Source organism: Furipterus horrens, unplaced genomic scaffold (assembly GCF_987537825.1).
Source record: "Furipterus horrens unplaced genomic scaffold, mFurHor1.1.pri manual_scaffold_2, whole genome shotgun sequence".
Taxonomy (NCBI): domain Eukaryota; kingdom Metazoa; phylum Chordata; class Mammalia; order Chiroptera; family Furipteridae; genus Furipterus; species Furipterus horrens.
Window position 1 is genome coordinate 154,181,638 of NW_028327172.1, and position 144,179 is coordinate 154,325,816.

Genomic DNA, 144,179 nt, shown 5'->3' on the forward strand with positions numbered 1-144,179 from the left:
AAAGTTGTAGATAATGTTCCAAACCATCATCAAAAAATGCAGGGCAAACTTTTATGTATATAAACTGTACATAAAAATAAGGCACTATACATTTTGGGGAGACATTAAGGTAGAAAGGTGAATTTGCACAGATTCCATGCCAGGAAGTGCACATTTTATGTTCATTTTAGCACCGGAAGCAGCACTCAGAACAAGTAAGACCTAATGCTGAAGAAGACATTTCTGAACATGGTGAGTATACATATTGGTGGCAGAGCTAATTCCACAGAAGCAACTCCATCTACCTTTTAATATTATTTTGACTCCCCCCCAAAATTTTAAAAGTGAATGAATACGTATCGCTTTGTTAAATACATATTTGATTTATATGGTGTTTATATAAATATATATATTTTAGAATCCACAAACTATCAAAATAACACTTTATAAAGAGAACTGCTTTAAAAAAAAAAGGCAACGCTTAGCTGGAACAGGAGGGCAGTGCCGCGGCGGCTGCTGAGCGACGGCCGCTGCAGTGCGCCGGCGGGATTTTATTAACATCACCTGCTGAATCACGGCAAGAGAGTTCCCGGAGAGTTCTCTTAAACATTTACAAAATACACAACTCCAGGACAAGCAGTAGAACTAATAACTTCAGGTTTTGAAAACTCTGATTAAAAAATATTTTTAAAAATACCAGTCCCAAAAATATGCATTTTCCTGGTCCAATGGTAGTGAAAGTGAGAAAGAGGTTCCACCAGCATCTCTCCGCTCAGAACAGACCTTTTGCTTTCTTCAGGTTCACCTGCTTCCAGGAGGGCAGTGCACTGTATTCCTCTCTTGTCATGTCTAGTGCAAACTGGAAGAAACGAGAGAAATGCCCAGCAGCTGAGTAAGAGGACTCTCATACCAGCCCAGAGTGTGGCTTAATTGCTACACCACCTGAAGAAACCCTTACCTCGAAGTCTTCATCAGTGAGATAAATCTCAAGCTTTAGAGGGTCAACTCCCTCGGGCAGTGGCCTGGCTAGGAGATCGGCCAGTGGGTAAATGGTTTTACAGAGCTTGGCTAACACGTCTTCCACAAGAGTGATCTGATTTGAAACTTCTGTATCCTAGAGAAGAAGAGGGGGCAGAGAGAGCTGTATGCCACTCCTGAACATGCTCTGTCATGTGCCTGCAAATACACAACCCTGTCCAATCTGCGTCCCAGTCTGGGGGCCCTCCTGCAGGGAGAAACAGGGCTCTAAAGTGGAAAGGAATTGCTCAAAGCCTCCCCCAGGTCTCCCCACGATGTTAGCTACCCTCTTGCCCAGCCCAAAGTGTTTAACAAATGCTATCTCAAGGCTGCCTCAGAAGAAAAGATTAGGGACTATCGTATGAGGAATTATGACATAAGATTATTAAATTTGAAGTCTAAACACCAGAAGCATCCAAATAACGATGTTTGTTTAACAATATTTAAAAATAATTAATCTTAGAAGAAATCACACTCTGCCTCCACTAGCCCCGTTCCTTAATCCAAAATAAAAATAAAAAAGGTAAGAAAATGTATATAGAATACACCGAGGTTGAATCAAAAATTTTTTAAAAAAATCACTGTGTACATTTGATTTGAACAGGTTATTCAGGTAAATTGTCTTCTTCTGTTAAGACTGGCTGCCTTCCTAGTGGGTGGCTTGGTGGGAGCGGGGAATGAATGTCAATAGCCAATAGTGCAGCAATATCCAGTATGGACTGCAGTCCAGAGGTGGGTTTCAGAGCTAGCCTGAGCGTGAGACCCGGGGCAAGCTGCCTCATGTTTGTGTGGCTCAGCTGCTTCACCCATAAAATGGGGATAATAATACAATGATTCTTAATGGACTGTTGTGAAAATTAATGGGGAAATCAATGTAAAGTGCTTGGAGCAGTGCCTGGCATAGAGTGAATGTTCAGTATTATTACAACTTGCCGACCTGGGAAGACAACTAACCGCTCACTCACCAAAAGCCTGTGGGTTTGCATGAGAGGATGTTGCCCAGCCCATTGCCAGCCCCAGTGATTGAGAGTAAATTCAAAAGAATGGCCATAATTTACGGCCTTGAACGTAGACTGCAGCGACAGGGCTCTCATTCCCTGGAGCTTTGAGGTTCCGTGGGTCACATATTTATGGTGAACAGAGCCCTCTCACTGACTGCTGGACAGCGGGCTGCCTGAGCGCTCCTGGTGCAGGTGAAGTTCACGCGGCCACAGAGAGCGCAGGGCTGATGGGTACGCTCACACTAGGAAACAGGCTCCCTCCGCTGTTTAGCGGCAGTGAACTTTTCTTCTTTAAACTTATTTGAACCTCATGTAAAATGCACTCACGCCATCTCCACCCCTCCCTGAAAAGCAGCTTTCCTACTCAGTAAGAAAACAAAACCAAGCAGACCTATAGACCCACCAAGCCAAAAACTTGGAAGTGCTGCTCCTAGCAATGTTAAAAATTCATAAATTAAGAAATTCTATATGGAAGCAGCAGGCTTCCTTTTGTTGGAAATGATAACGTTCTGGTTCATAATATTTTTTGGCAACAGTGACTTTGATAAATGGCTCATGTGGTAATACCAGGTAGTCTCACAAAAGAATATTAATGAGTTAGTGAGCAGTTCCTTATCGGGAGGGACTCATAATCCATTCATTCACTTAGCTATCTGCACAGGTTAATTCATCAGGGAGTTATCTGTGTCTCCTTTGACACAGGCGAATGTCTGAGACATGAGGATTTTGTTGTGCCTCGTATGGACCTTGAGAGTGAAGAGGCAGCAGCTTTTATTTACGGATATTTTCAAAGTAATTAAATTTACCTTTGTGTTTCAGTTTTTTGACCTGAGTACTCTGTGTAGAAAATTACCAAAATGCTTCAATTGATTTCTCCTTAGACTTTTCCTCTTCCTAAGCTAATTCTACATAGACTTGTTAACATGCTGTAAACGAAAGGGCATGTTCTCACTTTGAAAATGCAATTGGATGCTTTTCCCAAGGTCAAGTCCACCTACAATCCAGGAGGCGGGGAGCCACCTTCACAGGGAAGGGGAGTGCTCACCATTTCTGTGATCTCAGCGATGTCCTCTCTGTGCTCCCAACTGGGAAACATATTAGTGAACGTCAGGGGCTCCAGACCTGCGTGGATCAGGTAAGATTTGGGTGGTGGCTTCTTGATATTCTTTCCTGTGGTTAACACAGAATGCAGGTGTCAGTAGACCCAGAGGGGGCCTTTCTCTGACTTCCCTTGAAACATTTTCTTCTCTGTTTGGATCTCTTGACTTCATGCTTACAATGGAAGTTATGAGTAGTTCATAACAACACATGGATGATGTTTCTATAATGCTCATTTTATGCATATGACTTTGCATAAAACTGCATGCAATCCACCTGACTCTTTACTTTCTGAACACAATAAAATGTGTCTGGGGTCTCGGATGGGAGGAAGCCTCTCTTGGTGGGTGGAGCACGTTTTTCCTTCTGTACTCACCTGTAGAAATTCTCCTAATGCAGCGTTAAGTTCAAGGAGAACTAAACAGCCAATGCAGCATTTTATAAGCCACTTTAGCTTAAAAATTTGGTGGGAAGTTTAGTAATAAGTTATTACTAAAGAGATTTTCAAGAACAGAATCCATTGTACACTTAGTGACACTAAGCTAATTAATAAAACCTTTAAAATTCAGATAAGAAGTGAATTATTGGCATCTTCAGTTTATACAGAATTCCACAAATTTTAGGCGGGCAGTATTGTAAAAAAACATGAGTTGACTATAGGTTTTTCTTTTTTGATATCACTCTAAAAGTAGTAACAAGGTTGCCATTGGTTTTCCTGCCTGTGCGGGAGCCTTCTACCCCACCAACAGTGTGAGGCTGCATGTTTCCTGTGTGTGCACAGTGTGAGGCTGCATATAAGGCTGCGTGTGGCCAGTGTGAGGCTGTGTGTGGCCAGTGTGAGGCTGTGTGTGGCCAGTGTGAGGCTGCGTGTGCACAGTGTGAGGCTGCGTGTGAGGCTGCACGTGGCCAGTGTGAGGCTGCGTGTGCACAGCGTGAGGCTGCGTGTGAGGCTGCATGTGGCCAGTGTGAGGCTGCGTGTGGCCAGTGTGAGACTGCATGTGCACAGTGTGAGGCTGCGTGTGGCCAGTGTGAGGCTGCATGTGGCCAGTGTGAGGCTGCGTGTGCACAGTGCAAGGCTGCGTGTGGCCAGTGCGAGGCTGCGTGTGGCCAGTGTGAGGCTGCGAGTGCACAGTGCGAGGCTGCGTGTGGCCAGTGTGAGGCTGCGTGTGCACAGTGTGAGGCTACGTGTGAGGCTGCATGTGGCCAGTGTGAGGCTGTGTGTGGCCAGTGTGAGGCTGCGTGTGGCCAGTGTGAGGCTGCGTGTGTACAGTGTGAGGCTGCGTGTGGCCAGTGTGAGGCTGCGTGTGCACAGTGCAAGGCTGCGTGTGGCCAGTGTGAGGCTGCGTGTGGCCAGTGTGAGGCAGCGTGTGGCCAGTGCGAGGCTGCGTGTGGCCAGTGTGAGGCTGCGTGTGCACAGTGTGAGGCTGCGTGTGAGGCTCCGTGTGGCCAGTGTGAGGCTGCGTGTGCACAGTGCGAGGCTGCGTGTGGCCAGTGTGAGGCTGCGTGTGCACAGTGTGAGGCTGCGTGTGGCCAGTGCGAGGCTGCGTGTGGCCAGTGTGAGGCTGCGTGTGCACAGTGCGAGGCTGCGTGTGGCCAGTATGAGGCTGCGTGTGCACAGTGCGAGGCTGCGTGTGGCCAGTGTAAGGCTGCGTGTGCACAGTGTGAGGCTGCGTGTGGCCAGTGCGAGGCTGCGTGTGGCCAGTGTGAGGCTGCGTGTGCACAGTGTGAGGCTGCGTGTGCACAGTGTGAGGCTGCGTGCGGCCAGTGTGCGGTGGAGGCCAGCGTGCCCCATGGCATGGTTAATTCTGAGTGCAGACGGGTTTTATCCAGTCCAGGGCATTCCACAGTAGGTGACCCTCAACAACACGGGTGCTTAGGGGCACCAACACCCCATGCAGTCAGAAATCCACATATAACTTTTGACTCCCCCCAAAACTTAGTCATCCCTTGGTATCCATCAGGTATTGGTTCTAGCACACACACCCCCAACCCTCCAGATACCAACATCCGTGGATGCCCAAGTCCGCTATATAGAATGGTGTAGAATAATGCATACAGTTGGCCCTCCACATCCACAGGCTTCCATTTGCAGATTGAAAATACTTGTTGATCTGCAGTTGGCTGAATCCCTGGATATGAAATCCGTGGATGTGGATGGCCGACTGTATATTTATTGAAAAAAATCTGTATAACTGGACTCATGCAGCTCAAACCTTGTTGTTCAAGGGTCAGCTGTACAGCCTTTAACTTCCAGGGTAACAAGTTAAATAATTTTATTGTATAAAAAAGAAAAATGAAATCTCATTCATGCTGGCAGCTGAGAATACACTAATCTAAACATTAATAAGCCTCAAAAGTTAAAGGGAAAAAACATCTCGTCACTGCCCGCCAGGCTGCATCAAGGCTGGCTGGCACACGCAGAAGGGAGGCCTGGCTGGGGCTCTGACCAAGTCTGCAGAGAGCCAGCTGGCACTAGCTTCTGAAGGGATGCTGGTCATTGCTTTACCTGGGGGTCGGGGCTTTCCCGTCCCCCCAGCCCGCTTCCTGCAGACGTCTTACCCCGGCAGTACTGCAGCACGGTCTCCATGGCACTCTTTCGGTCGGAGGCCCAGCGAATGCGGGCGGAACCGGTGATCTTGTTCTCGATAGGCCACCAGCCTTGCCAGAGGTACACCTCATGGTGATTGTCAACGAGGAAGAGTGCTGTGAGGGTGAGGACAGACCAGACCGTCAGAAGCCTCTTCACGGATACCTCCCATCATGCTTCCCCAAATCTAACAGATGCTTTCCCTCCTGGCTGCCTTTGTCAGGGGCAGAACCCCCTTGGCAGTTAAATTCAGGGGCAAAGGAAGGGTTCTTCAAACATTAAATCAGGAAAGACATCTAGGAAGAAAGAGGTGGCGTCAGTGATGTGGGTCCCTTTCCTGCCCTCTCCTCGTCTCTCCTCTGGTTCCCTCTCCTGTGGTCCCTCCTCAACTGCAGGGATCTGCAGGTGCTGCTGGGGTGGGGGGTGGGGTGATGCATATGCCACTCAAGGGGTGATGGTACCACTTATCTCTAAAGAATATATGAAGAACTGTGGAGTCCTTGAAGCTTGCCCTACACTTCTCTGAGCTTCAAGCCCCTGTATGACTGCTTCGTCAGTGACGGAGAGTTCATGGTTCTTGTAGAGAGGAATGGGCTCTAAAAATCATGTCCCTCACCTTTTTTCTTCATCAAACCATCAGCCTACTCTTACTCCACGTGGTAAAGGGGCTCTCTCTTCAGCTCAGCTTGCCCTTAGTCCTAGCATACAGTTCAGCATTCTGTAAAAAACATACACTTGAAATGCCAACTGGAGGTTAGTAACCCATCCTGAGCCACAGGATGAAGAGGGTGGGTAGCAGCCTCCCTTTTTAACACGTTAAGTGCCATGTCAGTCACCAGTGACTGACACTATACTTTCCATAAAGGAAGACAAAACAGGCTGGTGCTTAACATGTTAAGATATGTGCTAATATATGTCACAGTATCATCTGTATTCCCCGTTAAGTTTTTAAGGTGGTGACCTGGGTTGCCAGTGGCAGGTGAGGTTCCTGACTGTGGCTCCAGACTCTTGTTATGGGAGATGGGTGGCCGATCTTAGGCTGGACTGCAGGGAGGGTGGAAGGGTCTATATATATATCCCAGTCTCCAGGGACTATGATTGTCCCAACTAGAACTAGGGCACAGAGGGTCTGTCTTGAGGTGGTAGTTGAGTGGAAACAGACCCAACCCTGGGATTAGAAGACATGGGTGAGGCCGCGGCTCAGCTGTGCAGCCTTGGTACAGTGGATACTGTTCGTTGCCTAACTCAGCAGATAGTCCTAACATCCTGTGCCTTGGCCACTTGCTGTCCCAGGCTCCCTTGCAGCTGGGGTGGCCATGTGACAGAGCTCTGGCCAAAGGGATACAGGGTGAAGTCTTCTGGGGGCTTCAGGGAAAGCTTTTGCTTTATCTGATTAAAGGGAGAGGCATGGCCATTGCTGCTCTTTTCCCTTCCTTCTTCTGCCCTAAATGAAAACAGGATGGCTGGACCAGGACAGACAGCTGTGGACCACAGAGCAAGAAGCCTGAGGAAAGGCTGGGACAGCAACAGGCACACCAGGCCCGACACTGCGGTGCTCAGCTTATTCCTAACAGATGCATTTGGGCGACTTAAGTAACTGAGCCTCAGTTTCTTATAAGTGTGGTTGATAACCACTTTTGTTTTGGGGTAGGTGTGAAGATTAAACAAGATAATATGAAAAAATGTTCTGGCAGTGTACTTGACAAGTAAAAACTGCCTAATAAATGCAAAAGGGAAATAAATAAAAAGGCTTTTGGGGACGTATATCTTCTGCTGCTCAGCACGACCACTGTCCTCTGGGGGCCGTACCTGGCTGTGGAGCGCTATACAGATCTTCTTGCAGGAAGGGCATGGAATTGACCACAGAGGGGTCCCGGGCAGGATACATGAATTCCGTGGCTGAGAAATCCCCAGAGGAACTGCTGAGGATGAACAGGCGGGGTGTGAAGTTAAAATTTCCAGGATCTTGGAAAGAAAAGAGAACAAAGCTCAAGACAAAATATGCACCAAACTAAATTTCAGAGGGATTGGGGAATTCATGCAAAACAAGAAACAATCAAAGAATTAGTATAAAAATAGCATTTATCTGAACTTGGAGGCAGGAAAGTCCTTTCTAATCATAACTGCAAAAGACATAATCAAAGGAGAAGAGATCTATGCATTGACAACGTAAAAATAAAAATTACATTGCCAAAAAAGAAAACCACACAAAAAACAAAAAAACCCAAACCAACAAAGAAAATGAAAAGGCAAGTGAAGACATGGGAGCTAAGGAAACTTGCTAATACCCCTAGTATATCAAGGAATATAGTGGAAAGATAAATATATCAATAAAAAGTGTGCAAAAAAGCACAAATAAAACATTAATCAAAGCAGAAACACAAACACCTATGAAAATTAATGTAGAAAGCGTTTAACGGTACTACTAATTTTAAGACATTGATTGGAAACAGTGCTTGGGTAGCATTTTTGCCCAGCAATGGCGGCTAAGGTGGAAAAGGTGATGTACCAAGCCTGTGGCTGTGCTGGGAAATGCACACTTTTGTAAACTGCTGGCGAGGATGAGCCTTGGTGCCAAGGCTCTGTTGACACACTTGGTGATCTGGGTATGAACTATAAGACTTCTATTAGTGGAACACAGCAGTTCCATATCTAGGAATTTACCTTAACTAGAAACGGATGTGGATCATTATTTTAAAAATTATTCACAGCTGAATCATTATGCAATAGGAAAAAATGGAAACAATTCATGTCTCCAACTATAAGATCCATGTTAAGTAGAAAATGTCATATATTATAGAATATTCATGGAATACCCTAAGGCAGCCATTAAAGTCTAAATATTAACAACTTGGGAAGTTATCCATAATAAATTAAAAGAAAAAAACCAGGTTACAAAACAATATGTATAATGCTATCCAAATTTCATCTTAAAAATATATATTTTATTTAAAAAAAAATATAACACAGAAAAATTTTAATTCTGGTTATCTTTGAGAGATGTGATTATATGTGACTTATTTTCTTTTTCACTTCTCTGTATTTTTAAACATTCTCCATCATTAACATTCATTATGTGAAAGAACTACATAAAGTTTATAAAAATGCAGAGGTAGTATAATAGAGGGGCTATGTGTACATTCCATGGTTGTCCGACCTTGGGAAAGTCAATGAACTTCTCTGTGCTTCCGTGTCCTCATCAGTAGCAGTGGTAGTTTGTTTGGATTGTCAGAATTAAATGCGTTAATGTCTATCAGGTGCTTAGACAGTGCCTGAATCATCCCAACTGCTTAATAATTGTTAGCTTTTCTTCTTATGTTAATCTGCATTTAAGTTGACCTTTATACAGTTTGTATGTTGTACATTTAAATACAAACTGCTATACTCTCTCAGTGAAACTCCACTCCTTGCCTGCACCCATGAAGCTGGCCACACTGAAAGCATCTTGTCCCACAGGTCCACACTGTGCCACTGCTCATCTGGTTTCCTGGAATCTTTGTCCCTTCCTCCCTTCTCTCAAGTCATACCTACCCTCCAGCTCCATGTAAACTGCTCCATGTAAATGCAGTCTCTGTGGAGCTGGTCGGATTTTTCCTCATGGAAGTAATTTTTTTTTCTTTTTAACTCTCAGCCTCCTTCACCTGTACCTCTTTCATGACATAAAATTTTTATTTAGCATTATAATTAGTCGTACATATTACTTAACCTTACTGAGTTGTAGGCCCAACGAGAACCTGGCCTAGGTTTAGTTCATTGTGTGCTGTACATAGTAGGTGCTCAATAAGTATGCGTTGACTAAATGAGAGACCAGAGGTTAGGAAGGTGGCCTTACCTTGGAGCATGCAGTCATAGGCTTTCCTGTCCCTCCTTCCTAAGGCATCCCAGAATCCCAGGGGCTCAGAGCCTTCGTCGCACTCATGTATGGTCACTTTGCTGCTGCTATGCAGTCCTGCTTCCAGGGGGCACCTGCATGGACAGCAGTTATTTCCATTAGGCTTTGGAAGTGCTGACAGCACACAATTACAGTATTCAAGACTGAACCTACGGGTGAGTTCACCATCTCTCTTCTACTTTCTAACTAAAACAATTCTTGCCAATGAATAACAACATGCTCTGGGGTGTAGGGGTTGGCTTTGCCCTTAGAGAACAACAGACAACTACTATGTAACGAACATGATATACCTTTTTACACATAATGTACACATTTACTATTCCTGGTCCTCTCCTGCTGGAACATAAGGAACATGGGGACAGAGACTTGGGTTTGCCCTAGTTCCTAAATCTATGCTTGGCACCAAGTAGGTGCTCAAGAATTTCTGCTGAATGAATAAATGAGTCCTTTGTTGTTTTGCTTTTCTCTCAGGGGACCAAGTAAAAAAGTTAGTGGGCCACGAATGTCTTTGGATGCGTCAGGGAATGTCATTTATCCTCCCTCCCCACTCCCTGGCCCTCAGTTTGCCCTTGGAGATGAAAGATCTTGCTTCACAGCTATCTCTGTGTTGAAAGGTCACTTGCCTTCCTTCTCCTCTCTGCTCTGTGTGGTGGCTGGTTTTAGAGCAGTCATGGGCCTACAGTGCACTGTCTTGATGCCCAGAGAATGGATTTTACCAAATTGTATGTTAGTGGTGCATTATGGCCCTGGGAAACCCCCATATTTTTACTGCGCAGATATTACTGAGGTCCTCCCAGTTCTCATGAGGAAAGGCTGCACACCTGCTGACTGACCAGGGCGCTGGGATTTCTCTGGCTGCAGGCAGTGCTCCCGTGGCAGGGGCTGCAGCCCGACTCTACAGACAGGTGACCGGCTGGCACAACCCACTCCCCAGGGCCTCACCTTATGCTACAGTACAATGTGTGTTCTCTGTGTGCATGGTCAGTGTTAGTACCTGCCTGGGACAGGCACAAAACCCTATACCTGCTGGACTGTGTCTGAGAACGGCCCCAGAGACCCATTATCTCAATGTCAGGTGGCTGCCTTCAAGAACGCAAAAATACAGTCCCTGTCTAAATAGGGGACATCTTATATTATACCCAAGTTTTCATTAGCTAAATGCTTCTAATCATTCAACTGTTCTTCCAAAATTAAAACTCTGAACTTCTAAAAGATTTGAAATTTGCTGTTTAAGTAGCAAATGACATAAAGCTCATAAATGAACAGCTGAGTCCCACCTATGAAGAAATTAAAGTACTTGTGGGGGTCCTTTCCCTCATCCTTCCCTCTGCCTTTTAGGAAGCAAGTAAGTCCTCAAAAAGTAGGAGAGGCCCTCAGGCCAGAGTTTTGGCTGAGGTGCGTCAGATCTACTTGGCATGTCAGAGGCCCTGACACTGGTCACAAGCAGCCTTGGGGAACTCATTGTAAGCACACTGGGACGTGCACGAGGACTCCTGGGTACCCTCTGGCCTTAGCCTGCACACCCAACAGGCAGCCCTTCCAGAAGAAGCCTTAACACCCCAACACTCACTGTTCTTTGATTTTATTTGCTGCAGTCCTCCCAACCTCCTTCGTGTGGGCTTGGGCTTTGCATCCATGCCACAGGTAAATGAGGGCTTTGTTTACGTTGAGGACAACCATGGACGTCCTGGACCTCAAGCTACTGCAGTGGCAGGCCACTTCCAGCAAATTTCCTTCCACAGGCACTTCTCCTCGCACACAGTACAGCCTCCACTCGCCTGCAGGGGGCACCAGCGGCATAGGGTTAGGAGTTGCACCACACTGGGATACCAGCCCCGGGGATCCCCACTCTGCAGTCAGCAGTGAACACCCTTCCACACACTGAGGGGAAGGTGGAGACGGAGGCGCTGCGGCCGACTCACTGCCCACCCAGAACAATCCTTTTGGAGTTAGGAGCAGGGTGCCCAGTTCACAATGCAAAGAAATTCTTTTTACAAAATTTATAAATGCCAAGGTAAGCTATAGAACAGGCATATTTTAAAGACTTCTAATGCTAAGGTTTTTAAAATTTTATTTTGGGTGCTGACCAATAAAAATCTCATAATTTATAATAGATGATCCACTGGGTTGTTTTTTTTCCCCTCCGCAAAAGAGACAGAGTCGCTGTGGGGATTCCATTGAAGGTGAAGTAATCTTCCAGCCTCCAGCATGCAACGTTGGATCCCAGGTCCACTCCACAGGAGGTGGGAGGATTAGGAGATCCCCAAAAAGCTGCTTTATGAGCCAGACATTAGGAGGCTTTCAGTGGTAAAGCCACAGCTCTACGAAGAGAGACTCACTTTAAACCTCCATTCTTATAAAAACACCTTCCAGGAGAGGAACAAAAATCTAACCCCACCAGTGAAAGTGACTCACTTTGCACATTTTCTTCCTCCTCTTCCCGTCTTCCAGAGTGCACCACCATCCCCCCCTGGAAACACTGCAGGAAACAGGGGGGCTCCTTTCCCTGGAGCACCTGGACCTTCCAATGCAAACACATTAACATAAGTGACCTGCACTGGTTTTCCAAAGGCATACAAACTACACGCCCTGTTGCAGAAAATCTGAAAACATGTCAAGAAAGACAAGCAAAAGCCAATGACAATACCATTTAAAGATAAATGCTATTAAAATTCTAGCATAAAGCTTTCCTTTCAAAGTATTTTTTAGGAATATATTTTTTCCCAAACAAAAATAGGATTGTTGTTTTGTGTTGCTTTCTACCCTGATTTTTTTCACTTGAACCTTGTTCTCAAACATATTTTTAAAACGTGGATTTTGATATTTAAATGGTATTGCATGGTATACGTGTAACTTGATTGATTTAAACACATTTTTAACAGAGTACACCTCCGAGCAATGAGAATGACGAATCAGGGACTTAGTAATTCTGGGAGAAGGAACAGTCTCTTTTGTAACCTTTCCAAGAGTCTCATCACAGAGCCTGACCCCCAGCCCCAGCTGGCCCTCCCTGCCGATGGACTCTTCTGTCAGGTGTCAGCTGCGCCACCATAAGTCAGGGGTGAGTCAATGCATTCTCACTTTGGCTAGACATTGTCCCTTAAACAGGAAATTGCTTATTGAGGCTGCAAGTCGGGGCACACTGACGGTAGGAAGCATTTTTCACCGTGAGTTAATTCATCAATCTCAGGGCCCATTTTGCATAACTAAGTGCCTTTTTGCAGCAGTGTTTTATATGCTGAGAGTGATTTCCCATCTGTTGTAGTGACAAAAAACGAAATGCTTCAACCAGAGAGATTAAGACTCAAAATTCTAAAGATGATTTTGAGGGCGTTCATTCATGGCACGCACACACACACACACACACAAGCAAGAAGGCATTGAAATGACTCATTATTAGGAACAGATAAAAATGCTGTGGTCTCTAACAACTATTGATAGGTACAGTCCATAGTAGAGGAGGGACCTGAAAGGCTGTTGAGTGTTGGTCTGTTTCTGGAGAAAATTTCACTGCTCTCTCCCCTCCTGCTGTTGTTAACTATTCATCCAAGATAGTAAAAATATCGGCATGTGGTGTGGTGTTTCACAAAACCCCAGAGTCAGCTCTTTATGACTGGTACTGAAGGATGGAGTCTGAGGCATAACCTGAACACTAAGAAGAATGTTAAGAAAACCTTGGTTTTGGGTACTAGTATGCACCCATCATTATGCTGGCTCTGGGGCTGTAATGGTGATGAAGACCAGAACAGATATGGTCTCTCTCATGTTTGTGGGGGCAGACAGATAATAAATAAGCAAACAAAATGACTATGAAGTTTTAGTTTTACATAGTGCTGAGTACTATGAAAAAGATAATGCATTGGAACATAAGCCTAAATCATATGGGGTAAGTTACACACAGATCCAGGGAAGTATTTCAGGCAACGGGAACAGTGCAAAGGCCCTAGGTGGGCAGAAGAGGTGTGTTTGAGGAACAGCAAGAAGCCTGGAGCAGCTGGGGCCTGTGCAAGAACAGGGAAGGCTGGAGAGATGTGCGGGGCAACCGTGAGGTGCGGATGGACCATGGGGAGGCTGCTGAGACTGTATGCTAAGTGTGGTGACAGCAAGGGGGTGACTTGATCTGGCCTGTTCTGGAAAAAAATCACTTGGGGACTACACTGAGGAACGCAGATGTTGGAAATGCTAATTTTTAAACCAATCTCTGATATTTCCTTAGGGTATATTTGTGTAAGTGGAATAAGTGATCAAAGCTCATGAGCATTTTAAGGTTCTTGAGCCAAAACCGTTTTTCAGGGTAGCCGATTCAAGTTACGCTTCCAATGGCAGCACACAAGGGTCCTCACCCCACTGAGCCCCTGCCAGCCCGGGATCCAGTCTTCACACAAATCCCTACCAAATTTAAAGTGGAAAAGAGCATCTCTTTGTTTATTTGCAATTGCTTGATGATTAGTTCAGTGGAAACCTTTAACAAACACTCATGGGCCCTCTGTTCTTGTTTTGTGGATTTGCTCTTTGCAGATACAACATTTTGTTGAAGATCGTGTTCCAGCAGGTGGGCCCTCCCAGCCCAGGGGTGTAGGGGTGGGGAGGAGGGAGGAAGAAAAGTGAGGCGCAACCTGAAGTCTGGAGAAGCGGGACCAGGACTGAAAGTGTGTTGAATGACTTGTCTTTGTTCATTAGAATCAGGTCTTTGGGGACCAGGCGACACACTAGGGCTCCCGGGAAGGACACCTCTCTCATTTCTGGTGCAGCACTCTGCAGGACATACCTGGGCACCCCTCTCCTCGTCCAACTCCACTGTCATCAGAGCGGACGTGCCCTTCTCGCTCACGGTCGACTGCCGGCCTTGCCAGAAGAAGTAGACGCACTTCTCTTTGCCGGCCGCCCTCACGGTGTGCTCGCCCTTCTGCCGGCTCCCCACTGCAAACACACACAACAGCGAGGGCATGTGAATGAGTGGCGGGTAAGACAAAGGAAGAAAGTTCACAGCTCTCACCTCAGGCTCTCTGAGGACAAACAGGAAAGAAAAAGCTTGGGGGCCACAGGCCTGGGGAGAAATCCTTCATCACTGGAGGGAAAGTAAATCATACTGCAGGACAAGAGAAAAACCACCTTTTTCCAGCGAACTGATCCTGAAACTCCAAGCCAGAGAGAAGCGATGTGAAGGGGGCCCTTTGGATACCCTGAGACAACACCTGTCATCCTAGAGGGAGATGGCAGACACTCCAAGTGTAACTGAGAAAGCAGTGACTGCCAGAGCCTGCCCCCAGCTCCCAAAGGCGCAAACACGGTTTCCATATTATACCACTCTGGCAAAGATTAGCTGGTGGAGAAAAGATACTGAAAACAACAGCTGGGCCAGCTTTAAGCACAAAGGGAAAAATTTAGTCTGTTAAAACTATTCTCATAAAAAAAAATTTAAGAAAAGAAAAGGAACTATGAAGTCTCAAAGTTCTGTCAGAAATGGATGAGATGAATTCCTGACGTAGCACTTTCATAAAATAATCTGGGATTTAAATAATATCTGTCACCAGGGCTGTACTCAGGATTAAGGGCTGGTTGTTCTTACTGTCTGGCACTTCACAGACATTCGAGACGTATGAGCAGCCCACAGAAGGCCAATCTCACTGAAGAGCAGTCTCAGAAAGTTAGTCGGCCAAGCGGTCGATTTAGACAGTATTTCAGATCTCACAATCATTACCTTTAGGAATAGATCTCTCTCCAAACACCCCTTGTTCATTTGTTCAGCAAATATTTATTGAGCACCCACTATGTGCCAGGGGATTCTTTAGGACACTGGGGCTACATGGATGAGTAGGACGGACAATGTCCCTGCTTTCATTCTAATAAACAAATAGATGAGCGAGGTACCTTGAGACAGTGGTAGCGATAAGGAAAACAGGCAGGGGTGGGGGTGCTCGTGGGGCCTGGGGAAGGAGGGCCTTTCTGAACAGGTGGCTGAGTGGAGGCCTGAGGAAGGTCAGGAGATCAAGCTCTGAACTCACATGCCCAGTGGCCTAGTAAGTGGGGGTCAACAACTGGAGGATGCAGGTGGTTTCAACATGCACCACGCACCTCAAAAATTAATGATAATAACTGCACTCTCTGTTCTATAAGTACTTTGATTTTTCTCAGCTCCAATATCATGTACCAAATCACAGCTGTCTGGAAGTTTGAAGGTAAGAAGAAAGCTTATTTAAGTTCTCAAGAGGTCAGAAGCCATATTTACTTGTTTTTTGGCCCATTAGCAAAGGACTCTGTAACAGTTTTCATACATGATTATAATTCTTAAAGTATTTCATTAAGCACAGCCTTTAGTGCCACCTACTGCACACCTGAACTGATCAAATCAGTGTATATTTTACGTGGGCAAGGTGAAATAACAATCACCAATGAAGAGATTATAAATATCCACAATTAATTCGGAAGCCAGTCAATTGAAATTTATGTTGATTTAGATAGAAACAAAGGTTTGCTTTTGATTAGCAATCTTCAGTGGAGTGAAATTTAGTTGTATTAACTAGATTATTGGGAAAAGATACATTTAAAATAGATCATAGCAGTTGGCACCTATCTTGGGATCTGTCAGCACTTAAGTACATTGTATAAATAAATAGTCATGCTTAATAACCACTGTTTTACATCCTAACATTCCAAAATGGACTTGAGTGTATATACCTAAAACAGAATTGTATTTCTTTAAAAATATTTTGTAAAACAGACTTTTCACTAATCTTTTTGCAATTTTCTTCATCATACACAAATGTAATCCCATATACAACTTAATTTTTAACTCATTTTTTAATTTTTAATTTTAGCAAAATAAAGATTGAGCTTTTATTAGTAAGAACTTCTGGACTATAATTATATAGCCTGATCAAACGCCAAATTTAAAGTGTTGATGCAGTTGTGTTCACGAGTAATAGAAAACCGAAGTATGAGGAACTGCTCATGGTCAAGTGGTCTGACGCAGAACCCCATTTACCGACTGCCTGCTGAGAGGAACTTGACTTTTATCATGCTCCAGAGTGGTCTGACCCAGCATCACTAGGTACCTCAAGCAGCTTGCTTCCTGACCTTCGGGGGCACAAGCCATGCCCCGCAGCCCCTGAGGTGGTCACTAGGGCAGGACACCGACCCACCGAGGCTTCTAGTCTCCTTCTTGTGGAGCCCAAGGGGCTAGCCTGGCTCTGTACCTATGCAGGGTGGCTGGTGTGAACCACAAAGATAATAGTCCCGCCTCTATAGCTTCTGCTTTCTGCTGAGCCTGTCCCAGCATATCCTGAGCTCTGAGTTCAGTCCTGTTTGCAGGTGCAGGCCTTGTTGGGTATGAGTGATGAGGGGCTAGACTGGCAGTCACCCGGGGCCGGTGCTTCCATGAGGACCACACACGTGACGGCAAATGCCATTGGTCTATGCCTTCTGCTCCCAGAGGGCGGTCTGGGGTCTGCATACTCCTTACTATGACTTAATTCTCTGAAGCTGGACTTCTTCAAAGTTATAAGTTTGCTTATAAAGATACTGCTGGATCTGGTTGTGAGATGAACACATAGTCTACTGGGGAGAAATACAGAAAGTATTTGCCTGGCTTAAATCATTATTTCTTGGAGGTCTCAAAGTAAATAGTCTATTCATTCTGCTAATTCATTCAAATTTCATTTTATTCCTTTATTCACTTGCTATTCCTTCTTTTTTTATAACCGACAGCTAAGGAAAGAAAATGACTCAATTTCACACTGTGAAGGCCCCTTGGTTTCCTTTTATAAAACATGCGGTTCCCCGTGTATTTTAAGAACAAGAACTATGTATATCTTCAAAGGTTGTTCCTTAAAGTTCCCTGTTTCACAGCCCCAAAGGTTAGTGGTAGTTTTTCCCCACTAAATTCCCTGTTCTTGTTTTTGTGGCCAACCAGCAGCACAGATTATTACTTCAGCTTGCCAACTCTGCATCACATCAAGGAACTTAAACCTGCAACAGTGAATCATGGGTGCTGCTATTGTTTTGTGTGAATCCATCTTCAAGTTAAATGTAGTAATTATGCTGTCACTCCTGAGATGCACCTACCACAGGAACACGTGCAAGGCACGTGCTAAACATTATAATACTAGACTATGGTATTCTGTGGGCTGCGTGGTGTTCTAATCTCTGTTTTCCAGGTGCGACAATCGAGACCCAGAGAGGTTGAGCAACTTTACTCAACTCACTGAGCTGGTACAGACGGCCTGAGAGAAGACGCAGACCTAGGCCGCATGGCTCCAGGGCCCGTGAACTTCCCTCTAAGTGACAGGGCCTCCTTACGAAAGGGAAAATGGTTTCAGTGTCCAGCTCTGCTCTCTCCTAGCTGTGTGATTTCAGGGGAGATATTTAATCTTGGTGTCCTTTCCTTATCTGATCAGGGAGCGTAAGGACAGAATACATCCCATGAGTTCTCTGGGAAGACGCTCAGCCACAGGCTGAGGGAATGCTCCCAGTCTGTACCTTGTGGATGGGGGGGCCCTCAGGCCTGCGTCCGGTTTTGGGCACAACCCCACACTGCCCTCCTGCCCTGCTTTCCCGCTGCGGCAGATGCCATTGCGGGGGATCAAGCCATCCTTTGTCAGCACGAAGGAGGTGCCTCTCTGTCTGTGCTTCATTGTTTACACCATATGCTTCTTGAAGGCAGGGTCTGAAATATTTCCTTGTTTCCTATAAAAAGTCTCTAACACACAGTAAATGCTGTCCAGTTGATTAAAGGATTTATTTGTGATAAATTAGGTTCTAAGTCTGCAGGTGTTTGATCAGCCAACCACCTGAAGGGCAAGGGGACTGTAAGGAGGTGAATGGACTCTTTTGGAGATGAATCTTGAAATCACAGCCTTGTGATGTAAACTCTCCACTAAATGGGTAGGGATGATGGACACTGGGCGTAACATGGATAATGGCTATTTTTTGGCAAGGAAAAGGGATTCTTTTTCCAAAGTTTGCTCTATGTCCTTGCTTTTTGTCTCTGGTACAAAGCACACAGCTGAGTGTTTTGCTAGAAGGAGTATTTCTTGGATGGGAGCATTAAGAGTTTGACTCTACCAGATTTACAAAGCACTGCTGGGTTCTCAGCCTCAGGGAATAGCTTCTTTCATTTTTAATACATTTTTTCTGTGAGTATTTGCAATAATGTTACTACATCATTTGGTTTTAGTTCTAAATCATCCAGATATGCTTTACTTAAAGACTTTAATTTAAACAGCATCCAGCCATATGGCAAGTATCATCTGGAGGCACACTGTCACTTTCCTAGAAGGAAGGAAGGAGGGTCCTGAAAAAATCTTAAAATGCAAGTTTAATCTCTATAAGGACACATCCCAGGCGTTAGCAATACTGAGTTGCTAGGAGTTCATCTATAGATTTACTAAGTGGTTCTCAAAGCAAATGAGCATGCTGGCGCAACGGCACCCACGCAGCCAGGCTGAGGCAGGGCGCACAGGGAGTCCTGCTCCAGCAGCCCTGCAGTTCCAGCCTCGGTGCTGGGGCCGGGCCTGGCTCAGTGTGAAGAAAATGTGAGTCACTAACCTGCGGTGCTCACCATGTACTTCCACTTGACCACATAGGTGTCCCCCTCGTGGAACTGCCCGATGCTCTGTTTGGGGAGTCTGCTATAGTCGAATTCAAGGATATGCCAGACATCCACAGAGACACTGGCAATCTCAAACTGCCTCCGGTCGTCCCCTTCCACCAGGCCGTAGCCACGGCCCACGTTCATCCCGTCCAGCACAGTGCCCGCTGTCGCCTGGGGCACCGGCACCATCCGGGTCACATCGTACGGCTTGACTTCGGCTCTAAGATCTTCCTACAAGGAAACATAAAAACATCTGTTTAGTTCCCTGTTTTTCCAGCTGTTTCTTCCTACACTCAATCCTGTTTCACTGTGAATGGGGCAGCATATGAGTACAGCTTTCCCACTCAGTCTGAGGGCGTTGAATGCACTTAGGGAAAGGCTGATTTATGGGAAAGACTTGGGAGGACTGAGGATCCACCCCAACATAGTGAACGGGACGCCCATAAACCCAAAGGTGCAAACAGGACTATTTTCACTCTTAGGGTTGGAACATAACTGGAAACTTGTTTGCTGTTCTACTAGTAAACCCTGGGAAGGCTTTTAGCTTTCAGGCATCTTTTGTGGGGACCCAAACTGAGTCCTAAGGTTTGAGGCCTGGCTACTCGGAATACCTTCTGCTGGGCAAGTTCATTGGAGTTCTTCTCGTTAGGTCTCTTCAGTTCTGTCCAATCGAGAAATTTCTCTTTGAACAAAATAGTCTCATTATGTTCTGTAAGTCTCCCAAATATCGCCCAGTCAGGCCGCCCCTGTCCTTTCCTGCACGTGGGTGGGTGGGGGTGTAGACAGGAAAATAAGATTAAGACATGATAAAATAAAGGAAAAGAACAGAAAATAAACACATGTGGCTACTGAAAACAACAATAACAACTCAAAATACATATGTAGTTTATAGAATAAATGATTTATTCTTATTTTACCAAATAAGTAACATTTTATTATTTCAGTCTGAAGCCTGGAAAAGTTTTGTGTCCATGAAACTGATGAGTTGGAATGCAACGTGAACCATGTCAGGACTGACTTCTCTTGTATTCCAGCAAATTCTTGCATCTGGGATAGCCTGGGGGTGGCACACTAGACTTGGGGTGGGGGAGGCAGGAGTCACATACATATTTCCCTTGCCTCCTTCAGGCACCTCTGTGCTCTCCAAGTTTCTGTCAAGTTGAACAGATGGGAGTTCACCCTGAACTCTGTTATTTTAAGTCATGTTAAAACAAAACTCTCCAGTCTACTCTCCTCTGTCACTAACTGAATGCACTTTCATGTATCATGACGTGAATGTCTGCATGTTAATCTCTAGGCCACTTGACACCAGCCATGGGCAGGGAGAGCACCAGGACTCAGGAAGGAAGTGACACAGCCCAACCTGGAGGTCTGGTCCTGCCTCAGGACCTCCGAATGTGAACTGTGCTTGAAACAAAAGGTGACTTAGAGAAAGGTACAGGCGTATCTCAGAGATGCTGTGGGCTGGGTTCCAGACAACCACAGTAGCGTGAGTATCACAATAAAGCAAATCTACTCTTTTTGTTGGTGGAGGGTCCTGCCTTCAATGGGTAGAAAACTCAACATCTGTGAAGCACAGTGAAACGAGGTATGCCTGTACAGCTGAGAAAATACATGGCATAGAGGGCCCAGCCCTGAGAAGGTGCAGGTATTTCTCATCCTTCCAAATCAACCTTTGTTGTGAATCGTGACAGGGATGCAAATACCCTCTCAGATGATGGGCAGTGCTCACTGGTCGCTGCTGTGGTTCCTGCCGCCTTACCACCTGTTTGGTTCTAAAATATAATTCCTGACATAATAGCGAATGCATGTCACAGAGGCTGCCCATCTCAAAGGAGACTGAGACAGGGTACAAATATGGCTGCCTGGTACTCCCGGGGGACTTAACAATTATCAGCACCTGTGGAAAATGCAGGGCTCCTTTGAAAGGCTGTAGTCTTCACCAGAAATGTCTGAATGACTGTCTTTTATATACATTTGACTCTGCAGACTTACTAAGATGCCTGTAGGAAATGCCCTTGGTTTCAGCTTTAGACACATACCTTTAAGCTGTGAGGTTGCAAGAAAACAAGAGGAAGCCGGCCGCAGTGTGAGGGTGGGAGCGGGAGTGGGGCCGTGTGCCGTCCCCATCCGGCCCTGCACGGTCGAGCTGGCCTAAGTCATGACCTCTCAGTGGTCTCAGCCTCCTTGTTTCTTCAGAAGCTCTGGATGCTTAATCTTGGCTGCCCCTTAAAACTTCTGGGGAGCTTTTAAGATATACGGGCACAGAGGTTCCACCTCACATGAACTGAAAACACTTCTCTGGCACTGGGCCTGGCACATGCATTTTTTAAAACTTCTCAGCTGATTCTGATCTGGGAGATACTGAAAACATCTACTTCCAGATCTGTGATTATGTCATTGCTAAGTAGAAATTGTCCCTCATGTGGACTTTAGCTTTAGAATTATATTTTTTGTTTATTATAAGTAAAATATTTTTTTTTAGCCTTAGCTTGCATCTGTAAAATGCTAGTTATTACAGTACTAATTTTAGGTTAAACGTGCACTTGTTTAAAAAGGATTTGAAAACTTTTCACTCATATGGACAAAATTTTTAATTGTTTCTACTTAATAATAATAAAATCAGTAATTTGATTTTAAAATAGGAATCCAGGTAGGAAAGTTGAAATGTGTATACTAGTTCAATGAAAACCATTAAAAAGCAGTTTTGTGTGATACCTAAAATTTTATGCTGTCTGGTGGCACACCTATTTCTAACCTATTATGTGGCACACATAATTTAAAAACATTTCTTTTATTCTGGTTGTTAAGAAAAAGAACAATCCCTTTGCATAAGAATTATTTTTCTTATGATTGCATTTTTTAGAGTTTGTGCTTATCCTTATGATTTGCCAAAATTACTTTAAAAAGTCTAATACACCATAGAAAATAGAAAAATTACAATCATTATTTTAATGCTAAATTTCTCCCCCTCCTTCTAAGAAAAGGCATAAACATCACCTACTGCCAAATAAATGATAAACCCGGGAATTCAAAGACTTTTCCTGGGAAAGTGTGAAATTAGAAGGAAACACATTGCTTTTGCATCTTCATAGCAATGGCTGAATTCCAGACCCTGGGAATTTTTCAGATAAACATGAAATTTTTTAAAACAATTGCTGTTCACCTGTCATAATAGTACCTGGAATGCTGCAGGTAAAAATAATTAATTCACCTCAAGAAATGAAGTATAACAAGGATCTTCCAGAAGACAACATCTATTTTTCTGTACTAGTTAGGTACAAGCTAAAGAAATGTTTTTTTTTTTTTGTGAATATTCATGGTACTGCATTGCACTCCTTTATGAAAACAAAACCTATGAAGAGTGACAGCAGACAGCGGGCTAAGAACTGAGGCCCCTGAGGGATCTGCTCGCTCTACAATGCCATCCGAGGTCACAGGAGTACCTGGGAATAAGCGGGTTGCATTCTCCAGGATCCAGTGGGTTAATGTCACAGTTCTCATAGTCAAAGGTTCCATTCCATAAGTGCTTTGCCAGCTGAAATGCTACTTTCCGTTGTGCCAATGTAACTTCTTTGCCATGCCACACGTAAACTTCACTACCAAAATCAAACACCAGTACCTGGGAGAGTGGCACAGAAGAATTCATTAACTTCATGGACAAGCTCCAGTTGAATCAGGGTCCCTACTGGCAGTGGGTCAAATGGGTGATGATACAAACCCAGATGGAGCAATCAATACAGACAAAAGAGATAACAAGATCGGACCAGCTGGCACTGTTTAGCCGGCTTCTATCCCATGGGTAGGATTCTGTCTTTTTGTCCTAAGTGCCCACGTTAATGATCCCTCCTCTAAACACTCAACCACCTAAAAGTTCTGATTCATCAAAGAGTTAAGGATGTCTTCCTCTTATCCTTCCATATTCTTCCCTCCCACCCTCCCTCCCTTCTTCTCTCCTTCCCTTCTTTCCTCCCTGCACTCATTCACTCATTCATTTGCTTAGCATATGCAGGCCACTTCATGCATGCTAGGCACAGAGGACCCAACCCAATGATGTCATCTCTCCTCTATACAATTCTCAGGCCCTCAAGGGTAGAGATCATACAATACTTATATTTACAATAGGACTTACTGTTTGATGAATGAATGAATGTATACTTGAGTGTGGTGTTACCTCTTATTTCTATGCTGCTGGTTTGCCCTACCCTTTTTTCCTAGAATAATTTCTCCCTTCATTTCCAGGAATCCAAATTCTACTTGATTTTAAACTAGGCTCAATTTCACTTTCTCTTTAAAATTATTTGTGATTATTTTATTTTTCTGTGACTTTAAAAAAAATTTAAACACCCATACATATTACACTCAATCTACCTTCAGATTTCATTCCTTATAATACTCTTCTATTCATGAGATTTTGTGACTTTCACCTTTTTTCTCAACACTTAAAATACTTCATGGTTCTAGAAATGTATGTATTTAATAAATATTTAGTGGTGAGAGAGAAAAAAAGGCATATAAAATAAATTTTATATATATGCATCTATTATTCCTGAAACTTACAGACTGAAGAATATTTTATTTAATATTTATATACAAATTAAAAGAGAGGGCTAACACATACATTTTACCTAAAATAGAAAAGCCTTCAATGATTTATTGGACCTCCTCTGAACAATATTCTAAATTCTGTATTAGTACTTAAGATGGCAGTGATGGTTTGAAATCACAAATAAATATCCTTTCAAAAGATGCCCTGGTCTATGATGGCGCTGACTAGCGTGTATGGGGCACTTATTATCTGTTTCACTGGGCAGCCTGTGCAGAGGGCTTTGCCCACTCACTGTACCTCTTTTGACTGCAGAAGGGAGCACTTTGGTATTTTTCCCCAGAAGTCGTCATCAGGAACAAGCTTGTCATCCATTAGACGGTAAGTGCAATTTGTTTCTATTATGGCTGTTTCATACAGTTCATCCTCTTTTGGGTCTCCAGCAGCTGTGGGAAATGAACAGTAAGAGGGTATTACATTAGATGCTAAAATGGGGTTGGCTGAGAAGAATGAACCAGGGGAGAGGAAAGGATAGTGAGCCTTGTCATTATCTGAAATACAGTGAACTCTTACATTGGTAACTGGTTTGGCCACCCAGAAGCTTCCAGAAATCTTTGGCTGCATGTGTGTGTGTATTAATTCCTTCTTCGATAGTTTGGATATAAGTAGCTCTACAACCAAGTTCCCTCTTTGTCTGAATTAGAGTTGCAAGTTCTGAGGCCTGAAAAAATGAGAGGGACACAATTACCTGGGTAGACAAGCCTGTGGCCAGCTGGAGTGGCCCACGCTGAAGTCCAAGAACAGAAAGGATGTGTGTCTGAAAGGGAGAACTATGGCCATGGGAGCCTGAGACACTGGTGGTTGGGTATTTTCAACAAAGTCAAGAAAGTGCAATTTAACAACCAGGGGTATCAATTCTTTAGAGCTACAGTTTTCAATCTTCAAATTCAACAAATCATGGAAATATTAAAAAAACTACCCATTCTCTGGGCTTTTCCCCCATGAGATCCTGTTTCAAAGTCTGTGGCAGAATTTCATAGGTACCTGGGATAAGCAACTCTGAAGTGACATGCTGGTTCTTTTCTTACACAAGAGTGAGAATAAACCCAGGACTTAAAACCTGGAGGGATAGGTCATAATCCCTTTAAAGTATCACGCTTCAGTACCTAATCCCAGCTTGTTTGAGAGACATACAGGGAAATGTCTATCCTTTCTTGCTCAAGTGGGCATTGGGTACTTGGGAAACTTTATAATCACCTGGAAACTGGTGGAACATTCTATTAGTGTATAAAGGAGATGCTTAATTAAACTATTCTTATTTTTCAGATACCAACCTTCGCCTTTTCGATGACATTTGCAAACTCTCCTACCCACAGGAAGCAGTGATGGGGAGAGAGCAGGAGGAAGCAGTCCCCGCTGTTGAGTGATGAGGCGCGAGGCTCAACCAGTCTCGTCTGCACATGTCTTCTTCCTGAACACGAGGCAAAGAGTCACCATCTTCCTGGAAAGAACTCCGCCAGCCAGAGGAAGGACCAAGAAGTACCACATCTGAAGTATCCCTTTCAATTCTGAAGAGTCTGGCCTACCAACATTTGTTCCCATGACCAGGAGTGGTGGAGGAGGATTTACAATGACAACATCATGGATTACATTCCCTTTAGTGCTTTCCCTCATGTCACCATGTTCTTAGGCCCACTACCGGTGTCCTCTTTCAGCACACAGATGCATCAGCTGGGGTTCCCTCCTCCAGGAAAGATGGCACCCATGCTCCCTTCACTCATTCTCTCATCTCCTAGCTGCTTTCTATCCATTGAGCCCACGCCCTACATTAACGACCGTGGCCAGCCATAGCGAGGCTGCGTCTTTGCATCTGCTTCCTCGGGAGTTTTCACTTGAAACCATAAGGGAGTCCTGAGGGGAATCAATACTTTGTCCCAAATGACTGCTGATGGATCTGTCTACAATCATACTGGTGGTGTAGTCTCTGGGTTAGGACCAGGAACAGAGGTTGGTTGTTTGAGCCTATCATTGAGAAGGACAGTGGTTATGCCGAAACACACCAGAAGTCCTCACAGACAGACAGGCTATTTCATCCATCCTCTCCTGATGATTTTCTCCAGAAGTTGCCTCTCAGACGCAGCCAAGTCTGTCCTCAGGGCCCAGAGCTAAGTCCCCTTGCTATGGACAGAAAGGGTGATGGAGTGGAAGCCTGGTCTGCCTCATCAGCTTCGCTTCCTGGATTCCTCCTCCAAGGGTGCACCTGCCTCCCCTTGGCCTCTGTGAGGGGAGCTGTGGGGAGGGGACACAGTGATGACCTAGCAGGTCTGGTAACTGCATGACAGTGTGTGGCAGGGGCCATGGGGCAAGGGAAGGCAGTCTTCAAAGCTGAGCTTCTTGAAAGGGAGAGACCCTGGTTCAGATCAGCAATGCTGCTTAAGCTGCTGACCTCAGGCACATTATGCACCCTCTAAGCCTCAGTGGGTTCAGTGCCTAAGAGGAGGTAGCTCAGTGCCCGGCACACACAGGTTCTCAGAAAGCATGACTCCCCTCCCATGACAGGCAGTTAAAGGCCATCAGGGCCTCTGAGGCTGCCCGACTGAATCCCCTGGCCACCGTGTAACTCCTCTCTGCTGCTCTAAAATACCTTTGATCTGTAGCAGCATCAGCTTCTTGTAGGGCACGGCACTGTTGTTAGAGTTCTGTTCCGTCAGGTCGACGCTGCGCAGGCTGACGCTGCTGAAGTTCTCCTTACTGGCTAAACCCGCCAGGGTGACTTCTGAGAAGCCGGAGTTGGAGGACACTGGGGTGATGGATGAAGGAACACAGAAACGTGGGGAGAAGAGAGGTGTTCAGATGGAAGGACAATGTTCACAATCAGAAATGTTTCATAACTGACTTTTTCTTTTATTTATTCATTTTTTATCCTTAGCCAAAGACATGCTTATTGATTTTAGAGAGGTGGAAGGGAGGGAGAGGGAGAGGGACAGAAACATCAATGTGAGAGAGAAATATCCATCAGTTGCCTCTCATTTGCACCCTGACCGGGGACTGAACACACAACCTAGGCATGTGTCCTGACCGGGAATCGAACCAGCGACCTTCGTTTTCTGGGACGACACTCTAACGCACTGAGCCACACCAGCCAGAACTATCTTTTTCTCTTAAGATTAATGTAGAGGGGGAGCACCTACTCAAGTCTGGTTAACTATGCAGTTCAGTGCTTAACCGCTCTTAAGAATTCAACACTATTGAAAGTATAAATTGCTTCTTGACAAATGTCACACCTCACCACGTAGAGACAAAAATTGAGTGAAAATGTGGTACAGCTACATTAGTATAAAATCAGTATGGACTCATTTGTTGCAGTTCCACACAAAGCTGTTATAATTCCTAACAATGTTGAGCTGTTAAAAATGTGTTCTCAAGGAAGACTGGTAGATGTCTTTCACCAAAGCCTTTATTTTCTATCAAATGTAGCAAAGCAGGCATTCTGCAAGGGATGGTTTAGCTCTAATCTTTTTCTGGAGGCAAAGTGACCAAGTTGCTGGTCTCCTGAGATCCTCTGCTCTCAGTTTACCACCGTAATAACAAGATGCAGAGTTTCCAGTGTGCAACGACCAATGTATATGTGCCAGTCACCACAAAGGCATTCTTTGCAGCCCCCAAAAGTGGAGAAAGAGAAAAAGTATGTAAAACTTGTTCCAATCAACCTTTATTTCTCCAACTCATTGTTTTAAAAAAACGTATATGCTGGAGAGATATTCAGAAAAATTATTTTGCTGGGATTAGGTTTGACACTGAAGAAATATTACATACCTTGCCAATTCATGTAGCATACTGATTTTGAAATATAATTTCTTAGTAAACCAGTTACACTGAAAAAACTCCATCACTTTATCTAAATACTGTATTTCTAAGAAAAACTTTAGGAAATAGGGTTATGGATGCTACAGGAAAAGAAAAATTATAGGAAGAATATTCCAAACAGCATGATTATGCATGCCATTATCTCCACCAAGGGAATCTCTGTTTCAAAACTATGAAACTCTACCTTACTGGGCAGATAAAAGCAGCGCAGCTTTGTCTCCAGTGAGACAGACAGCCTGGAGCCTACCTCCTGCTCTCCATTCCTTGCTCCACCCCAACTCCCCCCACTCCACCCAACCCACACTCCAACTCTGAGGAGTCTGAGGGTCCCATCAAAAACAATTTGCAGAGCACTGGTTTTTACATTAATTAATAATATAAAAATCTAGACTTAGGCAAAGCAGTGATCTGGGACATTTTCCCTGTGAGAGATCAAATGACTTCCTCTTGAATATGATGACATGGAGAATTATTGTGCTGAAAAGGGGCAGAATTACAAGGCCCAGACAGATCCTTCTCCTCCAACTTCTTGAAAGAAAATGCAGCAAATCAGGGTAATTTGCATCTTCCAACTAACAGATGCTCGACGCTAGAAGGATTTCTGTGAAAAGCCTTTCAATTCCAGGCAGATTTTCTGCAGGTGTGCACATGTATATGCACACTTACTCATTTCTATTTAGTAAGTGTTTTATGAGCACTGTGACTGGCCTTTGTGAGGCAGGAAAAGGAGGATTAAAATCCCTGCATGCAGTTCCCAAGCACAGAAGCAGGGTGGTCGTTCCTAATACTCACTCTTTTCTACTTTCATCCGCTTTGACTCCATGAAGGCGACGTTGAGTCTCTGCTCAGTGTATTCCTGAAGGAGGTCATCTCTTGCTGCCAGCATTTTCAGGGGGTTTTTGGAAGCCTGAACCCGGCGCTTGGGCCTGACCGCACGCTTGTGCTCAGCCACTGAAGATGTCAACCTGTGGAGCAAAGCAGAGCTGTGGCCTTGGTCTGGAATGTCACTCACTTCTGTTTTATTGAGGGTCTCTGACATAAAGGAATGGGCTCCACAATTTGATTCCCTGATTTCATTATAAATCTTACAACTCTCCCTCCTGCCTGCCACTCCCCTGACATGAAGTCATAGAATCTTGGGGACAGAAGGGACATTCAAGAAGAGAGTCATGTAGTTCAAGAGCCCAGACAATCCCAGGTAGGAAGTTCTTTCCTGACCCTATCACACCCATGCACCTGTTCTAACTCTCTCCATGTGAACAGTACACACGTCTACTTCTTCTGGTACTAGCAAGCCCTTCAAGAATTACAGCCAGCCACTGATTCTCCATTTTATCCCCTTTCTTCACACAATAATTTTATCTTCTTTCCCATTACACAATAATTTTTCAGTTCCCTCACCAGCTGTTATAATGAGTTTCCATGTAACCCATTGCCCCCCTCTGAAAAATAACCACTATTTTGAAGAAAAGATTGAAATAAAATAGGTTTATAAAACCAGCTATGACCACCACACACTCACACAACTATCTGGGGCAGAAGACCAGACTTGGAGGTGGGTGGACCCAGTCACTTGACTTCCCAACAGAGTCCAGCTGCTGCTTTCAACTCCCAACTGCACAGGTCTATGTGCAAGTCTTCTTCATATATAACATTGTCGTGTGTGTGTGTGTGTATAAACATACATACATATTTAAATTATATATAATGATTTAAACAATGACATTTGGGCAATGGCTTTAAATAACCATGTATGCGAATACCCAAAATATTATTTAAATATGGGAAATGGGAAATTGTTAATTTTCTTAAGGTAGCAAATTGAAAAAAAAGCAACATACTGAAACATACAAAAAATGTATCAGGAGTGACTTTAGGAAAAATTTATGATGAACCACACAAACTCAAGGAAGAGATGTCGCTATGATAAATTTGTAGGAAATAGATAAATGTGGTCCAGAGCTGTGGCTTGAGCCAGTCTAGTGCCTTTTTTTTGCTTCTGGTAAGAGTATCCCTGTCTCCAACTCTGGCTCAGGAAGGGATCCAAAGACCAGCTCTGGCCATCACCATCTTCCATTCCTTTGGCCACAATGATTGCTTTAGGGATGGGCTCAGATGCAAGAAAATCAAGCCTAGAACTTCTGGGAAAAGAAGCTGCCTGGGCTGGAGTGGCCAAGGAAGCAGCTAAAAATCCAGAGCTCAGTGTGGCCGTCTTCTACCACGGGGTCACAGACTAAAAGCAGGCGAGCGAGAGACCACATTCTGAGTAGCCTCCAAGACCTCGAGTTCACGTCTATATACTCAGTGAGTGAACCTCTAAATCCCCCCATACCTTTCTTTTGCTAATGTCAGCTTGACTTGGATTTCTTTCTGGTGCTTGCAACTGAAGGTACCGTAAACCGTGACCACTTTTCTTAGCTGGTTTAATCATCTTCCTGAATGAAGCCAGACTCTTAGACATCATTGAGAAAACCCTCAAATTTACTGATTTTATATATTACTGTAAGTTATGTAACATGCTTTATTGGTTTTCCAGTTAGTTAGTTGTATTAGTTTGAACTCATGTGATCCAAACAGTTTTTAAAGTCATGAGTAAGAATTTGGTACATCGAATAAAAGATAGCTATAGAAATCTCTGCTAAATGGTGTTAATTTAAAAATATACAGAAGAATATCGGAGAGATGTGAGAAATCTGTGGCATTTTTAGGAGCAGGGCAAACGTTTGTGGCACATGGAGCGATGCAAGGCTTTATGCCTGAATGCAGACCTGTTCTGGGGATGCACGTTTTATCCACCCACAGCACTACGTGGCTGGCTCAGAGAATACAGTAGTCCCCCCTTATCCACAGTTTCACGGTCCATGGTTTCAGTTATCTGTGGTCAACCACAGTATGAAAATATTAAATGGAAAATTCCAGAAATAAACTACTTTTAAGTTTTAAATTGTGCAGGATGAAACTTGCTGCCAGTCTACTTCGTCCTGTGACTCATCCACCCTGTAGAAAGATGGTCCTCACCCATTTGTCACTTGGTAGCCATCTCCGTTATCAGTCTCATGGTCACAGTATCACATGCTTGTGTTCAAGTCACCCTATGTTACTTAATAAAGGCCCCAAAGAACAAGTGTAATGATGCTGGCAATTCAGATATGCCAGGAAGAAGCCTTCGAATGCCTCCTTTAAGTGAAAAGGTGTGTATGTAGTTCAAGAAAAGATATAGTAAAGGACTCATGGACATGGATGATGATGTGGAGATGGCAGGGGGAGGGAAATATAAAGAGATTAAATGGTAAAGGAAAAAATACAATTAAAAAAAAAAGAAAAAACAGTATATGAAGAGTTTGGTACTATTTACCGTTTCAGGCATCCACTGGGGTCTTAGAACATACCCCCCATGGATAATGGGGTCTACTGCAATAATTTGGCTATAATGAAATTCTATCACAGGTATAACACAGTAAGAGAGAAGATCCTCATGAAAATACTGGGTGGAGGCCTATGAACGAGTCTGTTCTCAGTGGGTGAAAACTGGATTTGCAGTAACTTACTTGGGGACATGTGGGTCGAAAATAACATCAAAGTCTTCTTCCAGCTCCACAGGACTCCTTGGCACGGTATCGTCCATGCTGCGGTAAAATTTGGCAAAGGTTTCATCATCGTCCAACTTCATCACCTCCTTAACAGATTTGCCGGTGACGGTGAGTACAGTTTCTTGCATCCCACCAGCTATTAATAAACAAGCAAATAAATGACATCAATTTTTGTAAAAACATTGTTCCAACTGCACCTCACAATATCTTAAAAATTATTTCCCTCCTAAATTGAAAAGATGGGAGTTCACCCTGAACTCTATTATTTTAAGTTATGTTATAACAAAACTCTGCAGTCTACTCTCCTCTGTTACTAAAGTGAAGATACTTTCATATATTATAACAGGGATACCCAGGGTCCTGTGGATACTTTCTAGGCCTCCTTGACTTCTCATGAAAGGCCTTTCAATCTGAACAAAGCTTGTGCCATGACCTGGTATGAGACAGCAAGGCTGGCCTTGCTGCATATATGTCCACTAAGTTCCTTTTGCTACTTGAAGCAAAAGTAGCCTCAGCCTCATTCAAGATCAGGGGTCAGCAAGATCTTTTTCCACGAAGGGCCATTAGTAAACATTTTAGGTTTTGCATGGGAGTCTAGATGGCCTGTGTTGTAACTACTCAACTCTGCTGCTGTAGTGAAAAAGTGACTATTGACAACACCTTAATAAGTGGGCATGACTGTGTTCCAAAAAAACTTTATTTACAAAAGCAGGTGGCAAGCTAGATTAGATGCCTGAGCTAGCTCACTGTTATATAATATAATAAACTTTGAATTGTTTGCATTGCCAAGTTAGTTATCTTATTAGACTTTTATATTTCTGATTTAAAGGGGTTGTTTATATTATTTCCAACCTATTTTGGGGTCACTGTCAATGACAGGGACTCGCAAAATTTAGTATTTGGTAAGTTTCAAGTACTGAGAATTTTAAGTAAGAGATAAGGGCATTGCTACATATCATACTTTTATTTTGTATACTCCCTTGACTTTTCTACTGAAATATTTATTTCAACATACATCTACTAAAACTGTCTTTTGGAAATCATTTGTGATTATAAGATATATCAGCTGCTACTTTATTGGAAATCGACATAACCAATTTAAAGTTCATCAGGAGCAAGATCATGTTGATTTTGTGTAAGTATAATAATCTGCTTTCAGCATTAAAAGCAAAATTAAATAACGATTCTGATGGGATGACATCCCAAAGAATTTAGATTTAGGAAGAAATGTTATTGGGGGTCCCCAATTTAGTACCTTATCAAATGGACCAGAGCTTGTTAATACAATCAAACTTGATCAGTAACTTCATTTTAAAAAAGATAACAACAAAGACACTGCTTACAGTATAAATCAGTGCGGTTGTATAGAGAGAAGACAATTTAGCTGAGGAGAAGGCCATCACAATTGGGAGTTACAGATTTTGAGAGGAGCAGGTTCTTTTTAGATTTCCTTGGCTACTCACTGAAATCCGAATCGCAGTGTGCTATAGGTATATAAACCAAAGCTTCCCTCTGGCTGCTGGCATGTACCTTTGTTATTCAGCCTTCTTAGGAAGGTTTCCAGTCTGTCCAACTTCAGGTCCGATTCTAACTGCATGTCTGGTCTGGCTTCGATATCTAGGCAAGCAGAAACCATCAATGAGAATACCACTAGGGCTCTTCTGATCATAGAGCCACTGGCATATCGGTGCCTTGGTGACTTACCTTCCAGGGGTTTGGAAATGGGTGTTGTGCCCCTTGTCTTACTGCAAATTGGCGACGCTACTGGCGTTATGGCACCGGGTGACGCCAAACCTGCGGAACACACAGGGAGCTGTTTTGTACCTCAGTGTCATTTCCAGACACACCCCAGATCCTGCTGGATCTCTCTTATTTCTGATGTAGAGTTTACAGTGTATATAATTTACACACAGATTTGCACACACAGGTACATTTGGCAGGTACCGTGACTATGTAGGACAACTGCAAATGTAGATAGGATTTGATAGTTTCTAAGAACTGCGGTAGCTGAGAAGCTCCCATTCCAAAGTGAACAATGAGGACACATAGGGAAACATGTCCATAGCATGTAGGTAGAATAAGAAAGTACAAAAGGCTATTAGAATATCCTTGGATGAATGGAGCATGAGTTCTGCAGGCCCTTTGTGGCAGTGGATGCAGCTGAGAGAAAGTCATTTGCAACATCTCCCACTGAGGAAGAGGAGACTGGGCTGTCACAGTGTCTGGCAAGTAGCTTCCCGCTCTGGAGTTGCCTCCCAGTCTAAGGTGAGGTAGGGATAGGACAGCCTGTGGGAGCAGCACTCAGGAGTGTGGTTCCACTGAACAGTAATGCAAGAGTGCTAACCTTTTAGCAGAAAGACATGGAAAAGCACACATTTAAACTGCTCTGTGATCTCTGGGAGGGCATCTCCATCTCAGTGTGGCCGGGAACCAGTGATACGCTTTCTCATGTATTTATCAAGAAGCAAGGTGGGGGAATCTTTAAAAGGAGAAATGATAAGGGACATATAAAAGGGAAATGAAGTAATTCCAGCATAAAAAAGGTATCTAGTTGGAATAAGAAATTGTAATAAAAACTAATCAGTGTTTTCCCTTCCAAGTTAAGTAGAAGGGTTTGGAAAGGGAAATAATGAATACATATACAAAGAACAACATGAGGTGTTAATGTTCTTCATATTCATTTGTAATAAATGTGAAATCCTTAGATGCCATTGGCACTTTAAGCATCCCCCAGAGAACAACATCTAAAAAAGATGTCACTATCACTTACAAGGAAAAATGAATGAATTGCTCTGCTCTTTCCTCCTGTGAGCTAGAGAAAGATGTATGATAGCATAAAAACTTTAAGGAAGAATATTGAAATACAGTTTAAAACTTAAGGTTTGGGTGATAGTCTAGAAGTCCTCAAGACGTACATATTTTTGCTTGATGATTACAACAGAATTTTCAAAATTTATCTCAGTTACTAGAACTGCAAAGGGCATCAGTGAGAAAGTAAATTTTCCTGAAAGATAGTAGTTAGGTGAAATGACTTACAGGCTGGGGCAGTAAATCATTATTTACTAAAAGGATGCATAGAGGACATGAAAAGGTTCATTAGCACAGAGGTTATTAACCCTAAAGCTAATAAACAGGCCTGACTCATTAGCCAATCAGGAAACCTGGCCCTCGATACTGCCAGGGCACCCCCTGCTGCCCGTTCAGGCAGCAGCATGCAGGAGAGCTCTTGGAGATGGGCCCTCTCTTTTCCAGCGGGAAATAAGTATTTTTCTGCAGTGGAGGAGGGCAAATAGATTTAGATCACACAATGTTAGAGCATTCCTCACACCTCTTTTTAACAACTTCTAAGTGCAATAACCAGTCACCTACTCTCTTGTTCAAAGGCATACTTTGAGTGCTCTTCTTCCAGGAGAATACTAGAATACCACAGAAACCTTTTGGAGTACTAATTGCTACAGAGACTCTAAGAATATCAAAAAAGGAGAAAGTTTTAATGAGGTTAAGGGAGAATAGAGCTTTCTATTGTGAGAGAAGGAAGGTGAGGGTACTGCAGGCCTCTTGGCAGTTCACTGACATGCAGTAACTTGTGGCTGCACAAGGTATAAGAAAATTATTTCCTGAACAAGCCATATAGCACCTGTTAAATAAATATCCCTGATTTATGCAAGGAAATGTGAATGCAAACTCATCCACTGAGAGACAGAAACATCTCGCACCTTGCTATCCAAACCCGCATAAGAGCAAATCTCCATCCTTTGACAATTCTGTGGATGGCAGTGGGATTTTGTAGTAAGGGCCCACTTACAAATAAATGGTGATTTTTAAGATGGAAGAAGAAAAAAAAGAAGCCAAAAAAAAAAAAAAGTCATCAGGATAAAGGTCCTGTCCAGGCTAGAGCCTGGAGGATCTGAGCTCTGGTTCAAGTTCTCAGCTGGAGTTCTTCTTGACCAATGTGGGCCTCAAGGAGCTGCTTTTGTGAACACAAGATGGGGCACATGTTGAAGTAGTTTGACATGATTACACAGTTATGTGACTTGGTGAAGATACTCAAATGCTACCTCATTATGTGAGAGTAAATTATCTGCAGTTATCTTTTGACAATTCCAAGGTTAAGAATGTATTAGAGAGGATTCTTCCACCAAGATCTGAGTTACTCACAATTCAGGAGTTTTCCCTTCCTCTCTTCCTTCTGCAAATATTTAGTACAAAACTATAATGAGATAGACACTATAAGTGAGGATCCTGAAAGATTTTGAGAAAAGGGAAAGATAAACCTAAAGACCTGATGACAGTACAAATTAATTCTGGATGTGAAAACCTTTACCAGTAAGTTAGAAATTTTACTTTTGAGTAATAGCTTAGAAAATGAAGGTATGCATATAGGAGACAAATGTTAACCATTTCCTAAAGGATACGGAGGCTCAAAGCACTCTGATGATTTTACTAACTACGTGATTCCTCAATTTCATAAGTCTTTCGATACAGGTTTCAAATCAGTTCCAAGAGCTCAGAGCTCAGAGGCGGAGAAATGATTGCCTGCAGGGAAATCCCACTTCCTTACATTGGATATATCTTTTAAAGATCTATTAAAACATTCCTGGAAATCTGGCTTTGTAGGCCAGAGAACTCTGGTTTGATGGAAGGGGACAAGGGAGAAGAGAGAAACTCCTTCTTCACTGAGAAAGGCTAATTTGGGTTAACTGATTGCCAGATGGCAAGGAAATGGAAATAATTTAAAAGCAATTATGGAAAAGAACTAAGATTTGTTAGCAGATTTACAATTGCTTTTGAAACCTGTGCTCAATTTTCAAATGACTAAGTTCTGAAATGTGACTAACTGCATTATGCTTTTTACATCGAAGATGATGCTCTGTATAAAAAAAGGTTTTCAGTAGGATATCTCAGAAAACCTACCCCAAACCATTTACACAACTTCAGTGAGATTAAAAATTGGAAAATCCCATGGCATGATTATTTTAATCAAGCTGTCATGGGTCCCCCTCCCCTCCATGGGTAATGGAGCATGTGTGCACACATTCACATGCATGTACACACATGCACACTCTGACCTTTCTTCACCATCCTCCCGGCCACTGTGAACTGGGTGGAGTCGTTAGCCGCTCCTTTGCCCTTTGTCTTCCAGGCTTCCTCTCTCACAGTAATGAGGTGCTTTCTCTCTTCAATAGTCATTTGGGTCTCTCGACTTTCTGTGACTCGCTGTTTTTAACACGTACAAAGGAGAAAAGAGAAGAGGGAAATGAGAGGTGAATTTTAGTCTGTGGTAGTTTGAGAGCTGAAACAAAGAGGAGTACTACGCTGTTCAAAACTGGCCATAATTGTTCTATCTGGAGTAGTTTTGGTCATTTTCAGCTTGGTCAGAGATCACTATCAGATCAGTATCAACAATACTGAAGCTTTACATTAAACTTAGGTTTTTGTTTTTTGTTTTTGTTTTTGTTTTTCTGTTTGGAACACTGTAACACCAGGATGATACTTTGTAAAATAAACAAAAATAGAGACTACCTTCATGCCATAAACTATACAGGGTTTTAAAATTTCTGTTTTACCAATCTGGTTAAACTCAGTTGATAAGGAAATTTTATCCATGTTATCCATATATATGAGGTCTGCCCAGAAAAAGTCCAGCCATTGTCAATATTTCCAGAATGGTTTTCATGAAACCGATGTAATATGGCAGCCAGGGAGCGTGGAATGGAATGTGCATGTGTGAACAATGGTGACTTCACTGTACCAGTCAGTGGGGGTGGTAGATGCCACTGAGTGAGCATGAGTACTCTGGCTATTGCATTCTAAATGACTGAGCAAGTAAAGCAAGAAATCTGCATCAAGTTTTACATTAAGCTTGAACATTCCTCCGCAGAAACTATTTGGATGATTGAGAAGGCCACAGCTATGGCAACTGGTGATTGGCAGCTTCATCATAATGTGCCCTGCTCATGCATCACATCTCGTGCACAGTTTTTTTGCAAAACATCAAATCATCCTCATGACTCAGCCCTCCTATAGCTCAGATTTGGAATCCTGCAACTTCTGGCTTTTCCCAAACTTAAAATCACCTTTGAAGGGAAGAGATTTCAGACCATCGATGAGATTCAGGAAAATATGACAGGGCAGCTTATGATGATTGGAAAAACTATGTGAGGTCCCAAGGTGCCTACTTTGAAGGGGACTGAGATGTCATTGTCCTATGTACAATGTTTCTTGTATCTTCTTCAATGAATGTCTCTATTTTTTATGTTACATGGCTGGACACCTCTGGACAGACCTTGTTTATGTGTGTGTATGTGTGTGTGTCTGTGTATCACACAAAGAACATGACCAATCTAGAAAAACTTATCATTAAGTACACAGGGAACATGGTTAATTATAAAGTAGGGAAGGCCGATTAGGAGTAAGGTATGCTATAAGAAGGTTTTCTGGACCTTCTTTGAGATGCTTTTTCCTAAAGCAACTATACATTACATGGGCAGTTAGGCAATCAGATCCTAACTGTTAAGGCATAATATATCTGACATTGAGGATGAACTATGCTACAGACATAACCTACATATATAACAACATTTTTACGTAAAAGGGCTTTTGTAAGTTTCTAACTAGGGTTCGAGGGATACCTGCCTCTTCACTTTCTAAGCCATTGGTGATGCTCACTTGGCCCAAGGGAAGAAGCTGGAGGGGACCTGAGGAAGCAGGACAGGAGGGGCAGTTCAGGGTGCCAACCTGAGGTGAAAGGAAGAGGAGCAGGGAGGAGGTTGAGGAAGGGCTCAAGGCAGGCAGGGCCCGGGGCAGGGGGTGGGCTGGGGAGTGTGGGGGGTATGGCCCAGAGGGAGAGTGTGATGATGGCTGCAGAGTGGTCCCGGGAGGGAGGTCTTCGAATGTTGGCAGGACAGAATCTGCTTTCCCTCCTTCTTCACTCCATCCCTCCTTTTCCTACAACCCCCTGTCTGTGGGGCACATGGGCCAGGGTGAGAAGCAGGGGAGGGAGGGCCACTGTGGGAGCCAGTGTGGAGGAGAAAGAGAGGAGAGCATGCTCCCAGAGCAGAAAAAGCCTCTCTGGTCTGTGCACCCCAAGGTTGGTCTAGGCAGGGGCTCTAAAGATGGTGGTGGTCAGCTTCTTGGGGGTGTGCTTCAGCTCACCTCAGGCTCCTCTTAGACCAGGAATGCCATCTCTGCTAGGGCATTTGCTTTCAAACTAGAGTTGAGTTCTGCTTAACTACTCTGGCAGCTTCCCCAGCTCCTCTTCCCTCAAGAGGATCTTCCCTTTGAAGAACACAGATCAAAGTGAAGGTCAGGTTTCCACTGACAACCTGGGAGTGCCAGTGGAGCCCCGGGGTGGTGGGATCTGCACTACTCCATCCACTGTGGCCGGTGAGCTTTCCTCCACTGACCAACGGGAAATAACTTCTTCCACAGAAGAGCATAAAGCCATGTCTGCACTGGTACAAGCTGGTTAAGCCATGAATACGGACCTCTCCGTCATCTAGCCTATGAATCTTCCTTTTACAGAAATCTTCCACAGAGCAATCATAGCCAGAACTGGTTAAATTAGGATAAAGACCTTTTCCTAAAGAGACATGACAACAAAATACAATGCGTGATCCTGGCTTGGACCCTAAATGGGCTGGGGGTGGGGCTAAAAGAGACATTATTAGGGGGAAATGGAACAATAGAAATATGAACCATGGATTAAACACTGTATCAATGTGAAATTTCCTCATCTTAATGACTATGTTACGGTTATGGAAGTGTGCTATAGATTGAATATCTGTGCCCCGCCCCATATTCACTGGCTGAAAACTAATCCCTAATGTGATGGTTTTGGGAGGTGATATAAACGTATGATAAAGGGAAAGCAGCAAGCCAGGCCCTGGGGTCAGGGATGGGGGAGGAAGGGTGAGAGGAGTCAGGGAGGGAGCAAAGGCCAACAAAGGGATCTGGTTAAAGGTATAGGAGAGCGTCTTGTCTGTTATAAAGACTCATATTCTATAAGTTTTAAAATTTATTAAACTAAAGAATTATCAAAAATTAAAAAAATCCTTTTCCTTAACTTTCCCACTAAAAACTATTGAAACGACCCTAACTCCAAGTAACTACGACTCACATACCCTTCTTAAATAAACTGTGAGGCTGACTGGCTAGGAAGACTTAACCAAACTTCATAGAAGAGAATAAGTTTTCTTTGAAAATGAAGTTTCAGGAATGAATTTTAATCAAATCAATACAGCAACTGGCTTAAAATATTTTGATAAAAAAATATATCAAGTGCCAAGAAGGTTTGCTGGTGCAAGGATCCAGACATCCCTGTTTCTATAGTGACCTCAGTTGCACCTCCAAGGTCAAGGTGCAGTTAATGACTCAGGGACCCCTGGATCAGCAATTCCAGTCCCCAAAGCACTTGGATTCCCCTTAAAGGTCCTGCAAGAATGTCACATATACGAGCATTGGAATGACACAGATGCTTTAGGATTTAAAGCTTCCATTAATTTGACAGATCTATGTTAAGAAGGCCTACTTTTTAGTCCCCTCTAAATGATAATATTAAACATAAAAGTTGTTGCTTCTCTACAAGTTTCACCTTAAGTTTGCTATTTCATGGGGCTGGTTCAGGGTTCACTAATTCCTGCCATACTTCACATGGCTCTATAATGAGGTAAGGAATATATAGCTTATTTATTCACTGAAGAATCTAATAAAAATTTATTCCTGGGTGCTATTAAATTATAGAACTCAAAATGTAAAAAGAAGATGGAAGTCTTTGTTCATTTACTTTTCTTTTTTTAGCCTAAAACTTCATTGTTGTACTGTTTTTCCCTTCTAAATTTTCCTTTCCTTGTTTAGAGAAGGACATAATACATATTGTAATAAGTATTGTGCCATTTGTCCAGGTTTATTAAGGTTTAGTCGATGGTATTTAGATTGACTGGAATAGTGAGAAAGAGTTATCAGAACATAAACAGAAGCCCTACCCAAACTGTGCTTCACTCTTTCCTACACAGATTCCATGAATGTGATGTGGTGAGATGGAGAGGGTGAGGGAGAGGGGAGGGAATGTGTGTGTGTGTGTGTGTGTGTGTGTGTGTGTACAAGACAGTGAAACAATTGAGAAGAGGAGGGTCTTAGGGGTGGCCAGAGACTTGACAGAACACAGCTTGAAACTGCAAAGGATCAACATGCAAGAATGTTTTCAGGTGTCACACTGTTATTGATGGGTTTGCCTCTGTGTACCTACAGTTAACTCTTGAACATCACAGGTTTGAACTGCATGGGTCTATTTACATGTGAAGATTTTTTTCCATAAATGCTGTAAACCTCTTCCTTATGATTTTTCTTAATAGCACTTTCTTTTCCCTGGGTACTTTTCTTATATGAATACATATAACATACAAAACATGTGCTAAATGAGTGTTAATTTTATCCATAAGGCTTCTGGTCAATAGTAGGCTATTAGTTGTGAAGTTTGGGGGAAGTCAAAAATTATATGTGGATTTTCAGTTGTGTGTGGTAGGGGGTGGGCTCAGTGTTCCTAACTGCTGTGTTGTTCAAGGGTCAAATGTACTCAGAAATTATAGTGTGACTCTTGCTAAATGTTTCTGACACAGGGAGCTGATACAGGGAGTGTAACTAACCTGGACTGCTAGGATTAGTGCAGACTTAAAGGTCAAGTTCTCCCACAGCTGGAGAGATTTATGGGTAGAAAATATTGTGATGTGGCTTTTAAATTTTTATCTTACATCTAAATAAATTAAGTTATAGAAATAAAAGATCAAAGCACATATTAAGTAATAGAAATAAGGTAAAGTGATAAATCAGTACTTCTCAGTTTTCAAAAATGCCATCACCATTTAGGATCCGGTGCACTGTTAGAGAAACTTAGCTCTGCCCCTGTCTTAAGTGATTTCAGTCTGTCATCAGTGCCCCTAGTCTCAAGTGGTCTGAACAAAACATGAAAATGGTCTCAACTACACATAAACCTCAAAGTAGCCATAATCTGGTCTTGTTGCCACCAGCTCCAATAATGAAAAGAGGGCTGGGTAAGGAAAATCTTAAGTAGGGGTTGAGAAGAAGAAGTTGTGTATTGAAGCTTGAACAAGAAACAAACAGTCGATTTAGACACAGCCTGGGTCCTGTTTAAGTGCTGTTTTCTTCTCTGAGTCTTTGCATTAATGAATTTTGACACCAGGACTGTGGAGGAAAGGAGCCCCTTGACCTCCCTCTGGGAACTGGCTAGTGCCACAGAACTGATGTATAAAGTATTTAACTGAGAAGACTGTCAAGAAGTAAAAATACAGAAGTTTTAAGATGTTTTACCTTTGAGGTGATAAAACATAGATTGCCTCTGGTAAGTACATTTTTAAAAACTTAAAAATGTATGAAGAGATATTCCATGTTCATGGACAGGAAGATGCAATATTGTTAAGATGTTGGTTCTTTCCAACTTGATCTATAGATTTGGTACAAGTCCAATCAAAATCCCAGTGAGTTATTTTGTGCATATTGATGAACTGATTCTAAAGTTTATGTGGAGAAGCACAATACCCAGAATAACCAACACAACAGTGAAGGAGAAGAACAAAGCCAGAGGACACGACCTGACTTTAAGACTTACTATAAAGCTATTGTAATAATCAAAACAATGTGGGTATTAGTGAAAAACAAAAAACAAAAAACAAAAACAGATAAATAGACCATTGGAACAGAATAGAGAGCCCAGAAATAGACCCCCACAAGTATACTCAACTAATATTTGATAAATGAGCAAAAGCAATACAGTGGAGAAAAGACAGTCTTTTCAAGAAATGGAAAAACTGGACATCCACATTGAAAAAAATAATCTAGATACAGACTTTTACATCCTTCAAAAATTAACTAAAAATGTATCATAGACCTAAATGTAAAACATAAAACTACAAAAATTGTAGAAAATCACGTAGAAGAAGGTTTAGAGGACCTTGGGTTCAGCTATGACGCTACAGTCATGATGAATAAAAAGAATAACAGATAAGCTGACCTTCTGCCCCGTGAACGGCACTTCAAGACAATGAGAAGCCACAGACTTGGAAAAATACTTGCAAAAAGACACATCTGATAAAGGACTGTTCTCCAAAGTGTACAAAGAACTCAGCAATAAGTAAACAACCAATTAAAAACTAGTAAAACAATCTGAACAGACACCTCATCAAGAAGAGATACAGATGGCAAATAAACATACGAAAAGATGCTCCACATCATATGTCATCAGGAAAATGCAAGTTAAAACATACCGAGATACTCCTACACACCTATTAGAATAGCAAAAATCCAAAACCCGATACCACCAAATGCTGGCAAGGATGCGGAGCAACAGAAACTGTCATTCACTGCTGGTGGGAATGCAAAACAGACACTATGAAAGACAATTTGGCAGTTTCTTAAAAAATTAAATATACTCTCACCATATGATCCAGTAACTGTGCTCATTAATACCAAAAGGAGATGAAAAACTTATAGCTACACAAAAAATACTCTTTATGAGTATTCATTGAAGCTTTTTTCATAATCGTCAATACTAGGAAGGAACAAAGATGCCCTTTGGTAGGTACATGGATAAACAAATTGTGTTACATCCAGACAAGGAATATTATTCAGCACTAAAAAGATATGAGTTATCAAGCCATGAAAAGACATGGAGGAACCTTAAACACATATTACCAAGTGAAAGAAGCCAAGCTGAAAAGGCTGAATACTCTAAGATTCCAATTATAAGATATTTGGGAAAAGGCAAAGCTATGGAGTCAATGAAAGATCAGTGGCTGTCAAGGGTTGGGGGTGGGAAGGAGACAGGAATGAAGAGGCAGAGCCGGAGCATTTTTAGGGCAGTGAAACTATTCTGCATGATATGATACGTGTCATTATACCTTTGTCCAAACCCACAGAAATGCACAAGACCAAGAGTGAACCCTAATGTAAACTATGGACTTTGGGGGATAATGATGTGTTAATATAGGTTCATCAGCTGTAACACATGTATCTCTCTGATGAGGATGCTACCAGTGGGAAAGGCTATGAGCCTGGGGCAAGGGGTGGGGCATGGGGAAATCTCTGTATTTTCCACTCAATTTTGCTGTGAACCTAAAACTTCTCTAGAAACCAGTCTATTGGAAAAGTATATGTGTATGGAATACATATGTTTTATAGTTAAGGAGTTCAATAAAATATCTTTTAATTTAAAGGTGACTTAGAAGAAACAACTTGTGTCCATCCTTAGTGATGAAACAGCAAGTTTGCTCCAGGTTTAAGCCTCTTTTCTTGGGTGGACACTGACTGGCTATGTGAGGCTGGGCTCAGAGACCAGCGTTCCTAACTTCAGAGGAAAGGAACCAAGGGGAGTGAGGGGAAAGGCCTCCCTTTGGGAGTAGACATGGGGAGTCTTCATGCATGAAGGTGCAAGATGCAGGCAGGAGGAGCCCAGGCACCTCTATCTGTCAGTACTTGGTCGATTTCATGTTTGAAATCCTGCACCTCACATTCAAAGTCCTGATTTGTCACTACTGGTCCTAAAGGGTAGTACAGTCCTGACATTTCTAGCAGAGGCCCCCTTAGAGCAAATAAAGTACCGGTCCTGCTGAGGATACAGAGGCCCCAAGAGGGAGGTGACTGGCCAGGTCCCACAGACGGAGGGAGAGGAGAATGTGGGATTCATGGCAAAGTGGATGCAGCTGCTTTTCATAGCTCTTCTGACATCAAAGACATTATAAGGGGAATAAAAAACAATCACGGATACTTTCAGCTTTAGAAGTTATCATGTATTATGCACCAACAGACTCCTTCACTCTAGGCCCAATCTCCCCTCTGGGGTGGGGTTCTTCAGATGAGGTGTGGAGGGGAGGGGGCAGGAGGCTTTGGTGTCTCATTTCAACAGGGCTACTGCAACCAGCTCCTGTCACAGTGGCCCCTCCTCCCTGTCCCTTCTACACCCTACACTGCCTCCACCACATCCTCCTTGTTTATCAAGCTAAGCAAGATGGCATCATTGCTGTGGCAGAGCAAGGAACTCTCTGGTGCATTTCTTGGGCTCCTGACTCAACTTAGGATGTAAAGCTTGGAGGTTAAAAGGACAAACTCTTAAATGAGTGACTTGATTATGAGGTGAGTTAATATCAGGTCTACCTGAAAGTCTGAGCCAAGGATATGATGGGTGTGACTGCAACTCAACTCTAAATATATGAGCCAATCACACACACACACACACACAAATGCAGTGAAGGAGTTACTTCCCTGAATGAAACAGGTTCTTCCCTACTGCTCAGAAATTGCAATGAGGCTCAATATGTGTAGGCTTTTCCTCACCTGATTAATAGATACAAAAGACAGGTGTTTATGGGCAGCAGGTATAGCAGGAGAATAAGTAGAAGCATATACAGGTTCCTATAGAGCAAAGCAAGAGGATTAGAGATGAGAAGAGAAGATTTATCAGAGCAGGGTGGGGAGAGGGAGAGACAAAAACAATGATTTCTCTAATAGAATGTTAATCTCTCATTGCAATTTCAGTGGTCTTTTCAAGAGTCCTCCCCATTTGTTCACTTATTGAGAAATAAATCCACACAAGCACAGTAAGTATATCCGCATCTACTTTGTATAGTAATTTAAATGAATTAATGGCAAGATTACTGTAATTTATAGAAGATACTCAGTTACAGAAAGGGGACCCGTGACTTTCATTGACAGCTTTAACACTTGCCATACAATATTTTTTTCAAAAATTTTCATTACATGATTAAAAAAAAAAAAGAACACAGGTAGCTCTCTGCTCTGGATAAAGGTGACATCTTGCCTCAGAGTAAGAAACTGAAAAAGGACGTCATCTCTATGAGATTGCACGTGGCAGGCATAACCTGCTGTCATCTAGGAACATCCATGTCAGGGTCAGGCTTACCCAAAGCAGATTAGGAATGGCACTATCATCTGTGAATCCTCCTTCTTCCTACAGGTTAAAACAAATAGGTAACATTGCAGAGAGTCGGGAGAGCGAGGTCGAATGAAGGCGTCACAGTCGCTTTGCTGCACGCTGTGCTTGGGTTCAGCCAGAAGCATGCATGTGCTCACACAGGCAGGCCGCACAGACCCCAGGTGAGCCCACCTCCCAGCAGCAGGAGGCTAATCTTTCACTCAGGCCTCCTTCTTCCTCCTTCCTCGTTCCTCAAATTGACTTCATTCTCCCAAATTGTGCTTTGGAATTTCAATGACAGCAGGCAGTGAGAACATGCGTGTGAACAGATTTACTTTCCTTGAGTTTTCAAGGACTCATTCTAGGGACAGTATAGAACTTAGCTTGATTCACTGACCTAATCCTGTTGAAGTATAGTGAACATCAAATCCTAACTGGTGACTCAGAAGTAGACACAGGGTTGTAATGGCAAACTGTATACAGGTTTTTTACTTCCTGGAAAAGTCGGATATCCCTGGTGATTATCTTAACAAAAGGACATAGGATTCACTATTTATGCCTTAATGTCTAACATGCCAATATGGGGTTGAAATTTAAAAGAATTATTTGGTGAAAATAAGTAACTGCAAAGTAGTTGTAACAAAAAGACTCCTGCCAAATCACTTCTTTAAAACTTCACTTCATTTCACTTTCTTGATGGAACGACTTCTTCTGCAGGTAACTGTGCACAGACTGTGCTCAAGTGCACACATTCCGCATGGTGCGGACTGTGCCAAATCTACAAACCAAGTGGCTTTACAGTCTTTAGAACAAATTACATATGCTACACAGCACAAATGTGTAAGTCAGGTTAGCAATGCCCTAGACTAAGCTGAGAACAGGAGAAAGAAGAGGAGGGTGGCGAGGGAGAAAGGAGAGAGGAGAGAGAAGGAGCCCAAACTGTGGGTCCTAGGAAACTACAGAGTCAGCTCGGTCAATGATTAGTGCTCTTAAGCTCTTATTTCTCAGTCCTGATTTTGGGGGATAGATTTGGAAATGAAGGAACTGCTGTTAATTTACCTATTCTCTGACACATGACTGACCTTTTTGGAAGGGAAAGGAAAACTCTGACTTAGTTCTCCAAATCTATTCATGGGTCAAAAGAATATTTTCTTACTACGTAGGACCCTAAATGAGATGCTGATTACTGTACCACAAATGTGTTTCGTTTCCAACAAACTCTTTAATGGTTCTAGATTTTTAAGGCAATGTTGACTTCTTTTATGTGGCTCACGTGGTATTTTTATTGGACAGCAAGGATTTTCACAGGGGCAGTGGAAGTGACTGACAAGGTCCGGTCTCTACTTCCTGCCTCCTGTCTGTGGGACCAGGCTTAACTGCACTCAAAAGCTTGAGGAGGACAAACTGTAAACAGTTTGCCAACCATGAATAGGTGCTGTTCGGTGTGTTCAGACATCATGCAGGAAGGACGGAAGGTGCTGGTGCAGCTCCCCTGAGCAGCTCTCCATCAGCAAGGCTAGACCCAGCCCATGAAGCAGGATCCCCGCTGTGTGCACCACGTCATGGTTGTGCCCGCTCTCCAGGGCAGCAGTCAGACACCCAGCAAGCAGTGGCGTTTCTCAAGCACTCCTCAGCTGTTTGGGGACTGTCTTCAGACAGATCAGGTTTAAGGCACCTCACATGTGAGCACAGCAAAGGCGTGACAGAAATATACTGCCAGCGCTTGGGAAGAAATCAAGCCAAGGGCTTATCAGAGGCCATGTGAAAACCGCTTGACCTCAACAGAACCTGAGATATCCCAATGTCTGCTACACAAGCCTAAAATAGATCGGCTTATTTTAACTTCAAAGAGCTGATTGTCTCAGGCCAAAGTGAACTGGGTCACTCAGGAGGAGTGGAGGAGTGAGTTCACTTTTGCTGCGGAACCTGCAGCTTCCATTAACCCAGAGCATCATTTCACACTCAAACCCTGGGGACACTGAGAGCCCCGGTGCTTCTGCTGACTGCAGTTTCCACCCCACTGACAACTGCAGTCAGCTCGTCCGATCTTTGACTTCTGAAACCCTCAGTCAAGTGTTGAGGTAGTTCAGATCACATCCTTCCCTCACAGCCTCTGGTTTTCAGAGCCTCAAATGACTTCTGTCTTCTGCACAGGTTGGGCACTTATCTCATTCCACTATTCATGAGGAATCTGTCTAGCTTTGTGTTTTGTAGCTTTATTTTAATTTTCACCTGGCCACGTGGGACTGCCAGCTCCTAAGGCTTCTTTGTATCGTCCAAAATGACTGAGACAACAGTGTTAAAGTTATTTTTGAACCAATGACTTTAAGACTCTTTTAAATAAAGTCTGTGGGCAATTGGACCTAGTTGAAGGATCCAATTTCCTTTCACTTCTGGATCTCATTCTTAAATTCTAAATTTTACATCTATGCAAAAATTTACTAATGACCAAGAATGAAAGGTTTTTTTAGTCATTATCTTTAATATTACACATGTTTCAAAAGAGAGGATTCTGGATTGAGCATTGGGCCTGCGAACCAAATGGTCTCTGGTTTGATTCCCAATCAGGGCACAAGCCTGGGTTGTGTGCCAGGTCCCCACTTGCGGGCATGCGAGAGGCAACCACACATTGATGTTTCTCTCCCTCTCTTTCTCCTTTCCTTCCCTTCTCTCTAAAAATAAATAAAATCTTTTTAAAAAAGAGAGAATTCCAATTGCTATTCCTATTTAATCTACCAAGACACAGAAATACTATATAAGACAGTGTTCACACTATTGCCTCACAGGTCAGTGTACACGCTTCCTTTCCGTGTAAGCTTCTTAATGCAGGAAGGTCACATTCACAATTTCTCTCTTTTTCATATGCTGAAGTTGTTTTAGAACTAGCGAGGTCCAGGTGATCATCTAGCAGAAAGTTTTTTCTTTTCTGTTTGAAGACTTTGATGCTAGAAGTTGGCCTGTGGACATGGCTGTCACAGGTGTTCCCTGCCTCCAGCCAGCAGGTGCATTTGCAGTCACCAGGCCAAGCAGCAGGAAAGTCACTATCTGTTTTGAAAGTGTGCACTAACTGGTCAATCATTACATTAGAATTTAACAATTCATCAATGCTTTTGCATATGAACTCCTTGCCAGTAATGATAACAATGTGTTACTTAATTTTATTTAAACTTGTAACATATTTTCCTGTATGTTCTCAATAAAAAGTATACCTTCTCAATGTGAAAAATGCTTACAATTATAAAATGATGTCTCACTGACCACAAAAATTATGTCCTTATTTTGTATACTTAGGTTTTAAATCTCAATACAGGACATTTAAGTCCACACTTTATATGCAATGTATAAAGTGTTTGTGGTCAATTAGTTTTTCATTAGAAAGGCTTTAATAACATTCTCAAGTCAGACTTCATTTAGGAAGGCTTTAAACCAAAGTAAACGCTCACACTTCAAAATTTAGGAACTTGCTTGCTGACACATTGTGCAGGTGGTGCTGTGACCAGTTCTATGACACCTTAAGACTTGACCTTTGATCACCTGAAGCTGCTGTGAGACAGACTTTAAGTGTGAACTTCAAGGGCAAGGCAGTGCTGGCACCTCACACAGCAGTGATCAGCAGAGTCATGCATGCCTGTGTGACGCAGTTCTGAGTGTGAGGGCAGGTAGCACACCTTCCCGAACACAGAGAACTTACCTTCTTCTTGAGTGACTGCTCCGCTTCCTGTATGTGCAGGCTGCCTGTGATGGACGCTTTGCTGTACTCCTGCTTTCTGCTAAGTCTGTTTTTCCAATCTTCCTCCCCACTCTTCTTCAGCAGCGCTAACCTAAGGGGAAAGCATGTGAACCGAAGAGTTGAGCACCAAACTCTTATTGTAAAAGAACCATAACGTAGGTAAGTTAGAAGTCACTGGCCGCTCAATGACCAGTTACCTGATTTTAATCTTTCTGAATTTCATTTATTCTGAAGTATGTCTGGAAAAATAATATATGAGTCTCTTTTCTAAGATGGTCCTGAAGATTTTAAAGTTGATTGAAACACAAAGCTGAAATCTGACTTGCCAGATAAAAACTGCATCATCATTCCTTCAAAGGAAGAGCTGTGATTTTTCCTTGCCCTTGGGCTGAGTGAGAGCATGATCCCCAGAGAACAATGTCTGCTAGTGACCCCTTCTGGTCACTTCATGAAACAACATGTAATGGCTAAAGCTAGATAATAATAACTATTTGCAGAAAAAATAGCAGAAATAGGTTTAAAAACTTTAAGCTATAAAACACTGACAATCCCTTAATAGCATATCTTCCAATTACAGGTAAAAGATGATGTTTGAGATTGTTTTTCTTCCTGCATTCTAAGGCCTGTACTTTCCCCTCCAAATAAACTTGGTCTTTCCAATCTATCTTCTTAATACAGAAACTTCTCCAAAAACCCACTTTAAAAATTATAACTTTAACTTTCCTCAGGGGAAAGCTATCCACAAAAAAAGAATCTAATTAACTGAGATTTTTTACCTAACCTACTTTATAGTTCCACGACAGTGTGACCTGATAGAAAGCTGCCTGGATGCCACACCTATGAAAGGTTATTTTGTTTTTGCTAACTCTACTATAATGAATGAAGAAAACTTAGGCATTAACCTGGACAAACATGGGAAAGATAAAAGGTAAAAATGTGGTGATCACTGAACTCATTTGAGCTAATTCTCAAACACTTTAAAGATTTGGGAAAAATAATGATAGAGTCCTTGCTCTCCCTGCCCAGCGTCCTGGGCAGTGTTTAAAATTTAAACCTCATTAACACAGGTCCACAAACAGGATATTTGTAAGCAGTACATCAGCTCCAGCCTGGCCATTAACTCTGGTCAAGTAGTCTGGTCTCCTTTCCTTATTAGTTATTTCGGGAACTGGACTGGATGGTCTTAAAGGTCCCGTCAATTAAGTTTCCTGATTCTATTAAATATTTGAATTGGAGATGGGATGAGCTATATCACACTATGATAAAAGTTTTGTTAAACAAATAAGGAAAATTTTGCAGTACTTAAACAAGAATCCATTTACATTTACAAATTCATACATGATCACACCTTATACTTGTCTATTCATTCAGTCAAATATGGGAAGTAAGCCATGAAGAAAAGAACCCTCTAAAGGGGTCAGGAGCTTTAGATTCTGGACCTACTCACTCCCCAGTCTCTACCTTCCCCTTTCCTTCTCTTCCTTCCTGCTGTATGACAGCAGATAAGACCTCAAATGACCATAAAACTGGTATTATGCCGCCTTATCTACCTCTGATACTGTGATTTGTTATAAGAAGTATATGTTTGGTCTTTGTCCCTGTTTCTGGCACAGAACTCCTAAAACTCCTAAGGGATGGAATTTCCTAAGTGATGAGAGCCGTAAAATATCTTTTATTATATTAATGGTGTGACTTTTGGGAAGCATCTAAGGATGGGGGCTAGTGCCAGGAAAACCAATTTTCAGCTCCACCCCCTGATTTAAGGAATAGGGAGAGAGGCTGAAGATTGATTAAATCATTGGTTATTTGCAACTGAGCTTAATAATGCTTATGTAATGAAGCTGCCATAAAAACCCAAAAGGACAGAGTTCAGAGAGCTCTCGAGTTGGTGGAGCATGGAGATTTGGGGAGGGTGGTGTGCTTGGAGATGATGTGGAAGACCTGTGCCCCTTCCCACCTAAACCTGGCCCTAAACATCTCTTCCATCTGGCTGTCACAGAGTTGTATGCTTTTATGATAAACCAGTAACCTGGTAAGTGAAATGTTCCTCTGAGTTCTGTGAGCTGCTCTAGCAAATTAATCAAACCCAAAGAGGGGGTTGTGGGGGCCTCTGACTTATAGCCAGTAGGCAAAATGTACAAGTAACCACCTTGACTAATGACTGGCATCTGAAGTGCGGGTGGGAGACAGTCTTTAGGACTGAGTCTTTAACCTGTGGGATCTGATGCTAATTCCAGGTAGTGTCAGAATTGAGTTGAAGTGTAGGACACCTAGCTGGTGTCAGAATTGCTTGGTTATTGGGGGAGGGGAGGAAGCACATACATGGAAATTAAAGTCAGAATCTTACTAAAAGAGGCCCCATTTGGCTCAAGAATCCATATAGCCTGAAATTCTATAATCAATGACATTTGACAAGACTTTGCATGATACAAGGGCGAGTTCATGTACTTGAAAACTAATTCTAAATTTCTTTCAATGTTTTCATCTCAAGGTCAGTCTGCAAATGACTAAGATATATCATTATTCCAATCATTCTCAACGAGTCAGCTTTTTCTAATAAGAAAAAATAATCTAACAAAATCAAATCATTAAAAGATATAATTAGCATTTGCATGCTGCAGCAGAGCTTTCCAAGCTTTCAAAGTATCTATAAATGAGACTTTCAAAAAGTAAGCGTGCCAGTATTTCTACACCCAAACGAAGAGGCGTTTCCAACTCATCATCGCGTGAAGGCAGACAGTCACCTCACTGCTGTCCTCCATGTAAACTCATCTTAGAACCAGCTTTGTCTCCTCACTGTCAACGTGGATCAGTCATAATTCATCTTGGCCATCTGCCTTTTTAGTACAATCAGACTGGATTCCAAATGATTTGAGAGAATTTTCAAAGATAAAATATTCATTCTCATGAGTTGGGTTTATGAAAAATAATACACTACGGTTTTTGAGGACCTTCTCAAAAAGAAGCTCCCAAATATTTGGAGCAATGACAATATCATCTAAATAAACCTTTGGTTTCTCTGGTGGCTGATTTGAGGAATAAAACACTGACTTAGGAAAAAACAAATTGTGGAATCTTTAATCACTTTATAGTCTATTTTATACTAGGTTGATCTCCACAGCAACCTTTAAGACACTAAATATTGTTATTCCCAATCTGACAGACAAGGAACATGGCACACACAGACCAAGGATTTAGTTGACAGGAGTCATGCTGCATGTCAGTGGGACAGGGAGATGTGTTTCCAACCAGGCATGTCCTGCCTCTGGTCCAGGCTTGCGTCACTACCTGAGTGCATGGGTTGACCAGAAACACTTGCCCTAAGTTTTCAAGAACAGCATAGTTTTCTGGATTTCTTACAATGTTCTCCCCTGCCCCTATCTAGGTGGCCTTCAAAGATTCCTCTATTCCAAGAACCTCAAACCTTGCTCCTGGATATGCTGGCAGAGCTGTCCTCAGGGACTTCTAAAGACTACAGAGTGATCAAATAAGATGGAAGAAACTGCGGTTCCATTGGACTGACGTGGTACTTGGGACCTAGCCTTAGCCTCTGTGGTGCAAATGATGGATAACTTAAAAATAGCATGCAATGACACTTGAATGTATTGTTCTTGTCCCTTTAGATCTCCCAGTTGGTCTCCACAAGCAGAGGAGGGCAAAAGACCTTTCCAAATGCGTTCTTGCCTCTGCAACCTCACAACCCTCCTGATTCACTGTAGACTGCTGTGTGCTAGAGATGGCTGAGGAGCTCATCGCCTGCTCTTACACATGACATAAATTACTGCTCATGCAATTCAAACAACTGTCAGCACTTTTAACATTAGCCAAGTCCAAGTGCTATTTGCAGGGCTGTGATGCTGAGAGCCTGGGCATCTGCTCTGTCTGAGGCTGAGAACCCAGTGAGTGGCACTGCATTAGCCTATTGACCCTGTGGCTTGGCCAGAGTCACCATGACGTGGGCTTGCCAGGCCGCCTAGGGAAATGCTCACCCCTCTTGCCACAGCCCACACTTTCTCAGCAAAGAATACTGACCTGAGTGGCTGCCTCAGGGACACTGATCTGACAGCCCTGCCTGAGCAGAACAAGTTCTGCAGGCTCACAGCAGCCAAGCGCTGGGTCAAACACAGGACAGGCAAACCACTGGCCCAAACCTTCAACTTCTCTCTTCCCTCTTTAAAAATGTCCCTGCATTTGAGAGACCCATGGCCACCACACAGATTTCAGATAAGGCTGAATGGCACTGATTAGTATTTATAATGGCCTTGGTTAGTTTACAGGCTGGAGGAGTGAACTAACAAGTTTTTTTAAATGAGGGCAAATCAGAGACCGAAAAAGGAGGGTCAGAGGGGAATGATACCTTTATCCCTAATTCATACATAAATCTGGGGTCCTCTAGTGGCTGAAATCTCCCAGCTAGGGAAGGGATGTGGAGTCTGTTGGGGAAGTATGAATACAGCTTCTGCTGGGTGGAGGGCAGAAGGGTGGATGGAGGGGCAGGCAGGGAACACAGGGTGACCCCTGCTGCCCCTAGGAGTCACAATTCTGCAAGCCGGCAGGAGGAATAGGGCAACGTCTTCAACATTCTTCAACAAAGTCCTCACATTCCACCAATTTTCCAAAGCGAAGGGATGGCTCCTTCACCTTTTTTAGTAATCTTCTCCCCAATATAAAAAATGTCTCAGCTTTGGTTGTTTCAGTAATTGTGGAAATAAGATTTCTAAAAGCCTAGTGTACTTTTAAAGAGGTATTAAAGGTTTTATCCCTAAATAAACTAAAAATTATTTGATTTGCAATGCTTTTCAAAGAAGCTCCCAAACAGGGACAATTCATATACACCCCAGCAATTTTATTAATCCAGTGAAAAAGGCAGATTGTGCTTAAGTTTGCACTCGTTAGGGTTCAAACCCAACCTTCTAGAGGTCAGAGAAGATGAAAAAAGAAAAGACACTTTCATTTATATTTCTCCTTGAGCATCAAACATGTTCTAACAGGGAGTGGGCTGAGGGCGAGACTAGAATCCAGCTCTGGCCATCAGTTCTGCTCACTCACCAGGTGACCTCGCTCGTGCCAGTGGAGTTAATGCCCTCCTCTGGCAGAGTGAGGCAGCCAGAGGAGGTTAGACTAAAATTGAAAAGTTCTACTTTATATGCTGCCTCAAAAAATAAAAATAAAAATAAAGAAAGAAAAGAAAGTAAAACCCAAATAAATACATGAATAGCATTCTTATTTTAAATAGATCAAGCTTCATTATCTCAATTGAACAGAAGAGAGGGATTATAAGACCAATTTAGGGAAAAGCTATCACAGACAGATTGTAGGGATATATAGTTTTTCTATTTCAGAAAAGAAAAAAATCAAAGTACCATCAAGATCAGGGTGGGGGAAGACTACTGGCAATATATTTTGTATTAGCATAATTATAAACATAGCTGCTAAATAAAGTGCTCCTCATACTTTTTCAAACATATAGGCACACCTTGTTGTGTGTGTGTGTGTGTGTGTGTGTGTGTGTGCGTGCTTTGCTTTATTGAGCTTCATAGATGTTGAATTTCTTAGAAATTGAAGGCAAGACTCTCCACCAGTGAAAAGATTACTACTCGCTTTATTGTGATGCTTGTTTTATTGCAGTAGGCTGAAACCAAACCTGCAATACATCTGAAGTATGCCTGTATATTTTAACAATTAAACTTATTAGCTGAATATTTAACAAGCATTCCTTAGTATCATGGTTCTGAACAGTGGGGGGTCACTCTTGGAGACTGAGAGAGGTGCTGTCTCCCTCTCGCCAGAAGGCGCATGTGCACACACAGCGGACTTTAAACACTTCCAGGCACATCCCAGAAACCTTACAGTCACCCTTGAACTCCTCCGTCAACCACAGAGCCTGGGTTAAGGGGCTGAACCTTTATAGTACCTCACATTTTCCAAAAGGAGAATTTTACAGTAGGATTAAAACTGCTTTTGGAAAGGCACAAATACACTAAAAGTTACTAAAAACAGCAAATAAATCAATAATTATCAAACCATGGATAGACACAAACTTCATCATGAAGCCCTAAGTCCCAAAAGATAGATTATGGATACCCAAAGGTGGGGGATTCCCTCTTAAGAGCCTTTGAAAGGAGGAGTATGCCTTAGTATTTTCCATTGGAATTTTACTCCAGAAATATACAAAACATCTATATAACACCAGAACTGTGTATTAGTGATACACAGTCATCATTAACTCCCTTAAATGGAATCTCTTTATTCTCATTAACCAGTATCAATAGTTGGATCTCTGGGATCCAAATCCTCTGAGCCAGGATTCTGCAGAGGTGGCTTGCAGGCCAGAAGAGGCCCAAGAGTTTCCCAGAGTCAGGACCCGAGTCCTACCCCTTAGCTTACCCCTCAGCCCTCATCGATGCTTCCTCACTCTAGCAGGTCTAATGTACCACAAATTTTAAAGAATAAAGGAGAAAGTAAATAAGATTTAACAACCTTAACAATTCATTAGTTGAAAAAGGCTCCATCTCATTAATTTTTCAAGAATATTGTTCAAAAGCTTGGCTTGTAGCTAGAATAATAAGAGTAATCAGAGTCTGACAGAGCAAGGAAACTTCTGGGTGGTGGGAGGTGCTAAGGAAGAGTCCGGGTGGGCAGAACCGCAAGGAGCTGACAGCAGAAATAGTTCTGCTCATCACACGGGAACTCGAGGAGACCTTTCTTCACGCTGTGTTCCTGTCACTGTTACATCTTTTGTTGCTTAATTTAATGGTGGCTGAAGGTTAACAAGGAAAATATGACCTGAAACATTTAGCTCCTATTCTTTGTATCTGTCCCATTTAAATATATCCTCTCAATCCTCCATCATTCATTCATTCTTTCTTTTTAATCCTCATCCAAGGAGATGTTTATTGATTTGAGAGAGTCAGAGAAAGAAACAAATAGCAATGAGAGAAATATCAATTGGTTGCTTCCTGTATATACCCCAATAGGGGATTGAACCCTCAGCCTTGGTATGTGCCCTGACTGGGAACTGAACCCACAACCTTTTAGTGTATGGGACGGCACTCCAAACAACTGAGCCACCCGACCAGGGTCTCCATCATTCTTTTGAATGAAATGACATTACGGTGTTGATACTCAAATATAATCTTTCGTAGCTATTACCAGATACAAAATTTCTAAATGCAGTTTAGAAAAGTCATTTATTTTCTGTAAAATAAATTTAGGTTTTAATCCCAAAGATTTATATTCTAGATATGAATTTATATTCATTCTCCCTACATAAACATTGGTTCTACATATTTTACATAGACAAATAGTCAGAAACAGTGAGTACATTTAATCTGATGCCACGTGGATCTGAAAGGGAAAGAGCTCTCTGTTCCCATCACTGGAGACTCAAAGAATTTAATATAAAAAAGAAAATGAAACTGCAAACAAATGAAGCAAGCTAAGGTCTGCTTCTGTGGTTTTATCAGATGAGTCTGGAACTGGCACTCATCCTGCCTTACCCAACCAGACAGGGGGTCCCTGCAGTTCACTCCCAAATACCTCGACTTCCCCACAGAATTATAGTAGAACAGCCTTATGTAGATGGACTCGCAATCTCCTCTTTGCCCATTATTCAGATCTTTTCTGAAAAGCAAGCTGTAGTTTCTCCCTCATAGAATTACTCGGCAGTCATTAAATCTGATTACCTTTCTTTAATTGACATAGTTTTGCTGGGTGACTCAAGGATGCCCTCCACTGTTGGCGTTTTGATCTCTCCAGCAGCAAACATCGCACATGGATTCTTAGACTGCTTCTCCTGTGGTTGTGCTGAAGGCTCCTGCTGCTTCCAGGACACTGGGGCTGCAGCTGGAGCAACAGTTTTCCCAGCAGCTGTGCCGGTCTGCTCAGAAGTGGGCTCCCCGAACTCTGCCGCTGGGAAGGAAAGGAGCAGCGTCAGCACTACCTCCTCCAGGCAAGCATTCTTCCAGCTATTCACCCCCCGCCCCAAGCGTCCTGCACTTGGAGTTCAATCCGTGGACACATGGCTGGTTACCCAATCCACTGGGATTTATGCAAATCTGTGGCACGCTATATTCTGTGAGAAAACTAAACGTCCCAGTGGGTTACTCCACACAGCAAACCGTTTGGTGACAATTGGTCTTTTCCTGTGTGTGAGACACAGGAAGTTAGCCTTCACTATACAGTACATAATGTTTCCACTCCTCCAAACACTACTTTCAAATGTGCCACACTCACAAGCCAAAACCACTGTTATAACTTACATACTGTCATTTTATGAAAATGCAGAATGAGAAAAAAAGTCCCATGTGTATAGCTTGCTAGTGTGCATAAGAGGAGTGCAAAAGGAAGGTCTGGAAGTCCACAGACCTGGGTTCAAGTCCTGCTTCCCTGTGCATACCCAACCTGGACATTTGGGTCACAGATGGGGCCAACAGAGCTGGCAATGCACAGGGCTGTTAGGTGCCTTAATGTGACCAAAGTCATCAAATACCCTTATCAAAATGTGTGAAAGAGCTTCAGGTATTTTTATGGTTGAAAAATTGGTAATCCACTGAATAAGTCCAATTTAGGAGGAAGAGAAGTTGGGGAGTGGGGGTGGAGTAGGATTCACACTAAAATTTTCATCAATGCTAGTTATAAACCATCTTCATAATTTAATTAAATCTAGTGATTTAATTAGAAACAATCACAAACAGGCAAACAGTCAAGCAGAAACTGAAAACCCAGCTGGTGTCTAAAACTTGAGGAGCAGCAGCAACTTACCTCTCAGCGAAAACTTCCTCTTTGTGACGTTCCCCACATCCACCTTCTCTTCAAAGGGCTGCCTGTCCTTCAAGTCTGGGTTCCCCTGGGTGGTGCTTTTAGCAGTGGGAAATTCCTCGTCACCAAGGTGGGGGACAGGAGCATTAGCTGGCTCCAGGCTCCCCTTTCTCAAGACAGTATATCTAGGCTCTTTCGGGCTGTCTCCTTCCCAGACTCGGTTGAGGATGGGGTAGGATGGCGCGACTCCCTCCAGGGACTCGTACTCTCTCACACCACTGTCCCTCCCTGTCAAGACTCTCTTACTCTCTGTCTCTCCAAACTCTCTCAACATGCCTTTGCTCCCACTGTCCTCTGCTGAAGGCTGCCAGGCTTGGGACTTCAAAATGCTTCTAACTGGAGCATCTGAATTCTCTATCAAAGAAGGAAACTTATAATCAGTGGCACTTGTGGTGTCATCCAGGGATGGCTTTGTCCGAAGATCCCCTGCGTACATTGGAGTGACCGTAGATGCCTTGGTGGACACAGATGTGTTAACAGTGGGTGAGAAAGGAATGAGCTTTCCACTTTGTACCTGGGAGAACACAGTGAAAAAGGGAAGAAGGGATTTAAAAATACTGTCCACGTAAACCCCAGTGTATGGATTGACCTACACTGAAATACTACCTTTGGTGCAGTTTTACTGCCTGTCTTGTGGGAAACCAATCCTAGACAGAGTTATACAATGCATCTCATTAATCAAATCATCTGGGTGAAAAGCAGACTGTGCGTCCTATTTTTCTCTCTAAAACAGACACACTCCGCATGATTTCAGCAAGCAAATTATAAAAATAAGAAAAGAGAAACATACTTGGCATTTTTAGGAATGAAGTCATTACCAAGTCATCTACAGGTAACACGGTGTATAGGTAGATTACTTTCAATATATCGTTAGCCTGAGATAAACCGGTGCTCCTGTAGTTTAAGAACATACCAGCAAACTGGAATTCGATGACAGCGTACCCACCTGTTCCACCTCTCCCAGTGTGACCGGCTGAGTTTGATAGCGAGCATTCATTCTCCTCTGTCTTGTGTCTATTCTGTTTCGGGTAGAAATAGCTTTTGAGACTGGCTGGGACAATTTGTTAAACAAGGCCAACTTCTCTGCCAAGCTTAGAGTGGAGGAATCAGGTTCACCTTGTTCAGCAGAATCTTTGCCCTCATTTGCCTGGTCTCTGGCTAAAGCTTTTTGGTGAGCAGATGCCTGCAATCTGAAAGGGAGAAAAAGTCAGTGACACAGATAAAAACAAACATAAACCCACCGCTAATTTTGTATGTTAACTTTCTTCCAAGTGTCAATTTTGAAAAGGGCTTTATTTTTGCCTAAGTACATTTAAGACAGGTGTAGGCAGTTGCTTAACTATTAAAGGAGACAGTAAAAAGCAGAGTTGCCTGGGGACATTAGCCTTGCCAATTTCACAAAGAGCAGATTTTTAGCTCTGAATTATCTCTAAAAAATTGAATTTCCTGCTTGAGAAATTGAAGTCAGCTTGGACATACCCTATTTTAGAGAGAAAGTTGTATTGTTAGTATCAATAATCAACAAGGCTAAAGGGAGTCTTAAGTCACCACCTAAGGCATAGTTAGACATTATCTAAATATGTGGTTCAGAAGGTGACCTTTCCATTTTAAATAATTAGCAAATAATTAGATAACCATGCTGTCTGCAACATTATCCACAACCCAGGGTTTTGATTTTCACTTTCTAAACACAAATGGTTTACTTTTAAAGATTCTTTCACTCTTTCACTCTAGCACTTTCTCTCATAGATTTCTACCATTTTCTTTTTAAGGTGTTTAAATCAGTAACTTGAAAAGTGAAGGACATTTCAGACCATGGTAAGTCCTTCCAGCTCCCAGGCAGAGAAGGCTTCTGGCAACATGGCCACGATGAATCCTCAAAGGTTTAGGACAAGGTGCCTCTGGCCACTAGCAAAACCAATTCCTAAATCCAGTAAACAGTTTATTCTGCCTTGACTCCAATTAATCACCACTTCACATATTGTCCCAGCCAAGACAAAAGAGTGGCGTCAATGTTCCAGGGTAAAGGGAGATGGCCATAAGGCCCCACCCTGTCTTGGTGTCTCTTCTGAGGTCAGCAGGTAAACCAGGAGGGTAGCCTCAACCTCCTTCTCCAGGGAGGTCCCAGCGTCTGGGTTGTGCCAGCTTTATTTTTGCATTGTCATTCTACTTCTTTTAGTCTTATTTTCAACCTTTGTGTTTTTGCCCATACTAGTAAAATACAGGGGCTATTTTTGCCTGAAGGACATAATTTAAAAATATGATAATGAAACGTCTTTCAGACACTATAAATTCTTAATACCCTAACCTCCAAATATAACGGCATTGTCTATGCATCAGAAACAGGTAGGGTTATTTGTAATACTTATTTGTGTCTATACATGTTTTTAGAAAAACCTGGGTATTATGAAAATTTCAACATTCATACCAACTTCCATTTTTCTATTAATCTTTATCAAGTCCTAGTGTTTTAGATTGAAGAATGACATTTCTTAAGGATGTCTATGTTTATAAAAAACAGAAACAAAACACATGGATAAGTGAGTTAGTGTGATTCTAGTTCCAACATATCATGGAAGCAGGTAGATGAAGAGTTTTCTCATGCAGGCCTACATGACATCATCAGCATCTTGTACTATGACAAAATGAAATGGCATACATTCTTGGAACAAGAAGTTGCACTGACTTATTGTCAAACAAATGAAAGGCATTCAAGATTTTCAGGTCCGTCTGCAGTCTAGCACCTGTGCCCTCGGGCCGCATGCCGCTATCGCTGTCCAGTACCTGGCAGGCTGCACAGTGCTCTTAGCTACAGTGGGACTAGGAAGTCTTGTCATTACAGGGTGGGTGGCCACAGAGCAGGAAGCAGGGAGAGGTTCACTTTAAAGAAATTGCCAAAGAAGGAACATTCATAAGGAGAGAGAAGAAAAAAAGCATTAAGGAAGGCATAGTTTTCCACTCAGAAATGTGAAATCAAATATATTAACAAAGTTATTTGCTCATTACATTGGGAAAATCACAAAAGAACTTGAAAAGCAATAACAAGCTTAGGAAATAACAGACAGAAGCTACTCAAAGTAAACAGTGTAAGAATAGGCTATCTTCAGAAAATATTCTGGTTTAAAAAAGTAATTTAAGAACGCTAATGTGAACCACGAGGATATCAGTAGATTATGCCTATTTTTAGGATATTTTTCTCAATCTATTTTTTAAAAAGAATCAGTATCCTCATATACTTTATAGGCACATCAAAGTAGACTCAGAGAGCCTACAGGGTGATAATTTTTGCTTATATTTACCTTTTTGTTTCCTTGGGTAGCTGCTTTGTGTTTTAAAACAGCCACTCAAATATTTAAAGAGTTAAAAATTTTAATTAAAATAAACTGATTTGCTAAGAGTTCCTAATGGGTACAGAATGTATTTATTCAAAAATATACCAAAATGTTAAGAAATAGCTTAGGAAAGAAGTGAAGGCAGCTTATCAAATAGCAGATTCACAGGTGTGGGCTGTGACAGAGGCCTCTGGGGATGCTACTACCAAGTGAGATTCACATAATTTTTTCAGAAAGTGTGTGTGTCCAGGGGAAGGAAGTGTGTGTGTGTGTGTCCAGGGGAAGTGTGTATGTGTCCAGGGGAAGTGTGCGTGTGTGTCCAGGGGAAGTGTGTGTGTGTGTGTCCAGGGGATGTGTGTGTGTGTGTGTGTGTGTGTATGTCCAGGGGAAGTCCAAAAACAATTTTTAAAAAAATGGCCTGACCAGTGTGCTTCAGTTGGTTGTCATCCTGCAAAGAAAGAGTACTGGTTTAAATCCTGGTGAGGGCATGTGCCTGGGTTGCAGGTTCAGTGCCTAGTCAGAGGCAACCAATTGATGTTTCTCTCTCACACTGATGTTTCTCTTCCTCTCTTTCTCCCTTCCTCCCCCTTCTCTGAAAATAAATTGAAAAATAAATTTTTTAAAAACTAATAAAAGTTTGCACTTTATAGAAGTTATTATCCCTGAATGAATGAATGAATTTGGGAAATCAATTCTGAACATATTAGAACATACTGTTCAAAACTTATTTTCTACAGTTCAAAAAGTTATCAAACTTCCAATTAATTTTTTAAAATTTTGATTATTTAAAAACAAACAGAAAACCCTTCACGTTTCAAGATAAATACTAAAACATCTATGGGAGATGTGATATCTGGGGTTTGCCTGAAGATAATGCAAGAGGAAAGGGGAAGGAGGCAGGGATCCAGGTACAGGAGCTGATGATTATTGAAACTGCGTGATGAGTGCATGGGGTTCATTAGATTAATCCATCTACTTTCATGGTGTAAGTTTTCCATTGTAAAAGAGATAAGAAAACACAGAGACAAAAAAATTAAACTTCCTCTTCACGTTTTTCTAATAGATACAATAGATAACACAGCCTATTATGAGGTTCAGAGAGACTCTAGTAAGAAAAGTCTCTAACACCAACTACTCTATGGCTTCTAACTACACCATCTCCCAATCACCTTGTTTTACTTAAAAATCTTTAAGTCTCTTTGTAAAGAGAAGACATCATGGCCACAGCCCGTGCGCAGAAGGGAGACTCACGTGGCTGCGATGACCACCTCCTCGGGAGTCACAGGCTGGGTGTGGGATCTGTCTTGCAGACGCCGCAGCCTTTGTTCTACTGCCGCGTTTCTTGAACGTCGCTTTGGAACATTTTTCTCATCAAAGGACCTCTCCATTTCCTGAGATCAGAAACATCGTGGAATCCTTATGAATGTAAGGAAAGGAAATTGGGACAGCAAGATGGGTCTACTTTGTTCACCTCCAGGACTCCCTGGGGGAGCCCCCAGAGAGGCTCAGATATTTTCTCAGAAGTGAACCCTCTTTCATTCTACGTCGCTGGTGGTCACACCAGCCAAGGATCAGAAGAGAACCACAGGTGGGCCAGAGCCAGGTGGGCGACAGTTTCTACTCATACACTTCAGCACATCTTACCCGGAAAAGCAGCCTCTTGGCAGCAACACTCAGCTTGGCTCGTTCATCTACCTTTTCTTCATCTGTAAAAAGCCACAAAATAAAAACTGGACATCATTAGAAAATTTAGATAAAGACTCTAGAAAAGTATCCCAAGGCTGACCTGAAAATCCTGTGAATAGAACAGATGTACTAAAAATTATAATTGGCAATATTTCCCCCTTGTGGGGAGCCTGTTCTTCTGCTCAGTGAAAAAGTGCTCATTTGCATTGCAATTAACCAAACAAATTCTGCCTGGACAGTAATTTTCTATGGTGCTATTGGACAAATTGAGATTTCATAATAGATTTTTGGGGAAGGAATGTCTCTTCTTTATTGTTCAATAGCAGCAGTAACAAGAAATACCTGCTCCTTTGGATCACATCAGTTGTTTCATTATTGCTCACTCAGCAATTTTCTAACTCAAAACCTAAGGCAAAGATCATCTGAAAACCCTACCTTCGGTTTTATTATACTCACAGAAAGAAAACCCAAGAAAAAGTAAGAAATAGAATGATAATCTCATTCTTAAAAAGTAAAAATCTTATTTAACACTAATCTGGGTGAGATGATAAAGAAGCAAAAGGAAAACAGATACTTGCCCTCAGCAGTTGGCATTTCTGAATATGAAGTAGACCTAGGAGAGATATTAGCAAATAATCACAATAAAAAATTAGCTGGTGGGAGTAGAAAAGCCATATAAAACATCACTTTAAAAGTAAAAACAAAAATGCAAGTAAACTTTCTTAAGTAATATGATCCTGATAGTAATTCTAGTTGTGAATACACATGTGCAGGTAACAGACACCATGGACTGTGTGTGCACACAGCCCAGCCAAGTGCATGCCTCGTGGAGACAGACCAGAATCAAGTGTGACTTACTGAACATGACTGATGATAATTTTTAGACAAACCTTATCATTTCTAGGGATAATCAAGTGATAATATAAAACTCAAAAACAACATGTAGGCAGACATTTATAAAATGAACACCCCTAAGTTATTTTCACTGTAAAATCTGATGAGTACTCAATTTGGATTCCAATTTAATAAAGACATACAAAATTAAAAACATTAAATGAAGAAAAGTGTTTCTTACTTCTTACAGTCTGAGTGCAATCTAAAATAGTGTCTTGGGAAACTGTTGTCATGGACATCATTCTTTAAAAAATACATTTACATGAGCCAAATATATATCCCTTATTGAAGAGATGGAAGAATTATGGAATGACCACACACCCCTTAAACAGCATCAGGACCAATATTGTGGTGAAGATCCTGTATGAGTTCTCTTAAGTTCCTAGACATATACATGCCTACCTATCCGATTCCTCTCGTTCTGCTGAAGTTATAGGTTGAGTTCTAAATCTTTCAGAAGCTTTTCTACTTTCACCAGGAGAAAAATAGCGTCGTGGTTTCCGGGACCCTCTCTCCCGTTCCACACGGGTAGGCAAGCCAACTCCTTTGGTTGACCTCTCAAGCCGCGATTGGCTTTTAGAATCATCGGGAGAGAGGATACAGCAGGGAACCGGGGAGACAGAGAGAGAATAAAGCAAAGGTTTATGCATACCAGTGAGTAAAGGCACAGACACCGCCAAATCCCGCTGCATGCCTGTCCCATGCACGTAAAGGAGGCGGAGCATTCCCGAGACCCATCCTCCAGCTCCCCATTAGTAGGCGAAGCAGAATGGTAGTTTTGGAGCCATGTCCTACATGATCTGCCCTGCACACTTGTGAGCTAAGCTTAAACAGGACTCAATGCGGGACGCAACACAAGTCTAAAAGTGAATAATTCTGCCAAGGACGTGCAAGTGACACATCGGGAGGACGTTTGCAACATCACCTACAGTTCGGGTTTCTGGCTGGCACTGGCAGACTGCAGAAATGCATTTCGGAGCTGGGCGACAGAGACCTTGGTGTCCAGCATGCTCGCCTCTGTGTGGAGCCCCTCAGCTCTGGAGCTCTGCCCCTCGGACTGCCCCTTGCCCCTCAGGGCCTGGAGCTGCGGGGATCCCGTGTAGTCAGAAAAGGAGCGGGTGAGGACCTTGTGCTTCCTCCTAGATGCTTCTTTTTGGGGATCTGTCACTCTGGCGTCTTGGGACGCAGGCTCTCTCTGAACATACAAAACCACTTCGCTCCTGCCTGTCCTCTCAGTGAACTGGTGCTGGGCTTGGGGTGGATGTGATGGACTTTGAGGCTCCTCCTGATGTTCTAAGGTGATGGCGCCCAAAGCGGGCTTGCCAAAGCCCTCCTTTCCAGAGGGGCAGTCACGACTTCTCTCAAGCCCATCATCCTCCAAAGCCAGGAGCGCTTTCCTGCTTTTCGCGAGAGCTTCTGCGAGGGGTACATCTTCTTCTGCTTGTGATTCACAAATGTGGAGAACGGGGGTATGCCTTCTCTCGCCTTCGAGAACCTTCAGGGTGGGAGGCTGTATGATGTTCTGGGTGGCCGACCCCACCCAGCTGCTCTCGGACACAGTTTCTGAGGTTTCTGAGGTCACCAGCACAGCCGTGTGCACGGGATCTGCCGGCTGGACATAGCCCCGGATCGGCTGTCGTGCAGCGCCCGCTGCTCTGCCTGTGACCCTATCAAAGGCCGAGTTTTCTGACTGAAAGGACAGGTAATGCACCGGTACTGGCTGATGTCTCCTCTGAGTTACAGACTCTGAGGCAAGTTCTGGGCTGCTGCGAGCACTCTCCTCTTTCACCATTTTTTCTCTAACTTTAATTCTTTAAGAAAGAAAAAGGGTTTAAGTTGCAAAGTATAGTAACCGCTCAACGGGAAGGAAGCACGTGTGCGTGGTGGGTCACCAGTGACTGGATGTCACCCCAACGAGAGAACAATGGGTGAGAAAGCATCTGGGGTGTAATGTCTGAAACCCGCTGTTTGCAAGAGGAACGATTTTGATTCGAGTTCCCAAGAGTGCATTCATATGCTGGGGTGGTGAAAACTAACTCTACCTCCATAAAGCTGAGGGGTCAGATGCGGTCCTGGGAGAGAATGGATGCCTGTTGACTACATGAATACCCAGCAGCCACAGAAAAACCCCTTACTAAACACCAGCAGTAAGCATTAGGCACCCTGAGACTGGGGCTGTGGGCGGCCAGCCCAGCAAATGGCTGTGGGGTAGTTTCCAGCATGCCTACACCTATGGACCAAATGTAATGTCATCAACTCCTGGAAATGTAAGAGCATTCATGAATACTTTTTTATTGAGCTCAAGACACAATAAATAATCGCCTCTTTCAAGCACATGACTAAACATTCACAAGCTTTTTCATGCAACCCAGACTGCATTCATTCATTCAAAAGACATATCAGTTTGGACATCATTACTATTAATAACTGTAGCACCCAGAAGAATGTTAGAGAAAAGATATTTGTTGAAAGAATTAATAAACTGAACATTTTCTCTCCTCTAAACTAGCAACTCTTATTAGGCCGTTACTTCAAAAATAATGTAAAAAGAGATCGCTCTGGTTGTTTCTGGGGCTATTGAAATATCTTAGAGCAAAACAGAAATCCATTTTAAAAGCTACTTTTCTACTTTACTGTGGCTGCAGAAGCAAAGGAGCCAAGGGCTCTGGCTATGGGGGCCTCGGAGACATCTCCTCAAAGCCTGGCTGAGCTGTTGGCCTCAGTCGCTTTATCTTTTAAGTGGAAAGAATAGTGACAAAATGTGACATGATGTTTGCAAAGCACGTGAATTTAATAGCCCTAGCTAGTTCTTATTTTTACTTTTTGAGATACCACTTAGTGAGAAAGGAGAAACCATTGCAACTGCTTAGGAATATATTACTAACTGGGGATAATTAAAAAAAAATTAAGAATGGCTTTAGAGTGGAAAAAGTGACTTCTTGGGGATTAGTCAGAGAAATAATTATTTTGGATATATCCTTTCTGGAAGAGACTATTTTCTTAAACAACTAACATACCTTGTTAAATGTGATAAAAATGCCTACACGTTTTTCATCAGAAGAGGCGGGGGATATCTACGTATCCTTCATTAAAGAAAAACAAAGACACAGTTATTATGAACGATTTGGGGGAGAGGGAGGATTCTGAGTTGTTATTTTTCTCAGACTCGCCAGTGTTGGACGTTTTCATATTTATAAACTTTGTTAATCAAAAGAAGACTAAAATGTGGCTCAAGTTCTCCTGTGGAATGTGTCCTTTTAATCAGACAATCTGAATGTTGTCCTCAGCTGAGAACAAAGTGACTGTTGGAAACTCAATATATGAGAGCTTTGTCTTGCCAGTGACTTATTCATTCTTATTCCTTCCGCCTTTCCCTGCCCCCAACCTGAAAAATGAAATGATAGGGATTTTTGTCTGCTTTTAAAACCACAGGCCCTGGAAGTGACGGCTGAAAGTTAACTATTGGTTTAGAGATGAGGAGACATGAAAACAAGGAGGCTGCAATGCCCGGGGCAGGCGGTGTTGACAAGATGGGACTCTCGCTGGGCTGGTTCAGTGGTCACAAGAGGAGACACACAGAGGTGCCGGGTAGGCTGGCCATGTGTGAGTTGGCAGAGAGAAGAGAAAAACGAGAGGAGGTGCAGTCAACAGATTTTTCAAAAAGAAGAGCAAAAGGAAATGCTATTAGAGGGGATCAGGACAACTGAAGGAGAAAAGCAAACGATTAGGCAGCAACTTCCCAGGCCCTTGTGAATACAGGCTTTTCAGAGGCACTGTTATTAGCGAGAGGAGACTCTGCACTGGGGGAGGTGTGAGCAGCAGGCAAGGTGTGGGGGGGGGGGGGCGGGGTGGGCGGGCAGGGGTTGGGGGAGCAGATGCACTCAGGAGATAAAAGCCAAGAGTTTCAACTTGGGATGTACCTGGAAGGCCAGTTGATAAGTGAAGGTGTGTCCCCTTCGGAATCTTTCTGGAGAAACCACTCATGTTTGAGTTTCCCTGTACTATCACATACAAAAAACACAACTTCAGAAATTTTCTATTAAAATGTCAACATATACACAGTAATAGAACCTTTATAGTTGGAAATAAAAGGGCTTCCCACACACCGGAAAGTTTATTACTACTGACTAAATTGCTATAATACTGGAGATAGGGAGGTGGGGGATGATAGGTCTGGGTGTAGAAACACGGTGGATATTACTGAAGAAACAAAAGTTCAAGTCTGATTGTGACAGATTGAGGTGGTCACAGCAAAACATATAGAAGTGGTGACAAGACAGGTTCTTGCTTGTCAGTGTAAGCCAAAACTCAAACTGAAGAGATTTTAGAAAATTGACTGTAATTTAAAACCTAAAGGCTGATTTTTGTTAAGTAAAGAGTAAGTAATACTGGCTTTTGAAAATGTATAAGCACATTTTGCCATGGGGTTTATATTCAACATCATAGAATTTTCAGGACATTTGACTCACTGCTAAAATCAAGAGGTAGAAATAAATATATCTAAAGCTACCAAATATAGTTTTCCAGATAATTTGAAAGCATTATGAGTCTATAATAGTCACACTTTGCCCATGAACACCAGTCAATTCTCTTGTAAAAAATTGGATCAAAAATATAAAACAACTTATCATCCATAGATTTTGTTAAGGTACATTGGTAAATAGCTAAATATAAAAATAGTGTCCAAAACAGTACATATCAAATAAAGGAATAAAAACAAAGTCAATAAGATCATATCTTTAACTGCTATTACACATTTTTAAAAATATTTATCACTGAATAATGTAGCCAACACAATTACCAAAACTGTTCAAATCTATTCCAGAAAGGTTTATTAAGATCCTACTATGTACAAGGCACTGAGCTAAGCTCTGAGAAGTAACAAGGGTGAATCAGGCATCAACCAACCATTAAAAAGCTTTTATCATGCTTGACAAGATAACATATTTATTACGTGTTCATTCCTCAACACTCAATCGAATATAATGTGAGGCTAAATATGACAAAGTACAATTGACCCTTGAACAACATGGGTTTGAAATACAGTATTCCCTCTCTATACCATGGTTCACTTATCGCAGCCTCACTGTATCGGGGGATTTTTAAAATATTATATTTAATTACTTATCGCGGATTTTTCGCTATATCGCGGGATTTCGCAGTACTGTATATGTATGTTGTTAAAGTTACGTAGGTTTAAGAGTGTAGAATATGTTTAAGAACATAAGTAATGTTTATAAAAGTGTGGAAAAGGTTAATAAGGGAGTGGGAAAGGTGAATAAGGGACTGGGAATGGTTTATAAGTATGTGGGAAGGGGTTATAAAGCCTTAAAAAAAATATATATATATATATATATATATTGCCCTGGCTGGTTTGGCTCAGTGGATTGAGCGTCGGCCTGCGAGCTAAGTGTCGCTGGTTCGATCTTCCAGTCAGGGCACATCAGAGAAGGAAAACTCTGACTCCAAAAAACCTCCGCTGCCTTGCGGCATACCTCTTCAGGGGAAAGGCTAAGGGAGTAAACCCCGACAGAAAATCCGGAGCCGGAGTCCCTAAGGTGGTTTGACGTTGTAGTCAACACCGGCAACTCCCGCGGCGCACCTGAAGCCAAGCTGTATTGACTCGTCTTTCCCTTGGACCCTTCAGCTGCGAAGAGGTGGGGGGGGGGTCTGCTGCATGGGCAACAGCAGACCCTCCATATCACCCTGCCCAGGCTCTGTAGCTTCAGCTTCACTGGAGAGGACACTCCAGCATCATCGTAAGATGTCGATTCAACACGGGAGGAGACAGATACCATGTCACTCCCGAGTCGGACTGCACAGCCATTCTCGGCGGTGAAGATAGACTCTTAAGAAGCTACACCATCGTCTCTCGAGACGGACGGCTGCCGCCGCCGACGATATATATATAAATAAATGTAAGGTTCCTACTTCGCAGATTTTCACCTATCATGGGGGGTCTAGAATGTTATACCCATGACAAGTGAGGGAATACTGTACACAGGTCCTCTTATATGTGGATGCTTTTCAGTAAATACACAGTTGACCCACTGTATCCCTGGATCTCACATCCATGGACTGAACAAACTGTGGATGTGGAGAGCTGACTCATTGTTCAATGCCATCTTACATAAAGGAGTTAAGCATCTGAGAATTTTGTCCTCCTTTGGGTGGAGGGTGGTCCTGGAACCACCAATCCCCCACAGATATCAAGGAATGACTGTCGTTAACTTTTTGGGGAGTCAAGTTAAATGCAGTGCTGCAAACCATCATGTTGTTCAAGGGCCAGCTGTAACTATGCCAGGCTGAAGATATTTCAGAGAAAAGTCATAGACAAGAAAAACCATGTGGAAAGCAAGACACAGGAGGAATACTCAAAGTAGGGACCTGCATCCTCTTATAATGTAAAAAGGAAAAATGGAAATTCTACATGCAAGTTAAAACATTTGCCAGCTCAAACCCTTACCAACCTATCAGTAAGAGTTCTTCAATATCAGGCTGCAAACACATTTTAGACTAAAGCAATCTCTAAGAGAATAGAATTATAATTATAATAAAATTATCTGAATTTTTAAAAATCCCTGCAATCTGTAACACTCAGCCTTGAATTTTTGTTTCTCCAGTACTATCCCTGTCTTTCTATACCCACACCTATCACCCCACTGCCCTATCTCCAGTATTAAAGCAGTTTAACCTGTATCCAATAAACAATTCAGGTGTATGGGAAGCTATTTTTTAATTTCCAACTATAAAGGGTCTAACTTCTCACCATTTATATAAACATAGGAATAGTTTAGCATATCGTGTGCAGCTAAGAGGGATGCAGTGCAACACAGCACAGGATATAAAGGAAGAAGAGGGAATAATGGACACTTGCTTTTGCAAACCATCAAGTTAATGCAACCAATATGCCTACATCACAGAGTTATTTTAAGGCTCCAATGCTTTTTGTATAATAGAGTGCTTTGTAAACTGTGATGTGCTAAACAAGTTTCTGAATCCAACTTCCACTAAGAAGAATAAAACTTGGTATCACCATAAAAAAATTATCAGGAGAGTTAAGAATATGTTTAGTTGGCATTTGTAAAATGAAAATCACAGCCATGGGGACTCGCTGGGCTCCATTTATTCACTGCAACTTAGATACGGAACTGACCAAAAAAACAAATAACTACCACCATGGTAGGGGATACTCAAATTTTGGCATTTAATATATACCACAAATGTATGTAATGAGAACTAATATATGTGAAAACACTGTGCCAAGAACATCTAAGTCCTTCAAAATGCTGGTCTCCTCTTCTTTCTTTACAGATGACACAGCACTGAACATTTATTAGTTACTGCTTTTTATTTTAAAGAGATGATAGACACATTTTTCCAATTTAGAAGTAATGTGATGCTAAGGACAGTGTGTTCAACCTCATAAGGTGGGCCTGAGTTTGTCTCAGGTAAATTTAAAGCAGGAGTGATTTAGAATAGTAGTTCTCAAAGTCTCTTGGGACCCTTGAGGTTGGCTAAGGCACTTACTTGGGTGAGGTTTTCTGCCATCCAAACCAGAAAATAAAGACAAGGTGGTGGGGAGAGATCTAAATTTAATTAAACACTAACTGTTTAGTTAAACAAGGCTGCCCTGGGCACTTTCTACCTGCTGTACTGCAGAACGTGGTCACTTCTCCCTCTTTTTCTTACTCACCTACTCGCAGCTTTGATGCTCACTGCCTTCCCTGTCCTCTGCCTCACTCACCACCTGCACGTCTACAGCTGAGGGCGCCTGGGGGTCTGTCTCCTCTTCTGTCCCGCCAACAGTCTAAGGCTGGATGATCTCATGCAGCTTTCACTTCCACACTGAATGTCTTCCAGCGCTTATCTCCATTCCAATCTCCCCCTGGATTCAACTGGCTACTTGACATTTCCATTTGGATATCCACCAGACACTTTAAATTTCACACATGCAAAAAATGAACTCTCCATTTCCCTCCAAGCCTCGCTTGTACTGAAGCCATCCCCAGCTAGTTCTGCAAATGGCCATTCCTGCATGGCGGTATCCTGGCCAAAACTTTGAACTCACCTTTACCTCATACCACATATCTAAGTCATCAGCAAATCCTATGGTTACCTTCAAAATATAACCTCTTTTCACTGCCCTTCCTGTGATCATTCTAGGGCAAGGCACCACCACCTCCCACCTAGGTTACTGAAACGAGCTCCTAATTATTCTACCTACTTTCATGCTTACCCACCTACAGTCTATTTTCAGCTCAGCAACCAGGGGAATTGTTCTAAAATACAAGGCAGATCTTTCTTCTTTTCAAAACCCAGAGCCCTCATGATGGGCTACAGTTCCTTCCTGATCTTCCTACACATCCCCATACATCTCCTCTCTATCACGTCCCCCGAACCCCATGCTCCTGCCACCCTAGGGAAGAGGGCTCCTCAAATACTACACGCACAGTGTCTATACAGGGACATGTCTTCCTTCCTCACCTTATGCAGGACTCTGCTCAACTACAGTACTGTCTACTCAGGGAGACCTTCCTAATCAGCCTCCTTATATCAAATAGCAGCCCTGAATCTCTTCTCCCCTACCTTCACTGATTGGCTTGAATTTGCTTCATAGCACTCACTGCACCCGTCACATGACACACTGACTTATGTCTCTCACTCCACCAGGGTACGTGCACTTCTTGAAGGAAGTGGCTGTTGCATCATTGGCACTCAGAACAGTGTATGACAAACAAGCAGGTCTCAATAAATATTTGTAGAATGGTGGAATTGGTCAATGATCATCTCCACCATCCTCTGAGGTATTCTCATCAATTTCATAGGTGAAAAAAGGAAGGTGCAAGAACCTATATTAACTGCCCAAGATCACAAGCTGGTTAATGAAAGGATGGGCTTCACCCAGGGGTCGGGGCCTCCAGACTACATCTTTGACTCCTCCAGAGCTACAGGCTTCCATGTTTTGGAAACATCTGCCTCCGGCTTGATTGAGCCATGATGTAGTACAGATGCTGGTGCTCACACAACTAGGGCCTACAAGGAAGGCACCGACTGTGGGGGGATCATACCCATGACCCTGACCCAGCACTAGTCTCTCCAGCAGAGCCACTCAGTTACCTGTACATCCTGCAAAACTCAGTCACCTTCTTCCTCTCCTTCTCCAAACATACAACATGAAATCAAAGGAGTGAGGAGCAATTTGGTGCAGAGGGTGCTTGCTGCTGAGGTGAGGTGGGATGGGGAGCAGAAGGAGATGCTGGGGCCCAGACTTGGGTGGTGGTGGTGGTGAAATCTTGTCTCCTTCTCCCACCAAAGCAATCTATACCAGAGACATGTGTAAGAAGCACCCATTTGGAAAGAAGAAAATTCATGGGAGGAATGAACTGAAAATAGGTGATGCTGGATGTTATAGGAGAGGGATTATAAATATTCTGAGGACAGAAGGAATATTTTAGTTCTGCTGGACTGATCTCTCAGCTGCCTCTGCTCCTGAGGCGGAACAAAACAATAATGTGAGCATGATATTGAATGCATGAAACCTAATTCCCACTTTCATGGGCACTTTACAGGCTCAGCATCACAATAGCTGAATGTTAACTGTTCATCAATAAATATTCACATGTTGGCTATGGCACATGTGTAATGCCAGGACCAGGGAAAATAATTTTAGCACACACGTCCAACTTGTGTTTTGAGTATTCACTAGGAAACCTGAAATTAAAAATCACCTCTGTATAAACTGCCTTGTAAGTTTAAATTACAACCATTTAAGATGGGTTTATATATTGAGAATATTATAAACAATTAACATTTCTCTTATGATTTTTAATCATTTCATGAAATTCTTACATAACTTCTTTTGAATTGACAAAAACAAAATACTCCAAGAATTTGATTTTTATATTAAAAATCAAAACCTATAGCACAGAAGATGGACTGTTGGTTGTCAGGGCCTGGGGACTGGAAGGGTTGACTACAGAGGCACACAAGGGAATTCAGGGGCTGATAGAGCTGTTCTACATCTAGATTGTAGTGATAGTTACACAACTTTATATATTTGTCAAAATTCACAGAATTTTACTAAGAAGTGTGAATTGACTGAATGTAAATTACGCCTTAATAAAAACAATATTTAAAAAACGTATGCCTTCTAAAATCTATAATTCAGCTGACCTTCATAACTGATCTAGAGAAGAGTCACAGTTCAGGGAATTACCTTGACACAGATATTTTGGGCAGTTAATGAGATTTTTTACATTCAAATATCTTTTTCCATACTTTAAAGACAAAAATAAATTAATAAATGAAAAATCAATAAAATGTGGACCACACACAGTCAGTCCACAAAATCTGTTTTGGGTCTTTTTTCTTTCTTTTCTTCAGATTTTCTCCCCAAAGTCCAAAGAGACCGAGAAACTGAAGAGAGCCCAGAGTGGGCCCTTTCAGTGTTTACATGTTAAGGAAGCTAAATTCTTCATTTGGAAAGCTGATTAAAAGCATGCCTTGGCTCCCAAACTGGTGAATTAGAGTACACAGCTGATCTGGCTAATTCACAGGCACCCCCAAACTATAATGAAAGTTTTGGGTTTTCCACAGTGGAGCACAGCTTGATTATAATACTGCAGGGTGTTACCTAAGGGAGGCCCAACGTCAGATTAAAACCACATTATTGAATAAAAGTACAAAATTAATTTCTGGTATTATTGTGGAGAAACTGTATTATCCAAGTGAGTTTTTAAAAATATGAAAGAAAGTTCTGGCCTGTGTGGCTCAGTTGGTTGGAGTGTCATCCCAAAAACTGAAAGGTTGGGGGTTTGGTCCCAGGTCGGCTCAAGTCAGGCGCGTACAAGAGGCAACCCACTGATGTTTCTCTCCCTCTTTATCTCCCTCCCTTCCACTGCCTCTAAAAACTCAAAAACCATGTTCTCTGTGAGGATAAGAGAGAGAGAGAGAGAGAGAGAGAGAGAGAGAGAGAGAGAGAGAGAGAGAGGTAGAGAGAGGTATCCTATATGAATAGTAGTAATGATGCCTTGGGTTCTTTTCTCTTTATTTCTTTAAGTCTTGCATGGAAGCTGTTGTTTTATGTAGTATTCCTTAATGTTATGCTTAACTCTTTTCATAATTAAGTCTAGGTTAAAATGCAAACAGTGGGAAGAATTAGTTTTATATACTATAATGAGTTGAACATATGATATGCCCAGGCTGTCGCACCTAAGTAGAGTCAAGAACCAATGCTGGTGGACAGAGGCACAGGGGTGATGGAAACCTTTTCTATTTTGACTGGGGTAAAGGCTATACATTTCTCCAAAATCAGCAACTTGCATCATCCTTAAACCATGTGCATTTTGATGTATTATACCCCAATTAAAAATATATGACTTTTGAATTATAGAGTGAGGACTTTTTGAGCAATAAAAGGTAGGAATTCAGAGTCTTCTTAGGGAAGAAGCAGGTTGAACTTGTGAGATAACCAATTCTTTCATCTCACTGGGCTCACCTCAGTGCTTAATGCTGAAATGCTGCAATCTCAGCCAGGAGGAAGGGTGATGGCAGGAGGAATGCACAGAAAGGCAGACAGACAGACAAGACAGACAGAACTGCCTGAGAAAGTGCTGGAGTCTGAGGAAGGTACTGTGGTGGGCCTTCCGAAATGGATGAAGTTTGTGCTTCCCAGCTGGACTTGGATTTCCATGTCTCCTGTCTGGATCCTAACGACCCTCCTAGAACAAAATAATCCCTGAACTTGGCTGCTTCAGTTATAGGACCAGCCGAGAAGCAGCCTTTTGGGGCTGGAGCTCAGCTGGCCAGGCCTCAAAAGCCCCCAAAGGGTTTTTACTCACTTATCGCGATCCCCACTCACAGTTTAACCATATTTATGAGCTATGATTCAAGAGCATAACACAAGAATTTTAACCTTGAAGTGGAAGAAGCCTTGTAGCATAAACAAGTGCCACTCAAGTGTATTCTGCTGACCGGTGTAACAAGTCCATAGTTAGAGAAAAAGTTTGTGCCAGAGAAAGTGAACACTGCTAGTCTGCTGTTCAGTATAGCTGAATTTTTCTTCGTAGCATAACTTTGATGATGAAGGAAACGACCCATGATTTACATTCAGGTGCAAGTAAGTCCCCAGGGGTTGTGGGCTGATAAATGATTTGTAGGTTGTTTATTTCAAGTAGCACTGCTTTAGTTTGGTGACAATAAGAAAACAGAAAGCAGCATAACATTCATCCAGAAATGACTTACTGAGCCCCCTGGTATGTGCTAGACTCTGGGCAATAGCAGGAAGGACACAAGAAAGCAACTATGCTTGCAGTAAGGCTTCCACTAAAGTAACGTTGCCTTTGAGATCATCCTTACCAATATTACAGTTTTACATAATATCAAATTCATGGTGCCATTCATGGTTTGGGGGAATCTTGATAAAATTGTTAAAATCCCTTCCTGGGTATATCGGCCTTGTAGGATGATGAAGATTTGAATGTCCTTCTTCCTAAGACAGGAGGCGAGGTGAATCTGCATTTGTGAGACACCTAATTTGCTTCACAATCTCTCTCTTCTTTTCCCTTTGGGCAGAATGATCATCAATAAGATACCAGACTGATAGCATTAGGGCTTCCTATGCCAAGCCAAACTTCAGCTTTACTAACTGCTCTGGGAAAAAGACAATCTGATAATGAGAACAACAGACTTGTTTGAAAGTCTAAGTACCAGAGAAAGTGTAAGAGGCTCCAAAAATGATTCCAGTTTCCATTAAGACAGCAAGAGGTCTATAAAAACTTAGAAAGGTCAAGAAAGCAGGGCAGATGGGAAGGTAGCCTTTATGGATAAAGAAAGACAGTTCACCTTCTTTAATATACCCCAAGATTGCAGTAGCCACATTGGCAGCACATAAAGAACTTGCTGCCAACTAAATAAAACTCCTAGGTCTGTTTCCCATGGACTACTGTTAAATCAGGTTTCCCTGATCTTGACCTTGTACACTGATTTTTCCTCTTCTAAATACAGAACTTTATTCAATTGCATCTTGTTAGTTTCCAACCACTGTGCCAGGTACACGTGCTCCCTTGCCTCCACGTTCTGTTACCTCTCCTCTCTCTCTGGCCCATACTCTCATCTCTCTTCCTGCTCCGTCCCTCCCTCCCATCTCTCTTTATAACACCAAAGTTATTTACAACACCTCTTCCAGACATCTGATTACCCTAGCATCACTATCTTCCAGATTATCTAATGAAATGCCAAATGGGACCAAGGTAATGGCAGAGCCTAACTCGGAACCACAGTCTTCAAGTAACTGCAAGGACCACATCAGTGGCCCCCATCATTGGAATCAATTCTCCTCCAGACCAACCCTACATTTTCCTCTGGTGTGGTCTTTCTAAAATACGCAATTAATCACCTTGCTCTAAAATCCTTCAGGCACTTCCCGTTGTCCACAAGGCAAAGCTCAAATGCCTTGACATGTCTTCTGAGGCCCTCTGGGATGGGGCCCCACTGGAGTCTCAGACTCACTGTCCCATTCCTTCTAGGTCTGCAGTGGACATCTGTGCTCTCTTGCCTGGGCCAGCCTCCCCTCCAGTCCTGCAAACTCACCACATTCTTAAGGGCTTGGTTCAATTATGATCACTTCACCAAGGGGGAAAAAGTAATAGACCGTTTGGGTATTCTCAAGGCACCCAACCGTGGCTTCTAGAACCTTAATTAGTCCATTGCATTGTAGTTATTTCCCACACTTAAAAAAAAAAGATATGCCCAGCTGGAAGCACAGTGACTGGCACACAGAAGGCTCAATGCTGCAACATAATTTTCTTCAAAACTACCTTAGTGCTGAAACTAAAACCTAAATCAATAGCAAAGAGGTATGGATAGTGAATAGATGCCTCCTGAGCTGGAATCCTCCTAGACTACAAGTTTTCCTTTTGGTTATGAGGATAAGTCTTCTCAATACCTTATGTAAATCCACATAAACTGCTTCTCTAAGACTCCTGACCTTCTTTCCTAAAATTTCTAACCTTCAAAGGGCAAAACCAGCAAACTCTCTTTTCTGCTATGAAAGAAACTAGAACTGACATAAATAACAAGAGCAGAGTACAATGGAAAGAACTAATGGGTCCGGAGAACTTGAATGAATAAATGGGTGATGGGTAATGGGCTCGGTCTTGTCAAAGCGGTTATATGGTTCTAACCCAGTCACCCAAGCGCTTTCACCTTCAGTGTTTGTCACGTATAAAATAGATTTTTAAACTAAATAACCTCCAGGGTTACTTCTGTCTCCAAGAATTTAAAATTCTTTCACATCAAGTAACTATATTGTGGGGCTTTTGGGGGAGCCAACTTCTCATACCAGAGGCTCCCTTTCCTGGGAGGAGACTGTAGGGTTACCGGGGATGAGAGAACCATGAAATGGGGACCTCGGTGTAACAGAACCTTTTTTATGATGCGGCAAGAATTATATTACCAGGACATAAGAACTCACCCTTAATTGTCGTTGTCATAGCAGACAGGAGGTACTCTTGGTCTGTGTCCCTCAGTATATAATGATAGGCTTTACCTCACTCTACAGTGTGTCCTGCTACCAAAGTGACATCAAGTTCAGCACAATAAAATTAGTTTCTCCCTGTGGGGGTCCAGCTTCAATTATGTAACAGCTTCTAATTATAAAACATTATGCACCTTAAGAAAAATGGCTATTCACTTCAGCATCTCATTAAAATGGACAGTTTACTTGCTAATGTTGCTTGTTTGGAAGAAATGCTAACGATTGCTTTGGACATAAGCACGGGCGCATGAATGTGCAAGGCCTCGTGCAGACAAGCAACATCCTGCATTTAAAATCTGCAGCATTTGAACTTTCAGGACGTAGTAGCAAGTATTTGGAGTGACATATTCATACTGAGTTCCATGAACAGATATTGATGTTTGCCAGTAACAAGAGAATAAAAGGTAATGAAAATGGGAATGAGCTGAGCACATGACTATAGTCAAAGCTCAAGGAAGGGGGAGAGGACAGCAGATGTTGGGGTACAGAGACTGAAAAGAGAAAGGATTCCATCCCAACACAGGGTGCTCAGAGGTCTCTGTTTTCCAGGACATTCTGCTGTGGGACACATGCTCCTTCTTGCCACCTTCCTGCCATCAGAGAGACAGGCAGAGACAGAAATGCTGATGGGGAAGAGGCTGCTACTCCTTCAGTGTCACTCTCTGTGGAAATTCCTATCTGTGCAGGTAAGCAGGCAATTAGTAACTAAAACAATGAGCTTGAGGCTGTGGGGACAGTTTTTAGACTCCCCCCCCCCCCCCCCCACTGGGAGACCAATGCAGTCAGAAATAAACAATAAGAACGCAGCATAAGCCCTGTTCCTTCTGAGGTGGCCCAGTCTGCGTGTCACGGCGCTGTAGAAGAGGTTCATTCTGGAGGATGCCCTGGCCTGTCTCCCTGGGCCCGCGCCACAGCTCTCTGGGGTTACGTGGAGTCCTGTCCAAACCATCGCTTACCAAGGCAGCTCCCCAGGTCAATGTCCGTGCCAGTGCTGCCTAAAACCCGTAATCATTATCTGACCACTAATGTTACAATTTGTTTAGTGGGAGAAGGAGGGTGGCGATTGTCACAGATCAGTGGTTTTTTAACCTTTTCATCTCGTGGCACATATAAACTACTTACTATAGTTTTGTGGCACAACAACAAAAAATATTTTGCTGGCCTGAAAAAAAAATATAGGTATAATTTTGATTCATTCACACCGGATGGCCATTGTTGTGTTGGCTGTTGTCATTTTTTATTTGACCATCTAAGGGAAAAGAGGTCAGTGCCCCTGACTAAACAGTCAGGTATGGTGTGTTTTAAAAATTCTTATGGCACACTGGTTGAAAATTGTTGCAGTAGGGAAGAGCAATAGGGGGAAAAATGGGACAACTGTAATAGAACAATACATTTTTGAACACCGCCCCCCCCAAAAAAAAATGAATGAGGGTTTTCTAGAGTAGATCAATAGAAAATTAGATATCATTCTCCTCTTTGCCAGTCGCATAGCTCATTGAGAGCAGGGAGTCACAGTTGATACTAAGAAAAACAGCTCTTAGCTTAGGTAGTGTCTCCACTCATAGAAGTTACCAATACAGTGCATTTTATTTTATTTTTTAATAACAAGAGATGTACAAAGTAGCAAAATCAGTAAGAGCTTTGATTCAGGATTTCTAATAGTAGCAGGGGCTCAGATTTTTAAAACTTTGAATAATCCATAGGCCCCAAATAACTTTTAACTTTTTTCTAAAATTCATAAGTGGCTGAATTAACAAGGAATGGTTCATATTAGTAATATTTTCTCTCCAGGAAATACAGTTTCTAAATTCCAAGTTTACAGGGCTTGGCAGGATTGGGAAGCAGGGGTTGGGAGCTGTCTTACTCTCTGCTCCGTTACTAGGTGCTTTCTTAACTTGCCTCAGAACAATGTGTTCACCTGATTCCCAGGCAACTAACAGGATTTCTTGGCTAAAGACCCTGTAACCTATATGCACACAGGGTGGGGCAAAAGTAGGTTTACAGTTGTGAGTGTGTGAAACAGACTTTATTCCTGTATTATTATTTATTAATTATTGTGTTATTCTCCATATGAACAACTGAGAACCTACTTCTGCCCCATCCTGTACATACATAATACATACCTTCTTTATCATATAAACTGGACATTAAATAATTCTAAAGTAAATTTATAACTCAACTAAATATTATGATAAAAGACTGTTACTGAGCTTACAATACTTAAAAACAGTGCAGTACAGTGAAGTCTAAGCACTGATGACTGTTCTGTGTGTACCTGTGTTGGTGCATGTGAGTGTATAGAAAAACTGAGCATGTGATACCTGGCTCACATTTGAATTTTCAGGCTACTGTAGGTGGTCTTGTAATGGTATATTCAGGATCGATGTATTCGTATTTAATTAATGAAACAAAAACAGTCTTAAGCTAGTGAGCACAAAATAAAATGAAATGACAATGAGTTAATTCAGAAATTAATAGCCAAAAATCCTGGCAGAGCTAGGTGACAAGTTCAGTATAGTAGTGAGAAAAACATTCTATTTCAATGATAGGACCCACGGTGAAATGTGCTAGGAAATTGTCTTGTTATTTGTAGATACTTTTTGGTCATTCCTTAACCTTCTTAAACTTTTCTGTTATCTGTTTCCATATTGGATCACATTTTATTTTCACTCATGGTTATTGGGTAACTGAGATTTCTTTGGTTACTGTTTTAGTTCACAAAGTATTTTTGTCTTTCTTCCCTGCAAATGGAAATCAGACAGCAGTGACTTTTTGGCACCTGAATTACCTGGCGCTAGAGAGAGGACATCTAGCAGAATGGTAATCCTTTTGAAATCCATCTTTATAAGATGAATAGCTGGAGTCATTACACAATAAACCTTAATAATTTTTAACATTATACTTGTCACACATTATTTTCCTTTCTTTTTAATGTAAACATATCTCAGGTATTTCCTCTCCCTAAATAAAATGATTTGTATTTATTTGCATATAAATAATAGAATTGTATGCCTTGAATGGCTTTAAAAAAATAAAGCATGTGCCTCCTCGAGAATTCCTTACAATTACTTAATTTTCTGCAGCCTTTTTTTTTTTTTTTTTTTTTTTTTTTTGTGAAAATAAGGTATTGTGAAGCTAAGACTAGGCTTAGGAAGACTTCCAGGTGACATTCCTCTTCAAATAGCCTGGAAAGAAATGGCTCAAGATTGTCAGAGATATATTTTTGAATATTAAGATTTTTAACTCACACAAAACTATTAAGTATCCTATCTTTTACCTAAAATACTCAACCAAGTTTTAATTATGTTTACAATGATGCAAAATATCACTAAGAATCTATTATATATAATCTAGATGACTAACCTAGACAAAGTGATAACAGCTTAAACAGTTTTTATAATACGGCAACCGGAAATTAGACTCCTCACTATTTTTTAACCCACGTAATTATAAATCTCTTTTTTTTCTAAATTAAATGTTAGGTTTCCTTGTCTTGCTCACAGAGCATGTGAAGAATTTTCTTTAATAGAGGTTAACAAACCCAAGAACAGTGTTTCTATACTAGGAAATGCAGATTTCCCCAACAAAAGGCTTTTCAACATATGAGACAACAAGGGGTCACAGTCCCTAAATAGAAAGTAAAGTCCAAAGGCTGAACAAAGGCCCTCAAAACACAGTCTCAGAATCTATAGTAGTTAATTCTCTTAGAAGCTGATGTCTCTAAATATTTTAGTGTGGATGATTAAGTGAGTAAAGACAGATCTTTGGCTCAATAAACTTCAAGAACTAAAGTAATCTGTTTTAGATGTATTACTGCTACTTAAAAATGATCACATTTACTGCTCTGCCCCAATGTGAAAGAAATAGAAGTATTTCCTAACCTCTTTTTTCTTCAGAATAAGTGTGCTTGACATAGGTTCTCATCCCTCCTCAATTTACCTGTAAAGCTAATGCCTATTTGAGCTAAAAATACGCTTATGAGTTAACCTAGACAATTATCCTACCCCTTGAAATAGGATGGGATGTTTAAGCAAATGACATTTTAAGTATGGTCATTGCACTTTTTAAAATGCAAATTTAGAAAGAAACATATATTCTCTTCTGGTTTGACTTTCTTATTTTTGCCTTTTCTGATTTTTCTAAATGAGAGCTATTCTTGTCTTTGGTTGATTTTATTGCACAGTAATTTCTCTTAATGGCTGATATTTTTAATAAGGCATTCTATAAACAGCTGTTTTCTTAGTGTGCTGATATACTTACATAACTATATGTTACAATTATAGTCAATATATATTGTAGTCATACTTCATACCCTAACCTGACACCCTTCCACTGGTTAGTGGGGGTCCTTCTGCTATGGGATTTTAAATGCCAACAGAAGCAATCTTCAAAATGTCTTGGGTATGATTAGAGGAAAACAAATAAAGAAAAAGACAACTGTTAAAAGGCATGTGAGAAACAGTAAAAAGAAGGGTCATGAAACAAGGCATCCATAAAAGTGTCCTTATGGTAACATTCAGATTTAAAAAGAAAAAGAAAAAAAAAAATGGTTTCCTGCTTTTGATGTTATGGAAATTAAAATATCATATATCATATAAGTTCTGCTGTGGGCCCCGACTCCACAGATGCCAAGAATACCCAGTCTCTAAGAAACCTGGAGGCAAAGGAAAGATATGGGTGCTTCTACATTAATGGTGGTCAGCGGGAGCTGGATGCTTACCTGGATCGAGCCTCAGTGGGGAGTGGCAGGTCGCCAGAGTGGCTTGGGGACGCTGGCTGCCCAGGTGAGGAGAGGGGCACGCTGTGCATTTGCTTTGGGGATCTTGGCACTTCACTGAAGGAGCAGTCTTGCCCGGAGAATGGAAAGGATGAGGAACTCTCCACTGTCGGGGGCAGTTCGCGGGCCTGCTGCCCGGTGGCACTTAGCTCTTGACCTCGTCTTTGGTTTTCCATGTTGAGCAGCACCTCTGTGTTGACAATACCGTCCCTGGCATGGAGGGTGTAGTCCTGGGATTCAGCCATGCTGGTCCTGAGCCCTGGGATCTCAGCCCTGGAATATGAAGGACTGAAGTCTTTGCTTGACTCAGCCGGCCTTTCACTTTTCCCTCCCCTTTTCTCCACAGCATCTGGCTCCCTCCTGGACTTGGTGTATCGAGATGGAGATTCAGAGTCTACCTCAGAGTCCAGGGCTAGCCCATATTTTTCTGCCAGTTGCCGTCTCCTCTCTGCTTTGTATCTTGCAATCCTTTCAGCTTTGGACTCCAGACTCTGGGTGTCCATGATGCCTGAGTCACCATGGACCCCTGAGGTTTCTGGGCAGTGCTTAGGTCGAGTCTGCTTTTCTAGCGAAGAATCAGAAGTTTCTTCCTCTTCATTTGATCGGCCTACAAGAAGAGCATATGAATATTCAATACAGATTTAAGCAAAGACTTATTTACTATACTGTTTTATGCACAGTACACACTTGAAGGGCCAGTTTCTCACACAGATGCAGTTATCTAAATGGTTTACCTGGGATCTGCCATGAAATGCATGAAGGCTGGAATGTCCTATGGGCTCTGCAAGCCATCTAAAGCCTGGGATGAACTAAAGCTCAGTCCCTTACTCTTGAGAGCCTCGCCCAGAGCTATTGCCCCTTATTGACTTACTCTTTTTGTTTTTGAGTTTAATATTTCATGTGTGAGGCCAGAGGACGAGTTCAGAGTCCTCTAGAAAAAGATAACAGATATTTGAACTGCTGTAATCTGACAAGTTGAGGGATTGTGGTTTCACAGGATCTGACAGTAACCATAACAATAATGCCCCATGTCAGTATTCACCAGGTTGTTGTTGTGTGTGTGTTTTTAAAACAAAAGTAGATTTTTCCAATTACAGAACACATGTTTGATATAGAAAATGTCTACCATGAAAGACAGGAAGGTGTAACCCCAAAATCCCCAGTAGTCTCTAACTTATAATAACGAGTAATAAAAAAAATTGGTAATTTACCAAACATTTCTATAGAGACCTTCTAGTCTTATATATAACTGATTTCCTTTTTTTTCTGTATAAAATAATTTGTTTTATAGAACATTCATGTTCTATATAAAACATTTTTCTGTATTTGGAAATCTTATTTTGAAGACATGATTCTTCTAAGGCTTTGCAATATTCTATCCAACAGGCATTCCATAACTAATTTAACCCTTTTCTTATTACTGGGCACTTAAATTGTTTCTTTTAATTAGTCTGATTTTTCTGATTACTATCACAATACACTTGTAAATTGCTTTATCAGCAAGTACAACACAGGCTAGACTGCCAAATTAATGTCTATAAAGTCTGTATTAATTTACACTTGAATCTGCAGTAATACTCTCTTATAAATATTGAGTGTTAATTTTAAAAATGTCCTCTGCTAAAAAAAGAGAATAATGCATTTTTCAATTATTTACTAGCCGTTTATATTATCTTTTTCTTCTCTGAAATGTCTGGTCAAGCTTATTGCTCTATATTCTTTTAATTCATAGTGCCATTTTTATTGGTTGGTACAAACATATATAAGAATGTGAATCTTTATCTTGTAAATATTTTCAAACTTGCTTGTTTAATATTGTTGCGAAATTTACCGATGAGATTTTCTTTGAAGTATAAATGTTAATTGTTGTGTAGTCAAATCAATTGGCCTGGTTGTTTGTGATTTCAACAGCTGTTCCTATGTTTTGAAAGTCCTTTTCCATTCAACTTGAATTATGTATTCACCTATGTTTTCATGTTTTTAATTTTATTAAATTTAATCATGTAATTAACTGGAACTTATTTTTGTGTTTAGTGTGAAGTGAGAAACATGTTCCCTTCCCCACACCACAATAATTTTTCTAAGACCATTTCATTAAATAACTCTCTTTTCTCACTAATACGTGATGCTTAAACGATTATATAATACATAGATTAACATTTTATATACACTAGGGTTTATTTCTGGCTATAAACTTGGTACTGTGTCTATTCTTGATTCTTCATGATGTAATTTTCAAATTCTTAGCTCTCTAATTTACCTGCCATAAAAGATCAGAAACTGTAGAGATAAGCAACCACTAGCATCATGAAGTGAAGTCAACATCACTTTCTGAGGAAGAAATTAGAAAATACTGGCTATTAAAAGCAGTCACAGACCTGCAGAGCCAGGAATGGGGGTGGAAAGAATTGCCCTGAATGTGTCACCTTCTCCCAAGGTCAAACTGAATATTTGATGCTCCTGACAATGAGTGAGTAACCAAGGAAAAGCTGAGTCACACCTGACATACTGTTCAATATGGAATATATATGCAATGCCTTTAAAATTACATATATAAAAATAATTTAAATAGAATGTTTGTTACATAAACACATAGAGTGACAACCCTAATCATTCAAGGTCCAGCTTGGTTCTAACATTCCTTTCCAAGAGCAGCTGTGCCCTGTGCTGAGTAGTTGGGCATCCTGTTTAAACATGTCTCATTCAGACCTTTACCAAACAAACTTTTACTGGGGGCCTCTGATAGCAAGCAGGCCCTGTGCCAGGGCCCTGCGCGTGTGAAGGGAGAGACATAGTTCATGGTCTTGAAGGGTATCAGGTTAGGGGGAGAAATGAGAAGTCATCAATGCCACTGTTATGATACTGGAGGACCATTCCTATGAGGCAGGACAGAGCTGACAGAAATGTGTTATTGAAGATTTTTAACAAATATGCGTAATAATATAATTACATCTGTACAATTCACTTTGTGGAGTATCTCACTCTCCAATACCATGGGATTAACAAGGCTATGTGGAACAGCAGAGCAGCCCACTGGGCGCCGGGCCACCAGGGATGCTCACCGGTGTGGGGGCTGGCGGGGTCTGTGGCACGCATGTATCTGGGCGTGTCTTCCTCCAGCAGCCGGTGCGTCACTAGCCCTGTGCAGCTCTGCAAGAGGATGGGCTGGGTGTCCGTTTCAATTCCTTCTAAGCGCCTGGCAATTCTTTCTTTCCTGTGAAAGACACAAAAAAAGCCAGCAATGCAAATCAATTCTAAGGAAGACCTGAACATTGTTTTGCCAAGCTCTTTCACTCGCTAATGACATACAACAGAACTTACCTTTTCATTTCTAAAAATTCTTTCCTCTTTGGTTCAAAGATTTTTCTTAATTCTGCAACTAAAACAAGACAAAAGAATAAAAAGATAGTCCAGCATTTACTAGTCATTCATTCATTTTATTCATTTGGGCAGCATACATTCTTGAACTCCTATTGCTGTTCTTGGCTCCCCAAGTAACAGCGACACACAAGGTGACACCATTCCTGCCTTCCTGGAAGTTGTCTTCCACTGAGGGAGGCAGGCACCAAATGAGAGGTGAACACACATACACGCACACGCACACGCACACGCACACACAGAAGTAAAATCATGAGAGTAAGGGGTGAAGTGATAAGAATACGTTCTGTGTCATGCAGGGGAGTCAGAGGAGGCCTAACCAGCACAAATCTCAGTAACTGGTTTTAACTGCTATTATACTGAGGAAATATTTTCAGCTTCACATTGACATTTGCCACAGTAGAGACTAATACTCTCTGTCCCCCCCCCCACCCCCTAGTAGACTACAATAGGCAGGACACAGCTCTCCTGTTTCACTCTATCATTTAACCTGTGAATATCGGTAACCACCTAATAGTGTTTCCCATAGTAACCGATGTCACATGTAGAGGTAGAGAAAGACAGTTCCTCAGCGTCTCCTACAGGCTTTCACTGGAAGGAAATGCTCTAATTCAGCTGCATGATGGATAAAGTAATTACTATAATTCTCCTAGCAACACTGGATGACCCGAGATATGTTCTGCTGATGTTGGGAGAGACTCATGTGATACTGACTACAAGGGTATTACTAAGATGCCAAATAATTGTTTGTTTGGAGAACTGGCCCAATTTTGAGGAGAATAAAGGTCTCTCTTCTGGCCTTTGCCTCAATCACGAGAACTCCTGCGGGCTCATCCGAGTGGCTCCCATTGAAGACTCAGGAAGGGGTGGGAGAGAGCAGTCACTGACAGCCCGGGGGCCCATAAATTTTTTGAAAGGCTGAGTCAAAGAAATTCAAAAGAGGGGTGTGAATACATGGAATGTAATTTCCAACTGCTTCAATTTCTAGTTGCTTTTTTTAAAGCGGTCACTTTTAGTAATGAGTCAGAACCATATACACACAGATACGCACGCGCGCAGAGGTACGTGCAGGTTTTATACTCCTCTTTGATTGTATTCAGACACAAGCCTTGTTTTTCATTTATTTTTAAATGATAACTACTTTAAAGCTTAAGTTACGTTGACTTTTGTTAAGACTGTTGACTTCAGAAGAGTCTCTCCATATCACTTGGCCTTCCCAGGAACCAGGGTAACTAGAGGCAGAGGTGTGCTTGCCCTGCAATGTCAGTTATGTTCCTGGTTAGAAGATGCAGGTATGATGATAATTGTGCACCCACTCCACTGTCTTTTGCATAAGCTTGGCTAACGATAGCTTCCCAGTTAACAAATTAGCTCTAGTGAGATTATGGTGATAAAACTTTAATGGCTGGTAGCACATATTTTGAAAATATTTTCAAGAATGATATCAGCCAGAGTATCAATTCTTTATTTAAAAGTCCAAAGTGGAGAACAGAGCTATATTTTTTCAGAAGACTGCTCAAGAAGCTATTTGAAACCAAATTCCAAGTGCTCTGAAAGGTATTTCTTAAGCTCATGCCTCAAAACCATAACTGAGAAATAGAGTATGTTTTTAGGGTCTGAGTAGCATAATGACACAGGCATGACACCTAGCTTTTCTCTCCCCAAGCTGTTTCTACTAGGTTTGACACAGTCTGAATGTTTCTGTCACCTCCAAATTCACATGTTGAAATCCTGATCCCCAAAGTGATGATATCAGGAGGTGAAACATTTGGGAAGTGATTAGGCTCTGGCCACATGATTAGAATTAGTGCTCTTATAAAAGAGGCCCCCCAGAGCTCCTTTGCCCCTTCCGCCATGGGAGGACACAGCCAGATGTTGGCTGTCTGCAGCCCAGAAGAGGGTCAGAGCCTGACCATGCTGGCATCGGAATTTGGACTTCCAGCCTCCAGAATAGTGAGGAGTAAAGTTTTGCTGTTTATAGGCCACCCAAGTTAGAGTATTTTATTCCGACTGTCGAATGAGTGCAGCAGGGTAAGGACAGAATGTTAATGTAAAAAACACACACAGTGACATATAACTTTCACCAGGAAGTTAAGATATACTATATTTCTGTCTTTATTTAAGTTTGTGAAAATCACTTTCATGTCATTAAATTTTTATCTTAAAATTTTTCTATAAAAATTATGCAAGGGAAGACAAAAAAAAAAAAAAAAAGAGTGACTTCAAGCAGTACAGTGAAAAGCTAAGCAAGAAGTTGCTTCCTAACAGTCTTTCCTCCCCATACTCTAGAGGGAAAGATCAGCTCATGTGAGACTATGCAAATGCCCCGCCCACAACAAAACTATACTTTTCTTACTGCCATGACTGCCCCATTTCAGTATTCTGAAAGGACTAAGATGATATGAGAAGGGGGCAGTCTGCTGATCATAATAGCGTTCATCACAGAAACTGAACCCCAAGAAGTCTGGAGCAGTGAGCGGAAATGAAGGAACAGAGCAAGTAAGACAAGTTGTCCAACTGGCTACTGGGATCTCTGCTGCTTTCTGGACAAAACAGGCTGGGCAGCCCACCAGCAAACCTGTTTCCTGTTAGCTGTTCATTGCTGGGTATAAGGAGTCTCAGGATAGCATTTGGTAGACAGAGAGGTGCACTTCCTCAGGGTCACAGATGCCTGGAAGGCTGACTCGGAGTAGATCACACATCACTATGCGGGCACTCATGGCCTTGTGAATTGGCAATTTCTCTGTTGGGAGCCTTGCACTGCAGGATGCTGAGTAGCCCTGGCTCCCCTACTAAATGCCAAATCATCCCAAGTCGCTGTAACACAGAAATGTTCATGTGTTTCCAAAGCCCCCCTTGAAATGGCACTGTTCTGGATGGAGAATCACTGATCCCAGTAGGAAGATTTCCAGTGGGCACTCGGTGCCCTAGTTTACGCCCTAGGGTATGCCAAGGACAGACACCACTATCCCATCACTGCACTGTTTTTGGTTAAGCCTAGATTCAAACTCAAAACTATTTCAAGCCTAGAACCATAGAGTCCTCCTGGTCTTGTACTGAGAAATACAATAGGCCATAAACCAAAGTATACTTTAAATGTATCAGTGAGCTTATTGATTCTTAGTGAACCTCTATAGTGAATATTTTAGGAAAATGAAAAAATCAGAGAGGCAAATAAATAACCTATTAAGTCTACTCTTTCTTACAAATATAATTTTGATTGCCAAGATTTGCCTCATTCCTACAGACATGAGATTAGAGGAGAAGGAAATGATGTGGAAGACAAAAGAAGTAATAGACATCTTGACTTTGGCTTCCTTTCTCCAAGTCTTTAATTTAAAAGTAAAAAGATACATAATATAATTACTCCAGTATATTTATCCTGTGGAAAGACACCTCAGTTGATAAAAGAGAATGATGTTTTATTTGAATTGCAAATGGGTGTACTTTTGTCATTTCTCTCCAGGACAAATAAAAACAGAACACCTCATATGGGCACTTGTAGTCCTCACTAGTTCCTCCCACTGAAATTTGGTCAGGTTTGCCATAAATCATTGAAAAAAAAGATAATACTAAGAAATCAGGAAAGTCACCCTGGCTGTGGAAATCTATGCTGGCAGTCCGTTGTTTCGCTTACAGAGACCACCTGCAGTTCTACCACAGTTATCTTCTGATTAATAGTCCTGATCTCAGAGAAGGAAAACTCTGATTCCAAAAAACCTCCGCTGCCTTGCGGCATACCTCTTCAGGGGAAAGGCTAAGGGAGTAAACCCCGACAGAAAATCCGGAGCCGGAGTCCCTAAGGCGGTTTGACGCTGTAGTCAACACCGGCAACTCCTGCGGCGCACCTGAAGCCAAGCTGTACTGACTCCGTCTTTCCCTTGGACCCTTCAGCTGCGAAGAGAGGGGGGGTCTGCTGCATGGGCAACAGCAGACCCTCCATATCACCCTGCCCAGGCTCTGTAGCTTCAGCTTCACTGGAGAGGACACTCCAGCATCAATTCAACACGGGAGGAGACAGATACCGTGTCACTCCCGAGTCGGACTGCACAGCCATTCTCAGCGGTGCAGATAGACTCTTAAGAAGCTACACCATCGTCTCTCGAGACGGACGGCTGCCGACGAATAGTCCTGATCTGCTAAAAGAAGTTTTATTTCCTTTAAAATTTTTATATAATTTCAGACTTATAGGAAAGTGAAAAGACATCCTTCATAATATGTTAACATTTTACTACATTTATTTTTATTTTTTGTCTTTCATATATATACTTGTGTGCATATGTGTTTTTAACCCAGGCACACATATTTACATATTCATTCATTGAGAAGTTGCAGCATGATGCTCCTTTATTTCAATTCTTCACTGTATATTTCCTAAAAATAAGGAATAAGAATGTTTTTAAAATTAGATCACACAGCCATAATTCCATTGGTTATATGCTGCGTCATAATGTATATAATTCATCAATGGTTCAGGGAATGGTAATACTGATTAATAGTAATCCAGATATAAACAAGCACAACTGATTTAACTTCCGCTATAATCAGTTTTCTACTTTGCTTTCAAAGACATTAAGACTTTGACATGCACCAAATTACTCTTTATTATATACACTTTTTATAGGTTGCTGTCCTTGTTTGAGCAATACATATTCTATGAGTCCATATTTTTAGTTATTTCCGATGGGAATTTGTTGGTTATTTTCCAAGTAACACAACTTGAGTAGATTTGACATCAGGTCTAAAATGCTTTATAAAATTATTTAACTGCCTAGCTTGCTTTGTAATGATATTTAATACCAATATCCAGGTCTTCCAGATGCTTTTCTTGGGAAACATGATTTTTTCCATTAGTTATTGGCTCCCTTACCCTGCATCTGACGCCTAAGGGCACAGGCTAGCGCCAGACTATTCTGAACACTGAGCTTTCTCTGCCTCAAGAGGAAGCTCTTTAACTTTATACTTGGATGAAAGCCACTAATGTTAAGACAAGCAGCTTATAAAATAAAGAATTACAAAATTAAAGGGATAAGGGGGAGGGGTCCCAGCTAAGAAGTGTGGCGTTCTCTTTGGGGTGATGGATACATACTCTATGAACGCTGCTGCACCTGGAGCCATTAAAGGGATGAACTGAATGGTATATGCTCCTATCATTTCACAGGCAAGACTAGGGGTCCTCAGCTGATACCATATGAAAATACTTTACTGCATGTGCATTTTCACTAATGAAAACACTAATTCACCAAACTTGAGTACCTTCTTGGGGGGGAAGAGAGATGAAGAAGAGATAGTCCCCATACTTGACACAGTGTGTAGCTCAGTGGGAGCTGCTGGATACTAAGTGTTAATGCCATAACACCGGAAAACATCAAGAGGCTGGAGGGTGAGGAAATGGGCCTATGAGCAGAACTCACCGCCCCTGGAGATGGTGGAAGCTAGGGGAGACAAGGTAAGGGTGACTAGGAACCCTTTCAGACCCTCCTCACCCAACTTCCAGTGAAAACTCGTGGGTGCCTAAGAGGCAAGGGAAGGAACATGTAGAAAGGTGAGGATTAAAAAGGTAAGAAAAGAGGTCTTTTAATTGAGGTTGCTTCTCAGGTGAGGCAGAAAGAGACACAGAGGAGAATATAAGCTGGAGGTTAGTTAAAGAGTTCTCAAAGAAGACCAGATAACACAATAGTTATACGCCCAGGACACTGGTCAGCCATCTAGAAGTCTTACCTTTAGGAAGTGCAGTTAAAAACTTGGCATTGCTTCTTCTTTTGCAGTTAGCAAGTTGTTCTTTATCTTCAAGCAAGAACTCTTTCTGAAAGCTAAAATTTTCTCCGTTAATAAAATGTTTAAAGCTGAATTAAAGCAAGATATGTGATACTAAGTAAAAAAATGTAGAACATAAAAACTATACTGTTGTTATATATATTCAAATATGTGTATATAGATTATAGGTAAAAAGTTTTATTGAGGGGAATTAATAGGTAATATTTTCATTTATTTACACTTACGTTAATATGATTTTTTTTGTACAACTAAATAACCACATTCACACAGGCAGGTGGCATGGCCCAGCGCCGTAAAAGCATCATTCAGACTGACCATCTGTCCTAGAGCCCCCGGTTGTTGCTGCAGCTTGGATTAATCACTTGACCTTTCTGTGCTACACTTTCTTCCTCAGAAAATCAGCAGCTTGTCTTGGTGATACATGCTTTCCTGTTTTCAAATTATATTAAAGTCACAAATGCCTTCTAACAACCAAGAAATAAAAGCATGGTGAAAGGCCCAAAGCCTCATCAAAATGTGTCTGGAAAGAAAAACAGGAAATAAAAGGGGAGAAGAATAAAGGGATTGAACACCTGCTCTGCATGTTCCTTCTGTGCTAAGCATATCCCATGTATTACCTTAGTTACCTTCACACGACGCCGTGAGGCAGGAACTAAGTGCTGCTCTGATAAATGTTTAACAACTGCCTCCTTCCTCTCGTGCACCTCCCCTCCTACCACCCGTACCCCCAAAAGCAGTTGCTTTGCATCCTTAGCTGGTAGTACGAACACCCACACCACCGCTAGTGAATTTCAGGCCACCCACGGGACTCACTGAGCTCAAAGCTGGCAGAGATGCATTCCGGTTCTGATGGGCACCATGAGCTGGCTCCAGTGCACCACCCAACTACTACCGCCCTTGGTTTACATACTAGGAAACTGGTAAATGACTTGCCCAAGAACACACATTTGGCATGAAGACGACATAAGATACAAATCTAGCTCCTGCCCTGATGCTACATGTAGGTGGGACCCCAGACTGCTGTGCGCACAACTCCGTGGTCTCCCATGGGAATGTGTCTGGAACTGGGCATGGAGTTGCCTGCCTCGCTGGAAGAAAACCAACCCAGGAAATCAGAAAACTAATGTTCCCCAATGATATGATCACCTCCAGAGAGGTGAGCAATAGGCCTAAAAACACTTTCAACGTGAAGCTGACCTTCCCCATGTACTGGTCCGTTAATAGTTTCTGCTCTGCAGGGTTCACTTCACAGAAGCTCAAGACAGATTGAGGAAGGTGCCATGATACTATATTAGTGGGACACATGGATAATTTACATCCCATATATAAATCATTCCATAGTATGGCACACCATCCCATTTCCCTAGAACTAAGTTCATCTGAAGCCTTAGTTATTGCTTATATATGTAGTATGGCTTATATTCATAAATAGGAGAGCCATGTATTCATATTATTTAATAAGAAGTCTGGAGAATAAGTAGTGTTTATAAACCACACTCCAGATGGCTTAGAAAGACCTTAGAACACCTCTTTAGATCAGAAACTTAGAATTGGCACTGACTTCTAAACAGTGAATTGCAAGGCAGTAATGACTTCTTTCAGTGTTTTATTCAGATGTATGTTTATTATAAACATAACAAATTAAATAACTGTAGAAATGTGCCCTACTTAAAGAATGACATGCTATTTTAATAGATTAACTGATTGCTTAAATACTCTTATAAAGTTCTGTACTCTCTTTGGGAAACTAAAATCTCCAGGAAAATATCTATATTAAAACAAAATGACGCAATCCCTGAAATATTCAGCTTCTTAAGCCATTGACTTTGGGGTACATATATTATCATCTTTTAAAAAATAAACATGTTTCTATCCCTCCCTTTTTTTTTGCTTATCAAATAGCTCAATAAAGCTACTAATGAAGACTAAGACATCACCCTCATGTTAAACGTTTTGCTGAACTTTTACAGAGTTGAGTTCACAAGTTGGCACCCGACAGCCCCTGGCTCCACAGGCACTTACTTTCCTGAAACAAGCTACAGATAGTATCCGCACCAATAGACAGTACAGCCTTCACAGGTGGTCGAAAATCAGTGGAGAACTGAAGTGCTATCAGGAACGTCTCTCATGCCTCTTGAACATGGTTTCCTGTCAATGCATCTCCTCCACCTGAATTCTCTCCTCTCCAGCTCTCCTCTCATCCTGGCTGAGTCCTTGCCTGGCCTGGGCCTCAGGTGGAGGTCATCTCCTTAAGGAAGAACCCACTGACCCAGGGCCTATCCCACCAAATCTACATTATGCACCTCACATTGTATCCTGTTTTCCTATGTGTAGAACAAATTACAAATGTCTTATTTTTACTAAAATTGTTGATTTGTAAAAACAGTTGTACAAATCAATAAATATATGCTGAATGAATGACTATGATAAAATACTTTCAACATAAGCTACAACTTACTCTGAAGTATTTTATGTATACACTTTATAAACTGCTGACATGATAGGGACAAACAAAACTATAAATATTGAGAATAATTAGAAGGGCATATATTTCATAACATCAGTTATAAGCTTCCCTCCTCCTTCCCTCCTTAATTTCCTTCTTTCATCCTTAGAATATGTGATTGGGAAAACATCTTTCCTTATTACCTTTGCTCGCCTTGCATGCATGAATGAAAACATTAGTATATTTGCATATTCTACTTTAAGTATCCATCTTGAAGATAAACTCTTTTTTTACTAGAATCCATGTGGCTGCTTTATATTTTGTTCTTGCTCTTATTATCTCTCTATCTCTCTCCCTCTTTCTTCTTCTCTCCCACTAAATGACATAACTTCTGAGGAAGCAGATGAGCAGATAGGAAGAAGAAAGAGAATGGGTAAGAAAGTGTGGCTTGGACTCATGTCACAAGAGCTGTGACCAAAGCAAGACCCCTCAAGTCAACAGGAACCAGATTTTGAAAAAAGTCACATCTTCTCCCTGGAGTTTCTATACCCAAGGGCAGAGTCAGCAGTGAAAATTCAGGCAAGATACATCAGTAAAGAATGCTGAACCAGTTGTGAATGAGTAACTCCTTCTGATTATCTAATGGCTGACAAAACACAAATGCCAAAAAGAGCCCTAACATCAGCCTGCTCTCACTTTTCTGAGTCAGAGGCACCAGAGCAGTGTGACTGTTTGGGCCCATTCCAGACTCCCATGACCGCTAACTTCACGCATGGAGCCTGGACACTGAATCATGCCTTTCCTTGTGGGCCTTCCCCTCTGTGAGAAGGGGGTCTCTTCCTGGACAACGTCTGCAGGCCTTGCTGGGCTGCCACAGCTCAACCAAATGGTCCCACGTTCCCATATAATCCATCTCTCCTTACATAACTACAGTAAATTCTAGTCTTAATTTTTTTGAATTATTATTTTAAAAGTGTCTAATATTAAGAGGTACCTTTTGCATTTTTAAACCTATCTTCATTTCCTCTGAAATAGTGCCTACTCTTTATGACTAATTTTTTAATACTCTACCTCCTTCCCTCTGCCTCAAAAATCTAAGAAGAGACGTCCCCTTGCCTCTGTGATGATTTTTTTTAATGTGTCCCATTAACCTACTTTAATGTCCTGCAGTAGCAACAAGGGGTCATTTTATTAAAGTGAGAGCAGGACATTCTGCTGTTATTACCTTCTCCCTCTTACAAAATGTGGGATCTACTATTACAATGGCTCTTTAGCACCCGCATTGTGAAAGGCTCTCCTATAATCTGTTCACTCTCCTATTAAAGTTTAAATTACAAGATATGGGAATCCAAAACCCGTCAGCTCATAGTTTCACCTCTGGTGTCTGGCTCACTCAATTTCTTTGAAGGCGGCAGGTTCTTACATCTCCAGCCCATTTTATACTTAGTACCATGGCAAGGAGACCATCATTTTCACAGGTATCAATGAAACGATGCCCAGCATGCTGGAACAGCTGTGCCCCTCTGAGTCGCTCCCCATGGAAGTGTCTGACTTTCATACTTTCTGCTTTTCCTCTCCTTGAATAAGCAATACCTGCCTCTCTCCCTTCTCATATATTGTCTTTCCTTGGCCACTATTAGAGTTTAACCAACCCAGCAGGGACATATTGGGATCTAAGCAGGCCACGGTCTGATTGTTGTATTTCCTCAAATCCATATGTTGAAATCCTAATCCCCAACGGTGATGACATTAGGAGATGAGGCCATTGGAAAAGATTAGGTCATGAGGGTGGAGCCCTCATGAACGGGATTAGTGCTCTTATGGGACCCACAGGGCTCCCTGGACTATCCTGCCAAGCGAGGATATAAGAAATCAGCATTCTGCAACCAGCATTCTGGCACCCTGATCTCAGGCTTCCACACTCCAGAACTGTGAGGAGTAAGTTTCCGTTATTTATAAGCCACCCAGTGTGTGGTATTTTGTTACAGAAGCCTGAACAAACTAAAACATAAGCCTTATAGCCTGTGAAAAACATGGCAAAGATGAGAAGAAATATGGGAAACTGGGTCAAGCACTAGAAAAGTAAGATTTCATGAGTTAAATAAAACAACCTTCCTGAGGACCCTGGCTCATTGCTGTGTTGGTTAACCTGACATTGAAATGTGGAGGAAATGCATCAAGGTTTTATGCCCTCTTGTGCATTCACAGATCAATTCTGCCATTTCAAGTGCAGGTCCGGGCTTAGCCGGACAAGGACAGAAGTCAGAGAACTGTTTATTCTGATGCTATCAGAATGCAAACCTTTTTTAGTAAGAAAAATAATGTCACACATGAACATTAGGAACAAGACCATCTGCGTGGAGTCAGGGGTCAACTGGATTGGGTCCTGCCAGCATACGGAAGTAGGCTGAGATTCACATCTGTGTGTAAGGGATAATAGCTTTGCGCCTCCACTTGAAAACCCAAATTCTATTAGGGACAGTGATCTAAGAAGTCCCTGAGATACAGCTATCTTGTGTGGCACAAACTTTAACTTTCACATTATCTTATATCCATGATGATGTACCATGGAGTTTTAGCACATTGGATTAAATTAGTACCCACAATATCCTGCAGCCAAGGGAATGGGGTGTAGAGAGGTTACGAGAGCAGGCACCAAGTCACGTGGACAGAGCGGTGGGTGGGTGAAGGGAGGCAAGAAGGAAAGGAGAAAGGAGGAAGAACAAGACTAAACCCTTTCTTAAAAAATCAAAAGCTCCCTTACTTGATGGACAGATTGCAAAAGGACATCCCATGCTTAGGGGCAGGTATGAGAACGAAACGATAAGAGATTTCAGCAAGTTTGCAATCAGAGACATCAACATCCTGTTTCTGTAAATAGTACCCATGAACAGTATTAAATACATAAAAAGAATCTTTGCTGGCTGGACACACTGTTAAGTTAGCTTGCTTCATATATTTTAACAAATCAAAACTCTAGATAGAAAACATATTGACAAAGACTTAACTGCATAAATTAGAAATTTAGGAGTTAATTTTAAAAGCTACTACAAATCTGCAAAACAAGATTCCTTGAACAAAGACCACTTTACCTTGGAGCTCTTCTTTGACGGGGTAATCCAATAAAGCTCAAGTTTTTCTTGTTGAAATCTAAGGGGAAAGAAAGAATGTAACATTGAGATAGCTATACAATAAGTTTAAAAAAGTGGGGAAAAAATCTTCAAACTCCTCTTGAACTTAGAATCTAAGAAAAAGAAACCATTTACTAGACAAGAATAATGAAAAAAATGACACCTTCCAAGAATCAAATTTGACATTATACATTTTACATAGGCAAGATTTTTTGGTTATCTCTAAGTGAAAGAAAGTGAACATAATTTTTGAGTAAAAAAAAAAAATCTCATAGTTCAATGCTATAATTTAAATTCATATAGTTACAAGAATAACTCAAAGCAATTAAATATTAAATAACATGGTTATATACTTATAGTCAGAGGGAAAAAGTTAAAAAACATTGGCCAAGGTAACCAGAAATATTGAAAGTCATTGCTGTCGGATATATTTGTGATGTCTTTAAAGATTCCATGGGGCGGGCGCACGGCAAGGCGCTGATGAAGGGAAGGGGAGCACTTAGCCGTGATTTTATTGCCTTCATTAAAACCTAAACAATAACAGCACATCAAATAAACCACTTATTTGTTTCTGAAGACAAAATAGATGTTATGTAAAGCCAGCTGGGAACAATCCCACACAGCAAAAACACACATCTGAGTGAACCAGTTAATCAAAACCAGGCGCAGACAAATTTATAACCAGTCTAATGGCAAGTGATCTGTTTTACAGCTTTTGGCACAGCAACCATTTGTGCACCAAGAAAACCACAAGTGACCACTTACAGAAACCTTCCTCTATGGAAGCGCCTTTTTCCAGGTAATATTTGGGGTCAGCAGCCCAAGGAAAAGGCGGTACAAAGTACACCACATGCTGATGTGTCGCTACCCACCAACATACATCCAGGATCCTGGCATCTGGGAAGTGTGACCAACCAGCGGAGTATAATAAAATGAAAAGTACACTGCCAACCAAACATCTAGACTTTTCTCCTAATTATATAAATACCTTCCTTACATATTTTTTGAAAAGAGAACTCAGGTCAAAAGCTATCAAATATTATAGAAGAAAATTCCTGGACCTGAGGCCTGAACTGTTCCAATCACTTTCTAATAGTGCATCTGTGCTAGAAAATACTTTTACATACAAGGGCTGAGTTTCAAATGTGACATTCAGAATAACCTCAGCATTTCGCTTTTTTGTTCAATCAGTGAACTGAATCTGAGATTCCACTTCAGTGGTTAAATTGAAAGCATATATTTTCCTCTGTGCTGGAAAGGAAGCCACTAAAAAGACAACATTTTGTTCCAAACTGTTTCACATGAAGATTTAATAAAAAGACACTCACCAGTGCCTACTGGAAATAATTTAATATATAGCATTTGGTTTAGAAAAATATTTTAGCTTAAGTTCAGAACTGGATCCAAACTTTGGGCATTCCAATTGAATTGGCATTTTTCTTTCCTACATAAAGGCTTTAGTGGTTTAGTAATATCTTTAAGTTATAACAGAAAAAAAAAATTCACATTTTTCAGCAATTCCAAGTTAAGCTAATTTATACGCTTAATTAGATATTTAAAGTGTCCTTTGAGAAAACCTTATAACTAACGGGATGCATGAGAATACAAGGTAAAAAGGGGGGGGGGGTGTTCTAGCCTTCCATTATGTTATAGAATATACTCAGAAGTGCATTTTCGATTTCTCTTGCCTTACCTTGTTTCTCAGAGAACTTGAAAGCTCCCAAGTAGCTGGAAAACCCTGGGCTTCTGATCATGGTTACACACACAAAGTTCAGTAACAGCTTGTTCTGCAGCTAATTCTCAACCAGCCACAGCCCTCGGCCAGTCTAAGCAGCACTGGGATGAGATTTTTTTCCCAGCGCGGGACTAGAGCAATCAGGTACTCATGTCCTTGAGAGTATAGTAAAGGCAAAGCGAGAGGCTGCAGGCTGGAAGAGCTCAAACCCCGTAATCAGATGCAAGCAGAAATCAGGCCTGTGGATGCGGGAGCAGGCTGGCTTTGTGCTGGGGCGCTGATGATGCCACCACGTCAAGTCTACGGCCAAAGCACAGCACGGGCCGCAGTTAAGTAGACAACATTGCACCCCAGCCATCATCAGGGGAGTCAAAACAACTCCTCCTTTTCCTAAAAATAAACAAACAAGCAAAAACAAAAAACAAAAAACCCATACAGAGCCTCTTGGGAGCAAGGGAGGCTGCCTAACTATTCCCAGGCTGCTCTGAGTCTGCTTTGCTAGGTTAAGTGAAATATTTTACCTAACAGGGAGCCAAACCCCATAGCTAAGATTTATGAACAACATATGAGTGAAATTGTGGGAAAAGGAAAAGCAGATATTACTTGAGGTTCAAAAATTTTAATTTGAGACAGAAGCTCTTAAATTAAGCATTATCTATGCGACTGCTCCCTGTTTATTTTATTATCATCTCTTAAAAATACTTAATTTTTTTAGAGCAGGTTTAGGCTGATGACAAAACCAAAGGAAGGTACAGAGATGTCACATCTGGCCCCCTAACCCCACAGGCAGAGCCTCTCACAATCAACATCACTCGCCAGAGTGGTATCTAGTTTATGGGCCTAAATTGACACACCCACAGTCCAGTTTACCTTAGAGCTGTACTTTCTGTGGGTTTGGACAAATATATAATGACATGTATCCACCCTTATAATATCATACAGACAATTTTCATTACACTAAAAATCCTCTGTATTCTGCCTTGATTTAACTACTCTCCCTTGGCAACCACAGATCTTTTTATGACTCCATAGTAGTTTTTTTTTTTTTTTTTTTTTTTCCAGAACAGCATATAGTTAGAATCATACAGTATGTAGCCTTTTCAGATTGGTTTCTTTCACTTAGGAATATGTAGTTAAGATTCCTCCATGTCTTTTCATAGCTTGATAGCTCATTTCTTTTTAGCACTGAATAATATTCCATTGTCTGGATGTGCCACAGTTTCTTTATCCACTCACCTATTGAAGGGCATCTTGGTTGCTTCCAGGTTTTGACAATTAGGAATGAAGTTGCTATAAATAGTGATACACAGGTTTTTCTGTAGCCATAAGTTTTCAACTTATTGGGCCACCATGGAGTGTGAGTGCTGGAGTGTATAGCAGAATATGTTTAATTTTGTAAGAAGCTGCCAACCTGTCTTCCAAAGTGGCTGTACTATTCTGCATCCCCACCAGCAGTGAGTGAGTTCTGGTGCTCCACATTCTCGCCAGCATTTGGTGATGTCACTGTTCTGGATTTCTGCCATTCTCATGTGTGTGTAGCAGTATCTCATTGTGGTTTTAATTTGCATTTCCCTGATGACAAATGATGTGGAACATCTTTTCATGTGCTTATTTGCCATCTGTGTATCTTCTTTGGTGAGGCATCTGTTCAGGCCTTTGGCCCATTTCTATTGGGATGTTTGTTTTCCTTACTGTTGAGTTTTAAGAGTTCTTTGTATATTTTGAATAATAGTCCTTTAACAGATGTGTATTTTGCAAATATTTTTCCCAGTCTGTGGCTTTTCTAATTCTCTTGACATTCTCCTTTGCAAAACAGAATTTAATTTTAATGAAGTTCAACTTATCAATTACTTCTTTCAACATGACTTTGGTGTTCTACCTAAAAAGTCATAGCCAAACCCATGGTCCTCTAGGTTTTCTTCTATGTCATCTCTAGAGCATTAATATTTCTGTGTTTTACATTTAGTTTATGATCCATTTTGAGTTAATTTTTGTGAAAGGCTTACGGCCTGGTCTAATTTTATTTCTGTGCATATGGACGTCCAGTTGTTCCAGCATCATCTGTTGAAGAGACCACCTTTGCTCCACTGTATTACCTGTGGGCTTCTGCTCTGGAAAGCCACAACTCTCTGTATAGGCTTGAGTGCCTCTCCAATCTGGGGGCAATAGTTTGCCCTGTGGCCTCCCCTCCCTCTGGACTCAAGAAAAGTTGTTGATTTTTCAATCTGTTCAGCTTTTTACTTGTTGTTAGGAGGGAGCAGTGACTTCCAAGCTCCTTCCATGCAGAACCAGTAACCCTGCAGTCCCCCATGTTTATTTTTAACTGTGCCTCTAGCTGGTGGGCCCAAGCAGTGATAATACAATTACAGGAAAAATATGCAATAATCAGACACTGACTCTTTTACTGATAAAAGGGACATTAAAGAGAAACTAGGAAAATCATCTTGTTAACAAAATAAAGAAACATAGGACTAGAAAAGTAACTTGCTCATGGGAAGTCACTTGGTTAGTGATGCAGCTCTAGGATCTTGGGCAGGTGAGATCAAGAAGATGATTTGCCCTCACTCATCCCCACCAGGAGGTATGGGGCCCTGAGAGTGTCTGTCTTTGTATCTTTAGTACTGAAAACTGGTTGGTGCATAGCAGGCCAGCAGTGAATGTTTGCTGAATGACCATATAAAATAACAGAAAAATTTCTGAAAGCTAGAGATCATATTGTTACACAAAATGATCTGCATTGATTTTATATCCTACTTTCAAACCATATTGACTTGAACTGATTTACAGTACCTGGCTCTGAACAAGGGACTATAGAAACCGGGTGAGTGAGAGAATGAATCAAGTTAGCAGATAACAATGCAATCACCTCTATCCTTCCTCATTCTTAGATCCTGCCTCATCCTCAGCCAATCCCTTTAGTTTAGTTTAGTTTTAGTTTTTTAAATTATAGTTTACATTTAATAAGCCAACTCTATTTCTTCAATAGGTGACATAAAGGAAAAGTATTACCATTCTTTCCTTAACTTGAGACTCCCACTGAAGTCTTGTATTTCCTAAAACATGAAGCAATAATGTGGAATGTAAATATTTGTGTGTGAGGAGAAATGGGGAGAAAATATTAGGTTTGTCAGGGACATGATGGAACGGGAAAAAAAGGGAAGATAACTCTGTGGTCCAACTGCAAACAATGCTGATCGAGTCCAGGTAAGAAGGATCACCTCCTAAAATTGCCAAAGTCAAAAGCTAAGGGGTGAGATTACACAGGATAAGGTGTCACCCCCTCAGGGACTGTGCAGTGCAGTGCACAGCTGGGGCTCAGGTTTACATGGAGGCGACGCTAAGAAGCCAGCCCTGCCTGCTGCTCTGGCTGACAACACATATGCACCCCGCAATACAACAGCAGATGTGCTCTGGGGGTCGTTCTCATGGAGGAGCAAATGGAAACAAGGGCTAGGCAAAGGGAAGCAGCCAGGTGCCCCCAGTGGTAGCTAGCCATTGTCCACCACACCTGCTGTGATGAGTAAAGAAGAGGGTAAGACCAGACCCTCACCAACTTACCTCTAGCCTGGGCATGATGCTAAATGAGTTCCTGTGGCATGGAACTCATTTAGCCCTCACAAAGCCTGGAGCAGACCCTATCAGTATCCCCATGTGCAGGTGAGAAGACTGAGCTATGGTGTGGTCTAGGATAAACACTCAAGCCTAGAACGACCACTTAAAATGTGTTTCTAAAGGCAAAAGCACCTTTCCCTGATCAGCCAAAATAAAATCAAAGATGTAAATATGCACGTGAGGACGCCATTAAATGAAACAATGTGGAAGCTCTCTGAAAGGTGAGCACATTGTCTAGTCCACACATGGATCTACATGACAAAGAGACACGTGGGTTTTGGGGTATAAGGGACACCCCTGTCGAGGCCTGTGGGGTGTCATCTTGTGTCTCCTTATTGTGCTCTCTGCAGAGCACCCGAAGCTCTCCCAGTCTGCAGGAAAATGGGCTGATGTGGAGGCAGGCAATGCTGGGCAGTGTGAAATTATGACTAACAGTTGTCTGAACACATACTGCTCTGAGCTATTGGCTCATTTATAAAATTAAGAAGAGCCACAGAACAATTTTAATGAAATCTGCTGTAAGCTACTAAAGATGATAGATGGATGGGCTGAAATTCCAAAGTGAATGATATATTTTTACAGCCCAGTAAAGAAGTATTTTGTATGCTAGAAGCAGCTGTAAATGGTATTCTCATTTTGTTTGATGGATTTTGTGTAGACTCTTAATCTGGGGCAGAATTGCCTGACATGAGGTAATCCCACTAGTGGGGATCCCATTGAGTCCTGTTTCATTCTCCTTTTATCACATACTCGTTATGTAGACATTCCAGATTCCTTATTTCAGTGTAATTCTCTCCTGTGTGCATTGGGAAACGCTTTGTGAATTCTGGTTAGTGGTAATCTTTAGGACAAGTCTGCAAATAAAACTTCGTGTTGCTTCACTATGTAAGGTAATTTAAAACAGGCCATGTATGTAGAGATGAAATGGCAAAAGTGCTTTCAATAAAAAATATTACAACTCACAGATATGTCTTTATCAGATGTGTTTAAAGAACCATGCCAGTTGTGCTGTTGTCAAAAATTGTTTTTTAAAGAAAAGGCTGACCCAAGCCCCTAAAAGCCTTATTTGTTATCTTTAAAATACATGGTCAAACAAGCAATGTCAAAATTTGCAGTGAAAATAATCTTTAATCATTTTAACTTCTGGGCAATTTTGAATCTACAGCTGATTATTCTTGGGGAAAATAATCCAGGTAGTTTAGAGGAAGAGAGACTGGTCAACTGCTTCTCAGAACAAGAAAAAAAGAAAGACAAAGGTTAATTTCTTGTTCAAAATGTACCCTGAATTATATATACAATGGAATATTACTCAGCCTTAAAAAGAAATGAAAGTCTGACATATGCCACATCACCAACACACAACGAGGTCCTTAAATGATGATCTGACAAATCGATATACGCTTAGGTGTGGGCTATACAAACTCTGGAGCTGAAGCCTAGATCGTAAGGTACAGAGTGTTGTATCTTTATAGCTGCCAGGCCCCAAGGCCCCCTCCCCGAGAGGAACCGGTCAGTGGGAAGGAGGCCGACACTTTACAATTATCCAGGGAGGTCTGAGAAGGCTCCTGCCAACTCTAATCATTCGATACTTGCTATTTGATGGTTTTCACATGAACCAAAAGCTAGGAAATACTGAATCATCAGATATGAGGATTTTTATGAGTTTAAAAATCCAGATGGTAGACAAGTAACTGTATAAAATGACTGTTGATACCTGATAGCGGTTCTAGAGTTATACTTGGATGATCTGAAGGAAAGCGCTTTGAATAACATCATTTATGGGCTTCTTTCTCTTCAGAAGGGCATCTTAATAAAAACAGCAACGGCAACCTCAACAACATAACAATATGAAAACCAAGGAAAAGGTCAGCAACTCACCATTCCCAATGCCTTTCCATTAGGTTACGTTAATGGGTACCCACAACCTTACTGGAGTCTCAGAGCAGGTTCCCGATGCATTATCTGACTGATCAGACAGGGTGGAGGAGGGTCAGTGAGGTCATGTCAACTGTTAGAACCACAATAATCACCAAGGAAGCATCTTGTGTGCTCACCCTACCCCAGGTGATTATGAAATGCTCTACAGTTCAAAAACCACAAGTACAGCCAATCAGGTCAGTAGTCCATGAAGACGCAAGAAAACTGAATCAGGCAGGTAAGCATGATAAAGGAAGCCTTCTTGGAGAAGGTGACTGCAAGAGCCTACTTGTGGATGGAGAGGACAGGGTCGGACATGCCAGGAGGAAGAGAGGCATGAGAGATGGAATAAGAATGATGCCTAAAGGAAACGGGAGTTTAACTCATGGGCCATATTCAGAAAAAATTCAGCGAGGACCAGGACAGGCCGTTCAGAGGTGGGAAGGAGGCAATGGAAAGCCTCTCGGAAACAGGAGATTCATGTGTCTTGAAGAAACATGAAGCTGTCACTGAAGCCTGAGTAGGAAAAGGAATTTCAGATTCTTCTCCCACCCTGGCGCCAAGCTGCGATACAGTATTGCTGCGTGGTCCTGTGATGGGGGAGAGCACTTCCTCAGGAACAGGGATGCATTAGCCCAGGCATTCCTTAATATGTGGTCTGCAGGCCTCTTTCCTGGGACTGTAGATGGTGGAATGAAAAGCTTACAAAAGTCAACTTTTTCTGGACTAAAGAAATGTATTATTACGATCCCTTAATCTGGTCCATGACTGGCACAGAGCTAGTGGGCTTTGGTCTCTGGTATCAGACGAGATGGGCCAGCCCTCCTGAGCCACTTGAAGAAGTGAAACAGATTAACTGCCGAGGATGTAAGGTACAGGGGGGATTCAGTGTTGGGAGATGTAAATTGGAGGCTGACACTTTTCACTATTGGTATAATATTCTTAGTTAGATACTCAGCTATCTGCCTGAACCCACTATGCAAAAGACAAATGTCATAGATCTTGCCCCTCCCCTCTGCTGGCCCCTACCTCTCCCACCTCCTGCAGTGGACAGTCACCCCATCTCCAGATCCCAACCCTGTCTCTCACACAGGATGCACTGAGCAACTACTACAGGTCAGACACCAGACATCAGTATTCTGGAAGAGCTCCTGCCCTCAGTGAGGTCACCGTCTAGATGAGAAAATCACCTAATAAATTGAGGACAGAGTTTTGTACACAGTACCAAGGTCTTTTTCTACTTTGTTATCCCTGGCTCTTTTGAGGTTTCCCTACTTCGTCCTCTTACCTTATCAAGTACCTATATTTGTCTTCCTCATATAAGATAAATTCTTCCTGGGTAAAATGAGAGACAGTTTCCTTGAGCTGTAGACCAATCAAGAGCACAGCAGAACTGAAACACACATTGCAGGATGCTGCAAAAGCTTCCTTCCTAGAAGAGAGAACATTTTGTTCTTCCTTCCTCCTCTTACCTTCAAAACACCTGCTGCCAAGAGCCAAAGCATTTTAACCATGACAATGCATGCCAATGAGCATGTAAACTGTTGTGTCTTAGACAAATGTGAATCATCATATGACTTTTTCCATTCCCACTGATTTGGAGTGAAATAGTTACTATTGCTTCATTGCAACTAATCGCTTATTGACGTAATTAAGGAAGAATCAAACACCACCAATTAAAACAGAAATAATCTTTTATCATAAAAGCTATAGACAAATTTAAAAATTAAATCAGAAAATTTGATCACTTATCTGTTAGAATTCTAACGTCCTCATTCAAGATAACAAGGATGTGAAAAATTCAAGCAACAGACCTGGAAATTACAACGCAGTAGACTCTGGTGGCTTCAAATTCAGGGACTCATAGTTTATGCTCCAACAAGAAGCTTCCTCTCAGCTCCTGACATCTTTGTGATGCACAAAGAAAATGTACTTACTATAGAGGCTTCTCTTGTCCTGGACACACAACTAATTTTTTCTCTTTAAACATCTAAAATGCAGTCATTTCTCCCCTGGCCAAAAAGCTTTGCATCCAATTTCAGGCATCTTGTAGAGTCCTGGTGGAACTCAGCACCAAGGTGACAAATCCTTTTTCCAGGTCACAAGTTCATGTGATAAGAACAAATAAGTCAAAGGCATAGCCTATGCCTCACAGAGACAAGTACATAAGAGAGATGGCAACAGATTTTTAAAATAGGGGGAAAAAAAGGTATATTTAACAGAAAGCTAAAAGTGAATTTATCCTTTCCCTGAGTGACAAGAAGCAGACACAGGGCAATTAAAAGAACATAGATAACAAGATCAAAACAGACCACTAGCCACCAGCTCCTCAGATGCCCTCTCCCACTGCAGCAAGTCCACGACACATAGCAGTGGGAGCCATTCCTGCTCACCGAAAGAGCAGGTGAGCTCTGTTTGCTACTACAGGGTTTCTGGAGGGAGAGGGGAACCTACCACATGTGGTGATGGGCCCTTAGGAGCTGCCTTTCATGTCTTCCTGCCTGATAAGACTGTTCAATGACTGCACCAGATGCATGAATATTCAACTGCAAAAGAAACTATCATGTGCTCACCTGCCACATGACTAACCCAGGCTCCTCCTCCATTTGCGGATCTGTCTCACCTGCCGCTTTGGTTCATGAGCCATAACTACTTACTTTTAAGAATTGGAGCAAATACGAACAAAAACTTCAATATAGAAACTTTCCCAGTCTCCAGCGAGGTCTCAAGTTTTGGAAAAAATTCAAAAGAGTAAAGACGGATTCAGCCTAAAAAAATGTAGATTTTCCCTTGGTTGCTAAACTGTGGCTATTAACCACCAACACTCATTAAATCTTTTTTTTGCCTTTGGTGATCACATTTATTGGAATCGGAGAAAAATAAAAATGCCACTTAGCTTAAGAATTTGTGTTATGTGTAAATCAACTCATTTCATGAGTGGAAGAATCCTTGAACATTTCTCAATATCAAATATCAAAATTTACCCAGATTCTCTTTTAAATATCTTATATACTAAAGACACAATCATACAAAATCTCCTAATTTCCATACAGAACAAATACTTGGTTTCAGCTTGCTCTCCATGGAGGGGCAACTAGCACAATACCATTTCCCTGGATAAAGTGCATCAGAATATTCTGTTTTGTTAATTTACAAATCTCTTCATATGTTTCTTCATTAATTTCTATAGTTTTCACAGTTTCTCCCACATCTACCCATACCATATTTAAATGTTGATTACGAGCATGTAATGTACCTCCAAACTTGCTAATTCACTAATCCAGGCTGAAATCCCTGATAAGATCCCAGGGCTCTTCTATGGTGTTGGTAATTTGTTGATGCTCCATGTCATCTGCCATGTTTCCTCATTATGTCTTATTGAAGAGAACAAAGAGGCCAAAGACAAAATGTACTAAATGCCATTTTGGATGAGAAATTTACAATGGAGAGATCATTTAAGAGAGCTCATTTAGTCTAACTCTACATTTTATAGAGAGCCATGGAAGTGACTTGTCCAAGGTCGCTTAGCCCATCATGTGCCATACCAGCGCCCCTGGCTCCTAGAACTCTGCCTGTATTTCCTCCCTTTCCCACACATAGCCTCAGCACTGGAAACACTTTACTATGAAACACAAACAAGATTTTAAGAGTCTCCAAAACATCTTGGATTAAAAGGAAACCATTTACAATCTCCTAATAAAGTTCATACTCCACAGAATAAGCCCTGATACAGGCCATGACAGAACAAGCTACCCAGGTGGTAAAGCACTCGAAAATGAGATATGTCACTCTGTCCTTTGGAAAAGTCACCTCCTGTTTTCCATTCATACCAAGGAGAGTGCATATTCATGTCACTACATTAGTACACAAGAATTAATTGAGCAGTACTAGGACAAGTCTCCAGGGTTTGGGCTCCTGGGCTCCTTACAGGACGCAAGCCCACTGCCTCGACTCTGCGGGCTGTCCCCAGACACCAGCCTCCTCAGCCTGCCTAATAAGGCGATGTGCAAATTGACTGGCTGGCTTATAGGTCACCCACTGTTTACTGCACAGACTGGGCTGGCAGGCAAAGCAAGAGCCTACCTTTTGGCAGACAAAGGGTTACCCCTTGCCAAAAGCTGTTAAAAGGCTGCACTGTTACTCTATTTACATAATAATAAACTCAGTGAGGTGCCTGCCAGACTTGAGACCCTGGGTCCTCTTGCAGGGTTATAGGAACCTCACTTCAGCTGTGGCCTGCAGGGAGCTGTGCACTGCAAGGGGAGCTTTGCCCCTGCCTCCCCAGCCCCTTCCCCAGCTCTGGCAGAGAACTCAGTCAATCTTGGAAGCACCTTATTTAGCACGAACCCTGACCAGCCAGGCTCCCCCACCTCAAAAATAGCCACTGACGGTCTCCAAATAGATTGCATGTCCTTGGTCCTTAAAAGGGAGTCACTGGGTCAGGTGTAGAAACAATCCTTAGCATTCCAGAAAATAAGTATGTGCCAGCGAAAAACAAAGTATATTTTCAAATTAAAAAAGGCTGAGCTGTTGGCCACACCATGCTTGAATACTGTGGACAGCAGGACTGAAGTAAGATGGCATTGGTCTCGCAACAAACACAAACCCCTATTACTCTTAGTTCTGTTAAGGTTTGGGCTCGCAGTGCTCCCCCACCCCCACCCCGTTTGTTCTTTGGGCTTCTCTGCATATAAGGAAAAGAATACAGTTGCGGTGATTAATTGCAGCACAGTCCTCATTGCACACATTTCCTTTAGCTTTTGGCCATGGTGGTTTTGTCATTCAGAAGGCATTCCACCCACTTGTTCACCAAAATTTGCATGGTCCCAAAAGAGGTCAGAGCACTGCCAGCATTTCAGGTTTCATCGGTGGACTGTGAGGCTGGACTGGGTGATGTGTGGGAGGGCCAGGAGCACTATGCAGCAAACCTCTGACAACAGCACTCACCAAGCTACTTGTTCCCAGTCACCTGTGAGGTCAAAATTCATGGTACGGCAAGCAGAAACTAGTCTGACAGCCTCCTTATTTCTCTTTCCTTCAGGCGAGTGTTTAGTGTTAACTGAGTGTGTGCTGCGTTAATTGATCATCCCTCTACATTTCTATGACAGCCATTCTTTGCTGCTCAGAGGAATGCAGTTTGGCGTGTCTGAAACCAGTTACGAAAAACAGATGCTTAGTCAATGCTAACATGTTGGGGATGTAAATAAATATTAGACCAAGTTTTAGTTTTCATTAAGCAGGTTTACCTATTCGGTCCCTAGGGGATTCTCTGATAGACAGATCTCAGAAATTCCTGTCTAGATAATTCATGGCAAAGAGAAACAGTGAGAAAGATTCAGCGCCAAAAGCTTGCCAAACTTTAGCTCTATGGAAAAGAGCCCTAGAAAGCAGTTTTAAAAGTAACGTCAGCCCCCATATCGGCCCAACATGCCTTTGCCCTCACAACCTTGAACTAGACTGTACAACCACCAAATTAGGCAAACAGGAGAAGAACCACAGGTGGCCAACACGTGTGGCCAGAATCGGGGTGTCAGGTTGCTCTGGGCCCCTCAGAAAGCAGAGGAGTTCACAAGGCAGCTGCTACCAAACTGGTTGGCTTTTGTGTTTATATGACTCCCCAGCAACTAATTTCCCATTATTTAAGGCCACCTGAGAGAGGACTGGAGCACTGTCATTCCTTTCTCTTCCTTAACTGCCAGCTTTTGGGGCTGTTGGATCCCTAATTAGCACTTCCACCAGAGGCTGGCCAGGGAAAGAAAAGGAGGTGAGAAGACTTAGCTGCCAACTCTGGCCAGCAAGTCCTGTCAACCCAGGTCGTTGAACAGGGGGCAGCTGCTGCAACAGGGCAGGTGTGGCACTGGAGGGCGACCTGGGTCACACTGAAGTCCCTATAGGCAAACAACAAAATAATACTACTAATAATAATTTCTCAAGTGATCAGCAATGACCACTGAGCTATAATCTTAAATTCATTCTAACTAAATCTAATATTGTAAAAGAACAGTCCTCTCTTCCAGTCCCTGGGCCTCTCTCCTTCACAATAAAGATCTTCCTGGACTTATCCTCCCATTGGCATTTCTATCTTAAGCTGGGTTGTCCAACAGGTTTCCAGCACAAGAGAACTATTCATAGACTGGATTATATTAAACTTGCAACTGACACTCAGTTTTGAAGGTATATATTTAGTCATTATCCATGTAGCAGAACTAGAACCACTGCATTTTTCCCACTGAAATTAAAGCTGTGCCAATTACACGGGCAGAATGGATTTTTTATTATATCTTTTCCTGTTTGGAAGAGAAAAGAGTGTTCACTTTTAAATACACATTAAACCTTATTACCTATTAAAGCATATGTGCTATTTGATTGTGCAGCTGAAAGTTATTCTGAAATTATTAAAAGCTCAATCTTCATTTGCTTGTATCTATATAATACTTTATTTTAAAGCACATTATCAGGCTGTTTTTATAAATATATCTTTAAACTGGACACATGCTTATCCCGTGTTAAACTTACAATATGCTGGTATAGCTTTCAGCTGCCTCTTGCAGTACTGATTTAGCTTGGTCACAGTTACCCACATCTGAGAGTATCAATTCAAGTACTATTTCTTCTTTTAAAAAGAAGTCATTGAAAACTTGTTTCCTTAACTGCACTATGTCGTCCCCTAGTGGCAGAAAGGAACTGATGCACTTTACAAAGTCAATTTTACAAACGCCACTCAACACAAAAGCATTCTTGTATACAGCAATTTTAATATTTCTGAGATATGTAAGAGCTTAAATGTTAGCAAATTGTTTCATTCATTTACTCAAGCAATATGTGTTGAGTAATCTATAGGCCGTGTTCTGGGGCTGGGAGACAGTGGACATCAGTGAGTAAACAGGGAGAAAACTCAGTTCTATTACAGTAGTTAACAACTAAAACAAAGGTATAATGTAATGCCTCACACACCAGAGGCCCTTTATTTTAATGTACATGAAATATACATTAAATACTCAGGAAGTGGCAGTGACGTTGTATTGCTGGTTTATCTCTTCAGCTCCTTGTCTGTCTTCACCTCCCTTCAGACAGGCCCAGAGCTGTCCTCCCCAGCTCACCATCAGTATCTGTTCAATAAAATAGTCGTGGGCCGCAAGTACTCATGGAATCCACACTAACGAGGCTCTATTATCCGCTAAATAAAACGGTTTGTGCTGTTTTCAGCTGTCCATATTATAAGCTAAAATACAGACAGTTACAAAAATGAGTCAGTCTCATAAAGTAATAGTGTATATACATACATATACTGATGCAATAATGTACCACAATCAGAGAAGGAAAACTCTGATTCCAAAAAACCTCTGCTGCCTTGCGGCATACCTCTTCAGGGGAAAGGCTAAGGGAGTAAACCCCGACAGAAAATCCGGAGCCGGAGTCCCTAAGGCGGTTTGACGTTGTAGTCAATACCGGCAACTCCTGCGGCGCACCTGAAGCCAAGCTGTATTGACTCCGTCTTTCCCTTGGACCCTTCAGCTGCGAAGAGAGGGGGGGTCTGCTGCATGGGCAACAGCTGGCCCTCCATATCACCCTGCCCAGGCTCTGTAGCTTCAGCTTCACTGGAGAGGACACTCCAGCGTCATCGCAAGATGTCGATTCAACACGGGAGGAGACAGATACCGTGTCACTCCCGAGTCGGACTGCACAGCCATTCTCGGCGGTGCAGATAGACTCTTAAGAAGCTACACCATCGTCTCTCGAGACGGACGGCTGCCGACGAATGTACCACAATATATTCTTTTGTATATAAGCCTCACAACATTTTATTCAGAATCTCACATCTGACAAAATAATAACTTCCAAAGCCACGGAATATTATTGTTTTACTCCTCCCATCTCCTGCCTCTTTTAAACTAGCAGGGTCAGAACTAAAGTTCCTAAATATGTGGGTTCTTACCGAATGTTAGTGTACAGGATGACACACCAGGGCAACAGACAGATGCTCCTGCAAACATGGACCACTGGCCATGGCTGTATGAAGAAGCTCCACACGGAGGAGGGTTCTCACAGGAAATCTAAGTGCTCTGGGTCTGCCCATGCGCAGGAGGGCAGAAGGGCGGTGTGCCTACCCGCAGCACCCTGTCCATCTTTGCTACTTTATCGGAGCGCTAGATACTGCTCTTAATGTTTAGGGCATTTAAAGAGGTTTCTTAAAAACAATACAAATGCTTTTAAGTGTTTGTTATAGACACATACTCTATTTTTCAACATATATATCTTCAAATACAAAAATAGTTATTTGAGTATTTCACAAGGGGCAAGAGAGTCTCCTAGGAGCCTAAATTGAATACATATATGTTCCCCTTTACTCCAATTCCCAAATTAAAATTCCACCAAAACAGCCGAGGTGCTGTTCACAGTTTCTTGCTGCCAAGATTCTGCCAGTTAACAGTGAAGATTCCATGATATAGATTTAAATGTCAAGGGGTGCACAGATACACAACCACTGTTAAAATATGCAAAGTGAGCTTTGTTAGGAACAATGTTCTCTTAGAAAAGAAAGTCTAATGCAACATTAGTGTGATTATTACAAGTCTAAACAAAATTCAAATAATTTATCTAAATGTTTCTTTCATGGCCAAGGCTTAGATAAAAGTTCAGCCTACTCACTGATGTTCTTCCTCCTTTTTTAGGGCTAGAAAAGGGTGGTAGAAATATGTTTCATTTTAACTCAGTGTCCAAATTTAAAGAAAAAACTCTCGGTTATTGATTTGTTTTAAACAAAAGCAGGACTTTGGATAACCAAGATCACATTGAAAGTTATCCAATATGGTAATCCAGGGGTCAACATACCTTGAAGATTATGGCCCTAATTTCTGTGTTATGCCTAAAATTTTTGATAGCATCCATGTTAATAGTTGTATAGTTAGAGGCACTTGTGAAAAAGGAGACATTCTGTAATTTTATACTAAAACTGTATTTAATGCAGTGTTTTATAAAAATTTCACAGTATTCTAAAAGTGCAAACAAAGCATAAACTCTCCCAGAGTCCTCTGCAGGCTCTTAAGTGCCTAAAGCTTGCCCAGAAACCTTCACATGAGGAATATATGCTGCTGCCCCTGAAGTTCCCAAAATATTTCAGTTGTAGAACCTGAGGACATTTCTCATGCCCCATCCTCCAGGAAGTTTCAAGGTCAAGGGAACCCATGCATGGGGTCCCCTGTTACTTGTTTCATCAAAAACCAGTTTGTCTTCGCTGGACTCCAACCAAATTGGTTATAAAAACCCACATGTGGCCCTGGCTGGTGTGGCCCAGTGGATTGAGCGCCAGCCTGTCAACCGAAAGGTCTCTGGTTTGGTTCCCAGTCAAGGCACATGCCTAGGTTGCGGGCCAGGTCCCCAGCTGGGGGCGAACTAGAGGCAACCATTGATGTTTCTCTCCATTTCTTTCTCCCTCCCTTTCTCTCTCTCTAAAAACAAACAAACAAAAAAATCTTAAAAAAAACAAAAACAAAAGAAACCCACATGTGTCAAATGCCTGCTCCTCCCTACTTCCTTGCTCCCTTTAGCACAGAGAAATTCAGTGCTTGGGCAATTCACCTCCAATCCAAACTCTCTAAGGAAAAGAATGATACATCATGGAACTTTCCCAATTAGCAACATGAGGGGCAGGGAAAAGTAAGTAGACTGTGCCATTGTGACACTTTTGAGTTAATAAAGCTATTGCAATAATCACAATCTGCATGTCTTTTTCCAACTCTAAAACATACTTTTGCCCACCTCTGTATTTTAGACAATGTGTCAAATTTTATTAAGAATATTAATAACATACACATATTAAACTATAGTCAATGCATATATTACATAAATCTTATAATTGGTTTTTTTTTTTTAATCCTCATCCAAGGATATGTTTATTGATTTTAGAGAGAGGGGAAGGGAGAGAGAGACAAAGGGAGAGATAAACTTCTATGTGAGAAACATTGATCGGTTGCCTCCCGTGTGTGCCCTGACTGGGGAATGAACCAAAACCTAGGTATGTGTCCTGACCGGAAATCGAACCTGCAACCTTTCTGTTGTATGGGGGACAATGCTCCACCTTACTAAGCCACCGGCCAGGGTCCTATATACATATATTAAAGATAATATGTTGTTATATATACAGACTCCAAACCCTATCCTTTGAGATTTAAGAAGCCCTTTTATTAATGCATACCCAGTTCTACAAAGCTTGCTTGTTTTCTTGCCTGGTCCCTGCTGAGAAGATGCTGAGAAGCTTCTGGAAGGTTAAGGCCACTCTAAGGGGGGAGGGGAGCAGGGGCTGGTCCAGGGGAGGACTCCTTCACATCTCCTTAGTACATCTTTGCTGCCCGACATGTGCTGAATCAGGAACTGACAGTCCCATCTAGACTGGTCTTCAGGAACTTGGGATCCTCCTGGAGGGAGCCCTAGAGGAGACAGGCGCTGCAGCAAAGGCTTGCTGGGCACGGCAGGGAGGCCCTGGATTTCTGCCCTGATGGCGGCAACGACACTGTTACTTACAAAGGATGGTGAAATGGGATCATGTGGGCAACAGCTATTCAGTTGAGCAGAAAAGCAAACAAATTGCATTCATTTTACTGAACAGTTTATCAATGGTGGTAAGAACAATGAATAATATAAAAGCAGAACAAAATTCCTTTTCAGTGGGCAAAACTTTTAAACTCATTCAAGACAAAAATAGATACCACAGAGGAAACAGGCCTATGACTCATCCTTACTCCTGATGTCAGAGCATCTCTGTTCCTACCCCGAGGAGCTAGCTCCGCCCCCCACTCCACCATCCTCCAAAGGCCTGGTGGTTCCTTGGGATCAGTTATGCTCCACCTTCCACGGCCCTCGGCGCAGAAGGGGGCGCCTGGCCACCAGACCTGGTGTGCAAATGAAGGGACCCACTTCACAAGGCTGCTTTCCCTCTGGTATCCATGTGCACCGCCTGGTATCCCTTAATCCTGCACTGGGAATGGCTGCTGTCCTTGCTGTCCCATGGCCGCATACCCTGTGGGCTCCTGACTCCGCAGGCCTTGCTCAGGGACTGTTCCAGAAGTTCCTTTGCTGCAGTGTTCACTACCATGTCTCTCTTTCTCAGCAAATTGTTTTGGATGACATTGGTTAATAACTTTATATGGTTGCAGGTATACTACAATTTTTTAATACATCATCTTTGTGTTCCCCACCCCAAGTCAAGTCTCTTTTCTCCATCCATCACCATTTATTCTTCCTTTACCCTCTTCTACCCCCACCCCTTCTTCCCTCTGTTAATCACCATACTGTTGTTTGTGGCTACTATGAGTTTAAAAAAATTTTTTTTTTTTTTGCTTAGTCTTTTCATCTCTTCACCCAGCTCCGCAACACCCCCACCCCTCAGACAGCTGTCAGCCTGCTCTCTGTCTATGAGTCTGTTTCCGTTTTGTTTGTTAGTTTATTTTGTTTATTAGATTCCACACATGAGTGAAACCATATGATATTTGTCTTTCTCTGACTGGTTTACTTCACTTAGCATAATGCTCCCCAGGTCTATCCATGCTGTCCCAGAAGGTACAATTTCTTTCTTTTTTTCTTACAGCTGAGTAAATTCCATCATGTATATGTACCACAGCTGTTTTAACGACTCACCTACTGTGGGACACTTAGGCTGCTTCCAAATCTTGACTATTGTAAATAACACTGCAATGAACATAGGGGTATATTTATTTTTTCGAATTAGTGTTTTGGGTGTCTTCAGATAAATTCCCAGAAGGGGAATTGCTGGGTCATAAGGCAGTTCCATTTTTAATTTTTTGAGGAAACTCCATACTGTTTTCCACAGTGGCTGCACCAGTCTTCATTCCCACCAGCAGTGCACTAGGGTTCCCCTTTCTCCGCATCTTCACCACACTTGTTTGTGGATTTACTAATGATAGCCATTCTGACAGGTGTGAGGTGGTATCTCACTGTGGCTTTAATTTGCATTTCTCTGATGATTAGTGATATGAACATCCCACTTGCCCCAGACCCACACTTCCAGGCCCAGTTCCCCACTTGCCCTGAAGGTAGATGCTGTTGAGTTTCAGAGCAGGTAGGAATCACCTTTTCCCTAATGTATGCAAATCTCTACTGAAGCTGGAGAGCGGGGAGTGGGACCTGGAGAGAGGGGAGCAGCCCTGTGTTCACAGCTGTGCGTGCTGAGGCAGCGTGTTTCAGATCTGGGGACACAGGTGCCGCCACAGGCTCCTTTCCCCTGTGGGAACTCCTCCTCCCCTGAGAGCTCAGCTGTGCTAGGTGGATGCTGCTGCCATGCACCCATCTGTAATTTGTCTTTAAAAAATTCCTTCCCCTTTGGATACAGAGTTCCTGGTGAGAGCATTTCAGCAAGCCATCAACAATACTTGGCTGAGGAGTCTGGGAAATGATGCCACAGCCAGCAAGGTATCAGGGTGCAGCCAGAGTGGTCGCCCCATCCCCTCCTGTACTTTCCCCTGCCCTACCTTCTCACGTAGGAAAACAAGGTCTCATCCAGTGCTAAGTGCAGCGGTCTTCACACAGTCGGCCTAAAATCACTATCACTTTCCGCTTGACGCAGTGTTCAGCTGCCTACAAAGTGCTTTTAATAGCTCATTTAATCTTCATACAGAATTCTATAATTTACAAATTCATGGGATCCTGCGGCCCGGAAGGTTAGTAACCCTGTCCCCATTTCATAGATGAGAAAACTGACCACCAGAGGGGTTAAAACACAGGGCTGGTGAGAAATGAGGAAAACAAGTTAATTGCTGGGTTCTGCCCATTTGGGTGTGGGACAGAGGAGGGCTTGGCTGGTCTCTGAAGTTGCACAAGCCCTGGATTCCTGCATGAGCATTTAAAGACAGAGAGAACCAACCTGAACTGCACATTCAAGTTTGTGATCATGGCTGCCCCCAGGTCCCGCTCCCTGCTCTCCAGCTTCAGGAGAGATTTGCAGACATTAGGGAAAAGATGATTCCCACATGTTCTGAAACTCAGCGGCAGCCACCTTCAGGGCGAGTGGGGAACTGAGCCTGGATGTGTGTGTCTGGGGCAAGTGGGATGAACGCTTCCAAGTCTTCTCATGAATCATGTGAAAAGCCTTTAGGTTTTATTCAAAACTGCTGTTTTCAACTCTTGGAGATTTGGGCTGAGTAGAGGCTAGACTCTGGCTAAGGAAAGGGTGAGGTGAGAAAGGACTGAAACGAAATTCTCGCTACATTCTTCGGGCGACAGATTTGGAACATGAGCTAATGCGTACACCAGCCCAGCCAAAACCAAACAAACACAAAGCTATTGACAGCTGCCTCGGGGCATCTTTCTGCGCACAAAATAGCCTCTCCCAGCTCCCTCCCAGCAGAAGCTCAGTTATTTTATTTTTTATTAAGGCAAGGGTGTGGATAATCCTCCAAGCCAATATGTCATTTTGTTTAGATTCAGAAATATTTGATCACACTGATCTGGCAAAGAAACAAAAAGTTCTATAGCAGGAATATTTCATCTCTGCAGTAACAAGTTTGAGCAAGTCAGGAATGAGACACAGAACCTGGGCCCCAGACAGCAGGGGTCCCATGACTGACAGGAGGACAACAGTTAACTCCTAAGCCTGCCTTTGACCTCTGAGCACACTCATAGGGGAACAGCTGCTTTTTCCTCTTGCCTGGAACATTTAGCACAAGTTCTGAATCACAGAATCTTTTCCTTTCTTTTATTTTTTCAACTTTTTTTTTTTTTTTTTTTTAGTTCAATCTTGTTTCTAATTTTTTTGTAGTCTTCCAGAGGGAAACAAAGATAACAACTTCAGTTCCCAGATGGTCACATAGACAAGATTTGGGTTTCACACGAGGTGCAAGAATGATGGCCCACAGGGGGGATGTAATTTACAGTAAATGTGAAAAGATGTCCATCAAGTATATACTAGGTAGGGTATTGTTAATTAGAGCCCTCTTCTGTGTGGTTTGCTGTTCTGAACGTTTATTATTCTAAACAGAAGAAGTGGAGGTGGGGTTTGGTGATCATTTTACACATAGCCTGTGAATGAACTGATACAATACTCTACACCAGTGTTATCAACCTGTGGGTCACGACCCTTTTGGGGGTCGAATGACCCTTTCACAGGGGTCGCCTAAGACTATCAGAAAACACATATATAATTACATATTGTTTTTGTGATTAATCACTATGCTTTCGTTATGGTTGGGGGTCACCACAACATGAGGAACTGTATTAAAGGGTCGCGGCATTAGGAAGGTTGAGGACCACTGTTCTACACACTGCAAAAAAGGCTCTCTACTATGTAGTACTTTGAGCTAGATGAGATTCTTACAAGGATCACTGAAAATTTTAACTGAATTTTGGTCTGTAGCATATATGACAGACTAGAAACCAGCAAGGCACAGTCAAATGCATCTGGGACCTCCTGGTAGAACAACCTTTAGAACTGGAAAGGGCTTTGGGGAGCCTCTGGTTTAGTGTTACTCCACTGTAGCTAAATTTGGACTTTCTCAGGGAGCCCTGAAACCTCTCCATGCCCCAGGCACACCCCAGATCCCGAATCTCCAGGCGGACCCTGGCCTGGGGATCTTGTTAAAGCTCCCCACCTGATTCAGGGTGCAGCCTGGGGTGAAAACCAGCCTTCTAAACCTCCTCATTTGATGGAGGAGCACACAGGTAGGCTAAGACAGCATGAGCAGTAATGTCCAGACAGTAAGACTCCCAGTTTCTTTTTTTAAAACACCAGCCTCATTTATACAATAACGTTGATTGCCTGGAGGTGCACTTAAACAAAATTATGAGAGAATACACGATTTCAATTCAATCAGTCCCAGGGCTTGGGGGAAAAAGGACCCCACTCAAACATCATGGAGTGAAATTATGATAAACATAACCAAACAAATGCCCAGTGAATCAGGGAAAGGAAAAGATGAGCTGATGAAAGACTGTCCTAACTAAGATCCCACTGTTGCCTCTGTACAGCCCCTCCCAGACCTCCCCACTGCGGGACCCCTTTGGTAGGAGATTACAGAATGACCGACTAACCCAAATTATACCGACACATACTAGGTTTAAGTTCCAGCTAATTTCCAACCCTCCGATGGAGAGCCACTCACTTCTAGAAATCAAACTATGTAACCCTAGGACACAGGCACTCCCCTGGTGTCTGCGGTGTTCCTTCTTAAAAATCCTTTCTCCTGGCTCATTTCTCCCTGTCGTTAATATACATTACTCATGTGCTAACTTGAAGGTTTACATTTTGTTGTGGTTTTCATCCTCTGCATCTCAGAAACATGTTACTACAATTATCCCAGTTTGTCATCCAAGGAAAATAGCTAACAATACCAGCATACATCAGTTCCCAGGGCAAAGGCATACAAAAGTTCCCCCTGGAGTTTTCTTCTTTCACTTTGTTTTCCAGAATGCCACAGGCCATGTTTTAATCTAAAACCAAGGCACACTAAGATTTACCAAAGCCCGGAGCTGGAGCTAAAAGTGATTTTAAAGATCATCACGGGCTAGTCTTTGTTCGTGAAAAGAACGCTTAGTTCTAAATCTTGAGGGGTGGGGGTGGAGGTGCTCTCAGGCATTTCTCTAAAAGAGGAAATGCGTTTAGGCCAGCAGGGCTGTACATGTTCTCTGACCCTAGCTCCCAGCCGCTCCTGGGCCCAATTCTGGGAGTGGGTGAAGCTCGCTTCAGGATTGAACACGAGGCTCTGAGCCCTGATGCAGGGGCAGGTGACTAGTGACAAACCACAGATGATACTTAATGCGAAGAGCAGCCCGGACGCTAAGGCTCTGGACTCTTGAAACAGAGAGAGGAGTTCTGGTGTTTTCTAGCTACGTGCCTGTTAGGCCAGTTATCCCCATAATGATGAAGGTCACAATGTTTTTCTAAGGACTGAGGACACTCACATCTTTAATGATTCAGTACAGGCGTCTACAGATACCAGGTGGCATCTCTCCTGCTCCCCACCAACTTTCCTCTTTCCTGTTCCTCTCTGTCTCCCTCTTCTCTTCCCACCACACAGATTCCTTTCCAATCTATCCCCTGTATGTTCAACACTTGCTCGGACCATTATTCAGTTGGTTTCACTTTTCTAATAGTTTCTCCTTTTACCAGTTCACGGCCCATTGGCATCACAGTAAATTCCACTCAGCCCAGATCTGGGGCAGGGTTTGGTATCTACATGATAGATTTAGTTGTGTTCTTTAAAACCGTGAGGTTATATTTCAATCTTTTTGCTTTTAGCAATTTATGGTGCTATTAGCAATCCAAACCACCAACAAAAGAAATGCTGTCCATGCCAACAGTTTTGATTATTCTGCCATAACTGACAAACAAGAACACGTGGGCTATTCCATGGAAGGCCTGTGACTCAGTACAGGATCCAACACCGCTGGCTAGCCTGCCTCAACCTCCATCCCGGCTCCGCAAGGCCAGGCCAACTATGTGCTTCCATACAGAGCTGCGGCAGTTCAGTGTTCCTCACCAGAATGATTTTTGAAAGAAAACAAAGGTTTCTATTCATGAATATAATATACATGCTGGTGGGGGTCATGCCTTCTATGTAAAAACATGTAAGTCATGCGAATTTTAAATTGTAGTTTTCATGGCTTTGCCATAAAATGTTCAAAAGTGCAAACTGTCAACTCTGAAAAATGGCTAAATCTCATTTTTTATAAGAAGCAGGAAGAGATAAAGAAGCTACTTAATATCTTTTCATTTGCATTAGGATGAATCTGAAGGACTTCTGAAGGCCTGACAACTGGGAGCTCAGAGAACTGGGAGTTCAGTGAAGCACTGGGAGCAGGACCCTTGCTGGTGTGAAGGCACTCAGTCGTGCGGGGGAGATCCGCGAGAACCCACACACCCTGCCCTTCTCTCTCAGCCTCATGGACACGGGATGAAAGAGCAACTAATATTCCTAAGCCCTTATTCCTTATGAAGAAGAGAAATGGGCGGGAGCATGGGGAGAAGGGGAGATGTTAGTAATCTTGTTTCCTGAAGGACTAAACGTTGTAATCTTTGTCTTTCAAAGAAGGAGTTCTGACTCCATGGGTCATGGTGTGAAGTAAACAAAATAGATGCTAATGTGCAGCTTTTAAACCAAAGATGAAAAAGCATTCAGCTACCAACCACTTGGAGTCTCAAACACAGTAAAACAGCCCTGGCTCCGGGCTCAAAATCTCCCAAGAATCGTGACATAATTTATGATCAGACAGTTCACCTAATGTCTTCACCTGCAGTTTGGAAACCTACTTGGTATTCCCAGTTAATGGAGCAGCTGGCTGGGCCCGAAGGTGATGAAATGACAGAGGAGGGAGCGGAGGGAGCTTCGCTCCCAGAACTTCATCGAAGTAGCCACCCAGGGCCAGTCAGACGGCATTCTCAACAAAACATATATTGAAAAGCACATTTAATGGGCACCTGAGGCGCATGTTTTCAAATGACCTAACTGTTATTTTTGGATTTTCACTCAATTCATATAAAATTCTACTGCTAATAGATGTAATACATAAAGCCAGAACCAGTTTGCAAAGGTGACTCTATGTTCTGAAAGCCTACAGTACAGTCTTTTAAAATCCAGTGTATGGTCGTAATTTCTTGCTTCCTGGGATTCAAAGGAAGCTGAAGAATAGAAGAACGTTCACGGTGAAATATTCCAGTCTTCTCCCTCACTCCTTCATCACCAGTTATTCATTTCTAGTTTGTCCTAACAGAATTTCTTTATTCAAGAAAATACAAAGAAATGCTTATTTTCCTTTTTATGTACAAATATAAAATATACCTAGTGGCATCCTTTGAGGATCTGTCCATAAAAGCAAGCAGACAGCAGCCTACTGTGCAACAGCTGCAGAGCACTCCTGAACTTACTTCACCAGCCCCTCCTGACAGGCATCAAAGTCTCTAATCTTCTGCTATTTCACACAAAGCTTCAGAGTAGAACCTTGTGTGGAAGCATAACGGAAGCCATTCTGGTGGAAACTGGCAAACAGCTCCTCACCATCTTCCATCCTGCTGACAACAGTTCCCATTCCCCAGTCTCAGCAATCAGAGCTCTGAGGTCTCCCAGTCCAGCCCACGTTTCCCTTACTATTAATGATGTTGAGCATCTTCTCACATTTTAGAACCATGTAAACTTCCTTTTTCCTTTTCTGTGTGCTGTCGGTTTAGATGCTCTGCCCATCTACAGTGTTGATTTTTGTTAAAGATTTCTAGACATTTACATAGTAATTTTTAGCCATATATCTGTGATATGAGTTTTGAATAGTTTTCCTAGTTTTCCCTTTGTCTTTGTTGGTTCTCCTCCCACTGTGAGTGTGTTGTTGTTTTTTAAATATAGTTGATTTCTATCAAGCTTTGACCTCATGGCTTCTGGACTGTAAAATTAGTCAGAAAGGTCTTCCAAAGCCACAGCTATGAAGAAATTCTCCTGTGTTTTATTCTGGTGTTTATTCTTTTTATATTCTGAAAAAATTGAAACCTACACAAAGTTGAGATAATGCTAAAACAAACCCTCTGTATCCATCACTATATTCAATGGGTTTTATCAACTTGCTTCTTCTATATCTTCTCTGTCTACAAAATTATTTTAAAGAAAGCCAAGATATCAAGTCATTTTACCCTTATATACTTCAATATGCATTTCAATGTTTTCTTGTTGAACCGTTATGCTATTGTCATATATAACAAAATTAACGAGCTATATAGTATCATCTAATCCTTGATCTACATTCAGTTTGCTCCAATTGCCTCAAAACTCTCTTTTATACAGTTGGTTTCTTCAAATCAGAATGTCTGTGATTTAATGTTTTAAAACATTTAACCACTTAAACATTTGATTTACTAGAAGTTTATCCTTGGTATATGGTACAATTTATTTATTACTCCACGGGGATATCCAGTTGTTGTAACATTTAGTTAGCTGTCCATTTTTCCCCACTGATTTTAAATGGCACTTCCCCCATTTCTTTTATTTATGTCAATATACATCTGGACTATTTCTGTTTTTCTAATCTGTCCCACTGTTCTGTTTATTTATGTGCCAGCACCACCTTTTAATTACTAAGGCTTTACAATATATTTCATAAGTGATGGCTCTTGCTTGTTTATCCGTGTGAACTTTAGAAACCACTTGCTTACTTTTTTGTTGTTTTTCTGACAGTTGGTATTTTATTGAGAATGTGTTAGATTTAATAAATTAATTTAGGGAGAATTGACATGTTCATGGTCTTGCTATTCTAGAACATGATGTATGTCTTTCCACTTTTTAAAATTCGTTTATATTCTTTAGGCATATAGTATTTATCTTCTAGTTTTCTACATACAGATTTTACACATTTCATGTTAAATAATACCTTGGTGTTTAATGTTTTGTCACTTTAATAAATGTGGTGTTTTCTTCCCCTAAAGTCTGAATGGTTGTAGTTTGGAGGAGTGGCTTTGAACAGTGTCAGTGTTCTCACCCTCTGCTTCCAGAGGTTCAGAGGCCCAGGTGAGCCTGGCCCGGGACAGCCAGGCCACAACTCTGAAGCAGAGCTGGGAGCAGGTCAGGCCAGGCCAAAGCCTTCCAGTCCTTGCTCGCCGTGCCCCAGTCACGGGTCGGGCTGAAGGCTCTGGGAATCTGGAGTGATCAGAGAGCAGGAAAAGGCAAACTCTGGGAGCCCGGAGATTCCTCGTCTTCTGTTGAGCTTTTACAGAAGTTAAACTTCCTCTAATAGGCAACAAGTAATTTTCTCTGTGATGAACCGTACTGCACAACAAGCATCTGCTGGATGATGTGTTCAGATTTCTAAGGGAAGTGACAAAGGCCCTCAGCAGTGACTGCCCAACCCTGGGTCAGAAGTCATTTGAGTATCAGACTCTACCTCCCATCTGCCCATCAGCTGGCTCTGTATCCCAGTGCCTCACTCACTAGGTGTTCTCGCTCCTGGCCAGACTTGCAGCTTGGACAGGATTAGCTTTTCCACTATAAGAGGAATGTCAGGGTAGCCTAGGTAGGGGCTGGCAGTCACCTGTCTTTTGCCAAGGACACCAGGCTCTGCCTGTGCTCCTGCTGGCCCTGCCCAGCCGCCACTGGGTGCACTCCTGAGGACTGAGCAAGCTTATTACCGTGAAGTTGGCACAGCCTGGCCCTTATCTGTGGCTCCCTGGGTGTCTGAGGGATCAGTCCCCCTGCTGTCTCTTCCATTCAGGCCCTCACCCCTCTGGTCACTCCTGTCCTTCCCCTGCTGCCTCTGTCACAGTTTGAGACTTGCCCAATCACAGTAGCTTCCTGACTGCCTCCTCAGCACCTCCTCCTCCACCCCATCCTTCATGCGGCTGTCAAAACTCCCATGGTTCCTGTGGCCAATAAACACAAACCATTTATCTTGTCATTAAAGGCTCTCCAGCATCCAAACAGTGTATGTTCATTAAACCTTCATCAGCGCTTCCCTTCCCATCTTTCTGCTTATCTAAATCCTACCTGTCCTTTACAAATGTGAAGCCTCCCAGGACTCAGTCGGCCCTCTGCTCCTCAATTCCTACAGCTCGTCCCATGCTCTACCTCCTTGTGATGATTTGTGGGCGCTCACCCGGAGCATCTGAGCTGCGCAAGGAGCCTCTGCAGGACCTGAAGCACTGCTTGCTCATAAAACCTTCCACACTGAATGGGGGCACACAGGAACCGGCCACCTCCCGTTCGCCAGCACATCCAATCCTCTCCTTATTCTGTTCTTTCAGTGTGTAACATCGTGCTTTCTTCTCGCCTTTTGGGGTAAAAAGTGACACTTCTACAACACTAAGTTCCTGAGAAGAATGTTGCCTTCTCTTTTCTCAGTCCAGTGACAGCAGCTGTGACAATTTCTGCCACCCAACAGTGCCCTGCGCCTCACCTAAATTCCTCTTACTGTAGTTCTTGGTTTACTTTTGTTCAGTGAAAAGGAAGATTGTTTACTATCTTCAGTGTACAGCTCCTTCACATTTTTTGATGTCTCATAGTACTCAAAAGCCTGTTTTTAAAGCCCTTATCTGTTCTAAACGCTAGGGCTGGGCACAGGTGCAGCAGAGCTCCAGGTCCTTTCAGACAGGAGCCGCCTGGGAGAGCAGCCTGGGAGAACCGCCAACTGCTCCCAAGCCAGGACAGGATGTGATAAGCGGCTCCTTTTAGCTCTGGAGGTGTGTCCCTATGACACATGAAGGATGGTTCAAATGCCACCTTTTATTTAAAATAAAAGTTCCATGACATTGATAACATCCTGGGATACTCTGGAGATGAATGGGGAGCAAACTGATGTCAAAGGTAGAGAAGTCCTTGAATTCAAGTGTTATCCAGAGGCAGGGTTGACTACAGCTGGATGTGGCTACAAGGCAGCGAGTCCCTGCTCCTGTGGTACCTTGCAGATAAGGAAAAGGAATATCTCAGAAGCAAAGCAGCTACTTGAAGAATTTCTGGTTACAACCAGTCAGATTAGAGTGACTCCTTCAAGATGATTGGAGCCAGCTGGTTCCCTGAAACCCCCACACTCAGAACAGCCTAGACATTCAAAGTTAATGTGAATATTATCAGAACAAGGGGCCATGCCAGCAACAAGGAGGAGAACCTATCGTTCGTTGCATGCACATTAGGCTCCAGGAGATAGCCAGCAGCCTAGTGGGGAGTAGAGGGGGTGTGGAATGGCATGAAATCCATCAGCAAAATGTTGGCTCATTTTTCTTTAGAAATATTCTACCCTCCCTAGGCAATAGCCCAGTTGTTGGCAAAACTCACCTCCTCGGCTATCTCAGAAAATATCAATTCTCAGTCTTTCCTCCCATTACAAGTAAGAAGAGATCTGCTTGGACCTCGGGGGCCAAGTGCCTGCCAGCGGAATCGTGAGGTCATCTGAGAAAGGTCCCAGGGAGCCAGAGACTCAAGGACAGTAAGCCACAGGTCCTCAATGGCCAACAGAAATATGATCCCCTTGTTCTTGTATTCTCAGGGAATCCTTTGTGAGCGCGTTCTGCTCTGCTTTTACTCCTCTTCGTGTTCTCACGTCTCGACAATGACATCAGGTAGTAGGATGACTGAACCTCCTTCACATCAGACACGAAGGCATTGATAGGACTGGTGGGCTGGGCTGGGCTAGGCTGGTGTGTAGCTGGGTCACTTGCAAACTAATCCATGGTTTGTTTCCCTCCTTATGAGAACTCAGGGGTTGGGAACAGCGCTGTCTTCCCATGTGCTCTGCCAGTGCACAGTGCGGTTCAATAAATAATCTGTGTTTCAAAGAAGCTGCTCTGAGCTTTGGATCTGGTATAAGAGGAACTCAAGAGTTTATTTAGATTTTAAATATGATTTTCCTAAACGATGTTACACAGTTAAAAAAAATAAACAAAAAATTTTCAAAATATCCTTTGATCCTTATAATTTTCCTAGTCGCATATGTTCTAACTGTACAGCTTATTTAAACAATGTCCTCAAATTTCTGCTGCTGGTGAGTCCATTTATATGCCAATGGCTAGATGGCATTGGACCAAGGTGCTTTAGAGGAAGGGGCAAAAGGGTCCCCGTGGTGACACCCACCATGCTGTACATCAGAATCACTTGAAGGAGGATCACAGTCCCTACCTTCTAATTATGAGTAAATAGGTCTGGGGTGGGGTCCAGCAAACTATATTTTTCAAGATCTTTATCAAGCAATTCTAATGATCGTTCAATTTTAGAAAACAATCACCTTGTGAACTATCATCTATTTCAAACCAATGATGATATGACTCTAGTTGAAATATTTTATTTCAATCAGCCCAGAATTTCATCTAGATGAATAATATGAAGATATTCATATACAATTTGACATCTGAACCTAAAGACTATTCTTTTATTTTTATGTTTGTTAAACAAACCCACCTAAGAGAACTAAAATCCAGATCGTCATCTTACATATGAGTTCCAAAAACCCACGCAACCCTACATAAGTAAGAAAGTCTTCCTTTCCCCTTGTGGAATGTATAAGAGTTTTGACCAGAGCTTTCTCATTGTGAACCCGCTACAGAATGCTGGTGAAACAGGACGCACTGAGATTCACCTCTGCAGGAAAGTGGTGTTGGAGTGACCACTCCGGCATTTGGAGTAGTCATTTTCTATTATTGTTACTAAACTAACACATCTTAAATCAATTTTTAAAATTAAAGGATATTAAATCACTTCCCTAGCTTTCTAAAATCATTTCCCTACCTTTCAAGAAAAATCGCAGGCTCAAATCATCTATTTTTAACACCAAAGTTACAAAGACTATTACAATAAAAATTTAGTTAAGAAAATGCTTACAGCTTAAAGCTAAAGTTGAAACCTACAAAGCATTGCCCTAATGCAGATTAACAATGATGGTCCCTCAGAAAACAAGGCCATGCAGCAGGTGCTGGTCTTGGTGTTTTCCATGTGCCAGCCCACTGAATCCTCTGAACACACTCAATGTGCCATGTCCTATTAGTATTCCCATTTTACAGAGGGGAGACTGAGGCAGAGGCTGCGTTACCTGTCCACACTGCTACAAGTGGCAACTAAAGGGGTAGGAATTTGAACTCATACAGTCTGGCTCCAGGGGCCACAAAGCCTGCAGTCAGAGATCAGGTTTCAAATTTCAAATAAGTGAGTTACTTTAGCAAACCTTTTAAGGTACAAGACAGCATCTATTTAAGAAAAATACCAGTTTTTAAATTAAATTGTTATTATTAAAAACTATCATATCATGATGATTTTATCTCCCTTGCTTTAGATTTAATTAAAGAACTGTCTAGACATTTGCCACCTTGTTTTCGAACCTTTTAAAATTATCCTAATTCTCTCTGTTATACTAAAAAATTCAATGGTGTATTATTTAGCATATTTTCCCCATCAATACACTAGGTCAATTCAAAACAGCACTTGATTAAATGACAAATCTCATTTTAACTTTATTGGCAGTACCTTTTGTGTTTGATTACTCATTTTGTTAAAAGCTAAAACTGGTAATTCCTCACTTGTCACCTGTACTATGAAAATGGAACTATTTAAAACAAAACAATTACCTTCCTTCTCGAGAATGTTTAAATGAACCAAAAGTGTGACAAAGCAAATTTTCACTAGGGACCTTAGCAGGTGAGGACATCTAATGGGCTTTCAGCTCCTGCATTCTGAGCTCGTGTGTGTGTGTGTGTGTGTGTGTGTGTGTTCATTCATTAACGTTTTACTGTACAACTGTTTACTGAATACTTACTGTGTACCCATTATTGGGGCAGTAATGGTTGGAAGTACTAAATATCAGATATACCAATATCAAATATAAGTATAAAAACATTTTCCAAATCCTGTCTAGATATGCCTAAAAATATTCGCTACTTGGAAATAGCCAATTTTCGGAATAATAAAGGGTTCACCAGGCTTCAGACTTCTACACTGATTTCCTCACATTCATTGCAGCAAGTTTAAGCTGACATTCATGCTTTTCCTATATAGTCTTCAATAACATTACATTGAGGTTCTTTAAACATACAGACAGGTGACTTAATAATCATTTACTTTTTGGGTAAACTGTATTTCTACCTTTAAGACAAAAGCATGTAAACATATTCTATAACTTTGGAGCTGAAGCAATTATGATATATATGAGCGTGTTGTTCCAAAATCAAATAAAATCTACAATAAATTGCTATACCAGACAGATCTCATATATGACCTCACACAGAAAACCTATTTTGACATTAGAATTTACTATACTGCACTGATTTCTTATGTAAAGTGTATAGCAGGTCATGTATTTCTCTTAAGAGCAATAAATTTTATTTTCAATTTCAAATAATATATTAGTCAATCTTTTTGCCCAACCCTAGACTGACAGAGCAGAGAGCAGGCAGCGTACACCCAAGCAATGCTATTCTTCCACCTGGGCTGAGTCCACAGAGGCCAGGGTTCTGGTTAGCTCTAGAATGTTCTCTCATGTTGCCAAAGTTACACAGGGATGTGTGTGTGTGTGTGCACGTGTACATGTGTGTACATGTTCTCCATGCTGTCAGGCTATTTAAATCTAAGTCAACTAGAGAACAAGCAAATTCACATTAAGAAATTCTGTCCACTCAACTAAAAACTTTCTGTGAAGTATGTGAAAGCAGACACTTTTTAGAGTCCTTGGAGAGCTTCTCCCAGGGGGCAATGACTAGAGGCTTCTGTGTGCCCTCAAGGTGTACTTGCTTCTGGTGGTTCTGTATTTCAATCAGGATTGACTTGTCCTCAATCAGTTTCTGTGTGGCTCTCTGTGGCACAGGGAGGCAGTAGGGACCGGCCTACACAGGCTAAATCTGATAGCAAATGAGTTATCTGATTTAGAAGATTGACGCCTGCTTGATTATTCCACAATCTAGCAAAGATTAACATCTTTAGCACAACCTAGCAAAGATTAACATCTTTAGCACAATCTAGCAAAGATAAACATCTTTAGGTTTTCAAGCCCGAAAACACAATCCATGTCATGGACCATATAAAATTGTCCTAGTCACCTCCAAACACATGATAAAATGATTGTGAGGCAGCATCACAGAGACATAAGACTGCTTCCAAGGGGCTCACAAAAACCAGAGGGGAGAAGCATGTCCTCAGGGGACACTAATTAACCCAGTCTCCTTCAGGATGGGAGAATGTTTAATAAATTTGATTTTACAGAAAGCTCTATAATAAGCCAAAGAGCCAGCAGCTGCACACAGTTCAGATTAAAATCAAGACCTCAACACATAATTCTTAGGGAGGGAGAATTTCTGCACAGTTTGTCAAATTCAAGTTTTACTTTATGTCCATCTGGCCATAGAAAGGGAAACACTGTCTCTTCTAGCTACAAATCGGCAGTTTGCAGCTTCCTGACTAAACAAGAGACAGGGCCTTGGGCCTCGGACAGAACTTTTCTGGATTAGTGGCTACACAAAGCAGAAGTCAAGGCAGGGTCAGGCCGACGCCTTCCTCAGCTCTGCTTCTCACACAGACCCCAGTGCCTGCACAGCCTGGACCCTCTCACCACCTGACAAACTTAAATGCCTGAGTCACATGACTATCCAGACACAATGGTCCAGACAGACCCCAGAGGATCTGGGTCTTTTCATAGTCCATAGTCTCTGCCCTAAACCCCCTGCTGCCCCTGCCCTTGGAGGCCACAGCTGCGGCCTTTCAGCAAACACCTGAACACAGCTCGCTGGTGTAGTGACCGCGGGCTTGAAGGCTCCATAAGCAAATGGGAGTGGGGAGAGGAGATCTGTGCTAAAGTGACAACTCAAGATCCAGGTGGCTTTGCTGTCAGCTAAGTAGCCCAAAATGACAATGATCACATCCCCCAATGAAAGATGGTGAGGAGAGGAACAATGGCCATGATCTAAGGCTCCGGGATCTAAACGGAAACTAAAATTAATGATCCTCTGTGAGTTCTTCAGAGGACTGACAGAAGAAAGAACGCACCAAGATATCTTTTTTTCCGGCCACCCATGTCTAAGTTCTTTTATGTATTTCATTGGCTTCCTAATATATATATGAAGAGATTTTAAATACCAGGGGAAAAATGTATTCAATTGAATGGTGGGTCACAGTCAATGCCAGTGTGAGAAAAATGAGGAACGTTGGGTAATTTGTTGGGCTGTCAAACTCTAATGACTCTTCTGCCTAAATGATTTTGGTCAGTGAAAACTCAAACTAACCAGACTTCAGACAAATGTTTACAATCGGGGTTAAGAGTGTTTACTTTCCGGCAGTTAGCTGTTAAAACAAATGAGCTTTGACAGAAGATGAACCAAATGCAGTCAAAGCTGGTGCTCCACACTCCCTGGAGTGACTGTTGCAGCCCACCAGGTCACAGGCACCGGTTGTGAGAGTAGGTGATAGGGTTCATCTCTTTGCAGCAGCACCTATTTTTAAAGGCCAGCATGCACACATACAATATGATATGGTTTCCCTCAGAAAGTCAGGACTGCCAAATCATTACAACATTTCTAATTTTAAATTTGAGTTAGCAAACACCAAAGCAGAAGCTGAGGCTTGATTTTAATTTTTGCTCTACTAAAATTAAACTAGAATGTCATGTACTCACTTCTCCTCATTACTACTGGCAAAGTACATTCTTAAAAATGTAAGTAGACTTTTTTATTGTTATTCATATCTATTCACATAAGTATGTATGACACATATATAAACATAGATAACAATGAAGGAAAGATTACCAATTCACTCTAATAACAAATGGGTCTCTTTCTACAACCTACAATGATGCCTAAAAATCAGATTCAGTTTCAGAATATAATAATTTTTAAAAGATCATATAAGAATTATTAGTATTACAAAAGCTATCAGAACTATGCAAAAGGAGTTTTTACATCCAGACAAATATATTATTTATACATATATGTTTTACAAATTATCATTACACACATTAAAATCAACAAAACTTACAGATATCCATGTCTATGTTGCTGATATCTTGACATATCAGCTGAAGATGAAAGAGGAGAGGCAGCAAGAGAAAATATGAGAATACAGAAGTAAAACAGGAAGTAAGAGGATGAAAACAGAACAAAGAGAGAAAGGAAAAAAGGAAGGAAGGGAGGGAGGCAGAGGATAGCTGGAAGGCAGAGGCAGAGGACAAGGCTGCCTTTCCTTATACTGCCCCTAAGTACTCACCCACCCCTCTGACAAACCAAAGATCAGGTGGCAACTCGGATAGTCAACTGTGTTGGTTATTTTCAAAACATCCATTCAGTTCAACAGCTGAACTAAATTGTTTGTGATATAGAGTCACCTAATTCAAATAAACAGGTTTATTCATCCAGATTTGATGCAAGGGCTAAACAGGGGAAGTGAGGAACTAGCCCTGCTTCTTTAGTCCATGTACTTAATAACAGCTTACTACATTCTTTTAAGAAACAGGTCAGTCTCCTTGGAGTCATGGAGTGAAAAATCAGCCTGGTGTATGTTGGTTTTGATGAAAAGAAATGCGGTGGAGGCTAGCTGGCCTCCTGTGTTAGTCTAGTTGCTAGAACACGTGCTTCCCCCAAGCTGCTCACGTCTCCAGGGTGAAAGGATGGCCGACTCCTGGGGCAAGTTTCCCACCGAAGGCAGCAAGACCCTGAGGCTGGCAGGCTGAATGGGATGGGAGGTGGGGGCACTGCTGACTGAGGGGGGTCCAATGCAAAAGGCACCTAGAAATGGGGGCAATGTCATGGTTGGAGCCCAGGGGGCAGAGGGACACACTGTCTCAAAAGCAATTCACCAGGCCTCCAAAGGACATCAATCACTCCAGTCCAGCCCTACATTTCCTGCACTGCCCAAGAGTTGCCATCTTCTGTTATAGATTCATTCTAACAATAAAAGTTCCAGCGAAAAGCCAAACATACACACACAAGTCAGAGGCTTGAGAGCACAAGGCACCTTAGAAAGGGCGTGGCTTTTCAGATGGGAAGTTAAGTGACTTGTGCAGGTTCACAAGGCTTCTCTGACCCTCCCATCATACTGCCCCGCTCCACATTCTAAACTGTCAGAGGTTGACCATCCACAGACATTTGGGGGAAAATACACAGTCTCATCAGTAGCCATAGTAGGTAATCAAAAATAACTGCATGGTTGGCTTGGTAAGTACAAGATTTCACACAAGCCATCACCACAGAAACATCTAATGACACATGTTACAGCCCTGTTCCCAAAGGGCATCTTTAGTTTGCATCCATAAGTGTGAAAAACTTAAAAGCAAAAACAAGCAAAACATCATTTAAACTAATTTGTCACAAAACTCCATGACCTTAAACCAAAACGCAACTTAGGAAAGGATAATAAAGCTGCCAATGCCCATGCTGGCAATGTGTGACACTACAAACCCCGAAACACTTCATGTTCCCAGCCCTTCCTGCCCACACTGAGCCTTCAGCAAGCACCGCTCTGGCAGCAGCCTGAAGGATTCGCCTCTCACGTTGTTCGCCATGGTCAGACGATAGACCAAGGCTCTTCGGATACAAAATTCAAAGTGTGGAAATGAAAATTTAATGTGTTCAGAGCCACAAAGAACCTACCAAAGTGTGCTGTGCGTGTGTGCGTGTGCGTGTGTGTGTGTGTGTGTGTGTGTGTGTGAGACCATGCTTGCACTGGGGGTGTGTATTTATGAATTGTTGGGAGGGTTGAAGAAGCCACAGAAAAGTTTCCTCTAAGCCTCAATTTCTTCTGAAAAGGACACTATTTTATATTTCTCCTTGCAATCCAAGACTGACAAATCACATGGACTTGTCAGCAAGTGATGGTCCTCCAAATCGTATCGGCAGATGCATCAATGCAAACCTGCTTCCTCTGGGCCTGCACTGCCCAGCACATAGCTCTACTGGAGTTTGAACTGAGGAAAATGAAGTCAATATAAAGTTCAATTCCTCTGTCACACTAGTGATATTTTCAAGTGCTCGACAAACACCTGTGGCTCGTGGTAACTCTACAGAACAGCACCAGTTACACAGTATTTCCATCAACACATTGAACAGTGATGACCCAGACCTGGGGTGGCCTGGACCATGTTTCAGTGGGTGGATGGGCCACAGGAGAGCTGTGTCCTCCAGGTGGCATCACCTTAGAGACCTGCAGGCACTGCTAAGATCCTCACTTTTATACAATTAATCACACTGAGACTTTAGTCTCCATGTATTTGTTCTTAACTTGTTGGAAGTCACAGCCCCTTTAAGAAACATGCTGAAAACAACAGATCTCCTCCATTAAATAAATTTTCAAAAAATAGAACATTTTTCATACAGTTGTTGGGAGATAGTCTAACCTTCTAAAGCCTGCTCATGAATCAGTTGAAAATTATCTGCTCAACAAAGTCATTTTTTACAGTGGTTCTCTGAAACACAATTTCACTGCATAAATAATTTTGTCTTCACCCTGCCCTATGGTATCCACCTGTCAGTCATTCTTCTATTTTTTTAAGTTGAGCTCATTAATTATAGAAAGTATCATCAGCTCTCACAGTAGCCAGAGAGATGCTGTGCATAAAAATTATGCATACCATGCTCAAAAAATTCTCAGCTCACAAAACTCTCTCTATTAAAATACCAAGACAATTTGTTCTTATCAAATCCCAGAGCACCTTTTTACCATCTAATTGCCATTTTTATCTGGTGCTACTGAATAAACTGTAATTTACTTTTCATGAAATAATTACCTTGTGAAGGACAAATGTTAGAATGTTTATAGCCCTGTGAACCAAGAATGCACTTCACAACTTGTGCAAAATTAAATGTACAAATAGTACTAATACACAGTGTAGGCAGGAAGACAGCTAATGTACGAGCTTGCATAAAATGAGCTTCCCCAGTGGCAGAGTGACCAGATAAATAATCTTAAAAAACAAAGCCATGCAGCAAGTCAGTCATGGATTCCAACGTTTCTGTTGTAAGAGAGCATCTCCCACACGACTTGTGGCACCAAATAGTTCATCTGATATGACTAAGCTCTTTCTAAACTCACTACAAAATCTTCAGGTAAAACTACTTTTATTTTTTAACTTTTGCTAACTTTTATAATAACAGTTTCAAGAGAGACAAAGTCTGAAAATTGAGACAAAAGTCAAGTTGATTAAATGACTTATTTCTGGACCATCCTGATTGAATATCAGCGTCAACCTTTGCCTTGGCAATGAATCAACATTTTATAGATAGTACTTTATGACAGTGGAGAGAACATGGGTTTAAAAAAATAGATAGGCATCTGATCTAAATCTGCCTAAATTCAATCGATGAAAAAAAACCCGTATGAACTTTATCAGTATAAATTAGGGGGGAGGAGAGAATTTTGGGAGGTAGAAAATGCAAACAGTAGGTAGATACTAAACCTAAGAAGCACCTTCGTCAGTTAGGAAGCATGGCAGGTATTTTAAATTCTTTCATTTAAGCACTTCAAAGACAAAGGGCTGAAGATGAAGAGAATCACTCAGGGCACTTGAGTGTGACTCCATTAAAACTTAAGCTCCATGAGGAAAGATTTCGTTTTCACTGCTGCTTCCCCAACACCCATGCTTGTCCCTGGCACATAATAAGAGCTCAGATAATAATTGTTGATAAGGAATGAATGCCTGGCAGAGAACTAACAAATGTGAAGGGGGAGAAAGCAAGCTGAGCACAGCCTACTCCTGCTGTGAGCAGGAAAATTTTATCTCAGGCATCTGGGAAAAAAGCAAAAGTCCAAAGAAGATAAGAATAAATCAGGTTTGAGAAAAGAAAATTGAAGTATTTAAATAAACACAAAAGAAACGAGAGCTTAGCCTGAAGAGATGAGAGACTTCCAAAAATAAAGGATTGAAGACCAAGAACGGTGATCAAGCCAACTGAGAAGGAAGCAACCAGCTGCCCACTTATTCCATAGAACCCCACAAGTACAGTAAGAAGACATTTAAAAATATATATGCATTCTTCCACAAGACACGGATGACTTGTTCCTGCTCCCACCTAAACCACCACCTTCCAAATATAGGGTTTCCTTCCCAGGGAATGTCTGAATATTTTCAAGCTCTGAAATCTTGGACTTACAGAGTCCAAATAAGTGCAGGGACCTTAGAAATCCTTTAGTCCAACACTCATTTTAATAAATGAAACTCAGAGAGGTTAAGAACTTACCCAAGGTCACAGAGCTGGTTATCAGTTAAGATCAGGGCTACTCCCACGTACTCTGTGCCATAGCCCCAAACACTCTTCAGGGTGAAACACCTTCAATTTCCAAATTCCTTCTCTGCTGAGATTGGGGAAAATCCTTCCTGGAAGCTATGGGACGGGTGGAGGCTGGGTAGAGCACAAAGCTTGTTTGCTATCCTGGCATACACATTACTTTTCTCCCCAACTCCACCTTCTTACCGCAACTCTCCTTTGAAATATTTAAGAGCTGTTAGCTGCCTGAAAGCTCCTTGAAGCCTCCAGAGAGAAGAACTGATAAAAATCCAAATAAATAAATTTCATCTCAAATGGGAGGATCCTGTGTTGGAGTACTACAGACGGCATGAAGCTTATCCTAGTTAACTGAATCACAATATTTATCTACTCACAGAATTTTAAAATATTTGACACTTTCAATCAAATCTGTATGGAATGACAAAGCCAAATGATTACGTGTGTGTGGATAAAATTAACATCTACTAGAAATGAGGACTATGAGCATAATTTGGAGAGCCAGATACCTTAACATGCCCACATTTTTTTTCTCTAACTGACTCAAACCTAGAGTCATTAGCTGTATTAGGTAGCCAAAGCAATACTTGCAGAGAAAAAAAAGTAATAGACATTAAAATGTAACTTGTCCTTGGGTTTCATAATAGTAACTGTTAAGGGAATGAACTAACTGCAAAATACACAAATGTAGATGACTTTTGTGGCCATTCTAGTATATGGTATATTAAAAATTTTTTTTTCCTAAAAAAATATGTAGATAAAAACAGTACTAAAAACTTTCAAAGGTTATTTTACCTTTCATAACCTACCTACTTCTTAATTTAACATATTTTCACTACTGAAAGTCAACTGTTTTCCTAATTGAGTTTTTGGCTGGGGTGGATCATTTATTCTTGTTGAGTGTGTAAGTACAACATGTGTAAATTTTAAAATTTTGGTTTAAATGGGATAAAATTAGATATAGCATTTTCAGAAAGTATGAAAAGACCAGGGCCTAAAATATTTAAAGTATTCAAAATCTTAAAAATATAAAAACATTAATATAATTTTTCTGTTTAATGACAGTTTATATCGGAGCCTACATTATTTGCCAACTTTCCATACTCAGGAGATAACTGAAAATCCACAAAGAAACAAAAGATCTCTGATTAATCAAAACATAGTCCACAAATTGTAGGAGCATTATCTATAAAAGCCCTTTAGGTCTTTGCTTAGAAACTAGTTGTTCTTTTTTATACATAATTCTTCTATCAATACTGGTTACGTAGGATACAAACCTTAATATTGCTAATTAGAAGTAAGTAACTTCTTATAAAAAAAGAAAATAAGGTATAAAGTCCAAATGAATATAATCCATCTGAAATGGACAGGACATGTAATTCACAGTAGAAAGAGCAGCACAAGAATTTTTATCTTAACATGAACCCCAAGGAGGGAGAGCTGAACAAGTGAAGAGACAATGGTCTATAAAATAAAGACGAAAGGATTGTTCTGCAGTCTGGGGACATTCTGTGCAGAGGACAGAACCCCCACAACTGTTTAACCTTGAGATGGGATTCTTACAAAGAGGTGCTTGGAGGTAAAGCTCAGGGAGGTCAAAGCAACTGGGAGGTCTTGGAAAACAGTGCCCACTGAGATGTGGGTGTTGAGGAGTGAATGGGCAGTGAAAGAAATAGGTGATAGTGTGAGGTCAAGGAGAGCTTTATTTAGGATGGAGGAAACTTGAGCATGTTTTCAACATGAGGAAGAAGAGCCAAGAGAAAGGCAGAAACTAGGAATAAGAGAAATGGGGAACAACTGTGTGGGCAAGGCAGGGAAGCACAGAGGAACAGATCAGCCTTGGGAGACCACCTCTACGCCTGAGAAGCCTTCTTCAAATCCCTACCTGACCTGATTCCTCCCAACCTAGTGGTTCTGCAGGGGAGTCATTTAGAACAGCGCTACTCAAAATCAGTCCTCGGACCAGTGGAATCAGTATCAGCTAGGGGTTTGGTTGCTGATATCTGGCCCTGCCCAGATCTACTGAATAAGAATCTGCACATTAGCAAGATCACAGGTGATGCCTAGAAAAGTTTGAGGAGCACTGGTTTAAAGCAGTGGTTGTAAATATGGGCAGTGACATCAGATATATCTGAGTTCACATCCAGCTCTACCATGACCCCATGGCATGTGACCTTGGGAAGGATTCTCTAAGCTTCAGTCTTGTCCCTTGTAAAGTGGGAATAGTGCTAGTACTATTTCTCAGGGGCCATTGGTAAAAAATCAAATAAGATAACGTAGGTAAAGGGCATGGCATTGAGTTTGGCATTCAGTAATAATAAATGGCATGTTATTATAGCTCATCCCTTCCAGCCTATTGTCTGATACCTTCGTCAGGTCTATGTCTGAACTCATGCAGGGATGCATTCACCAAAGACAAGGAACACACTTCAGTTGTGTTCATCCTAAGGCACCCGGCCCGGAGACCTGCACACAGGTGGGCAGTACTGACAGGAGGTGCTCAACCTCCTGAAATGAACCCATTGCTGCAACATGAGTAAATCAACTAACCCAAAACAAATATTAAAGCTCTTTCTGACGCAAAAGGCATTCCTCTTTCAAGACCTCCCATGCCAGGGAGCACCACAAGAAAGTGAGACAGAGCTCTCTCCGAACAGACGTCAAGGTGCTCAGCTTCCCTGCGACGTTGGCAGGCAAACCACTTTGAGATGTTTCACCTAAAGGGTAAGTCTAATGCTTGGGAAAAGTACATAAGTCATATCACACCACTAGATGAGTTCCTTTGTTTCAGGCAAGGCTCCAATAATGAAGTGGCTGACTTCATCAAATGTACCTTCATTTCCTGTGTTGGCAAAAGCACTCATATATAAACCCCATCAGGCTTGTAATAGCAAGACAAATGTTTCTACTTGCATTATTAGATATGGGGGAAAACATAACTCATAACACAGAACACCCAGTTCTGTAGTAAATAATATATAAAAGTGGCAAAAGCATGTTGTGGAGTACAGTTAAATTTTGATATGAAGAATCCGTAAGTCATTCCGATCCAATTCAATGAAACCGACTCCTATTTGTGGCACACCCACTGGGCAGTGCGCACTGGGCTAGATGTTGGGCTGGCGAGAGGGCTGGGACCCAGGTGCCCCTGTGGGAACTGCCTACAGAGGAAGGGAGCACCAGGACACAGTGCCGGGGCCCTGGAGCCCAGGGGCAGAAGGTCAGAGGAAGCTTCTGGGAAGATTTCATCTGTTATGACCCTCCTAGCGAGCAAGGGAAGGCAAAACACTTCAGGGAGAGGTGCCAGCAAAAACAGTGGCATCAAAGACCCTGAAAGGGAGGCTAAGGAGCTGAGTTTTAGCTTTTAATCAGTGGGAAACCATAAGGGTTTGGCTTTTGTTGAGCAACATGCTCAGATCTTTGTGTAGAAAGGTCATTCTGAGGGTGGACCGGACAGCAGAGAACCTGGGGACAAAAAAAATCAGTTACGGGCAATGAAACCATCTGGGTAAAGGACAAGGATGCTCAGGAGGAGGTGGTAGGCAGAAGCCTCATTTCAGAGATTGACTCAGTGGCCCTGGTGACCAATAGATAGAGGAGTCAAGGTGATGGTATGGCTTCTAGTTCAGTACAAAACTGTGAAAAGCTGAACTGCAGAAAAGCTCCAGGTGGGGGAACTCTGCTGGTCACAGGGACACCTTGAGATGTGTGCATTACTATGACATTGCAGCGAGTGTCCAGAAAGCCCAGGCAGCCCTAGAGGAAGGAGATGATTTCCTTTGCATCTCAATAATAAAGAGTCCCCTGGTGGCTCATGCCCACAGCTCTTGGTGAATCCGTGACCCTGAACACTGCCTTTTCTTTGGATACAGTCCCTCACATGTAGAATTTTTAATGACCCCAGGTATTGCCAATCGTTCTGATTGAAATTCAAAATCAAAACCAAGAAACAGTATGTCTCAAAGGACAAACAAAGATATCTGGCTTTGTTGAATGAAGAAACGTTAAGCTGGGTGCTTTAACCAAATTCTCCTTTGCAAGTTATGCTCTTGGCACCAGTAAGACTAATCTCAAAAAAGCCTTTTCCTACGACTCTCAATGCCCATCTGTCTTACCTCCTCTCCTCTTCAGAGGAGTGACAAGGACCGTCCACTCCTGGCAAGGCCCCCAGCTGCTTGGCTCCTCAAGAGTCTTCCTGATTTGGTGAGACGCAGCAGCCGAAACACACTCAGCCCATTGTTGCTTCCCCTGGGCTGGGAGAGAATATCTATACCTTATAGATTTTCTCAGCAAGGGATCCCACCAGCATTTTGGCCAGGGCAATGCTTTGCTGTATGTGACTGTCCCATGTTCAAGGCATTTACAATCCTTAACCATGTTCCCCTAAATGTCAGCCCTGGTTATTGTGAAAACCAGAGACAACCCCAAGTATTTCCAAATGCTTGCCATAGTTGTGGTGCTACCTCTGGTTGAGAACCACAGCAGTATTCACCGACGAAGCTCATTTCTACAAACATTCACTTTTTCTACTTGATAAAAATACTTACTGCTCCTACTGGTCAATCTGATTCAGTATAAAGAAACAATCTTTTCTGTTTAAAGGAGAAATATGTCAAATAAGTCATAAATCTCCTATAGCTCATTGCTATTTTTTAGCAGACTCAAATAACCAAACTATATTACAAAGAGACCACAGCTATCTCTAGGGCTTAAAAGGCATTTTTTTTCTTGGATAATTTAGAAATAAAATATAATTCCAAATATAGATACTGAAGTGATATTTTTTAAAAATACATTCTGAAACAACAGAGGTTCTATAAATCAAGCTTGAAGATTCAGAATAAAGAAGGTAAAGAACGCTCAAAACAAAGATTATACAAAAGGCTCACTGGTTATTTGTATTTCCAGATGTATTAATAATAGGAACAAAATAACACTTGTCTTTCTGACCTTCACCCCCATACTTGAGATATAATCATTGAAGTACTTCGTATTGTAAATACACTTTTCATTCCAAGGCTTCAAGTGCTAACATTTAGACACAATGTAGCTACTACATTATATCAATCAAATTGTTAGTATAAACTCCTCGGCATTATAACGTAAGTTCTTTTGATTTAAGGAAAAAATCCAGTCATTCCAAGACCCAAAACCATGCCCTATGGTACCTAGAGGAGTGCCTTCAATAACTAGCACACCCTGGCAGAACACTGCACTGCCTGAAGTCAGCTAAGCCTTGGGAACATGCTCAGGCAGGCGGCATGCATAAGCAACTGCATTTAGACTTACAGAAAAAGTTTTCACTTACTTCAAATTTCTGTACAATCCTTGTTCCTCTACGTTAAGGGGGAGGGGGTCAAACTGTACTTCCTTATTTTTCTAATTAAAAAATAAACAAAACACGGTATATCCTTGAACCCGGCTTTGGGTGTCCTCAAGTATTTTCTTTGGGTCGCCTCCTTTCAATGAACACTACTTTCAAATTCTAAACAAAAAGTAAAATATTAAAAGTTAGGCCAAAAAACACTGTACAAAATCAAATATCACAACGCAAACCAGGCAAGTGCATCTATTCAAAGTGATGATTCAGAACAGGATAAATTTAGAACGGTGCTCTCCACAAAGCGTATGGGTGCCAACCGCAGTACATAGGTGAAGGCTACATCCCCAAAGTTTCTCTGAAAAAAGATCGCCAAAATATTATTAAAAAGAGTCTTCTTTTGGAAGTAGTCAGTCTCCCAGTGTCCTTGAGGCTGAACTTCCCCAATCTGGCCCCGGTGCGGCCATCCATTACTGGGTAAATCCACGTGAAACCTGAGGACTCTTCAGCCTGGGAGGACGCAGTCAGAAGCAGTGGGGCAGCTCACAGGGGACGGGCCTTTTATGGCCTGAATTGGAGAGCCTTGATCCCAGCTAATCTACCAAAATAGCTCTTGGAACTCAGAGGAGCCCATCAGCTGTTGCAACAGGCCTGGCCAGCAGCTACCTCAAATGCAATGAGTTTGTTCACATTGTCTTTCAGCTTCTTGTACAGAGAAATTAAAAACTCAACATCAGTCTACGGAACAGGCCAACAACAGTGCAGAATGGCGTGAACAACGTTTCGCTAACTCTAGTTTCTGGGTTAAACAAACAACAACATAACATTGATAAAGTTTAGAAGTTGAACACTCAAAAAGTAACATACATATATGTGTATACACATGCAAGAGCATGTAGAATGGCACAGGTCTAGTTACAAGTTTAGAACTGTGTAGACATCTATGGACTTCTTCCCACTTCCAATAATTGTAGAAAATGAGTCATCAGAAGAAAGAATTGTGCTGGAAGTACTTCCTCAAAAACAATACAAATATTCTGTCTTAAGACCAAAGACAATGCTTCAAACTGGCAAGAACTATCCTCAGATGGATCTCAGGTCACTCAACTCAAAAACCTGAAGAATCTTAACTAATGAACCTTAAATAAAAAACAAACAAACAAACAAAAAACCTAAACAAGCAAACAAAGAAAAAGCCTATCAAGCAAACCATTTCCTAAAACACTATTAGCATTTTTTAGCTATTAAAACTAAATTACAGCCCTGCTTACAAAAATACTTACAATTGTAGGTGTTCTTGTTGTTAGGAAGAATGAAAGGACATCTCAATTGTTCATCCTAACTTTAGTATGAATCACAAAGCCAGAACTCTGGGCTACAGCAAAGCTTGCTTCATGCCATGAGGCCTCGGTGGTGTGGCTCTGACTGTCCCTCCTCAGACCACCAGCTGCATCAGCCAGTAGAGGCCTCCCAAAGTGGGATCTGAAGTCCTCTAATTAATTAACCCTGCAGGAAGATGCCTGTCCCTAAACAGACAGGGCTGGGGCCAAGTGAAAAGATGGGAGGGACCCTGGACAGCTGTAACAGTTAAACACCAGACTATTTTGTGCAAGGGGCAAAAACAATGTGTCCAAGCCAAATTTCTTACCCATTTCAAGATGATAAATAAAAAGTCACAGCATGACTTCTGCTTCCTACTCTTTGTTCTGATCCTCATCTTATTTCCCCTTTGACCAATTTTGCCTTTTATCAATTTTTAATTCTATTTTGTCTTGTTTTATATATTTATAGAAGCTGATTTAAATTCTTCCTGGAGCAAAGCAGCATGAAGATCAATCAAAACTTATGTAACACAGTTGACCATGGGGTCTTTTAAGAAAAGATAGGAGGAGAGAATGAATCACTATTACTGCAACAACGCAGTTGTTTTCTTAAGATATTTAGTCCTACAAAATAAACACCTAACTTTTGGATGCCTAAGAGTTGTGGCTCACTGGTCTAACAGAATAATGCTTCTCAGATGTCTGTTTAATATTCTCTTTTTGTCTTTGTTCAAATCTCAATTAATTCTACCCTTGCAATCTGTTTAAATACTTTCTTCAGTTCTTCTGCTATCTGCCAAACTCAGGAAACTCTTATCACACACACTTCTTTTAAAATAAATGACAGTAATCAGACCTGATATGCATAAGCATACATATAATGATCTCCCCATGAAGAAAATGAAAAATCATACATTATGAATTAGCATTAAAATGAGAACTAGATTTAGACTAAACATAAATTTCCAAGATATTTGATAAATAACTATTTCTC

General features: G+C 41.9%; 1 protein-coding gene and 1 pseudogene across 13 annotated transcripts; both read right to left on the bottom strand.

The window, feature by feature from the left end:
• Positions 1-439: 439 nt before the first annotated feature.
• Positions 440-97,637, bottom strand: SVIL (supervillin). 13 transcript variants are annotated; one of them, XM_090266665.1, is made up of 39 exons: positions 97,584-97,637; positions 91,989-92,080; positions 86,211-86,268; positions 85,952-86,103; positions 82,833-83,496; positions 67,494-67,574; positions 64,503-65,384; positions 63,976-64,146; positions 63,258-63,292; positions 62,638-62,699; positions 62,245-62,384; positions 60,446-60,541; positions 58,608-58,851; positions 57,605-58,175; positions 56,527-56,752; positions 48,803-48,932; positions 45,100-45,147; positions 44,514-44,591; positions 36,239-36,386; positions 32,874-32,963; positions 32,700-32,786; positions 31,128-31,305; positions 28,372-28,544; positions 26,357-26,512; positions 25,047-25,183; positions 24,286-24,433; positions 24,013-24,158; positions 22,613-22,788; positions 19,778-19,922; positions 19,121-19,397; positions 14,343-14,494; positions 11,990-12,095; positions 11,145-11,352; positions 9,515-9,648; positions 7,492-7,647; positions 5,655-5,798; positions 3,043-3,167; positions 938-1,093; positions 440-838 (listed from the first exon to the last, which is right to left on the bottom strand). In XM_090266665.1, the coding sequence occupies exons 3-39, from the start codon at positions 86,216-86,218 to the stop codon at positions 752-754; spliced, it is 6,717 nt and encodes a 2,238-aa protein (XP_090122791.1). In that variant the 5' UTR covers positions 86,219-86,268; positions 91,989-92,080; positions 97,584-97,637; the 3' UTR covers positions 440-751. The 13 variants fall into 13 exon arrangements, with proteins under 13 accessions (XP_090122791.1, XP_090122792.1, XP_090122788.1 ...); XM_090266666.1 differs by lacking the exons at positions 64,503-65,384; positions 97,584-97,637 and having other exon boundaries at positions 91,989-91,999; XM_090266662.1 differs by lacking the exons at positions 63,976-64,146; positions 97,584-97,637 and having other exon boundaries at positions 91,989-91,999.
• Positions 97,638-107,954: 10,317 nt separating this feature from the next.
• Positions 107,955-108,245, bottom strand: LOC150019762 (U6 snRNA-associated Sm-like protein LSm3 pseudogene; annotated as a pseudogene).
• Between the last annotated feature and the right edge of the window lie 35,934 nt (positions 108,246-144,179).

Excerpts from the sequence above, each read along its gene's own strand:
- SVIL (XM_090266665.1), bottom strand. Across the intron at positions 45,148-48,802 it reads AGCAGTCACTCAAGAAGAAG|GAAGAAGGAGGATTCACAGA; the intron begins GTAAGTTCTCTG and ends TTTAACCTGTAG. Across the intron at positions 22,789-24,012 it reads CCCTTCTGCAGTCAAAAGAG|GTACTGGTGTTTGATTTTGG; the intron begins GTACAGTGAGTG and ends CCACTCTCCCAG.